Here is a 140,291-nt window from a genome sequence, read left to right as displayed (position 1 = left end):
GGTGATCATATTGGTCTTGGGGGGGAGTGGGATGGCGGGGGGAGGATTGCCTGTTTCAGCAAGGGATGTAAGCTTTGGGGAGTTGTATCGGCAAAACCAAGCGCAGGTTCGGCGATCATTTTGTTGACCGCCTCTGCTCAGTCTGCCTTGACCTGCGTGATCTCCCAGTTGCTAAACACTTTAAATCCCCTCCCATTCCCATACTGACCTTTCTGTACTGGGCCTCCTCCACTGTCAGAGCAAGACCCAACACAAATTGGAGGAACAGCACCTCATATTTTGCTAGGGCAGCTTACAACCGAGTGATATGAATATTGATTTCTCTAACTTCACGTAACCCTTGCTTTCCCTCTCTCTCCATCCCTCCCCATCCTAGTTCTCTGACTAGTTTGACTGTTCTGCTGATTACATTTTACTGATTGTATGCCTCGTTGTCAACTTCCCCTCAGCTAACAATGATCTATTCTGCATTTTCCTTGAACTTAACCCCGTTGATCTCTCATTTTTACACCCTACCCTCCAATATTTCTATGTCTCCCTCGCCCCTGATTCTCAGTCTGAAGAAGCTTATCGACATGAAACGCCACGCATTCCTTCTATCCAGAGATGCTGCCTGTCCCACTGAGTTACTCCAGCATTTAGTGTCTTTCGTTGGGAAGTTATACAGTTGGCTTGCTGGTCCAAGGGAAAATATTCCATCACCTTCTGGCCCATAACTACTTGGATAAAATAACCCCAGCCACAATCCTTATCTACAGGGCTTGAAATTCCCTTTCAACAAATCAAATAGATAAAGGGTACAACATATCTCAACATATCCATACAATGTAAAGGATAACAGGTACAACATTTAGTGCAAGATATAACATTGAAGTCCTATTAAATATTGTTCAAAGATCTCCAATGAGGTAGATGGGAGGTCATAACTGCACTCTAGTTAGATATACACAATAGCAACACAATGAAGGGGCTTGAAATGGGTGAAAAGTCACTGTGCTCCATGTATTGATAAGACGTGGACAGAATTGATGAACTGCCTGTATTATTTTCTGCCGATGATTTTCACTCAGATAAGGGAATGATATATTGTAAACCAGATAACCATATTGCACACAATATGCTCAAGGGTGTAAGCTTATATCCTTATAAGACACTGATAACAGCATCTCGGTGACTGACATATGTTTCCTGGAGGTAAGCCTTGGAACTGAAAACATTGCTTTCTTAAAGCTGATAATTGAAAATCTCTCATAAAGGTGAATGGCAAATAATTTAGTCACTGTACAAAGGTGGATATCACAACAATTAAGTTTTGATTTGAATCATGCCTGCCAAGCAGAATGCTGATTTTCCTTTCAAATTTTAACGTAGACACTCCTGGAGAGTAAGGGCTAACGCCGCAGGACTCGCAGCATCTGTGGAGGGAATGAATGGGAATGAAACGTCAACTATCCGTTCCCTCCGCAGATGCTGCCTCACCTGCTGAGTTACTCTAGCACACCGTGTTTTGATCAAAATTCCAGCATCCGCAGTTCTTTATGTCTCCATTTCTGCAAAGTGATGAATGTGTGCCTGAGGAGTTTGCAGGAGGATCTGTGGCTGCCTCTGAATCCATGGAACTCAAGAATCATTTAAAAAAAAATCATAATTAATTGGAGCAGAATTGGGCCATTTGGCCCATCGAGTCTACTCCATCATTCAATTATGGCTGATCTATCTTTCCCTCTCAACCCCATTCTCCTGACATTTCCCCCATAACCCCTGACACCATTACTAATCAAAAAACTGTCAATCTCCACTTTAGAAATATCAATTGACTTGGCCTCCACATCCGTCTGTGGCGATGAATTCCACAGATTCACCACCCTCTGACTAAAGAAATTGTCCTTTCTAAAGGTACGTTCTTTTATTCTGACGCTGTGCCTTCTCTCCCACTAGAGTGGAAACATCCTCTCCGCATCCATTCTATCCAGACCTTTCACTGTTAGATAAGTTTCAATTAAGTCTCCTCTTTTAAGTCATAGACTTCCAATTGCTTTTTAACTTGGGCTTGAATGTGGAAATCAGCAAAGGTTCCTGTCAGGCTGAAGCAGATGTGTTCCTGGCTTTCTGAACGAGTCACTTGGTATAATTCTTTTTTGAACCAGGAGGGGGAGCTCCTGTCCCAAAACAAAGGTAAATGCTTTTCCTTCCTGACCAGTTGTCCCTTTGAAGAAGGGTCCCAATCCGAAAGTTCGCTTATTCATGTCACCCTTGTCCGCCAACTCTTGCATTTTGCTCAAGATTCCAGCAGCTGTAGTTCCTTATTTCTCCAGTTCTCCCCTTCTCTGCCCCACGACTCCTTCCTTGTCATTCCATGGCAATGGGTCACAAAGGGCCATCAAAGCCTTTTCCACTCCAGAATGACTGTGAAGGTGAAGTGGACATATCATCGCAGCACACAGCAGCAGAGTGGCGCTGCCAGTAGTGCCGTTACCTCACAGCGCCAGAGACCCGGGTTTGATGGTTCATCTGGTAGAGCTGTTGCCTCACGGGGCCAGACTCAGGTCCGATCCTGACCCCAGGATCACTGGAGTGCTGTCTGTGTGGAGTTTGCACGTTCTCCTTGTGACCACGTGGGTTTCCTCTGGGGGCTCCGGTTTCCTCCCACATCCCAAAGATGTGCGGGTTTGTAAGTTATTTGGACTCTGTAAATTGCCCCCAGTATGTAGGTAGTAGGTGAGAAAGTGGGAATACACGGAACTGATATGACAACTGAGTTGAACTAGTTAATTAAAATATCCAAAGATGCCAATTGTTGTTAAATGAGATTAGTATAGATGGTGACCATGATCAGTATGGACAGGATGGGCCAAAGGGCCTGCTTTTTCTTGATGACCATGCCTCTACACTCATCCTCTTGCCTCTTATACTCACAAAGTCCTTGCCTGCACCAGATTCACTCAAGGTTACATTCGATCCCATTGTTTTTATTTATGATGCTGAGTTTACATTCATGTCAATGAGCAGAGAGGTCACAAGGTAACAACCACGTGCAAGAAGTCTGAAAGTCAACAGGGACGTTAGGGCTTCAGAGAATTAACTTACTTCACTCTGAAGTGCTATTGTCCTCTGTTGTGCCGTCAGCACCACCTCACAGCTGTGCAGGCTTGTGAAATAAAACAGGTACGGCTTAAGCAAAAGCACCAATTACCAATCTGAAACCTGTGCCACTGACTGACAGAGTATGCATAATCTTTGTAAGTCCTTCCAGAACCTGCATGAAAGATAGTGGCAAGTGCAGGAATCCAAATGTTAACTCAATCTGTAGTGGAGAACACCTGGTACACATGTATCTGTTGTATTAATACAACTGTATCCGTGACATACATAATTGCTGGGGGACGGATGCTGGGCCCCACTTAGTTCACATCTTGATCAAGGGGATATTAAACATAGAACAGTACAGCACAAAAACAGTCTGGCCCACAATGTCGGCGCCAAATATGATGCCAAGTTAAACAGCTGCCTTCCTGGCACCTAAAATTATAGCAGTACAGCAGGCTCAGGTAATGGCTGAAGAAACAAGGAACTGTAGATGCCAATTTACACAAAAGGACACAAGTTGCTTGAGTAACTCAGGGAGTCAGGCAGCATCTCTGGAGAACATGACTAAGTGATATTTCGGGTTGAGATCTTTCTTTCGACTGATTGTATGGGGGAGGGGAGGGGGAGGGGCGGGGAGAAGAAAAATGGAAAAGGGGGCAGGCAGAACAAAGAATAGAGCATGGCAGGTAATAGGTCGACACAGGCGAGCAGGATTTTATGAGATGCAGGTGGTTGTAAAGAGGGCCAGAATAAGAACAATAGGTGCGATACAGATTTGAAGAGTTGCAGATGGTGAAGCAGGGGGCGGAAAGTAGCAGGAGGGCTGGGGGGTGGAGGGAAGAAATAGGTGGGAGTCCAGGTGGGGCCGAGGGCTGAAGAAGGGTTCCAATCCAAAAAGTTACTTATCCATGTTCTCCGGAGATGCTGCCCGACCAACTGAGGTACTCCAGCATTTTGTGTCCTGTTGGGGTAATGGCTACTACACCAGAACTCTTTTCTATGCCAAACACATAATGGACATTTGTTCCATTATGTTTACCATGCAGACAAGGAAACTAAGAAACTCATCATTGCTATCTCCCTCAAGTATGCACCTTGTCAATTATACTGCACACCAATTCCAATCCATTGTCCATCTTCAGTTAGGTTTCTCCTTTCTCATGTTCAGTCTGTCAAACAAAATCATAGTTACTCTGGGATATCCACACTGCCAATGCCATGCCCTGCCAGAGTACCAACTTGTCCAACATCTGTCTTTTCCTCAACATCACCTTTGTCCTCATCAAGGATGTTGCGTCTTGAGAGATGATGTACCTGCACTATCTTACAGTTGGCAAATTCTCCAACAAATAAACTCCAATGAGGGCTTCAGAAAAACTCATTTATCAAAAACTAAAATCAGCAACTCTACAACTTGTAATATTACAATGTTATGTCACAGATGCACACAAGTGTATCTTTGTTGGGAAATCCACAGTATTTCAAAACAGAACATTCTCCAAATGTGGCTGCACCAATGTGCTGTTATGGGAAGAACCATGTGGTTCACAGTTGCTTGTCACTTTACTTCCATTTTTCTCCCCTTACACAGCTTCAGTGAAGACAAACATAAGCCTGAGGAACAGCATCGTAATCTTTATATCGCTGGTGTCGGCTAGATCAACACATATTTATGTAGACAAAAAGGCTGGAGAAACTCAGCGGGTGGGCAACATCAATGAGGTGAAGGAAATAGGCAACGTTTCAGTCTGAAGAAGGGTTTCGGCACAAAACGTTGCCTATTTCCTTTGCTCCATAGATGCTGCCACACCCGCTGAGTTTCTCCAGCCTTTTTGTCTACCTTTGATTTTCCAGCATCTGCAGTTCCTTCTTAAACATATGTATGTATGCTGTTGACTCTATGAGCTTCTTGTGAACAAGACATTTAATTGCAACCTGGCGTATATAAATTAACTCATCTAATCTTACCAAATAAAAAGTATCTGCAGATGCTGGATTTCCTATAGATAGACACAAAATGCTGGAGTAACTCAGCAGGCCAGGCAGCACGGATAGGTGATATATTGGGTTGGGACCCTTCTTCAGATTTACTGTCTAATCTTACTGTCTAATCTTACCTATACTGATTATCTGTCCAGGCATAGTGGTGCTTGGGACTCAACTCTAAATTCAGAATGATCAAAATGATTATCCTCACCAGTTTATGGTCATCAACTTATAACATTGACTTGGTTTTTTTCTCTCCACGGATACTGCCTGATCTGCTGGGTGATTCCAGCATTAGATAGTCACAAAATGCTGAAATAACTCAGCGAGTCAGGCAGCATCTCTGGAGAAAAGAAATAGATGACATTTCAGGTCGGAACCCTTCTTCAGACAGTCTGAAGAAGGGTTCCAACCTGAAACTTCACATAGAAACATAGAAAAATAGGTGCAAGAGTAGGCCATTCGGCCCTTCGAGCCTGCACCACCATTCAATATGATCATGGCTGATTATCCAACTCAGTATCCTGAACCTGCCTTCTCTCCATACCCCCTGATCCCTTTAGCCACAAGGGCCACATCTAACTACCTCTTAAATATAGCCAATGAACTGGCCTCAACTAACTTCTGTGGCAGAGAATTCCACAGATTTACCACTCTCTGTGTAAAAAATGATTTTCTCATCTCGGTCCTAAAAGACTTCACCCTTATCCTTAAACTGTGACCCCTTGTTCTGGACTTCCCCAACATCGGGAATAATCTTCCTGCATCTAGCCTGTCCAACCCCTTAAGAATTTTGTAAGTTTCTATAAGATCCCCCCTCAATCTTCTAAATTCTAGCGAGTACAAGCCAAGTCTATCCAGTCTTTCTTCATATGAAAGTTCTGCCATCCTACGAATCAGTCTGGTGAACCTTCTCTGTACTCCCTCTATGGCAAGAATGTCTTTCCTCAGATTAGGAGACCAAAACTGTACGCAATACTCCAGGTGTGGTCTCACCAAGACCCTGTACAACTGCAGTAGAACCTCCCTGCTCCTATACTCAAATCATTTTGCTATGAATGCTAACATACCATTCGCTTTCTTCACTGCCTGCTGCACCTGCATGCCTACTTTCAATGAATGGTTTACCATGACACCCAGGTCTCATTGCATCTCCCCTTTTCCTAATCGGCTTCACCTATTCCTTTTCTCCAGGGATGCTGCCTGACCCTCTGAGTTACTCCAGCATTTTATGTCTATCTTCAGTATGATACTAGCATCTGCAGTTCCTTCCTACTTACCTCCAGCATTATCTGTTTTCTCTGCTTTGCAGCAGCTGCTGTGTTCTGCACCTCAAAGTTTTTTTAAATAAACCCCCTATCCTCATTCACCACCTTTTACTTACACCTCCTCCAGACAGATAAGATGTGATTAACAAACCTTCAGCACACTCTTTCAGATGGCAAAAACACCATCTGTGTCATTTGTATTCTCTTGAATTCAGGTTGTTGTTATTAATATCGAGAATATTAACGACGGACAGAACTGAATACATGTGCGTACCATGGTCAGATCAATACGCAATATCTGTAGATAAACACAAAAAGCTGGAGTAACTCAGCAGGACAGGCAGCATCTCTGGAGAGAAGGAATGGGTGACATTTCGGGTCAAGACCCTTCTTCAGACTGCCTGGGTGACGTTTCGGGTCGAGACCCTTCTTCAGACTAGAACAGGTTGGTGAAGAAGCCATTTGGCATGCTTGCCTTGGTTGGTCAGAGCATAGAGTGTGAGAGTTGAGACATAAAAATGCTGGAGAAACTCAGCAGGTGCCATGTCACAACTCTCCCAGGTCTTGCACACCGCTCTCTCCCATCTGGACAGCCAGAAGGGGGGCTACGTGAGGATGCTGTTCATAGACTACAGTTCAGCCTTCAACACGATAGTCCCCACCAGATTGGCCGGGAAGCAAATGGAATTGGGGCTCAACACCTCCCTGTGTGCCTGGGTCCTGGACTTTCTCACCGCCAGGCCCCAGGTAGTCAAGATGGGAGGGAATACATCGAAGTCCCTCACCCTGAGCACAGGATCGCCCCAGGGTTGCGTCCTCAGCCCCCTATTGTACTCCCTGTACACACATGACTGTGTGGCTAGGTTCAGCTCCAACTCAATAATTAAGTTTGCTGATGACACTGTGGTGGTGGGCCTGATCTCAGACAACGACGAGAAGGCCTACCGGGAGGAGGTGGCTGATCTAGCACTCTGGTGCCAGGATAACAGCTCTTGAACATCAAAAAAACGAAGGAGCTGATCATGGACTTTAGGAGGGCACATCATCCGAGGACGTACACTCCATTGAGGATAAATGGGGATCCTGTGGATAGGGTGAACTGTTTTAAATATCTGGGAGTCCACATCTCCGAGGATATGACATGGGCATCACACGCCTCAGCACTCGTGAGTAAGGCAAGACAGCGCCTTTACCACCTCAGGCAATTGAGGAAATTCAGAGTGTCTCCGAGGATCCTCCAGTGCTTCTACGCAGCGGCGGTGGAAAGCATCCTGTCCGGGAACATTACCATCTGGTTTGGAAATTGCTCTGCCAAGGACAAGAAGGCTCTGCAGAGAGTAGTGCGTTCGGCCGAACGCACTATGGGAACTTCACTTGCCCCCCTGCAGGAACTATACATCAGGAGGTGCAACTCCAGAGCCAACAATATCATGAGAGACCCCTTCCACCCCTGCAACGGACTGTTCCAGCTGCTACGGTCAGGCAAATGCCTCCGTTGCCATGCGGTGAGAACAGAGTGGTTGAGAAGGAGTTTCTTCCCAGAGGCCATTCGGACTGCAAACGCCTATGTCACCAGGGACTAACTCTACTGAACGTTTTTCCTTCCATTATTTATTATGTAAAGGTATATGTGTGTTATGATTGTGTTTATAGTTTGTTTGGTTGTTTGGTTGTTTGTCTTTTTGCACAAAAGTCCGCGAGCATTGCCACTTTCATTTCACTGCACATCTCGTATGTGTATGTGACAAATAAACTTGACTTGACTTGACTTGACTTACATATATATAAATACCATATTCATTATGAGCTGGTATTTAATCTACCAACAACTGTACAATAAACATGAATTGGGAATTTAGTAAGTGATAAGCGACACAAATCTGATATACCTTTGCTTGAGACTGAGATAGCAGTAAATTAAATGAAATAGTTGACACAATTACATAATTTCCTTTGATTAAGGTTACATTGACTAAGGACTTTAACTTCAATTTGGAATAGAATTACAATAAACCCTCAATATAACAAACTATGGGTGGGGGGTAATGGTGTCCATTAATGTTGATTGTCCGCTATAATCAAGTAACTGACTTGCTCCAAACATCAATCACTGTCACTCCATGAATCAATGAGTTGTTTTCAAATACAAAGTTTAAAAAAAATGTATTTTTGTTACTGTAAGCTATAAAGTCCCAAAGGCTGTTTGTTGTATTGCAATAGAGCTAAATGTCGATCGACTGGAGCAATTGCTTGTCAATTTTTATGCCTTGTTAATTTCTAAAGCCTCCGCAGTATTTTTAAAGAGACGGTCCGCTGTAACCAAAATATGTTACAGAGGTCTGTAATAATGAGGGATTATTGTACGATGGAATGAAATATTTACAATGGGGTTACATATTAATTTTGAAAGTACAAATGTCAATATTTCCCACTGCCTTTTATTGAGATAAGATGATTCCTAGAATTGCAATGCGTAAACGATGCAGTCCTTGACATTATTGTTTGCTTGGATAGTTAAAGTATTCTTCTTATGGTTTACAAATCATTGGCCTTTGACCAATTATCAATTCCAAATGCTTTGTATTTGGAAGTAGACATCTGGAACCCTAGTTCTTAAAATCTTGTGAATTGTATATGTTTGTAGGACAAGTGTTTCAGAGAAAAATAGATGGTTAATCTTAGCAAATACGCACGTATTTCTTTGTCCCTTTTTACAGCTTGTATATTTGGTTCTCTCCTGGTCTGCTGGGCCATTACTTAATTTTGCTGTGGTTCATAAACTGCCTTTACTGTGCAGACCTACTAATGGGGTAAGACTTAGAGCCATATTCTATTTGCAGGTATGACCACATTTCCATCTCTCTCCCTCTTTGTCCTTCTTTAGACATCGCTGAAGGAGCCGAGAACGAGAGGGGATTGATTACATGAATCTAATGAGTACTTTTGTAGCTTTGACAGCGCCAAAAATGTGGTGACTCTTTTTGTGTACATTGTGCATTGTATGCAAAAAAACAACGAAGTTTCACTGTACCCGGGTACATATGACAGTAAAGTATCATTGAATTATTGAATCATTGAAGACCTATGTCGATGATCTAGCTGTTGTCCTTCTGCTATGATATCACCTTTTGCATGCCACACACATAATGTAGCATATAACCCTCTGAAGAAGGGTCTCGACCCTAAACATTACCTATTTCCTTCGCTCCTTAGATGTTGCCTCACCTGCTGAGTTTCTCCAGCATTTTTGTCTACCTTCGATTTTCCAGCATCTGCAGTACCTTCTTAAATATAACCCTTCTAGGTATCTTTTAACCTGAACTGCTGGAGCTGGTTTGATACAAATAATTGATCACGTTAGAGGGTGCTAAGTCAATAACAATGGCACAGCATTAGAATCGCATATAAAGCAAATTGACCTTCCACTAAATAAAACATTTTGACTTCATATTAGTCTAACAGTTCCACATTTACTTTCATTAATATTAACTTTTGTTTCCATGATTTATAACGTTAAACATAAATCAAGCTCTCCAATTGTCATGGTGGGTTGTGAACTTTGTCTCTGTGATTGCTTGTCTAGTAAAGTAAATATCATAATCTGTGGTCACGTGAAGTTCTTTCTGTTTTCCAATCTACTGCACATTTTTTTCGAAAGTGAGTCCCTGGATGTGTTTTGAGATTTATAAAGCATTTACAATATTTTTCTGTCATCTGATTTGTTTTGTATTTGAAGCAACCTACTGTAATTAATGCAAATAATCATGGGAAGGGAGAGAAAAAATATAATTGTTTTATTGATTGAAAGATACAGGCAGCATAGGCCCTCCGGCCCACTGAGTCCATGCTGACTATCGATCACCCATTCACACTAGTTTTATGTTATCCCACTTTCATGTCCACTCCTTAAACATAAAGGGCAATTTACAGAGGCTAATTAACCTACAAATCTTTACGATGTGGGAGGAATTGAGAGCACCCCAAGGAAACCCACACGGTCACAGGGATAATGTGCAAAGTCCACGCAGACAGCCCCTGAGGTGAGGATCGAACCCGGGTCTCTGGCACTGTGAGACAGTTGTTGTAACTGCTGTGCCAGTTTTACTGATTAAAAATTAGAGCAACTTATATTAAAGCAAGTATCCAAATATTCTCCCTGTACATGACAATTTAAAATGTTCCCACTCATTCAGGCACACCTGCTGAAAGAGAAGTAAAAAGTGTCTTTGGACAGTCTTGGAGTCTGCACGGATTGCGAGCAAAATTAGATTTTCATGGCATGCTGAAGAGCCACGATGGGACACTCCAATAGGAAAGCATGCCTGTGCTATTTGTCAAGCAGTGACTTGTCTCTGTTATAAGTAAAGTTTTTCCAAAGATCTTAGTGTATCTGATCTTCTCAGATCAGCTCAAGTTGTGATAAAATTGTAGATGCAGCAGTTTATAAACTTGTATCAAGCTGTCGAGAATTGTGCATAAATCCATCTGCAGATTTCAGCTGGACGATAAACAGTTCAATAAAGAAAGCTTACCTTTTAATTGTACCATTCATGACTTCAGGCCAATCCACAGCCAATTAATTGTTTAAGAAGGAACTGCAGATGCTGGAAAATCGAAGGTACACAAAATTGCTGGAGAAACTCAGCGGGTGCAGCAGCATCTATGGAGCAAAGGAAATAGGCAACGTTTCAGGCCGAAACCTTTCCACAGCCAATTAAGCCCTTTTGGCACATAGTCACTGTAAGCAAAATGTCAGTCAGTAAACCCACAAGGAGCAAAAAAGATAATGAGCAGAATTTATTTTGATGATGTTGATTGAGGGACAAGCATTGAGAAGGACAACTGGGAGAAATCCCACATTTTCTTTGAAACAATCATTGAGAGATGCAACATGGGATACAGAGGATACAGTCTGTCAGCATACTAAACCCATACTGATCATCAACACCAATTTACACCAATTCTACATTAATCTTAGTTTTTATTGATAGATTTTAGTGATACAGCGTGGAAACAGGGTCTTCAGCCCAGCAAGTCCACATCGACCAGCAATCACCCCACCATACATTACCACTATCCTACACACTGGGTACAATTCTACCAATCACCCATGCAGATGGGCAATTTTCAGTGGCCAATTTTTGGTACAGGGGAGAGAACCTGAAGGAAACTCACGACGTTACAGGGAGAATGTGCAAAACTCCACGCAGACTGCAGCTGAAGTCAGGACTGAATCCAGGTCTCCACTGGTAAACAGATGAATACATTCCTTATCTTTCTGGCATTTGAACACAAACTGTTGTAAAAGCTGGCCTTTACTTCTTTATTCTCATTGGCCTCCAAGAGAATCAAGTAAATAAGTTCCATCTCATTTTCTTAGTTGTCCCCACCACACTGTCAAGGAGAATGAATTTGGGGGAAGATAGAGACAGGAACTGTGTGCAAGGCGGCACTGGAAAAATAAACAGGAAGAGAAAGATTTCTATCAAATCGTGATGTTTTCAACTCCCTGATGACTTATTCTAACCTTCTTTCCCTCATCCTGTACTTGTAGAAATGCTATTCACCTGTCCGTATTTGGAGTGTGGGACTAAACTGGAGCACCCGGAGCAAACACATGTGGTCATGGGGAGAATGTACAAGCTCCATACCGACAGCACCAGTAGTCAGGATCAAACCCTGGTCTCGGGCGCTGCAAGGCAGCAACTCTACTGCTGCGCCACCGTGCTGCACAGCATCCTGCACTGTAAACATCCCGAATGGTGAGGACTCAGGATCATCATTGACCAGAAGGTATACAAGAACTTATCAATATTCTGATTACATCAGAGAGTGGAATCTAAAAATGTGTCCATGTTGATGTTAGGGGCATGAAAACAATGCTGTGAGTTTCCCCAATGTGTTGATGGAAGTGGCAGGCAGCAAGAATTCAGTTGTTATGAGCAACAGAACAGTAAATTTGGGTTTCCCTGCATAAAGCTGCTTTGAAACAGACACTGTTAGTTTTGGCGTGATTTCCTCCTGAGACGATCTTTGCATCCAGGTGTTGAAATGACACATGAGCCTTTCATGCTACTGAAGGGATTGTTTGGAGCAGGAGGAATGGAGGGAGAGTGCTCCCAATTGATCAACGCATCCTGGACATGCTGGAGTAGAACAAAGTGAACAGGATTGTGCATGAAGCTACGGAGATCTTTCAATAAGGTCACCCCTCAGCCTAAGATGGTGCCAGTGCATGGCGAATCATTGCTTGCTGGTCCCAGGGGAGAATCTACTATTATCCAATACAACCACCCTACCCTTTTAAATTTCTCTTCCACCTGTAAACCTAGCACTAATTATATCTGAAGGGGCGGCACGATGGCACAGTGGTAGAGTTGCTGCCTTACAGCGCCAACGACTCAGGTTCGACTCTGACTACGGATGCTGTCTGTATGGAGTTTGTACGTTCTCCCCGTGACTGCATGGGTTTTCCCCGGGTGCTCCTGTTTCCTCCCTCACTCCAAAGACGTACAGGTTCAAGTTCAAGTTCAAGTGAGTTTATTGTCATGTGTCCCTGTATAGGACAATGAAATTCTTGCTTTGCTTCAGCACACAGAACATAGTAGGCATTTACTACAGAACAGATAAGTGTTTCCATATACCATAATATAAATATATACACACATGAATAAATAAACTGATAAAGTACAAATAACAGAAAATGGGTTATTTTACTTCGGAGTCACGTGAGTGACTACGTGAAGAACCCCGCCAGGACGCATGCGTGTCATATCGCTACACGCATTGCGAAACAGTCAGGCGGGGTGGAACGACGTTCCCCCGCAGCGGCAGTTTAAAAGCCGGAACCTGCAGGTAAGAGTTACTCTGCGGTCTTTTTGTGTTTCCCATACCGATTTACAGGTGGGGAGCATGGACAAGTCGAAGAAAGCAACGAGGGCTGCGACAAAGCTGGTGGGGGAGGACCGCGGAGTAGCGGGCAGCCAGCAGCGGCCAGCGGCACTTGAATCACCTATAATGGGATCAGCTGTGCCCGATGTCGCCTCCGCACCGGCCAGATCCACTCCGCGGCCGGGCGGTAAGGCAAGACAAAAAACTAACAAAGTCGTGGACTCAGATGAGTCCGACTTTGAGCAGCCGCGGGCGGCCAGCGACCGTGAGCGCTGGAGCCGGATGGAGCGGTGTGTGGAGCATTTGCTCCAACGTGACAAGCTCCGGGAGATGGAGTCAAGTGACTGTGGGCTCTATGTAAAACCCACAGCAGCACCTCTTGTAGGGCTGCACAGTGCTTCTCCCTCATCAGAGGGGAGCACTGGAGGTCAGTACTGGGCTGATCCTGAAGAGGGGTTCGCAGAAGAGAAATCAAGTGTGCAGGGGGTGCAGGAACGTGAAAATCTACTGGACATGGTGTCCAACTTCATACAGCCAGACCAGACTGGCCAAAACCTGGAGCAAAAACTAGCTGCCAGTATAGATTATATGTCCTTTAACCAGCCACAAGAACAGGCTGTATTGGACACCACGTCAAGGCACCTGGCACCGGGTAACTGTATATCCCTGAATGTTCCTGTAGTAAATACTTGTATATGGAAACATATTGGAATAGGAGTTAGAGGCATGGATATAAAACTCCAAAAGGTATTAAAACTCCTAACAGCAGGGATAACAGCATTCACCCGCACAGTGGATGAGAAGGACATGTCCCAGGACCAACAGGATGCACTGGCACTGCTTTGCAACACTCAATATGAGATAAACAGCATCAGGAAGAGTGCCATCCGACCTACTTTAAACCCGAAATTCGCGGGTCTGTGCAAACCTGGAAACATAAAACCACCAATACTACTATTTGGAGGTAACCTATCAAAGCAAGTCAAGGAGCTCGATGAGGAAGCAAAAACCCTGGGACTCATAAAAGGGACTTCATCAAAAACCCACTACGGCCATAGACAGCACCCTTACGCACCCACCAGTAGAACAAGACCGACTGGTGAAAGCTCGAAGGTCTGGTACACCGAACATGAGTCTTTTTTAGGTCATGGCCCAGGCCTCAACATCAACGAAGGATTTACAAAAATAAGTAAACCTGCCACTGGTAACTATGGAGGTAGGTGGGTCTGGTTCCCTACAAATTGCAGGGTGCATGGAGGTTGGGGGGAGATTACACTCCTTTCTGGATGCATGGAGTATGTTAACTACCGATACTTATATTTTAAGCAGTATCCAGGGATATACAATAGAATTTATACACAAGTACAGCCCTCCAGTTCAATATATACCGAACCGAATGTTCGTACTTTCCGGTAAAGAAAAATCAGAAGCGCATGCTGAACTGGAGCGGCTTTACGCAAAAGGGGTAATTGAAAAATCCCAACACGAACCGCTAGAATTCGTGTCCAATATCTTTACCAAAAACAAAAAAGATGGTGGTTGTCGCATCATCATAGATCTGACCAAATTGAATACATTTGTACAATATATTCATTTTAAAATGGAAACCTTTGTTACTGCTAAACAATTGATTTCCAAAGGTTACTTCATGGCTAGCATCGATTTAAAAGATGCTTACTATTCAGTGCCTATACGAGGTGACCACAGATGTTACTTAAAATTAAACTGGATGGGACAGACTGTAAGTATAGAGCGCTGCCAAATGGGTTAACATCAGCCCCCAGGCTGTTCACTAAAATTTTGAAACCAGCCCTAGCGTTTCTACGGAAACGAAAACACATGGTCATGGCATATCTAGATGACATACTAATTGTGGGCAAAACTTTGGAATTGGCCAAACAAACTGTAACAGCCACAAAACAGTTATTTGAAAAACTGGGGTTTATTATCCATCCAGTTAAATCTAAATTAACGCCTTCCACTACTATGGACTATTTGGGGTTCACCATTGACTCAGTTCACATGTCGGTGACTGCCAAAGGGAATGGCTATAGACTTAATAGAGGCTTGCAATAACCTCATTGACATTGTAGGGGTTTTGTTTTTCCCTTTACTCCACAAAAGGATTCCCCTAGGTTCTAGACCTCGGAATTATGGTGGGATATGATAAAAGGTTGAATTGACCAGAGTGTGCCGATGAGAGAAAACAGAAACCAAGATGGACTCAAAGCAAGTCTAAAATTTACAGGCTTTATTAAACAATGAGAAATCGAATCTCACCAACACTACACAATGCGTGGCTAAACTTATGCTTTAAACTAAAACTATGGACGAAAACTATCGGGCACGTCGTAAAACTTACTTTAACACAAGTTACTTGCAAGCATACTCCCCCTTGACCTTTCTCCCCTCAACCTCCTATTTCGGGAAATTCACCAGGTCACCAGGATACTCACAGCGAAGTCGATGCAGGCCCACGAGCTGTCCAGCAGAGCAGGAAGAGCAGGAAGAGAGAGAGTTCTGGCTTGACTTCGACTTTTATACCTGAGCTTCCTTTGAAACCCCCAGGTGGTCCTCTGGATAAAAGGGGTTCTTTTGATGTTTCCCAGTTTCGATCTGGCATGAACAATAGGCTTCCGATGATAAGGGGTTTGCTGATGTCATGATCCCTCAGCCTGATCGTTATCATCCCCGATGGTGATTGTGCTTGTGCTGGCCTGTTTACCACCGTCTGCTGAGGTTTGGTTCCTCCCTTTGTGTATCCAAGAGAATCTCGTTATCTCCGTCTCAGCCTTTCCTGTTCACACCGTTGTGTGATGTCCAAGTCCACAGGCCAGACGGGTTTGATTCTTGATGTGTATTGGGGGGGTTTTTCCGTTGCAGCCAGCAAATTTGTCTTTTAAGATATCCATGTGCTTATTCAATTTCTTCCATAATTTTGGAGGATTTGCCCAAATAACTTACATGCCCCTACGACACGTCCAGGCTCGCACGGACCGTGTCGATTGACAAAGTTAGTGGGCAATCCTCCAGCCTCAAGAGCTGTAAACACTCCTGGTGAGAAGGTGAAATTATGTACCCCGAAAGCCCCCTTAATCGCTAAACTAGGCCCTCGAAGCACATTAACTTACACTATACACCTTTTACTTTACATCAATCCCACAAACCATACAGTACCCTCACGACCATTCCCTGAAAATGCAGGGATTACAACTTATGTACAAAAACTATTGCACTAGAGTACAGACATTTTACAGTGATGGGGTGTCGTTATGGTGACGTCGGGCGGCTCGATTTACCAGCTGTTGTAATTTGGCCATCCTCCTCCGCCTTTTAAATTTGCAATTAATGCATAGCAAATACACCACAATTATCATCTGGCAGATGATCAGAACATGGGACACGATGCGGACCCATGCTGGTACTATGATCCAGGACTCCAGGTCCCACCAACTTGGAGACTTGATCTCTTCGATCTCCCTGGCGATATCCAGAGTCTTTTGTTCCAGGGAGAAGAAGTGTTTGTGCGACAACTCGACCGCCACCAGCAACTCTTTTAATTTTTCATTCACTGGGGGAATATCATACCCAAAATGGGCAACATAGTCAAATAAGTCAGTTACATTTTCTCGTACCGAGAGGTGAACCGAAGAAGGTTCCGGGATGGGTAATATTCGCTGCTGTGCCACATGGACTTCTGCCCTGGGTTTAAAGCAGAAGCTGCTGTGCGGTATCGGGCACCACAGCTGTGATCCGTGCTGATACCGCTGGGCACTTGTGGTGACACAGTACGTCCCACTGCCTATATACGCCACCTGTGGAGGGACATGGTCTGCCGCCATCGCCTCCATGGTGCAGTTTATAGGCTGTGCCCCAACAGTCCTGAACCCACACTGAGGCCTAGCCTCAGCGCCCATGTGCTGGGGACACAGGATTACCTGTGCTCCCCGGCTCCGACAACCCAAAAGGTCAATGCCTGTCACAGCTTGCTCCCTCACTATGACATAGGGCGGGACCTTCCCGTAGCGAATATGCACCCCCCCACGAACAACTCCCACGTTCTCCACTCGGTACAGAGGAGCTGGTCGTGCCGAGGTTCCCATTACCGGGATTCGTACGACCACTCCCATTATGGTGTGATTGGATTTTCCGCAATCCACCGGTACCGGGTAGGCCTCGGAGGCCACACGAAGCTGACAAGGACTCAAAGTGCTGTTATAAGGGTGTAGCGCTGCTAGGTGCTGGTTGCTTATCCAGGAGGGGACCCGACCTTGCCTCAGGTCTTCCAGGTTGCTCCTCCCCTCCCCCAACAACCACGCACCATACAGCCCACACACCTCATTCTGTGCAGCCTGATCGGACGCATTCCGGTCCTCTTTAATCAAAGCGTTTATCGTTTTTGCATGTGTCTCCAATTGTGCTATGATTTCTTTTAGATGTAGAGTCATTGCCACCTCTTCGTGCAGTCCCGATCCTACCACCGCATTTTCCTCCCCCAGAACCTTTCTTAACTGGCCCTTCAACTGATTGATCTGCAAGGCCAGTTCTACGTTGTCCATGCTATTAATAATAGATGTCCCCGTGTTAAATGCTGTAAACCCGTCATTAACCACCCCTCGTCTTTGCCTACCGGACCCCAAAGTGAAATCCCCTCCCCCGCGGTACATCTCTTCTATGTCTATGTCCCCAAAATCCAGGTTGTGGAATTTCTGGAACATGTCTTTTAGCAGGGCCTGATATAATAATTCCGTCTCGCGGGGGCACCATGCGGGTAACCCTCCGTGTCCCCGCGACGCGCCACGCACATCCGGAGGCACATCGTTGCCATCATCCATACGGCGGGGCTACTTATCTGGAAAACAAAGCAAAACACCTCCTTGCCTCCACAGAGCTATCCGCCTAAAATGGCATTTGGGGTTTTGTTTTGTCTGTTATGGTCCACTTTTCCACAGCACATCCCTTCGATCCCGTACTGTCTGTCCCTGTACTCCCCTGTAGCTATACAAAACCTTATATCTAATTACCAAACACTACATCTACTTACACACAAACCAATGCTATATACAACGCCACCCGTCTCCGGGTGGCCAACTCATAACTGGTCCCCGTCACGCTGGGGCCACCCCTCTGGTGGGCCCACCCGTGCAGGCCAGAACTCCTCCTGTCGAGGGGCCTGACTGCCCCTCACCTCCCTTTGTACTACGGGGTTTTGAGTTACCCCTACGTTCCCTGTGGAGACTGGGCTCCCTCCAGCCGCACTCCGTAGTGCCCTGTTTTGGCCACTCTCCTTCCCGGCCCTCCTGTGGCCGACCCTAGCCTTAGGTTTAATTAGGGATGGGGACCACCTTACTGGGGGTTTAGGGACCCTGTCACTCCTACGTCTGACCGGGGGTTCCCACACCAGAGGTGATACCTCCATCTCCTCTGCTTCTGCTAGTTCTGCCTCTCTTAGGCAGTCTATGGTACCTGCCTGCGGAGGGCTGGAGTCAGCTTCCTTCTCCGCTGCTTCCAGTCCTTGCCCTGGAACACAGCCGGCTACTTCAGGCTGACTACCTGTGGACTCGCCTGGCTCCCCTACGGTTTCCACATCAACCCGGGTCTGTTCTTGATCTTTACCCCCATACGGTCCCTCTATCTTCTCCTGCCTGCAAATGGCTGCTGAGGCAGCCTTTAAAATGGGGTCTTGTGCCTGGACCATGGTTAGGTCCGGGGCCAAAACCACTCCCGCACTCTCCTTTTCTCGAGACTGCTCCCTGGCTGCAGCTACCTGTCCTTCCTCATGGGGATCCCATGCTTTCCCATTCCTGGCTCCTTCCCTGGCCAAGCAATCCACCCTCTGATTTCCCTCGCCTCGTGGACTATAGGGCGCCCTACTAGATAGAGGGGATGTACGGGGGTTGTCCGTGTGGACAATGCTACTGGAAGCACCAATGTCCAGCAGATAACTCCCGACCACATCCTGGACCTCCATCTTGACCCAGGGTTTCCCACATGGGCCACACTCTAACGGGCATAGGAATGTGGGCTGTTTCACTGGCAGTCATAAAGGTGCCGGGGGTGCGGATACGGGCGCGCCCTGGCCTGTTGCCATGGCTACCTGTCCAGACCCTCCCGCCTTTGACTGCAAATAGGTCAATAGATCACTTAAATCTATTGTTACCTCCGGGGCTGGGTCGGCTGTTACCGGGGTCCTACCCCCCACTGTTCTACTTAGGTTTCTGCACTCCCTCTTGTAGTGCCCGGGCTTCCCACACCCGTAGCACACCGGCCTCATCTCGGAAGAGGTCTGGCTGCCTTCCTGTTTCCACTGCCTCCTTTTGGGGGGTGCCGGTACTATTTCGTGCACCTTGCCCTTAAAGGGCTCCTCCTCACTTCTCACCCCATTGCGATACGCAAGGGTGAGCTTCCTGATCACCTCCGCCTCGTTAAGGTTTGGGTCAGCTGGGTCGAACCAGTGCTCGGCCCTTGCCCTAACTCGCGGGAGGCAATTCGCCACCAGAGTCTTCAGCCAGTGAGCTGTTCTCCCATCTAAATTCTGCCTATCTAAAGGCATCCCACACGCTCCCTCATATACTGCCCACAGCCTGTCTGCGAACATGTCCGGAGACTCAGCTACCTGCTGCTCCGTCTCCCCCACCCTGGTGAAAGGACTACCCTGATTCAACCCCATGGCCTCCAGAACCGCTGTCTGTGCCGCTACCCATGTTTCAGGTCTTCCCCCTTCCCTGGAGGTCACTGCCTTGCATAGGTATGAATCTAGGGTCATCAGTAGCAGCTTTACCCGTTCTACCTCATCGCAATCGTTTATTTCGGCTGCCTGCTGCACCTCCATAAAATGCAATGACGGGTCTCCTGCCCTGGTTAACTTGGGAACCTGAGCCACCATCCCCCTCAGCACATGTGCCCCATGGGGAATGATGATATCACTCTCTATGGGCCCCCTATCTGCCTGCCCTACCGGGGGACCATATTTCCTTTGCCGTGCCGGGCACATCTGCCCTACTCTGGGCTGTTGCCCCTTTACCCCCAGCTCTCCCACCATGATCGGTAACCCCACCACCTCGTGGTGTGCTACACATGGCGCGGAAGCCGCTAACTGAGGGTGCTCTCCCGCCCCTCCTTGGGCCTGTCCCTCCCCGGACAACCCGAACCCCACCTGCCGACCCGGACCTATCCCCGGCGCCTCAGGAGGCGGTCTATTCCCCTTTGCCACTGGGGAATCATCTGCTGAGGGAAGCCCTCTGCCCCCGGGGGACCCCCCTGGTCCTACCAGGTGAACCCGTCCCCTAGTCTTGGACAGAGTCTCCTCCAGCTGCGCTATCCTCGCCTGGCAAGGCCCGTGATCACTATTGCCTAGCTCGCTACGGGCCACCCTGTATGCTGCTTGTATATCCTGGAACTTTCCCTCCAGCTCCCTGCACTTCTGTGTACTCTGAGCCAGGAGTTCCTGGGCGTTCCTTTCCCTCTCCTTTGCCTCTACCACCTGGCATTGGAGGAATTCCTGGGCATTTCTGTGGGACTCCCTCGCCTGCAAGATACACTGCCTGGCTTTACTGCATTCCTCAGATAGCCCTTCCCCTTCTCTAGCGCTTTCTTCAGCGCTGGCCCTAGCTTCTCTCTGTTGCTCTTCCAGTCTATCTATCTGTCTCTGCATATTGGCTACCTGCTGTGATAGGCACGCTAGCCAAACTGCCTTTTCCTGCCCTTTATTATACAGTTTGCTTTCCGTCCATTGAGCTGCAGCTTCTGCGGGCTGCTCAGCTCTCAACAGTGCTATCACCCATTGTTTGGTGAGATTGATCTTTTTAAACAGATAAGAGGAGATTCTCTCCTCCATCTTGCTACGTTCTCTCACCCCCTCTGACAAATCACATATCCCAAACCACCGAGGTCCTGCCATGGTCGCCATTCTGTAGGGGTTTTGTTTTTCCCTTTACTCCACAAAAGGATTCCCCTAGGTTCTAGACCTCGGAATTATGGTGGGATATGATAAAAGGTTGAATTGACCAGAGTGTGCCGATGAGAGAAAACAGAAACCAAGATGGACTCAAAGCAAGTCTAAAATTTACAGGCTTTATTAAACAATGAGAAATCGAATCTCACCAACACTACACAATGCGTGGCTAAACTTATGCTTTAAACTAAAACTATGGACGAAAACTATCGGGCACGTCGTAAAACTTACTTTAACACAAGTTACTTGCAAGCATACTCCCCCTTGACCTTTCTCCCCTCAACCTCCTATTTCGGGAAATTCACCAGGTCACCAGGATACTCACAGCGAAGTCGATGCAGGCCCACGAGCTGTCCAGCAGAGCAGGAAGAGCAGGAAGAGAGAGAGTTCTGGCTTGACTTCGACTTTTATACCTGAGCTTCCTTTGAAACCCCCAGGTGGTCCTCTGGATAAAAGGGGTTCTTTTGATGTTTCCCAGTTTCGATCTGGCATGAACAATAGGCTTCCGATGATAAGGGGTTTGCTGATGTCATGATCCCTCAGCCTGATCGTTATCATCCCCGATGGTGATTGTGCTTGTGCTGGCCTGTTTACCACCGTCTGCTGAGGTTTGGTTCCTCCCTTTGTGTATCCAAGAGAATCTCGTTATCTCCGTCTCAGCCTTTCCTGTTCACACCGTTGTGTGATGTCCAAGTCCACAGGCCAGACGGGTTTGATTCTTGATGTGTATTGGGGGGGTTTTTCCGTTGCAGCCAGCAAATTTGTCTTTTAAGATATCCATGTGCTTATTCAATTTCTTCCATAATTTTGGAGGATTTGCCCAAATAACTTACAACATCAGTAAACCGTCCATCAGATTGGTAGCAAAAGTAATTGGCAAAATGGTGGCTGCTTTTCCAGCCACACAATTTGGACCTTTACATTACCAAAATTTACAGAGAGCAAAAATACAAGCACTCAAAATCAATGCTGGTCATTTTGACAGACCAATGAAGCTACCAATCAAAGCTATAATGGAACTAAAATGGTGGATAGATAACATTTGGCTTTGTTTCAATCCAATCATTATCAGCAACCCTTCTATGGTGCTACAAACTGATGCCACCAATTCCATCTCCAGCAGTGGAGGTAGATGGGCTGCTCAGGAGGCATCATTATTACTAACACTGGGCATAAACTACCTGGAAATGTTGGGTGCATTCTATGGCCTAAAGTCATATTGTACTGGGTCATATCACCAGCATGTTAGACTACAGATTGACAATACCACCGTGGTAGCATATATCAACCACATGGGTGGAAACAAATCGACATCATGTGACAATCTGGCTAATACAATTTGGCAGTGGTGTATCCAGAGAGATATTTGGATATCAGCTACTTACCTACCAGGTAATCTAAATTTAGTGGCAGACACCAGGTCACGCAAATTTAATGAAAACACCGAATGGATGTTGAATAAAAAAGTATTTGCTGATATTACAGCACGATATGGAACACCAGATATCGATCTATTCACATCCAGGCTTAATCACCAGTTATCAAACTATGTTTCGTGGGAACCAGACCCTGGGGCAGCGGCGACAGATGCATTTTCGCTGCATTGGGGGAAATTGTTTATTTATGCATTCCCTCCTTTCTGCCTCATCAGTCGGGTATTAAGGAAAATACAGCAAGACTGCGTCTGGTATTTTGGTAGTACCCGATTGGCCTACTCAACCATGGTTCCCAGTGATACTGAACATGGTATTAGAACCATGTATCACCATCCCGAATAGACCAGACTTATTGGTTCATCCCGTAACTAGGGATAGCCACCCATGCCATAACTATTTGAATTTATTAATTTGTAGAGTTTAAAAATACCACTACTACAGCTGGGACTGACGGACCGAACAGTAAACATGATTTCGGCGGCCCACAGACAGTCCACCAAAAAACAGTATCTGGTCTATATCAGGAAGTGGGAGATGTATTGTCACAAACACAGCATCACCTACAGAGATATGAACATCCCATCTGTTCTGGAATACCTGGCAGGCCTCCATTATGATGAGGGGCTCAGTTATAGTGCCATCAACTGCGCCAGAAGTGCCCTATCAACTTATCAATGCAAGGAACAGAGCATCACTCTGTTGGGACTCACCCACTGGTAACTAAACTTATGAGGGGAATCTTTAATACCAATCCCCCAAGAACCAGGTACTCTCAAATATGGGATGTGAGTATTGTCCTGAAGATGCTCAGGAATTGGTCTCCAGCAACAGCTCTGTCCCTACATAGACTGACATTAAAAACAGTCATGCTAATGGCATTGGTCACGGCACAAAGGGTACAGTCATTACATAAATTCAGACTGGATAACATGACTTCTTCATCTGAAAATATTATGTTTCATATTTATGAATTAGTAAAGCAGAACAGACAGGGATCAGCAGGCCTCAATATAGAATTTAGGTCTTACCCAACAGATGATCGTCTCTGTATAGTAAGAAATTTGTCGTAATACATGGAGAACACGAAAATCATCAGAGGCAATGAGAAGGCACTTTTCAGCCATAAGCAACCACACAAAAGAGTGACGGTCCAGACCATCTCAAGATGGCTGAAACAGGTTCTAATACAGGCTGGGGTGGATACTAATATTTTTAAATCTCATTCCACCAGGGCTGCAGCTACATCGGCAGCTATGCAGTTGGATGTACCAATGGACCAAATCCTCAAGGCAGCAGGATGGGCAGGGGAAAAAAACATTCCAACTATTTTATCATAAACCAGTCATTAAACCTGGAACGTTTGCAGAAACAATTTTAAGTTCTGTAATTTAATTTACCCCATAAATAGGGGCTATAATTTTGTGTTAATAAATTTCATGGATTTCAATGTCGGATTCATGTCTAAATTATGTTGACACAATTCCTCCTACAGTCATTAAGGCAGATGTGATGCATGGACTCGTTTCCACGGCATGAAATCACAGAGTTTTGAAATCTTCACGTAGTCACTCACGTGACTCCGAAGTAAAATAGTAAGATTAAACGAGAACTTACCAGTTCGAAGTTTGATCGTTATTTTATGAGGAGTACATTGAGGGAATACGTGCCCTCCGCTCCCACCCATGATCATATACTCAACTGGTATTTCTTCTCTAATCTTACTATGTTTAAGTCATTACAGTTATCTGTGATTTCACACCGCTGCTTTGAAGAATGACACGCATGCGTCCTGGCGGGGTTCTTCACGTATTCCCTCAACGTACTCCTCATAAAATAACGATCAAACTTCGAACTGGTAAGTTCCCGTTTAATCATACTATTAATATTCAGAGTTTTGTCCGAGCCAGGTTTAATAGCCTGATGACTGTGGGGAAGTAGCTATTCCTGAACCTGGTTGTTGCAGTCTTCAGGCTCCTGTACCTTCTACCTGAAGGTAGCAGGGAGATGAGTGCGTGGCCAGGATGGTGTGGGTCTTTGAGGATACTGCCAGCCTTTTTGAGGCAGCGACTGCGATAAATCCCCTCGATGGAAGGAAGGTCAGAGCCGATGATGGACTGGGCAGTGTTTACTACTTTTTGTAGTCTTTTCCTCTCCAGGGCGCTCAAATTGTCGAACCAAGCCACAATGCAACCGGTCAGCATGCTCTCTACTGTGCACCTGTAGAAGTTAGAGAGAGTCTTCCTTGACAAACCGACTCTCCGTAATCTTCTCAGGAAGTAGAGGCGCCGATGAGCTTTCTTGATTATTGCATTAGTGTTCTCGGACCAGAAAAGATCTTCAGAGATGTGCACGCCCAGGAATTTGAAGCTCTTGACCCTTTCAACCATCGACCCGTTGATATAAATGGGGCTGTGGGTTGTACGTTAATTGGCTTCGGTAAAAATTGTAAATTGTCCCTAGTGTGTAGGATAGTGCTAGTGTATGGGAATAGCAGGTCCATCCTGAAGAAGGATTCAAACCCGAAATGCCGCCTATCCATTCCCTCCACAGATGCTGCCTGACTTGCTGAGTTACTCGAGCACTTTGTTTTTTTGCTCAAGATTCCAGCATCTGCTGTTTCTTGTGTCTACAGATTGATTTTATTGTGAGAAGATCAAGTTACCATTTGTATCATTTTAATCTTATCTAACATGTTTAACAGTACAAGAGGTTTCATAGAAAAGGAAGGAAAGGCATTTTGAAGTTTCCATAAATGTCATGCTAATCTGAAGCAAAATATTGGCAATGAAGCTACATGGAGTTTGGACAGACTTGGGTTGTTTTCTCTGGAAAGGCAAAAGTTGGGGGAGAGAGACCTGATAGAGTATAAAATTACGAGAGGCATAGATAGGGTAAGCAGCCCCAGTTTCAGGAGCACCCTTTTCCCAGGATGAAAATATCAAATACTATTGAGACTAGTGAGAGGGATAAAGTTTAGAGATGTGCGGGACTAGTTTTTTACAGAGAGGGTGATGGGTGCGTGGAAGACACTGCTGGGGGTGGCGGTGGATGCAGATACAATAATGGCATTTAAGAATCTTTGGGATAGGCTCAGGGATATCTACTTACTGAGAGATACAGTGTAGCAAAAAGCCTTTCAGCCCACCGATGCCATGCAGATCATCGATCACGTAAACACTCTTGACTCTTGACACTAGTTCCATGTTATCCCACTTTCGCATCCACTTCCTACAAGGTAATTTTACAGAGGCCAATTAACCTTACAAACACACACATTTTTGGGATGTGGGAGCAAACCGGAGCACCCGGAAGAAACCCACTCAGTCACAGGGAGAACGTGCAAATTGCACACAGACAGCACTCGAGGTCAGGATTAAACCCAGGTCTCTGGCCCTGTGAGGCTGTACTACTGTGCCACCCTTATTGAAATTTACTGAATAGTGTAAGGCCTGGATAGAGTGGATATGGGGAGGATATTTCCTAGGGTCTCGACCCAAACATCAACTATTCCTTTTCTCCATAGATGCTGCCTGACCCGCTGAGTTCCCCCAGCATTTTGTGTCCGTCTTCGGATGTATCCACTAGTGGGAGAGTCTAGGACAAGAGGCCATAGCCTCAGAATAAAAGGACGTACCTTTAGAAAGGAAATGAGGAGGAATTTCATTAGTCAGAGGGGTGGTGAATCTGTGGTGAATCTGTGGAATTCATTGCCACTGGTAGCTGTGGAGGTCATCAATGGATATTTTTTAAGGAGGAAATTGAAAAATTCTTGATTAGTAAGGGTGTCAGGGGTTATGGGGAGAAGGCAGGAGAATGGGGTTGAGAGGGAAAGATAGATCAACCAGGATTGAATGGTGTAGTAGACTTGATGGGCCAAATGGCCTAATTCTGCTCCTGGAACATGACAATTTGGACAGTGCAACGCTGACTGACTGAAGGAGATATTTTGAGAAAACAGTGGAGGACACTAATGGCTACGCTTGACCAGGCCGACCCTGCAATGCCGTCAGGCCAACGGCCCTTCATGGTCCCGTTAAGAAACTCTGCACTAACAACGACTAGACAGGTACATGGATAGGACAGATTTGTAGGGATATGGACCAAAAGCGGGCTGGTGGGACTAGTGTAGCTGGGACATGTTGGCCAGTGTGGGCAAGTAACTTGAAGTTGGGCCGAAGGGCCTGTTTCAACGCTGTATCACTCTATGACTGGGAGTTGAAAATAGCATAAGGCTGCTGACTCTTGCATACCCTCTCAGTCTAATGCTTCTATACACTTCTGCTGTACCTAAGATTATGCCAATGTACTGAACTGTGTACACAAAAAAAAATGATTTGACTGTACCTGACTCAGTACACGTGACAGGCAGTGAAGTGCCATTGAAGCGGTTGTGGGTTGAAGGTTGACAGCACAGTTCACAGAGCAGATGTTTGGTTGACAGGAGGTGTCGCCTGGGGAGAGTGGGCGTTGCCAGTGGTGACGGTGCTGGGTGAGGGGGTCGGATGGGAAGCGAGGGTTCACGACGGGGATCGGCGACGATGGCTGTCAGGAGGCGGCGGCGGCTCTGAGAGGGCGGGGAGCGACCGAGCGACCGAGCGACGGACGGCGGGCGGGCGGGCAGCTGTCAGCATTCGCCGAGGGGAGTGCGGGCGGAGGCCGGGCGTCAGGCCCGCCGCGCCCGGGAGGCGGCTGGTTAGCTGGGCGGCCGATCCGGCGGCGGCGGCGGCTGGGCCATGGGCAGCGGCCCCGGCTCTACACTACAGGGACAGAGCGGCGCAGGCTGTGCGGATTGGGGAGTGGGCTGAGGGCTGCGATATGTGGGGGGAGGCCGGCTTGGCCGGGCCTGCAGCAGCGGCCAGCAGGAGTGAGGAGATCGGGGAGCTGATCGAGCATTTCTCCAGGCACCAGTACCGGGCGAAGGAGAGCAACACCAAGGTAACGACACCCGCGCATCGCAGTCACGAAAACCAGGTAGAGTCAGGTAGTCATGGAGCTAAATAGCACCAAGAACAGGCCCTTCGGTCCACCTTGACCATGCCGACCAGGCTGGTGTAGAAAGGAACTGCAGATGCTGGTTTACACTAAAGATAGACACAAAGTGCAGGAGTAACTCAGCAGGTCTGGCAGCATCTTTGGAGAACATAGATAGAGGGATATGTCCCCAAAATGCAGATAAGTGGGGACTAGCCCAGAATACCAAGTTGGTCAAGAGACAGACACAAAAAGCTGGAGTAACTCCACTGAGAGTAGGGAAGATTCAAACAAGGGGACATGACTTGAGAATTAAGGGACTGAAGTTTAGGGGTAACATGAGGGGGAACTTCTTTACTCAGAGAGTGGTAGCTGTGTGGAATGAGCTTCCAGTGAAGGTGGTGGAGGCAGGTTCGTTTTTATAATTTAAAAATAAATTGGATAGTTATATGGATGGGAAAGGAATGGAGGGTTATGGTCTGAGCGCAGGTATATGGGACTAGGGGAGATTATGTGTTCGGCACGGACTAGAAGGGTCGAGATGGCCTGTTTCCGTGCTGTAATTGTTATATGGTTATATTATATAACTCAGCGGGTCAGGCAGCATCTCTGGAGAAAAGAAATAGGTAATGTTTCAGGTCGAGACCCTTCTTCCGACTGAGTCAGGGGAAACCGACAATGTCACCGATTCCTTTTCTTCAGGGATGCTGCCTGACCCGCTGAGTTATTCCAGTATGTTGTGTCTACCCTCAGTGTAAATCAGCATCTGCAGTCCCTTCCCACAACAAAAACAGGCCCTTTGGTCCACCTTGTCCATGCGGACTGAGTTGCAGTAGAAAGGAACAGCAGATGATGGTTTATACTGAAGATAGACACAAAGTGCTGGAGTAACTCAGCAGGCCAGGCAACATCTCTGAAGAGATCTGGTCTGAAGAGATTTGAGGTTTGAAGAAGGGTCATAACCTGAAATGTTACCCATCCTTTATCTCCAGAGATGCTGCCTGACCCACTGAGTTCCTCCAGCTGGGCTAGTCCCATTTGCCTGCATTTTGGGGCCATATCCCCATCTTATTCTTCAGAGATGCTGCCTGATCTGAGTTACTCCATCACTTTGTCTCTTTTTTTGCAAACCAGCGTCTGCAGTTTCTTGTTACTACTTCTAAACCTTTCCTATCCATACATCTGTCTAAATGTCTTTTGAAAGTTGTAATTGTATCTACTTCTGTAGCTTTCTCTGGCAGCTCATTCCAGACACAGGCTACCCTACGAGTGAAAAAGTTCACCCAAAGATCCCTCTTTAAAGTGCATAAGTGTACTGTTAATAGATAATAAATGCAAAGCTGTGTAACTATATCCAGTAATAATCCAGAATAACAGTCACAGTCAGTTACAAACCCAGATGCTATACAATAATAAGCCATACGCAGAGTAATAAAACCCAAAATTCAAATTAAAGACACATTCAAGGAAAATAAAAATAAAAATTGAAGATGCGGGAAACACAAAAATAAAATTCCACAGCCTGGAAAAAGAGTTAATATTTCCAGGGCTCATCAACTTAATTTCCAGTTATATGTAAGAGATGTGAAAAAGATTGAGTCTGTATTCTACGGAGTTTAGTAGAATAAGTGGTGTGAATGATGAAGATACTAAACGGAGTGTGGCAGTGAAGATGGTGGGAAACTTGACCGGGAGGCATATTTGAAGATTAGGGGTCAGTCATTTAAAATTGATGTACCTCAAAGTTTGCTCTCTTGGAGTGATGATTCTCTTGCACTGAGAGTTGTGGAGGCTAGTTCATTGGAAGTATTTGAAGTGGAGGTTGATTAATTTGTGAAAGATGGGGGATGGAGATCGGGCACCAAGAAGGAGTTGAGTCCTGGGGGTTGATCAGCCATGATCATATTGAATGATGGGCAGACTTGAGGAAGTAATTCTTTCACTGCTACTTTCTTGTGTTCCTGTGAGTAATCACATCAATATCCTAAGCCAGGTGTAGCCTTTACAGGAATAATACCAAACCCGTTCTTCAGCATCTGGTGAGCATAGGCATTTCCTCTAAAATAACTTTCACTTCTGCAATATTAGATAAGGTAGATTTTGTGCTAAATATACAGTGCCCTCCATAATGTTTGGGACAAATACCTATCATTTATTTATTTGCCTCTGTACTCCACAATTTGAGATTTGTAATAGAAAAAAAACACATGTGGTTAAAGTGCACATTGTCAGATTTTAATAAAGGACATTATTTATACATTTTGGTTTCACCATGTAGAAATTACAGTTGTGTTTATAGATAGTCCTTCCCCTCCCCCCACACATTTTTGGGGTGTGTGAGCAAACCGGAGCACCCAGAAGATACCCACTCGGGTTTAATTGCTCAGGTGCGTTTAATTGCCTCCTTCATGCAGGTATAAGAGAGCTCTCAGCACCTAGTCTTTCCTCCAGTCTTTGGAAACTTTTATTGCTGTTTATCAACATGAGGACCAAAGTTGTGCCAATGAAAGTCAAATGAGCCATTATGAGACCAAGAATAAAACTGTTAGAGACATCATCCTAACCTTAGGCTTACCAAAATCAACTGTTTGGAACATCATTAAGAAGAAAGAGAGCACTGGTTACTAATCACAAAGGGACTGGCAGGCCAAGTAAGATCTCCACAGTTGATGACAGGAGAATTCTCTCTATAATAAAGAAAAATCCTCAAACACCTGTCCGACAGATCAGAAACTCTCTTCAGGAGTCAGGTGTGGATTTGTCTATGACCACTGTCCGCAGAAGACTTAATGAACAGAAATACAGAGGCTACACTGCAAGATGCAAACCACTGGTTAGCCGCACAAATAAGATGGCCAGGTTACAGTTTGCCAGGAAGAAAAAAGAGCAACCACAGTTCTGGAAAAAGGTCTTGTGGACAAATGAGACGAAGATGAACTTATATCAGAGTGGTGGCAAGAGCAAAGTATGGAGGAGAGAAGGAACTGCCCAAGATCCAAAGCATACCACCTCATCTGTGAAACATGGTGGTTGGGGTGTTATGGCCTGGGCATGTATGGCTGTTGAAGGTACTGGCTCACTTATCTTCATTGATGATATAACTGCTGATGGTACAGGTGCACAACCTTTTATCCGAAAGCCTTGGGACCAGACACTTTTCGTAATTAAGAATTTGTCGGTCTTCGGAATGGATTTTTTTTAGCGTAGATTTTAATGGCTGGCTCAGTGGTAGAGTGCTCGGCTCATATCCGCAAGGTCGCGAGTTTGCGCCTTGATCCCGGCAGTAAACTCGGTCGCGAGTTTGAGTCTTCAATGTAGTTTTTTCTTGCAGAATAAATGTTTGTATGAAATGCAGTGTAGGAGAGGTGTACTGACTGTGTGGGCAGAACTTTGGAAGTGATTGCCCACCAGTCTAAAAAGCCGGTGTGTCTCCCTGTCCCTGGGATAGCAGGGGGCGATCAAACAGCACAATACCCCCCTCCCCCTCCAACTCCAGAGGAATCCGCTCCCCGATGGGCCGCTACGGCGACAAGTGGCAGTTTGCCCACAGCCCGAGCTGCGCCCCCTCATCCGCCACCCCAAGAACAAGACGTACCTTGCACACCATCAGCTTCTGCCCCTACGTGTTCCTCTGGAGTTGGAGCGGGGCTGGGCTGGAGTTGCTGCTGGCTGTGGGTCTCTGGGATCTCCGTGCTTGCAATGGGCCTGGGGGTCGGTGTCCCGTTGGTCCTGACGTCTCTGGCCACCCCCCTGGACTGGAGCTGAGACTGGGAACTGTACCGCCCTTGCCCCCTCCCTCTGCAACTGCAAACAACCCCACTCTCCTGCAAGGGCGGTACGGTTCCCGGAGGATGGCAGGTGGCCGGAGACGTCAGGACCAACAGGAACCCGCTCCCCGATGGGCCCCTACGACGCCCCGAGCTGCGCCCCGTCATCCGCAGCCCAGGTTCCTCTGTAGTTGGAGCGGGGCTGGGCTGGGCTGCTGTTGGCTGTGGGTCTCTGGGATCTCCGTGCTTGCAGTGGGCCTGGGGGTCGGTGTCCCGATGAGGGGGCGCAGCTCGGGGAACGGCTTCTGGTGGTCCTGACGTCTCCGGCCAGTTTGCAGTTTTCCTCTGGAGTTGGAACGGGGCTGGGCTGCTGCTGGCTGTGGGTCTCTGGGATCTCCGTGCTTGCAGTGGGCCTGGGGGTCAGTGTCCCGTTGGTCCTGACGTCTCCGGTGACTGGCACGGTCCTGCTGCAATCGCCGACTTGAAGACAGTGCAAAGCCCCCGCGCCGGTGCAATGGGTGGGGAGCTGAAGAGGGGAGGGAAGGGGTCACACACATGGCCGGGAAGCAGAGGGGTGTAGGTGAGGTGAAACTGAAGCGAGCGACAATCTGCTGCTGCCTGCCCGCTGAGTTAAAAAGTTCCCACGCAAGACTCACGAAACACTGTGTATCGTGAGTCTACCGTGGGAACGTTTTAACTCAGCGGGCAGGCAGCAGCATATTGTCAATTATTAACCCTCCCGCGCAATATACCCTCACCTTCTCTTTCATGAATGGGGATTTAGTTCCCCTTTCTTCGAGGACCGACCGGAGGTTCCGCTGTCACCTCTGCGGGCCGCCCTCGGTGAACGTTTTCAAGGACCTTTCTTCAAGGACCGAAAAAATGGCCGCTATTCGGAGGTTTTCGTTATTTGGATCTTCGGATAAAAGGTTGTGCACCTGTAGTAGCATAATGAATTCTGAAGTGTTTTGGCACATCCTATCTGCTCAAGTTCAAACAAATGCCTCAAAACGAATTGACCGGCAGTTCATCCGACAGCAAGACAATGATCCCAAACACACTGCTAAAGTAACAAAGGAGTTTTTCAAAGCTTAAAAATGGTCAATTCTTGAGTGGCTAAGTCAATCAACCGATCTGAACCCAATTGAGCATGCTTTTTATATGCTGAAGAGAAAACTGAAGGGGACTAGCCCCCAAAACAAGCATAAGCTAAAGAAGGCTGCAATACAGGCCTGGCAGAGCATCACCAGAGAAGACACCTGGCAGTTATTGCATGCTAAGGATACGTAACAAAATACTAAACATGGCTAATTTCATTTACATGACATTGTTGTGTCCCAAACATTATGGTTCCCTGAAATGGGGGGACTATGTATAAACACTGCTGTAATTTCTACATGGTGAAACCAAAATGTATAAAAATGGCCTTTATTAAAACCTGACAATGTGCACTTTAACCATATGTGATGTTTTCTATTACAAATCTCAATTTGTGGAGAACTGAGGCAAATAAATAAATGATGGGACTTTGTCCCAAACATTATGGAGGGCATTTTATATCCATTTGTGATATTAATGTTCCTTTTAACTCTTTACATTTCTTTGAACAATATTTTTTTATTTACACAGATAAGACTTGTTTTATGCTCCTGTATATTTCCCCAAAGTTTATTATGTAAATAATAAATTAATCCAATGTTACTCCACTTTCAATCTGTTACTTAATTCTTGCGTTACTTGGTGTATGTCCTGGTTTATTTGTTAATTAATAATTAGGTGGTATGTAGTAATGTCCTTTTATTTCTATACTCTTGCACAATTCATATCTTTCCGCTGACTGGTTAGCATGCAACAAAAACTTTTCACTGTACCTTGGTACTCCTGACAATAAATAAACAAAACTAAATTCAAGAGTTCATCAAAGTGGGGGTTTGAAGTTTGAACTCTCAGACTGTGCAGTATTAAAGCTCGACCTAGCAGCCTGATGCACTGTTAAACAGTATTTAAGAAGTAATTTCTCTCCATTTTGGATGTCACATATCAGCAGAAAAACATTTAGCCTGCACTTTATTTCACAATCTAATAATTTGAATTGGCCAATTATGAAGTCAGTAAGTAGTGCATGCTTGCCAAAATGGGCAGTGTCCACCCTCTACCAAGGGAGGGAGAGAGAAAGGCAGGCGCTACATTTTACCGATGTGTCAAGAACACTGATTGTCCCGTGGTACACAGCCACAGGCTTGCACATTGTATTGTGTTTTGAAGTTGGACTCTCATCTTTGATTTTAATTGTCACTAATAAGTTCAGAGTTTCACCTTGTAAACAAGCACCAGATTCATATTGCTTCCTCTCTGCTGTTTTGTGATTTGTGACCTCAAATTTGGCAATGCTAGGAAAGCTTGTGTAAACCGATTGCTTATCGCAGACAGTTTCACTTCTTTTTTTTTTCACTTAAATTTTTATTGATTTTTAAGAGATATTTTCAAAACAGTGCAACACCATCACCATAAATAAAACAAAGTAAGAAGAACAGCAATCAAAATTAAAAAAATAAGTAGAAGTAAATAAATTTAAAAAATTGGAATAAGACCGTGTGGTTCACTTACCAAATTAAAAAAAGAAAAACCATTACATTGATTAGTTATCTGGAGATAATTCAACATTCATACGAACATACCATCTAGTTCTATATAACGCAATCTTCCCATATCTAGCTCGGCATTTATCTAATTGGTGTCATGGCTCAAATAAACAGTCCATTTTTCCCAGATCTTCTCAAATGAATTCTCCTTGACCCTCAAGGAATATGTCAATTTCTCCATATTAAAGATGTCTCGCACAATTTCTAACCACTGTTCCTGTTTTGGACTTTTTTCATTAAGCCACTGCCTGGTAATAGCCTTCTTACTTGCTGCTAGCAAAACTTTAATCAAATATGTATCTTCTATTTTTACACTATCTTTAATACGCCCCAGATACATCACAGGGCAAGTATTTGGGATTTTATAACCCAAGATATTATTTACAGCTGCATTAACATTTTCCCAGTATGGCCTTATCTTTACACAGTTCCAGAAAATATGCGAGTGGTCTGCCTCCGTACTCCCACACAGCCTCCAACAGTGTTGTTGGACAGCAAGTTGTCTGCTTTTTATTTTGGGTGTTATAAAAAAGCGAGATAGATTCTTCCAGCAAAATTCTCTCCATACTAGTGAGCTTGTGGATGAACATTGTGTTTCACACATTTGATACCATTCTTCTTCTGTTATTTGAATCTTTAATTCTGCTTCCCATTTTGTTTTTATGTAGAGCGTTGATTCTCCCCCGCTTTCCACCAGAGCTTGGTAGAAAGCAGAGATGACCCGAGACCCCTTCTGTTTGTATGCATCCACAATCACCTTGATCACATTATTTGAAGTTTCATCTAGTTCTGGCCTTATCTCTTTTATAAAGTAGTCTCTTAATTGCAAGTATCTAAAAAAATCTTTGTTTTCGAGACCATACTTTGACTTTAAATCTTGGAAGCTCATAAACTCGCCATTTTCTGAAACTATACATTGCCGTTATGCCTTTTTGTGCCCATTCTTTGAATTATGAATCATACACCCCTGGCTTAAACTTTGACAGTTTCACTTCTGAAAAGAAAGCAGTTAATACTTAAGCAGTTTAAAAATAAACTTTTTTTCTTCCAGCTTGATTCTAACGGGTTTTGTGATGACTTGTGCAAAAATCAAATTTTCTTTAATTTATCTGTCTCTATCATAGATTTTCATTATCATTTGGCAACAAGGTTTTCTGCTATGCAAATTTTACTTTCCATTTGTGAATGCACTCATTGTTAAGCACTCCTGCTCAAAACATGTTGGCCTATTTACAGCCGCCTCTTTTGAAATTTAATTCTGGGCTGCCGATTGAGAAAAGTTGCACACTGAATTACGTCACTGAATCCAACTCCGGCTAAAAAACCTTGCACTTTCTAATTGGACTTTTGACAAACTTCCTTCCTCTGATGGTTGTAAAATATTTAATTATGCTATTTGAAGAAGAATGCAGAGATTCTTGCATCTTAACCACCCTTTATTAGTTTAGGTTTAAGTTTATCATTGTCAGGTGCACTGAAGTACAGTGAAAAGCTTTGTTATTCATGCTATCCAAGCAATTCACATAGTACTATACATAATGCAATCAAGCCAAACGGTGGAAGAAATTAATTTAGATGGAAATTAAAGTAAACTGTAAAGAAGAAACCGCAGGTTTGCTTCAAGAGACTTTAATGCATGATATCATGGAGAGATGGCGGCAGTACACGGCCCACCAGTTCTCTGACTTCACAGCAAAATTAGCCGACAGTTATACTGTGCAGTAAACAACTTTTGGGTTTTTTGTTAGACACAACTATACAAAAATATACTAATTACTACATGGGTACCAATTATTTAATTAGTCATAACATACTTTTTGTTTATGTCAATCTTATTCAACAACAGATGGTTAATACAAGTCAAACACAATACAAGGGCATCTTGACATTATTCTATCTGATCTTTTAGGCGGACCGCGTCACCATCCCCTCTCTGAGCCAATCTATAGCCCCCCCCCCCCCCCCCCCATTTACAGTAACATTTCTATGCTACTAGCGGTAAGGGGCGGAGGTGATTTACTGTAACTTCTCACAAAGGAAAAACAAACTTCCTTATCACCTCTACTATCTCATGTTTACATTTACCATCCACCCTTCAACACATTCCTAGACAAGAGGTAATACGCCTAATCTTACTTTGCCAATTCCCACAAACCTCTTCTACACCTGGTCAACGGGAGATGCCAATTGTCACATCCAACCACCCTTTTGTTGCCTTGTTCAATTCCAATCAAAATTATGTAAGAAAGGATATTAATATTTTCATCCGCACAAACACATACAATAGGTAGAGCAAAGGGAAAGATACGGAGTACAGAATATAGTTCTCACCAATTCCAGTGACAAAGTCCAATGCCCATAATGGGGTAGAGGTGAATTGGACAGTAGGCTGGCTTATGGAAGGACCGTTCAGAAGCCTGATAACTGAAGAATGCTATTGAACCGAAAAGTCACCCATTCCCTCTCCAGAGATGCTGCCTGTCCTGCTGAGTTACTCCAGCAATTTGTGTCTATTGACAGGGAAGATAAGCTGTTTCTGAGTCTGGTGATGTGCACTTTCAAGCATTTGTGTCTTCTGCCTGATTGGAGCAGGGTGAAGGAAGAATATCCCTCTACCCACATCACCAAAATAATTTATCTCATCAATAATGTTTGTAGAACCTGTGTTCATTAATTGTTGCTTTATTACTACTTGTAATAAAAGTAACTATTTAAAGTCTACGTAACTGTAAAGTGCTTTGGGATTTGTGGAGATCATGAGAGGTGATATTTTGAAAACAAAAGATTGTAAACTCTTTACAAAAACATTATTACGTGCGATAATACCTTTGCGGAGAATGTCATTTAGAAGTATATTCTACATGTTTTGCATAGTTCCATTCTTTAGATGTCTTAATTTGGGACAGTCGACTGGCCACACCTTTCTCCTGAAGTGATTTTGCATTTTTCTTTGATTTGCAGGTTGAAAAGATTGAGAATCGCTGCTTGGAATTGTTCAGGAGGGACTATGTGTTCAGTGTGATCCATAATCCAAATGGAGAGCTTTGTGGCCATTACCCCCGTCAAATCGTCTTCATGGAGTATACAAGCACAGATGGTGGCAAGGACAGGTATGGGATTAAGCAGCATGCCCAGGGTCTTGTGAATTTTGTGTGAATGTTCACATCTGTGTTGTCTTTTTTCAGAGTACTTCCAAGCTGTATTGTGGAATGGTGTTGATAGCAGGGAATGTGAAGAATCAAGAGGATATTGCAGAAGTCCGCAACTGTTTAACTAACTTTAAATACTTGTAACATACCATAAGATGAAATGTTGCTGAACCTCTTTACTCTGTTATACTATGCAGTTGACCACTTCCCCTACCTTGGCAGCATTCTTTCCTCAAAGCTGACATCGACTCCGAGGTCAACCATCGCCTGAGTTGTGCCAGCGGAGCCTATGCCAGACTCAGGAAAAGAGTCTTTGAAGACCGAGACCTAAAGGCTCAAACAAAACTGCTGGTCTACAGATCCATTGTCCTCTCCACCCTGTTGTATGGAGCCGAGTCATGGACCAACTACAGCAGGCACCTGAGAGCCCTGGAACAATACCAACAAAGATCCTTGCGAAAGATTCTGAGTATCAGCTGGGAGGACAAACGTACCAACATCAGCGTTTTGGAGGAAGCCAACATGACCAGCATCACCGCCACAATTCTGCAGCATCAACTTCGATGGACTGGCCATGTCATCCGCATGTCCAACACACGTCTCCCTAAACAAATCCTTCCAAAGAAACGCTTCAAGGACAACATCAAGAACAGTCTGAAGAAATCCTACATCACATCAAGCAACTGGGAGCACATTGTACTGGACAGGCGCTCCTGGAGGAAATCCATGCAGGAAGGAGCTGCACTTCACGAAAAGGAAAACGCCATGACGCAGAGACAAAGCGACAGTACCGTAAGGAGAGAGAGAAGGGGGCTCGACGACTACCAACCACCGCCAGTCTCCACTGCGCATGTTGCACCAAGGTGTGTGGATCGCGGATCGGCCTCAACAGACATCTGCAGACTCACAAGTAGACGACCCGATGGAGTGGAGAGGACAGTCATACTCGTTTTGAGTGACCGCCATGATGATGATGATGATGATGATGATGATGATGCAGTTGAGATCAGTCGTATCAATTATTTAGGTTATTTTGGATTCCGTATGTGATGTATCTCTTTCACCAATTGAGAAGTTACAGACTCATGTCCAGGATTTCAGGTGATGTCGTTTTGTAACTACTGATTGTGACGACCCAAATAAAATATTGGAAGCACTCGTAGGACTTGGGAGGAGAAGTAATCCTTCATCAGAACTACATTTTGCAGTGGTTCAGGGAAGGAATCGGGATTGGGAAGACTGCCTACTTTATATTTAGTCTGGCACCTCTTTTAATCCAGACAAGACTACGAGAGCGCACATGAAATCTACACACCTTGTCTTCAATGAGAAATTTAAAATAATGCCTGCAGTAGATCAACAGAGCCTAGGTACAAAATGTATTAACTTATCAAGAATTTATTTTCCCAGAATGTATTTTTTTCCACGCTTTAGTATCGGGGCTTCGCAGGGGGAATTGCTGCCCTGTTTTGAGGTTAGAATGATGTAAGTGAACAAGAAATGCTGCATTCTTGAACAATTAACTCCTCCGTTAAATTCACCTTGTCTTTACTATTCTCTCAGTTCAACAAAGTACTTAAAACAAAATAAGCAAGGAAACAATGAATTAAATCATTTAAAGTTTGTCTCAACTTTAAGCAGTTTATTTTAAGGCTGCATAGAAAAGGCACTTTTTTTTGCATTTTGGTAGATTGCAGAGATCTTTCAACTTTTATATAAATTTGTTGCAAACTTTCAAAACCGAATTCAGTGACTGGTGGTGATATTCCTGAAACAACAAAAGTAACATTGCATTGTGCATGCAAGACTTGTTTTGTTTTTTTTTGACACTTTACACAGAATATCAGATATAGGAAGAATGGTTTTATTATTAACTAAGCATCAGAGCATGGTGTACTCGGCTTGCTCAGTCAAAATCATCGCAGTAATCTGGGGTTCAAGTCCATAGCTATCTAACGGTGGATAGTGGTAAAGAGAGCGCAAGGTATGTTTGGCTAAGGCTAATGAAGCCAGGGTATTAAGTATAAGAGTCGGGAAGTTACGGTGCAGCTTAAGACTTTGGTTAGGCTGCATTTGGAGTACAGTGTGCAGTACCAGTAGGATATGGAGGCTTGTAGAAGGTGCGGAAGAGGTTTGCCAGAATTCTGTCTGTATTTGAAGATAGTACCTATTAGGAGGTTGAACAAACTAGAATTATTTCCTTTGAAACATTAGAGCTTGAGGGGACACTTGATAGAAGTATATGAAATCCAACGAGGTATAGATAAGGTAGATGGTCAGAACTTTTTTCCCAGTGAAGAAATATCAAGGACTAAAGGGCATACTTTAAGGTGAGAGGGGCAAAGTTCAAATGAAATGTGCAGGGCATGTTTTTTACCCAGAAAATGGTGTCTGGAATGCACTGTCAGGGTTGGTGGTGGAGCCAGATACGATAGTGGCATTTAAGAGGCTTTTAGATAGGTCTAGTGGCTTCTGGTTCATGGGAGGAAGGGGTAGGAAGCCACAATTAACCAGCACTTGCAGGACATCCAAAGCATGGTGTTTAATCATTCATGTAGTTTTTGGAACATGCTCAACTCTTCCCCCATTTCATCGAGTTTTACAGCATTTAAATAGGCCATTCGGCCCAACTTACCCATGCTGACCAACATGCCCCATCTACACTAGTCTCACCTGCCTGCATTAAGCCCATATCCCTCTCACCTATTCTACCCATGTACCTGTCCAAATGTGTTATAAGCATTTGTGATAGTATCTACCTCTTCCAGCAACTCGTTCCATATACCTACCGCCTTTTGTGTTTTAAAAAAAAGTACCCATTTGATTTTATTAAATCTTTTGCCACTCACCTTAAACTTATGTCCTCCGGCTGTTGATTCACGTCCTCTAAAGTAAAAACCTCTGTGCATTTACCTTATCCAACCCTTTCATTATCTTATACCCCGCTCTAACATCACCCCTCATCCTGCACTACACAGAATAAAGTCCAACCCTGCTCAACCTCTCCTTATAGCTCAGGCCCTCGATTCTGGGCAATATCCTCGTAAATTATCTCTGCACCATTTCCAGCTTAACAACATATTTCCTATAACAGGGTGACCAAAAATGAATACAATACTCGAAATGTGGCCTCACCTATGTCTTGTGCAACTGTAATAAGACCTTCTATGTGTAAGAAGGAACAGCAGATGCTGGTTTAAACGGAAGATAGACACAAAAAGCTGGAGTAATTCAGCGGGACAGGCCGCATCTCTGGAGAGAAGGAATGGGTGACGTTTCAGGTCAAGACCCTTCTTAGACAATAGACAATAGGTGCAAGAGTAGGCCATTCAGCCCTTCGAACCAGCACTGCCATTCAACGTGATCATGGCTGATCATCCTCAATCTTCTACTCCAGCTTTTTGTGTCTTTCTTCGCTCTTAAGTTCAATACTCGATAATCTGATTGATGAAGGCCAATGTGTTGATAGCCTTCTTGAACACTCTATCTACCTGTGACGCCATTTACAAGGAGCTATGTACCTGCACTCCTGGATTCTTCTGGTGTACAACACTCCGCAGAGCCCTGCCATTCATTCTATAGTTTCTGTCCATGTTGGACATCCCAAAATGCAACACCTCGCATTTCTCCGCATTAAACTCAATCAACCATTCCTCAGCCCACCTGTCCAACCGACCAGGATCCTGCTGCAATTTTTGACAACTGCTATCTACAATACCACCTCCTTTAACAACATCTGCAAACATGAAAACTGCAAACTTATTTCTGCTTCTCATATGTTTAATTTATTTTGTTGATATTGAATAAGGTCAAGAAAATAAAGAAATAATCTGCATTGCCTTTAATTGTGCCAGTTACAACCTTGTACACGTGGTAATACCAATATTTTGGTTACCTCCCAGTCAATTATAGACAAAAATGCTGGAGAAACTCAGCGGGTGAGGCAGCATTTATGGAGCGAAGGAATAGGTGATGTTTCATCGAAGAAGGGTCACGACCTGAAACGTCACCTATTCCTCCGCTCCATAGATGCTGCCTCACCCGCTGAGTTACTCCAGCATTTTTGTCTACCTTCGATTTTTTCAGCATCTGCAGTTCCTTCTTAAACACTCCAGTCAATTATAGTCATTTTTCATGCCATTTGACTTTTTATTGCTTGTTATGTACCTATTGATTTTCAGGAGTACAATTTGTTTTGCATTGCCTTTTACAACACCTACCCAAAGTACATTCATCATTCATGAACCTGACAAAGTGATTGTCTATTTCACTGTTGGATTCATTGCAGCCAAGATGACTTTTTTACCCGATGGAAATGCATATTGTCTTTCATGTTTCACCATTGTCTTTCATGTTCAACTCCAAAAGTTTCGCTATTGGAAGAATTTCTACTTTGGCCATGGTTGGGGAGTGGGTCTGAGACCTTCAGTTACATAGCATATGACATGGCAGCTATCAAAATGGGTCTTGTCATTTTAGTAAGCATATTTGGGCAGGATGTCAGAAATAGAATGGAGAGATATTTTGATCCAAGTAAGGGAATAAGTTGACAATGGCTATTTTAAAAAGTGACAGTTAACTATGCCATCCGTTAATTATTTTTACACCTGGTTTTGCTTCCTACTCTTCTGATGACAACTGAACCCGAGTGGAAAGATGGATCCGGTCAGTTTGTGCAATGATTCTTTATTGCTATTGGTGATACTTTGATTATGTGATACGTACAGAGGCTTGGATACAGTTTATTTTTTAATGAATTAGCCCATCAGAATTATTTGAGAAGTCCTTTGTAATGAGGACAAAGGCATTTCAGTTTTTTTTGTTGGAGTATTGTACTGATGGCATAGGTAGAATTACTATTTCTTCCCTTGTAACCATTAACCTTTCTTTCACGTCCTACCATTGCTGCTACTTCTGAGAAACCCATTAGATCAACCAAAGTTGCCGTCTTGATTTTTTACATGCCATAGTACATAATCAGGAGAATATATTAGAGGATTGCTCATTAGAAAGAGGGGCAGGAGTTGGCCAGATGCCCTGGAATTTGTAGGAAGGAACGGCAGATGCTGGTTTACACTGAAGATAGACACAAAATGCTGAAATAAATCAGTTGGTCAGGCAGCATCTCTGGATCATCAGTGGCGATCTCATCGAATGGCCAACAGATTCCAGGGCTCGACACAAAATGCTGAAGTACCTTAGCAGATTAGGCAGGATCTCTGGAAAAAAGGACTTGGCGACGTTTCGGGTCGAGACCCTTCTTCAGACTGAGAGTGGAGAAGTCTGAAGAAGGGTCTCAACCCGAAACACCAACTATTCCTTTTTTCCAGAGATCCTGCCTAATCTGCTAAATTACTCCAGCATTTTGTATCGAGCCCTGGAATCTGTTGGCTATTCAATGAGATCGCCACTAATGATCTGCTTCAACTCTACTGTCCGACGTGTTCTCTGTATTTCTTGATTCCAAATGTATATTGATCAGTCTTGTATATTCTCAACCCAAGATAAGAAATTTCAAAATAGATTCCCAAGTAAGAATGAAGTCTCCCATGATGTCAGTCCAATTCGTTGGTCCCCTTTCGACTTCCCCCTAGTTCTAGACTCTCATGGAAAAGAAAATATCCTGTTGGCATTGATCCCGTCGAGCACCATTACATAAAAATGTAAAATAACTGTGAATGCGCGAAATCCCAAATAAAACCAAAGGTCAATATTACCGTGGATAGAGCAAAATAGTTGAAATCTCAAGTCCTACCTTTTGTTGGAAACCTTTCAATCTACTTTATATTTTTGAATAAAATTATTGTTCTTAAACTTCAGAAAGTAAAGGCAGGTTCTTGCAATCTTTCCTTGATTCAGTTTAATTATCTTTGAAGCAGTCCAGTAAAACTTAATTCCACTAATAAAACCATCCTTTGAAACAAGGTGTCCAATTACTGCAAATCTCTTAATATTTTTCTCCATTTAAAAACATCTTGTATTCTTATTATAAAAGAGGTGCAAATCAGTCTATAAATTCTTGACAGTCCCTTTACATCTTTAAGCTATATTTACTAATTTTGTGTTGTCAGAAAATTTGGATACTTTACAATTGGACCCTTCATCAAAGTGATCAGTGTAGCTTGTAAATAACTGAGGCTCATGCTGTGATCTTTAAGAGGTCTAGTTAATTTCAGTTCAACAGTCTAAAAATAATCTGTTTATTCTCGCTCTGTTTTTATTTTGCTGGATGTAGGGAGATGTTTCCTCGGACTGATGAGTCTAGTTCCATGGAGCATAATTTCAGTATAGACTTGGAGAAATTTCTCCAGGTTTAGGTTTCTTATTGTCATGTGTACCATGATACAGTGAAAAACTTTGTTTTGCTTGCTATCCAATCAACTCAGATAATACTATACATAAATTCCATCAAGCCAAACTCATGTTTGGCTTGATGGAAAGGGGCAGGGCAAAGGGGAAGATACGGAGTGCGGAACCAAATTCTCAGCATTGTAACGCACTAGTTCCAGAGACCAAGCCCAATATGATGGAGGTGAATTGGACAGTACCCTAGGTTATGGAAGAACCATTCAGAAACTTGATGACAGAGGGGAAGAAGCTGCTCCTAAGCATGGTGGCGTGAGCTTTTGGATCTTCTATCCAACGTCATCAAGGAGAAGAAATAATCACCAGGATGGGACAAGTCTTTGGTTATGTTGGCTACTTTTCCGATTCAGCATGAAGTGTGGATGGAGTCAATGGTGGGAGTTTGGTCTATCTGATTGACTGGGCTACATCCACAACTGCAATTTCTTGCCGTCTTGGGCAGAGCTGTTCTGAAACCAAAGCTGTGATGTAACCTGACAGTATGCTTTCTATGATGTGTTTGTAGAAGTTTATAGGAGTCATTGGAGGCATGCTGATGAAGTAAAGGCGTTGATGTGCCTTCTTGGATATCGCTTCAATGCGATGAACCTTTTGAATTCTACATTGGAATGCCATGAAAATTCAGTCATTGCTTTCATTCAAAATACCGAGTTCTGGATAAGAGAGAAATCGAAGCATATGGAAGTAATGCAGGCAAATTGAGCTGAGTTAGATCAGCCATTATCTTAATAAATGTGGAACAGGCTGAATTTCAAGAGCTCCGGTATTTATACTAGGACGCATTAGTTGCTGCATAATTTATCGAGAACTGCTCAATGCTAATACCTGGCAATAAAGCTGAGTTTCCCAGAATGTTTTACTTATTTTCAGTTGGATGAATACAAATTGGCAAAGGATTCTGTTTTTTTCTGGATCTTGGCAGTGGTCATCTTGTCAATATAAGCAGGTTTCTATAAAAGGCCTGTCCCACTTACGCGATTATTTCGGCACCCGTCATAGTCGCAGCAGGTCGTCGAAAATTTTCAACATGTTGAAAATCCAGCCGTGGGGTGACGCCTGTTTGGTCGTGAGTAGTCGCCCAAAGAGTCGTACCTTTTTCTGGTCGCCGCTGGATTTTCAACAAAGTTGAACATTTTTGGTGAGACTTTGTGTGAGACTGTATCTAGAGCACTGTCTGTGGTTTTTACCTCCTAACATGTGATAGTATGTACTTGCATTAGAGGGAGTGCAGTAAAGATTAAGTAGACTGGTCCCAGGGATAGTGGGCTTGCTGTTTGAGGAGATTTTGAGTGGACTGGCGAATATTCTTTGGAGTGTAAACATGTTTTGGTTTTAGAGATACAGCATGGAAACAGGCTCTTCGACTCACCGAGTCCACGCTGACTAGTGATCCCTGTACACCAGCACAATCCTACACACTAGTGACAATTTACATTCTTTACCGAAGCCAATTAACCTCCAAACCCGTGTGCCTTTGTAGTGTGGGAGGAAACTGGAGTACCTGTGGAAACCTTGCGCGGTCATGGGGAGAATGGACAAACTCCGTGCAGACAGCACCTGTATTCAGGATTGAACCCAGGTCTCTGGCGCAGTAAGGCAGCAACTCTGTCACTCTGCCACCATACCACCCATAACTTGTTGCACTCAAATGCTGTGAACTTTTGGAATTCTTCACGCAGAACATTGATTGATACGACAGGATTTGAGGAATATGGGAATTTGTGCTGAAAAATTTCACAGAGGCAGATTAACTACCATGATCTTAAATGGCAGAGTAGAATCAGAGACCCAGGTGACCTCCTATGCTACTGTTTCTTATGTTCATGAGTCTTCTTTTCAGGGACTGGATGACCAAATTAAAATACCTCATTGATATCACTCTTGCAGTTTATTATCAGGTAGATATGGTATTAGAAAGTATGGAATAATCTAAAAATGATAATCTCTCTCTTCTGATATGTTAATGTATAGGCAATTGTTTTCTTTGTGTAAAACATTTCATCAAATTTTTTTGTAACTAAATGTTTGTATATGGTTTGCTAGTTTTGGAGACTTGCAGGACGTCTCATGAGAACGTGAATATTTTTGTACATATTTCAAGATATTGAGTAATTTCACGTAATAATCACAGCAGCTTTTAATTTTATAATTTGTTTGAAACTTTATCTTCAAACCTGACTTTGTTCTTAAAAAAATATTTTATTTTTATAGCGTTGTTTATCATTTTATTTGGTCGTCTATGGGAAAGGTATATAATCTATTGTAAGAGGAAGTAGAAAATTGCAATTTGGTTTATGTCTACATGTTGCTTAATGGCTGCCAACAGCAAAATGGTCATAAATGGTTTAGGGACAAATGTGTTAGTCCCTGAAAAAGACATGGGTCAAAATGTATAATTAACCCTTGCCTGTTGATTACAGTGGAGGCAAATTGCCATTTTTGATCTGCTTGCTCATTACTATGTTGCCAGTGCTCATCTTCGCTACTGTATATATTATTTGGCTGAATTATTTAGCTGAGGGCAAATATTGTGAGTGGCTAGCACATTTAAGGACAGGTTTTACATCACTTAATAGGAGGTGCATTGTGGTTAGCATAGATGCTGCCATTAGTTTCAGAAATGAATTCTACTTGTACAACAAGGGGGAGAGAGTAAGCTGCAAGGTGTTACTATGGAGGTCTCGGTAGAGGAGGAGGAGGAGGAAGAGGAAATTAGGAAAGGCATCCAGTGTCAGGAGGGAATGGCAATGCAATCAACATGCCTCCAGAGGGTGACGGGAATGGTTAGCAATGGAAGTCAATGCCACGATTTTGATTTGGAATTTGTGACGTTGCACAGGTGCTGAAGATCACTATGTGCCATTTCCTACAGCCTCCCCAGAATCTTGGAATTTCTGAATTTTCCACATGCCCATTGCTCATATAAGGTCATAAGTAATAGGAGCAGAATTAGGCCATTCGGCCCATCAAGTCTACTCTGCTATTCAATCATGGCTGATCAATCTCTCCCTCCTAACCCCATTCTCCCGCCTTCTCCCCATAACCCCTGACCCATAACCCCATAACCCCATATGCACAATCTCAAGTAATTGGGACTTGTTCTTACAAATGCTTGCGTTTGCATCCAGGATTTCGACCATAAAGCAATCTAGATTGAATGATACCTGTTGTATTTTTTTTTGTCTGGCGCCCTAGATTGATTCCTCTGCTAAAAAGATGGCAGCATTCCACCAGGAATATTGCAAGCACTGCAGCAACTTTGTTTGCAAGCATCAGAGCAGAGATTTCAGACTAGTTTATTGTTATCTACACCTGCATGCAATGAGATTCCTTGTTCGCATGAAGCTCCAGAAGTATTGCTGGACAAAACAAATACAAAGTGAGGTCACATGGAAAATTGTCACGAAATATGCAAAAACAATCAGTTTGCATTTGACTGCCACATAGGTTTTTTTTAAAATCTTTTTATTCAATGGGAGATTTTCATCACGCTACAAGTTGACATAGAAACTGTCAGTAATAGAGAAAATAAAATCTGGAACCTTGTAGAATGGACCATTGTGATTATATTCACTAGCAACATACTTGAGTGTGTTCTTCTTCATATGGGCAAAAAGGGTCTGCCTTTTTATGCACTCGTTTCTCGGCTGTTTGCTATATAATAATAACCCGAAGGGGATTCGGATATTGTAAACCATTTGACTCGTAAATGAAAAAACATTAAGCGAAATGAAACTGTCGAAATGACGGTAATGTATCGGGCTTCTTTTTATAGGGAATCATTATTAACATTAAAAAAGGGAAGTAAATGTTTATATTTATTAATAGAAAGTGTTAAATTTGCTTAAATATAATTTGTGTAGAGTCACATTGGTGTGAGAAAGTTAGTTTATTCCTTTGCTTTAACACTGCTATTCAGCACCATCTAAATCTCCCATTGAATAATATTTGAACAAGTAACCAGGTAAATTTGAAAGTATACTCCCTAATGGACTTCACTGATGGAGAAAACATTTTATTATGAAACACTCTTTGATATAAGTGTGTTGTGAAATTTATGAAAGAATAATGATAATGCAGACAAAATAAATTCAATGTAGAATACGTTACTTTTTAATGCTCCCTATTTAGATTTATAAGCAATGTTGCGTTATTGAGTGTATATTGATCACAGCAAACCTTGAGAATGCTTACAATTTCAGGCCAGGAGTCATGAGGTAGGCATGCCTTTGACAAGGAAATGAATGCTAATTGCCAGCTGGAATGAAAGAGTGCCAAGCCATGTTGAGAGTGTTCAGGCACAAGCTAAGCCTGTGGATGATGTCAGCTGAGTGCAAATTAGTCTCTTTAGACAGCCTAAAATGGCAGAATCTTGATCGATTTCACATATTTGTTATTAGTTCGCTATCTCCAAGGTTGACATCTGCACCCTTTTAATGTATAAGAAAAAGTAAAGCTTTCAATTTAGTCTTTCAATCATCGCCTTGTGACACTATTGCTGTGATCTATTATCATGGAATAAATTGAACAGCAGAGTCTGCCGTAAACATGGAAATCGGAAAATCACAGTCTGAATTCCTCTTCTTCTATAGGTTGTGGTGAAATGTGAAACTCGGCATTAAAGTCAAAGAAAAAGCATAGAGTTATTACTGACCCAAGTTTTACTGCTTTTAGGGTTAAGGTAATTAGTTAGGAATGGTAATTTCAGGTGTAAGTGAATTTTTCTTTGTACAACTGATTAATATTACTCAAATCACCAATTCTATTTTTGCAGATTTAGTTATACAGGAATGGTGTCTGACTCCTGATTTAAAATATATTTTGTGTTATATTGACCTGCCTCTAGCTTCTCTAATCTTTTTCCTCCATTTTTTTTCCAGAGGTGTGCATGATGTATTCTAAACATTAATTTTGATTTTTGTGTGTCTCGCAAGAGGTTTTTAAATCTGGAGGAAAAGCTTCGTTTTTTCTTAATCTGTTCAAACACATAGTAGTTTCCTCTAATATCAATGATGGATAAGTAGCTAATGACAGCATATCCTTCACCCAAAGTCCTCATAAACTGGACAGCTGTCAACATAGAGAATGATGTGTACTTTTCTACTTTCAAAAGTCGGTTCATTCATCTTTAGTGCTTTCTACAACTTGAAAGAGAACTTTAAACTTTTCTCATTTGCATCTAGGTTATCTTTGACAGCTTGATCGTATGACTGGATTCTCGGAAATGTCTGTCCCATTGAACCATTCAAGGATAATTAGGGTGTCGTGTGACAGCATAGCTTGGGGGAATAAATTTGCAGATTGTCAAACACTTGTGCAATTTTGAAACCTTTTGTTTAACCATAGAGATAAAAAATGTACAGGTTCCTTGCGTTTTATGCGTGTTTGATTTGTGCGTTTTGGAATAACATGCTTATTCATTTAATACCAAAGCCTGATTTACGTACTCATATTTTTAAAATAATGCGTTCAAATTTACACGTATATGTTTAATTTATGCATCTTTGAATTTTGTGCTGCTTTCCAAGAATGTACCCCTTAATGTAAAACTTGAGATACCTGAATTATGTAGTATTATGAAAGTATTCCACAGTGTGTTAAAGGTGTTTACATTTTAAGATTGTTGCTGCTTGGGCCTCATTGCTTGGGACACTATTTGGCATACAGCTCGATACCTGAATAATTTCACGGTATTTTGGTGCTCCAATATTACAAATATTCATTATACCTCTTTTAATTATTAATAGTTAACAGATACTACAACTTTTTTGCTTAGTGCTGCATGCTACGTTATTATTGTTGACATGACCAGCTCAGCCAAGTAGGATTGGGATCGTCGTATACCTACAAAGCCTCTTCATCTGGCAACAATCATATACCAGCTATAATAATAAGATGTGTTGTAATTTCACTGGTTAGGAGCTAATGTTTACTTTTGTGTTTTACAGGTTTGAGAGTACAGTTCAGACCAGTAAATTGCAGGACTTTGTGAGTCGTAGCAAGATGGCAAGATGTCGTAGTCGTTTTGTGTGCCCAGTCATTTTATACCAAGGAAAGGTACAACTTAATTTCCTAATTTATATTTTAATTCAAAATGTAAAATTGGTGGGAACATGGGTATGGGATTTTAAGTTAACTGCTTAGTGAGCTTGACAAAAAATAATGATGCAACTTAATGGGCCAGGCAGCATCTCGGGATAACATGGATAAGTGCCGTTTTGAGTCACCCAAAACCAAGACCCGAAATGTCACCTATCCATGTTTTCCAGGGATGCTGCCTGACCTACTGAGTTACTCCAGTGCTTTGTGGCCTTTTTTGTGAACTAGCATCTGCAGTTCTATGTTTCTAGCCTGTTGATGCTTTGTGTTAAATAAATAATTGTATAGTTCAACAAAATTAAATAGCTAAATTCTCAGGAAATGAGGTTAGCATATATGGTAATAGACAATAGACAATAAGTGCAGGAGCAGGCCATTCGGACTTCGAACCAGCAGTGCCATTCAATGTGATCATGGCTGATCACCCCCAATCAGTTCCCCGTTCCTGCCTGCTCCCCATATCCCCTGACTCCGCTCTTTTTAAGAGCCCTATCTAGCTCTCTCTTGAAAGTATCCAGAGAACCGGCCTCTGAGGCAGAGAATTCCACACAACTCACAACTCTCTGTGTGAAAAAATTGATTCTTCGTCTCCGTTCTAAATGTCTTATTCCTTATTCTTAAATTCCTATGATTTTGAGAATTAGCATTGTTTTGCTCATTATTTGTAAGCTATTTCTGATATGATCACTTTGAAATTGCAGCATTATGATTACTGACCTGGTCTCGCCTTTACTGCCTAGATTTATTGCCAGCTTCCGCTGCTCCACAGTCATTATTTTAGACTGAGCTGCATCTGCTAATCTGCCACTTACTAACCCAGTTACCTAAAAATAAACCTGAATTGGGGATGGGAAGGAATCGTTTTTCACCACCTGACCTGTTTTTCAAAGTTATTAATGAAGCAGTGACAAGGGAAACACTGTTTGTGCATCAGAGCATTATGATTAATGTCATGCTATAATGAGAGTGAAGTGTGAAACTGAATAGATAATGGCTTTAGGACTGAGTGTTTAAAAAAAAAAAGGACTATTCACTGCTGATAAATCGCGTCTTGAATTAAAAAGGAGAGCGTTGGAATTTTCTGAAATTTGGTTATTGTAAGTGGCATCTACCATTTTGTAGATAGCATAGGGGAAATAAAGGGCAATCTTCTGGGATTGAGAAAGATTTGCATGTTCTTTGCGATAATTAGGTTAGTCGGCCAGATGCAACATGAAATGTGGAGCATTAAAATGATTAAATGTAATAGACCTATAACCGTCAGGAAAGATTACACGAATTGGAGTGAAAAAAACCTCCAGGTGATGGAAAACCAAAATGAAAACAGAAATGCTGGAAGATCTCATCGGATCAAACTGCATCACTGGAAGGACAAACAGAGCTAACACTTCAGGTCAAGGGCCCTTCATCAGAACTATTAAACTGAGGAGACTAGCTTGCTTTAAGTTGCAGAGAGGGAGAGCAGTTGAGAGTACAGAGGGAATGTATACAAAAGAGTGCAGATCAAAGTTTGGTTCAACTGGCGGCACAGTGGTGCAATCAATGGAGCCACTGACTCACCGTACTGGAAAACCAGTTTTGATCCTGACCTCCGGTGTTCTCGTGTGGAGTTTGCACGTTCTCCCTGTGGTTGCATGGGGTTCCTCTGGGCGTTCTGGCTTCCTCGCACATGCCAAAGGCATGAAGGTTCGTAGATTAATTGGTCTCTGTAAATTGTCCCATGTGTGCAGAGTGGATGCAAAAGTGCGATAATACAGAAGTAGTGTGAATGGGTGATCAATGATCAGCGTGGTAACAATTATTTTAAATCTGACAGTTGGAAACTAGAGATTAAAAACCTATTAAAACAAAGATATTGCCACATCTGTAGAAGAGAGTCAGATGGGGTGGTGGAAAATAGTGGTTACCTGAAATTGTTAAATTCATTCTTAAGTCCTGAGGGGTACAACAACACCAGAAGAAGATAAGATTCAGTTCCTCAAGCTTGCATTGGGCATCTCTGGAGCAGTGTAAGACATTGGTGATACAGAGATTAGAGTTGGTGAATGGAAGCTCGGGGTTAGTCCTGATATAGATTGAATGGTTGTGTTTAGCAAAGTAGTTAGCTAATCTGTGTTTGGTTTCACCAAGGCAAAGGGGGTTACATTTTGAGCACCAAATACAATACTTCAAGTTGGAAGAACTGCAAATTAATGGCATCTTCATCTAGCCAGATCGTTTAGGTACCTGGATGATGAGGAAGGAAGAGAGAAAAGAGCAAGTGTTCCCTCCAAGAATTACATGGGAAAGTTCTGTGAAAAAAGGAGATGGAAGAATGGATAAGGGAATGGTCAATTTAGAATGTTGAGATGGGAAGGAATAGAAAGATAAATATGGTGGGGTAATCTTGGTGAAGATGATGAAAGTTATCAAGAATAATTCATTGAATGTGGTGGCTGATAGAGTGGGAGATGACGACAAGAGCAACTGGTCAAGGAAGAATTAAAGGGCTCATCCTGATGGGCAATGGCCATGTAGAACAATTGATATCGCTGGGGAAGAAGAGCCTGCTGAGACCAGGTAATTAAAACCTGTCATAATGGGTGAGGGGATTTGAGGTGTCATATAAGAAGGATCAGACTGCAGGGGGAGAAAGAATAGATTGAAGCTGGGAAGAAGTACGTTCTATTGGGCAAGAGCGGACGGAAACGTTGGGTTAATTATGGCTCTCTTGCTTGTGGATCTCGAGGTGGATGTAGAAATGGGCTGTGGAGAAGCCTTATGATGCTGCAGGCTATTAAGAGGCAATCACCCAAGGTCAGTGATTGTGTGGAAAACAATAGACTTATTTTCAGTCGTGGGGTCATGGTCCAGTGGGAGGTATCTGAGCTTTGTTATCTAGCTTGTGTAAAGCAGAGGTCAGTTTATCAAACCACAATAGAATTTCTTTTGTCTGCAAGTATGAGAATAAGTGTTGGAGTAACTTGGCACTGTTAGTATCTCTGGAGGACATGCATAGGCAACGTTTCTGGTCGGGACCCTTCTTCAGAATGGGTCTGAACAAATGATGCCTGATCCGCTGAGTTACTCCAGCACTTTGTGTTTTGCTCAAGATTCCAGCATCTGCAGATTGATGAGGATGTCATGTTTGCTCACCAGTCAGCAGACAATGCACATCCAGAAGGGAGTGTTGGAGTAAATAAGGACAGTGGAAAATTGTCCAATGTTGCATTAACAGTCCGTGATGAATGGGCTTAATGTTGAATGCTTTATCCGTGACCTTTACGTCTCTGCCCATTTTTTTGGCCAGGAGACCACATCATAGTCTGGGGCTTAGAATTCTTGAACCAATTCATTTGGCCCCTCTTCCCAATTTACCCTCTCCAAAGATGGCCTGCACCTTATCATTGATACTGCACCCAATCTCCCCATCACTCTCTGCAACTAAAAACATGTTTTCTCACTTTTCCAGTTCTAGTAAATGGACCCTTGTTCTGAAATGTCAATTTTTCTACATATCAAAGATACCAAGGAGATAGTAGCCACAATTCTGCAGTCGGTTGCATAGAAAGTAAGTAGCAGGTTGACCCTAAAGTACACCAGTAATCCCCGTGATGGAGATTTCTCCTTCCTTGATGTTGGGTGTTGCCAAATCTCTGGCATTCAGAAACACAGGTGCTATCAAAAATAAGCCGGCCAGTCACATTGAAGAATTCTCATTGAAGGCAAACTGAAGTACAAACCACAATTTGAACATCTCAAAATATGAGAAATGTGAGGACATGATAAAATCTGAAACATAAAAAATATATTATTTTAACTCTATGGAATATTGAAATATTTGAGGGATTGAAAATCTGTCCACATAGAATGAATGTTTAGAAGCCAAAACTGAATAAAGTAAATGTTACATTGTAAACTTTAAAAAACAAAGTGAAAATGTATTTAAAAGCATGTATAAGAAAGGAATAAAAATTAGTATGTATGAAGCATATTTCAAGATGTCCAGAAACACTGAACAACCTGTGTGGTATTTTTAAAATTTATAATGTGGATGAGGAATCAATGGAATTCGTTGTTGCACATCTCCCATGAATGGCAATATGATCATGACCACATTACTTATTTTGATGATGATGATACTTTATTGTCACATTGTCTATGTGCCTTTGTTTTGCATATTCTCGTAATTCTTTATATTAACATACATTCCAGTAATATATATATATGTAATATGTTACATGCTATGTCTAAGCACAATCATAGATAAGTACAAAAGTACAAAGGTTGTAGCGTAATAGTAGACTTCACTGACACAGTATGCGCAGAGTCACCACGTTTCTGGCGCCTCAAAGTTCTTGAGTGCTGTCATATCTTGGCCTTAAAGGCCAGTTGTCCTGGTGCCACCAATCCTCTTCCGTCAGCCACCATTTTGAAAGCGGCCCTTTGTCCAGCATCCGGCACCAACTACCTCCACCCTTCTCCCCGGTTCCCAATCTTCAGGGTTGAGCAGGAAACAAGCCTCGGATGCCTCCAGGTGGTTCCTGGTTCCACGGTGGGCTGCTTTGGTATGCCTTTTTAGAATGTTGATCGAGCGATAAATCTTATCTAAACCACTGATAATATCCCTTCTTAAAAATAATGCTTTGAAATTTTTCACATGTACCCAAGTGGAAAGATTCTGAGTTTAATGTCTTATTCCATAGACTGCATCGCTGATAAACCAACACTCCCTCAGTACAGTTCATAAATACTTGAAATTTCATCAGTTCATTGAAATCAAGATTTTGTTGGATTAGGTTACAAATTGGACCATCCCATGGAAGAACAGAGTATCGCTGACAGCAGTTTCTAGTATTCCATACTGACAGTTCGGGTCCAGATCCTGCATCAGGATCTATTGAAAAAGTGTCCAAATACTCTCAGCCCTCTGAACACTAAATGTTCATTTCACCTGTCTTAAATGGATTAAATAAAACCCCTTTGCTATTAAACAGTGACTCTTAGTTAGAGAGGAAACATCTCTGTATCCACCCTCTCAGTACTCTTCAAGATCATTTATTTCAATTAAGTTGCATTCTGTTCTTCTAAGCTCTAGCAGGTGCAAGCCTAGCTTCTGCCACCTTTCCTCGTGACAACCTGTTTATTTCAGGTATTAATCAAGTAAACCTTATCTGAACTGCTTCCAACATGTTTACATTTTCCTTTAAATTTGAAGACAGATACCATGCAGAATACTCCAGATGCAAATCAATCCGAAAGCAGCTGGAGAGAATAGAACACCATTTGGGACAATTGCACAACCAATATAGTATAATTGATCTAGAGAGGTTTGTTCACATATTCCAAGGAAAGACGTTACACCATAGGACAGGAAGCAGGGTAGCTATTCACAATGATTCTTGGTATCCATAAACTTAGGATAAACAAATTAAATGAAACTTTCCAATTTGGAAAAGTGGCCTGAGGCCACCTTAATTGAAATCTCAATAACATTGAGAAGATTGGCAAAATTGTTTTATTTTATTAGATAGCAGTTCAATTACTAGGCAGCATGTGATGTTTTTTTAAATTAGAAGTTGGGAAGGAAGTCCATAAAAAGTTATAAATGTTCTAAACTCTAATATTTTGTCAGATTTTAATCTCTATTAGCATTTAAGGTCCATTCAAATCTCCTTCCATCTTTCCTCCTCAAAAGAGAACAAGCGAACCAGGTTCTCTGCTAAATAAGCCCCTGAGAAAGATGCTTGAAGGAATAGAAAATTGTAAAGTGAGAATATGTGTGAATTCTGGTTTGCTATTGTTTTCATCATGAGTTTCAGCCTCATCTCCTATCTAAAGATAGATCTTAATCTGAGGCTATGGCCCCTGGTCCTAAATTCTCCCACTAGTGGAGCAATAAAGAAGTTCCGAAAGCCTAATTCTCATCTTTATCTCAACTTTATCATCTTTCATTTATTGTGATATTGCTGTATTCTGCTGAAGTGTGTAGACTATTCATTTAATTTTCTTTCCTCCAGCACATATGCAGGTCAGCAACACTGGCGGGATGGGGAGAACTATATGGACGCAGTGGATATAACTACTTATTCTCAGGTGCGTAATGATTTACTTCATTAAATGTGCATATATGAATCACCCATAGAATCACATAAACATACGGCACAAAAGGAGATGTTTTGAAACATGTCCAGACATTGTTAAACTGTATTATTCTTTAAATATATGTTCAATATTCTCTTTTCCAAAATAAAGTTTTCGCTGGGAAATTAAAAGGTCTGACTGTTTCGTGGCACTCCTGTTTTGGCTCGAGTTGGTCTGATTCCATGTTGTCGTGAAGGTAGTTGTGAATGGTTAGAAGATGGAAGCATAAGCAGGCAATGCAGCTCCCATGTGTAGGAAGAAACTGCAGATGCTGGTTTATACTGAAGATGGACACAAAATGCTGGAGTAACTCAGCAGTTCAAGGAGCATTTTTGGAGAAAAGGAACAGGTAAGTCTTCAGTCTGAAGAAGGGTTCTGACCTGAAACGCCACCTGTTCCCTTTTCTTCAGAGATGCTGCCTGACCCGCTGAGTTATTCCAGCACTTTGTGTCTATAATGCAGTTCTCATATTTGCTCTACATTGAGAAAAATTATGTCTGATCTTTTACTATAGTTCCATCTTTCTGCGCAAACTCCCTACGCCCCTTAATGCCTAAAAGATCAATTTGCCTCGGAATATAATGTGCAACTGTGCCTCACAATATTATAAAGATTTGCTACTGTCTAACCCATGTAGTGATCTCTTATTTTGAGACTCAAACCTCTGGGTGTAGTCAGGGAAAGATCAACAAGAACATAAAAATACAATAACAGGAATAGTTCATCAGGCCCCTCAAACTTGTCTTGCCATTCATTGTGATCTAGTTAAAATCTACAAAACAATAGTTGATCTGCACGTTCAAATGTACTGGCAGTGAACCATGTATGTTTACTTCTAAAATTGAGTTTTTTGAGGACCTAGTCTGTTTTAGTTTGTAAAAGATCACATCTTTCTTAAAAGGTGCAAGTTTAGATGATGTGCCATTCAGAAAACAAATGCACTTATAATCATTGGTTGTGCTACAGGTTGATTAAAGTCATAGAGAAAATGTAAAACAAACTTTACTCTAGCAGTTTGTGTCCTTTTGCTCCAAACTCTAAGGGGTTGACTTTCAAATGGATAGAACTGAAAAGAAGTGCACCTATGTTAACATTCAAGTCAAATCTTGGTTAGATAGACTCGGTGGGTGGGGATTCTTGTGTACAGTTCTAATTACCAATTTATGAGATATAGAGGCACCAAAGAGGGTGCAGTGAAGATCTGCAAGGTTGATACTTGTAAAGAAGCATAGCTGTACAGAAAAAAACTGAATTGGGTTATTTGCTCTTGAAAATAAGTCTGAGGAATAAATTAATAGAATGATGGGTTTTAGTAGGATACAAGACCAAGCGGGCGGGTCCCTGTCACACGGGAGATCTGGTTCCCCAACGCAACCCGTTCTCCCAACGCAATATTCCACTACTCACCCGTTCCTCCAACGCAACCCGTTACCACAACACAATATTCCACCACTTACCCATGGTCCCCAACTGCGCTGGGGCAGCTCATTTCCCCATCCCCCAGCACTCCCTCCCCTCCTCTTCATCCTCCCTCTTTTTAAACTTAAAAAAAATGCAAGCACTTGCTGCCAGGACCAAGAAAATTCCAATTCCACTTCCCCTGCCTCCCCCAGCACTCCCTCCCCCTCCTGTTCAGCCTCCCTCTGCCAGGTCTCATTGTTGCAAATGAGATCCCATTATGACGTCATAGCTGTAACTGCCACTGCAGTGTTCAAGTCATTCTCAAACTGGATTTTGGAAAATATGAATAACGTAAAATATAACATTAATCTGAATGAAACGATGAAAACACACCACAAGACAATTGTGAGTAAGGTGGTGCAAATATTATAGCGCTATCGGGTACCGTTTTGGCATCATTTCAGGATCACACACACACACACACACACACACACACACACACACACACACACACACACACACACACACACACACACACACACACACACACACACACACACACACACACACACACACACACACACACACACACACACACACACACACACACACACACACACACACACACACACACACATCGAAACGAACAAGCCGAGTATTTTAGTAATATATATATTTAGATTTACAGTGCTTCCATGTGGGTAAGAGCCCATGTAGAATCCATGAGTTTGATATGTAGGAAAGAACTGCAGATGCTTGTTTAATCGAAGGTAGACACAAAATGCTTGAGTAACCCAGCGGGACAGGCAGCATCTCTGGCGAGAAGGAATGGGTGATATTTCGGGTCGAGACACTTCTTCAGACCATGAGTTTGATAGTTACTCTGAAATCCAGTGCTCTGACAGTTAATATGATCAGCTACAATATGAAGTGATCGAAGAAGATAATGCAGATGTGTTTAAGAGGAGACTGGAAAATACGAACGTGGGAGAACAGAATAGAGGGTTCGGTTGTTATCTTTTGAGGAGGAAAGATGGAAGGAGATTTGAGTGTAACTTAAACGCTGACATAGAGATTGAATGCTAAATGAATCATGAGATATGAAATTACATTCACTATGATGTCACTATGATCAATATAAGCTATGTCTTTATTGTAGCAAAGCAGGCCTGTGTGGCTGAATGGCGTATGTTTCTTCATGTCTTAATATTTTGATAGTCGTGTGAAAGGCCTGTTTCAGTTCTGCATTTACCTAGGCATTGATTGTAAAAATTGTGAATTTTGAGGAAGTTGAGGAGAGAAAAAAGGGAAGCTTATGATAATTTCATACTGTTACTGCTTGTTTAGAAAAATGGTAGATTTATACTACATTTTGTTTTTCCTCGTTGCTTAGGAGGATTTGAAGATACAGGAGCAGAATCAGATGAACTGCCTGATGACAATGCAGTACGGTGGGTGAAATTCTTCAAGTCGAGTGAAATTACCTTTTGGGCATGTCTTTGTTTGCTGTGTAGTAATGCACTGCCAGAGTTTAGTTTAGTTTAGAGATGCAGCGCGGAAACAAACCCTCGGCCCACCGAGTCCACGCCGACCAGCGAACCTCATACACTAGCACTATCCTACACACACCAGGGACAATTTAAAGTCTTTACCGAAGCCAATTAACCTACAAACCTGTACGTCTTTGGAGTGTGGGAAGAAACGAGAACACCCAGTGAAAAACCCATGTGGTCACAGGGAGAACGTACAAACTCCGTACAGACAACACCCGTAGTCATGATTGAACCTAGGTCTCTGGCGCTGTTAGACAGCAACTCTATCTCTGTGCCACTGTGCAACCGCAGTGATAACAATAAGCAAGTTAATTTGCTCTTTAAACTAGAGCAAATTTCAAATAAATTTGTAAATGGGTAGAATTATGTTTTTAGAGATGCTGTCTTTTTTTTTTATTTTAATGAGAATCAGCAAAGTATTTTATACTGAACAGATAATTTGATACGAATATTGTGGGCAGTAATAAAAATGGCAGAGTTCACTGCTGACCTAATAGAAAGCTTCCTGCAAAGATCTGGCAGTCTCTGTGGGGACTGACTTCCTTCATTCTAATATCTGTTGCTGTCAAACATCATATCAAGTGGGTCCCCAGTGTACACCACATGAAGCCATCTATTATGCTCAAGCGTAGGATTGGGAAATATTCTGAACTCTGCAAAGGATGGCTTAAAAACAAATCTCAGAGTACAAAGATAGAGTATGAAGATAAACTAGCAAAGAATACAAAAGCAGGCAAGGATCTTCGGTTATTTAAAAGAGAAGAAAATAGCTAATATAGAAGGCGATGGTGGGAAATGGAGAAATGGCAAAGATTATCAGCGGTTATTTTCACAAGTTATAGGAGTAAAATTAGGCCATTCAGCCCATCGAGGCTACTCCGCCATTCGACCATGGGTGATCTACAGTGCCTTCCATTTTGTTTGGGACAAAGATCCATCATTTATTTATTTGTCCCTGTACTGCACAATTTGAGATTTGTAATAGAAAAAAAATCACATGTGCTTAAAGTGCACATTGTCAGATTTTAATAAAGACCATTTTTATACATTTTGGTTTCAGCATGTAGAAATGACAGCAGTGTTTTATAAATATCCGCTGACGGCCTCATTGCCACAGTTGGCTGTAGAGTTCCACAGATTAACTACCCTCTGACTAACGAAGTTCCTCCTCACCTCCTTTCTAAAAGAGCGCCCTTTAATTCTGAGGAAAATACCTCTGGTCCTAGACTCTCCCACCAGTGGAAACATCCTTTCCACATCCACTCTATCTATGCCTTTCATTATTCTGTAAGTTTCAATGAGGTCCCCCCTCAACGTTCTAAACTCCAGCGAGTAGAAGCCCAGTGCTGTCAAATGCTCATCATATGCAAACCCACTCATTCCTGGAATCATTCTTGTAAACCTCTGGACCCTCGCCATTTTGAATGTGTCTTCTCAGTAAAAGACATTTTAAAAACATCCCAATAATAAATGATAATCAGCGCTATCGAATGGGATGAACATATACCAATCTTATCATTAAAGAAAATGCACTAGAAAAACCAATAGCTGAAGGTCAATAAATTGCCTGATGGCTTGTGTCCTTTGGTCTTAAGGGGAATGGCTGAAGAGGTGAAGTGTTACAATCTACCACCGTTCTGTGGATTCTAAAGAGGTCCAGGAGGATTGGAAAAAATGGGAAACATAATGCTCCCATTCACGAGAGGACTATGACAAAGACAATAACTGTACAAATGTTATTTGTATAGCCAAATGTTATAATTGGAATATAGCTGATATCCGTTGTCATAAAGTGATACAGCATAGAACAAGCCTTTTGACCCAACTCATCCGTGCTGTCTAAGGTATCCCAGCTAAGTTAGACCCATTTGGCCCATATCCCTCTAAACCTTTCCTATCCATTACTTGTCCGTGTGTCTTTTAAATGCTGTTTTTGTACCTGCCTCAACTACCTGCCTCAACTACCTCCTCTGGCAGCTCGTTCTATATACCCGCCACCCTCTAAGTGAAAAAGATGCTCCTCCAATTCCTATCTAATCTTACCCATCTCACATTAAACCTATTTCCTCTGATTTTTGACCATGGGTTAAAGACTGTGTGCATACACCCTTCCTATTCCCCTCTACACCTCTAAGATCACCCTTCAGCCTCCTGTGCTCCAAGGAATAAAGTCTAGCTTGCCCAACCACTCCCTATAGCTCAGGTCCTCCAGTCCTGGCAACGTCCTCGTAAATCTTATCTGCATTATTTCGAACTTAATGACTCCGTTTATACATCTGGGTAACCAAAACTGAATACAACATAAAGAAGTGGTATGGTTTTTAAAGGAAAATTTTGTAGAGTTCTTTGAGAAAGTAGTTAGCAGGATGGGTAAAGCAGAGCAAGAAGATATAATGTATTTGGATCTTTAGGCAAATATGTTGCGCAACATAAGAGCATGTGGAGATGAGCAGGTATTTGATTTGGCTAACCATCAGAAGACAATTTTACCAAATTAGTCATTTCCAGACTAACAATCCAAAATTAGTGAGCACTAATCAATATTATGAACTTCAACAATTTACACACAGTTAATGGCTTGGATGCTTGAATAAAGTAACCTGTGCACTAGTCATATTTGATGCTGATGCAAGGATGGGTAGGTTGGCTATTCGTGAGGATGACATTTGGAGCCTGCAACACGATATGGATCAGACAAGTAAATAGGCAAGAGGTTGTCATATGGAATACAATATGGAAAATGTGAAGTTATCCATTTTGTAAAATACATTAAATAACTGCGAGAAGTACAGAGTGGAAACAGGCACACCTAGTCCGTGCTGATCTATCCTATGTATCTGTACACTGTGGATGGCTAGATTGTAATCACGTATAGTCTTTCAGCTGACTGGTTGGCAAGCAACAAAAGCTTTTCACTACCTCGGCACACATGGCAATAAACTAAACTAATCCAGTGCTCTCCCTTGTACATTAGTTCTATCCTACACACTTGGGACTATTTTACAGAAACAAATTAACCTACAAACCTGCATGTCTTTGGAATGTGGGAGGAAACCAGAGCAACTGGTTGGTTGTGGTCACAGGGAGTACTTGCAAACTCCATATAGACTGCACCTGTAATCAGGATCAAACCCTGGTCTCTGATACTGTAAGTCAGCAGCTCTACTGTGTGTCATTGTGTATTGTTTAAAGAAGCAGTATGCTTGCAAGCTTCAGCAGAATCTGAATATAGTAGCTCTTTCACAAATTTACTTCTTGGAAAAATGCAGTATTATTTTTGCAGTCGTAATCACTACTCAGTGTTCAGTTAGGACACTCGGTTTCACTTTCATTCTGACCTTGCTTTATTTTTCTACATTTTATTATTCCAGAAATGGTGATTCCCAGTTATTCGATAAGGTTCGAGGTCATGACATAAAGTTACTGCGCTATCTTTCCATTCGTTACATCTGTGACCTGATGGTGGAGAAGAAGAAAGTGAAGTTTGGGTTGAAGTAAGTGATAACCAGATTGCGTTGCATAAAAACAACCTGATGAAGCACTAACCTAAGTAATAAAATGGAGGCAAAGTTTACTAATGGTGATAGCAGAAAATTTTGGGGCAAGAAACATAACAGAATGCCTGTCAGATTAATATATCACTTCTCTAAAATATTGTTATAATCAGCTTTACTTTGTCCAATAGCTAGTTAAATTTATATTAGTTCCAGCACTTGGAGCATTCAAGTGTGCATGAGGCACAGCAGCAAAGTTTGATATTTCCGTCCCTACCACTTTTACTCTGCAGAAAAAATATTCTAATCGTGATTCTGAATTAATAATCTAGGAATTAAGAGTCCAGATTTTACCATAGCAAATTGATTGATTGAAAGATACTGCATGAAATAGGCTTTTCAGCCCACCAAGTCCGTGCAGACCACTGATCACCCGTTCTCACTAATTCTGTTATCCCACTCACACATCCACTCTCTACACATTCGGGGCACTTTACAGAGGCCAATTATACTACAAATCCACGCATCTCTGAGATGTGGGAGGAAACCGGACCTCCCGGAGGAAGCCCATGATGTCACAGGGAGAGCGTACAGACTCCACACAGGCAGTACCCAAAGTCAAGTTTGAACTTGACTCTCTGACACTGTAAGACAGCAGCTCTACCAGCGGCATTACCATGCCAACGTATTCCACAAAGTAGGTAATGTGGAGCTCATAATTGATGTAAATGACCGTGAAAGCGTTTCTTTAAACTCTTTCAGGGGTTTGCCAGCTATATACTGTGTGGCCTATAGTGTGCGGCCTCTCGTGTGTGGCAATACTCTTATTGATTGATTGTTCATCTCTCCAGGAAAATAAATGTTGACAATAAACAAAGCCTTGCTCTGATTGCCCATGTCCACGGTAAAGTTTAAAATTAAAAATTTATTTCTAAAATTAGCTTACAATTTTTAATTTATGAAACAAGTTCAACATATGTGATGCAAAATTGCATTATAACATCTATTGCGATAGAACTGAGTGTAGGGCAGTGCTGTTCTTAAAAAAAGAATCCTCCTTCAAAAAAACTTATGTTGGAAATAAAGGGGACATTTAAATTTAAAGAGTGTCTTCCTGAAACGTGATTTATTATGGTTGTGAGTGAGCAATTTTGCATTAATCTCTAATTTTTCTTGAAATCGCTATACATTTTGAGGTTAAAATAGATTCTTGGGTGCAAATCAGAAGACTAAATATGACCATCAGAATAGGAAAGCAACACTAGTTAGGCCACATTGCCACTTGGGCAACGGGTTCAGCTTGCGCCACCCATTCCAGGAAAGATATGATTTTTAGGGGATGCTGGGGAATTTATAAGGATATTTCATGGGTAAAAAATTATAGCTATGAGAAAACTGGTTGATGTACAGTGGTTTTCTGTGGAACAGAGGAGAGCAATGGGAGACTTGAATGAGCTGAATAAAATTTAGAAGGTGCTAAAAGTAGGAAGGTAAATCCAAGGTTTGTTTTAATGTATGTTAAAGACTAAAGAGTAATCAGGTGAAGAGTACGGTCCATTATGGACAATGGGTGCAATTGAGTGTGGATCGAGAAGATATAAAGTGAGGTCCTAAATGAATGTTTTTCATTAGTATTTGCATAAAAAACAGACTTTGTAGTTGGAGAACTTGGCGAAGGGAAAGGTGAAATTATAGTGCAGGATTCCATAAAGAGGATATGTTAATTCCATAGCAAGCTTGAAGGTGGATATCTCTCCAGGGCGGATGAGAATTATTCCAGGCCACTGTGGGATGCAGTCCTGGTTGAGACATGAGATACAAATAACGAGAATATTCTTCTTTTCAAGACGGGCAGCAGGAAAATAACTGATAATTGCAGACCTGTGAGCCTAACATAAGTCGTATGGAAGTTATTGGGGGAAAAAATCTGAGGGATAGGATTAATAACTACAGGTACTAAGAAAATCAGGAACTATTTGAAGATAGCCTGGGTGCCTTTGTCAAGGGCAGATCTTGTCTAATCAATCTAATTGAATTCCTTTGATGAGGTAACAAGGTATATTGATGAGGGCAGAGCAGTAGGTGCAGTTTTCATGGATTTCAAGAAGGCCTTTGACAAAGTCCCACTTGGGAAAGGGGCCTAAAGAGTTAGGCCCATAGGATCCAGGGCAAGTTGGCAAACTGCATCAAAAATTGGCTTGGCGACAGGAGAGGATGATGGTAGAGGGTTGTTTCTTTAGTCCGGGGGGGGGGGGGGTCCTCTAGTATTAGTCCTGGAACCCTTGCTGTTTGTGATGTATGTGGATGCAAGGGGCATGATGAGAAAGTTTGCAGTTGACCTGAAGATTGGTGAAGTTCTTGATTGTGGAGGGTAATCTTAGTGTACAGCATGATATTGATCTGACACCATTTAAAAACTGTCCAGAAAAGCACTTGATTGCCTCGGCATAGAAAGCCACGGACCAAATGCTGGAAGATGGGATGAATTTGGCTGGCATGAATGTGATGGGCTGAATGGCCCATATCCATGCTGTGTTGCTCCATCTATTACATTTCTATTAGCATTAGTCAAATACTTGAGGAATAGATTTAAAGTCATTGATATTGTACGAGAGGGATGAAGGAGAAAAATCACTGCAGTTGGTGCTGTTCTAGAATAAATTGCCTGAAAGGATGTTGGAGGTAGAAACCTTCATCATATTTTAAAAGTAATTTGGGTGTGAAAATGGACAGCAATTGATCAAATGCTGTAAGGTACCGCATGGCTGGGAGGCTCTCTCTCTGCATGGATGCAGACAGCTAAATTGGTTCCTTTACTATTTGCATCCATATATGACAAGAAGCATGCAGTCCCAAACATTTGCGCAACTCTATACTGCAGAAGGGCAGTGTGTGAGGGCCACATTCATTATAAATGCACAGCAGCCTTAACTCGGATGGACAATATTAAAGAGGCTCAATCTATTCTGCTGCATGTGGAATATTCTGCACAGCGTTATTCTTGCCAACCTTTCTCCATCCCTCCTTACACTAATGCGTCTTCATTCTCCCATTTTATAATTTGGTGAGTGGGGCTCCTAGTACCGTATGAATTTGCTACACATGATCACAATGTTGTGTGCAACTTTTGAAATAGTGTGATGATGGCTTGTGTTCTGCAATTAGTAGGGCGGTCCTCATGCATTTTACAAATCTTTTTAATGTTACTAGTCACAAATTTTTGTTTCCCCTGTTGGAGCATCGAAGGGATTTACAGGATTCGCTGTCTTAAAAAGGCAGCCAGCATCATCAGAGACCCACACCACTCTGGCCACACTCTCATTTCACTCCAGCCATCAGGATGAAGATATAGGAACCTGAAAACCGTAACGTCCATGTTCAGGAACAGCTGCTTCCTTACAGCCAACAGCCAACACTACAACCTCCAAATAAGCTCTGATCTACATAGACTTGGGGTATAGACACAAAGTGCAGGAGTAGCTCAGCGGGTCAGGCTTCATCTCTGGAGAAAAAGGATGGGTGACGTTTCGGGTCCGAACCCGTCTTCAGACAGAAAGTAGAGGGGAGCCCCGTCTATGAAGGGGTTTCTTCGGCATAAACCAGCATCTGCAGTTCCTTTCTACACATGGGGGCATTGTTTTTCTGGCACTATTGTGTGTGTGTGTGTGTGTACTTTTTTTGTTCATTATATTGTTGACAGAGTACTATCTTTACATATTCTAAGGTTCAAAGGTTCTTTATTAGTCACATACACCAATTGGTGTCGTGAAATGCGTATTGCCATTGCAGCACATAAAAAAGAATACAACATAACAGTAATAAAGAAATTGAAACATAAAAAACATCCCCCCACAATGATTCCCATTATGAGGGAAGGCACAAAGTCCAGTCCCCATCCCCATGTCCACCCATAGTCAGGCCTATTGAGGCCTCCACAGTCGCCTTTACGGAGGCCCGATGTTCCAGGCCCTTCTCGCCAGATGATGGTGCTCCGGCGTCGGGAGAATCCTCTTAGCGGCTTGAGATACCTGGAACGGCCGCTTCCTTACCGGAGCTCCACCACTGGCGATCTCGGCGAGAGATCCCAGGCTCCAGATGTTAAAGTCAGCGCCACCGCCCGCGGCTGGCCGCTCCACAAACCCACAGCACCGCGATGTTCCAATCGGCAGATCACAGCATACCGGAGTTCCAGTGCGGTGACCCGGGCAAGGCATCGCCCGCTCTGCGATAGCGCTCCAGCGTTGTGCCGCCGCCGAAGCCGAGGTTCTGGCCGGTCCCCTCAGGAAACGCCACTCCAGGCCCGCTGTAGGTCGTGAGGACGGGTCGAAGATGCTGCCTGGAGAAAAGCAGCCTCTCCGACCAGGTAGGAACCCTGAAAAGCAGTTTCCCCCTTCCCCCCCCACACATACAAAAGATTAGAGCTCCGAAAAACAAAAACTCAACTAACTAAAAATAAAAAAAAGAAGTGAAAACGGACAGCTGCAGGATGGGCAGCCATACCATACAGGATGACACCCCCTATGCTGTCGTGCTGCTGCAAGTAAGACAGTTGTTCTGTTTGGGACATGCTACAATAAAACACTCTTGTCTCTTGGTTGGTCTTGGTCTTCGTTTTACAACGCACATAATTGGGCTATCCTATATCATTGCAAGAACTTGCATATGTCAGTCTTTGACAAGCTGCCTGAACTCTATCTACGACAAAGATCACTGTGATAGACATTACTCTCATTTAGCTGTTTACATCGGTTCAATATTCTGGACTCTGTCCTAGATCTAGTATGATCAAACAGCTGTTGTAATGATGTCTTTCTCTTTATTGTTTTCTTTCTTGATATAAACTTTGTCAATTTGCCTCATGTTTCTCCCCCAAGTAACCCTGCCAGCTTACTTTGCAAATGCTCATTTGGAATGTGAAAATCTATCGACAGTCCTCCAAAGTTAAAAAAAAATGCTAAAAATCTTCCATTGCATTCAAGGCTATAAAACAAAAAACAGAAATAAAGTATTATTTAGTGGCTTAAACTCAATTTAAAAATAATGAAAGGCTAAGTAAGATTTTATACAGATTTCTAATCGCTCATTTATAGTTCAGAGCTGATTGTTAACGTATACCTTATGGTACAATTTGGAAATTGTTACCTACCAACTGTGATGCTCGCACATTTCACACGTTTGTGATGTTTTTGTTTCGCTTGTCTAATTAAAAAAAAAATAACATTGTACCAAAAAGTGTGATTGGCGATTCTGAAGTTCACAAAGCATCATGTGTATCATGTGAGCATCACAAGACTTTGCTTAGATGGAGTAACGTAATGGCCTTTTTGTTTATATGGGCTAACAGCTCTCATTGCCATGACTGGATTAGATCTGGTGAATGCAGAACTCCTTTCTGTCACTGGCTCTTAAAGAAATTTAAAGAACTTTGATCTAAAATGGCAGGTCTCCCTTGGACATAATGTTCCATGGTACATATTTGTGAATATTTTTCACTTAAAGATTATGGGAATGTTTTGAAAATATTTAAGTTTGAACATAATTCTGTAGAACCTGCTCCCTCTTTAAAGGAATCTGAAACAAATTCCTTTTTGATGCAGAGGGAGGGGCAGATCAGTGGTAGATCTGATGCGGGATCAGATTGTAGCTACGTTTTTAATTTGAAGGGACAGGCAGATTAATTTAGAAGAACTTCATCCACAAGTTTTTATTTTGTTTCCATTTCTCTTTCGGTTTTCAATATTTCAGTCTTAACTCAAAGCTACAGGATGTATTTGGAGTTGCTGGAAGAATTTAAAAATATCTCATTTTTTTGACGGATGAAAATAAACCAGGGAAACGATTAATGTTGCTTTGCAAAAGTATACAATGTCTATGTGTAACAGTGATACATATTGATGGGGCAATGTGATAGGGGAAACTAAGCAAAACAGAACTGATTTATTAGAAACTCGGGTCATGTTCCGAAGCTTTTTGTGTGTTATGAAGGGAGGAACTGCAGATGCTGATTTACACCGAAAATAGACATAAAATGCTGGAGTAACTCAGCGTGTCGGGCAGCATCGCAGGAGAAATAGAATAGATGACTTTTTGGGTCAGATCGTCTGAAGATCTTGTCTTGAATTGGACGATGGGTTCCAAACCGAACTGTCAAATATTATTTTTCTCTAGAGATGCTGCCTGACCCGCTGAGTTACTCCAGCATTTTGTCTCTCTTTGTGTGTTAAACTATGATGGATATTGCACGTTTCAGTAAATTGCATTAATTTATTGGTATTGTTTCCATCTAACTTTTTCCATTTGTGTATGTATAGCTGACTACTTGTTAATGTACTCATAGTATAGGACTTTTCTCATCATGGTGAAGTCTATTATTCATTTTACAAAGGCTAATGGAATAGAGGAAACAGTTCTCAGCTGATGAGGCATACTCGGATCAGGAGACAAAATCAGATTAGACCCATTAAGAGCCATGAGTTTATTCAATGATCTTAAGCATATTCAATCCAGATCATAAGCATTATAGCCGGCTATAAATCAAGGGATTACTCAGTGGCAGTGGCTGGTGGAATGTACTAATATTGCATGAATAGACAAAGTGTATTTTCAGGCTGGTTTCAATGTCCTCTGTCAGGGTCTCGTTCTACTCAGCATCCAGCTTTCTTATGTGGAAAAATGTGATAAAGACAATATCAAATGGGATGCATATTTTCAATTTTGCATTTATACACTCCCTCTTGATAACCAAGTAATCAAAAAAATAAAACGGGATGGAGTGGGATGTGAGAGAAATTGGGGATGTGTGGAACTTGAAAGTAATGTTGACCTTTTTTTCCTTTTCAGTGTGACCTCATCCGAGAAGGTGGACAAAGCACAGCGGTATGCAGATTTCACCTTATTGTCTATACCTTACCCAGGTAATTACTTCACAGCAACTTGTTTGCAGAATGAAGAGCTTAATAAAGTCACTGCTTCATGTTTTTTTTAAAGCATAATTATACTTTATGTATAAATGCGGGTATATGCTGTGGAACGCAGTACAAGGTTACTGCTTTTTGCGAGACCAGGGAGCTAATGTTGATAGTTTATGTCTTAGATGGCCCACAGAACAGATTGTCGGTTTAACACAGCAATCTAAACTTGGAGAAGTGTTTCTTTAAGAGCTGTTCAGTGGAATAACTATAATTTTTAAATTGGCACAGCACCACACCTGGATTATAATTTTCTTAATAATTTGCAATCAAGCATTTTGATTTGATTTATTCGAATTATTAAATATTTTGGGAAAAGTGTTGGCAATTGTGGATTATTTCTTGATGAGTGATGTATATGGGATAAAGAAATCATTGTTTTGTCCATTCATTGGTCAATAATTACTTATGCTGAGTAATTTTTTCCAATTTAAATTTCACTTCATAACATTCACTCATGTATTCTTCAGATGTTTAATTGTTTTTTTGTAAGTCGATTTAAACCCAGGTGCAGTTGTAGAGGTAGGACAATCAGTAGAAACAAAGAACTACACATGCTGGTTTAAAACAAATATCAATACAAAGTGCTGGAGTAACTCAGCAGGTCAGGCAGCATCTCTGGAGAAAAAGGATGGGTGCTGTTGGGTGTCGGAACTCTTCTTGTCCTGATTCAAAACAACACCATCTTTTTTTCTCCAGAGATGCTGCCTGACCCACTGAGTTACTCCAGTGCCATGAATCTATCTTTATGACAATCAGTATTTGTATTTCTAAAGTTCAGGACAGTCCTAAGCACTTGAAGTACAGTCACTGTGGTATTGGTAGAAGATACAGCAATCGGTTTCTGCATGGCTATCTCCCACAAACATCAGTTACTATATATGTGTTGGAAGAAACTGCACAATGCTGGTTTACACCAAAGATAGACACAAAATGTCAGAGCAACCCAGTAGTAAAGACAGCATTTCTGGAGAGAAGAAATGCATGACTTCTTGGCTTGAGACCCTTCATACTGCGAGTCAGTGGAGAAGGAAATTAGAGATATGGAAGGGTACAAAGAACATGTAAGGTGTGAGAAAGTCAGATCCAAGCAGCCGGTGATCAAGGAAATGTTCAATGGTTCATTGTAGGCTGATGAGCAGGCATACAAACAGTAAAATTAATCAAGGCAGTGAAACTGGTAGGAGAACTAGGGTGGGGGGAGGGATGGAGAGAGGGGAAAGCAAGGGTTACTTGAAGTTAGATCAATCAATATTCATATCGCTGGGTTGTAAGCTGCCCAAGCAAAATATGTGTTGTGGGTGATGGATGGATTTTAACCAGAACTCAGTGAAGAACTGCTGTGACCCATTTTCTTCTGCATTGTCTGCAGGTTGTGAATTTTTTAAGGATTACAAGGATCGCGATTACACAGCTGAAGGGCTGGTGTTCAATTGGAACCAGGTGAGCTTACACGTGACAGAAGGTTTGTAAGTAAGCACAGGCTTTGTTCACATCCTGTTCACCTTGTTTATTTTTTAACTTATTACCATTCCGGAGGCCCTAAGAAGGTAGGTTGCTGATTCATGAGGGCATTTTGTGGCAAGGAAATGAGTGACAAAATTGTGCACTCAAATCTTTGAACCGGTTGCATTCCTAGAAAATGGTACACTAGGTGAAATTTTGTGAATCAAAAAGGCTCAATTAAGTGCATTTTGACACCCTGGTACATTATATTCCCATGGAGAGAAAGTGTTATTTTGTTTGGACCAAAAAATAGTTTGTAAGTTAAAGGCGTATCTGAAAAAGTCAATAATGTTATTGATTCAACATTTTTTATTATTATTTAAGACTTTGGCAAGGAAGGTTTTACCAACGTACATAGCAATTGTGGAACTAGGCTAAAGATTGCTTTAAATTCCACTACACTGATATTTGTTCCAGAAAGGGCGACACAGAGGAAGAGTTCCTGCCTTGGAGCGCCAGAGGCCCGCGTTTGTATCTGACTAATGGCCCTGTCTCACGGTGCGAGTCCACCCACGAGTGATCCCGAGTTTAAAACAAATCAAACTTGTGGTAATCACGTAGAATTAACATAGCGGGAACATCGGAACTCGTGGACATAACGACAGGTACTCGGGGAAACTTGTTAACTCGTGAAAATCTTTCGAGTTACGAGTCGCTAAGTTAGGTCCACGAGTTCCGACGTTCCCGCTACGTTAATTCTACGTGATTACCACGAGTTTGATTTGTTTTAAATTCGGGATCACTCGTGGGTGGACTCGCACAGTGAGACAGGGGTTTAAGGGTGCTGTCAGTAAGGAGTTTGTACGTTCTCACTGTGACCATGTGGATTTTCTCAGGGTGTTCTGATTTCCTCCCACACAGCATAGATGTGCAGGATTTTGTCCTGCATTGGAGCAAAGGGCCACGATGCAATGCAACCAAGCTGTGTTTGTATCCCTTTATCTCCTTTTCGTCCCATGACAAATCTAATCTTTAACGTGAACACAATTTTGTTAATCAGTAATACTGGCAGTGGATTCTGCAGCCTCAGAACTGTGTGTGTCGAGGTATACCTTGTTCTCTATTCTGTCTGACATTTAATTTTATATTAATAGCACTTTATTTCAAGCTGCTCTGCTTCCAGGGAACAGCTTTTCCCCTGCGTCATTCATTTCTTAATTAAAACTAACATATTGCCTTGTACTTAGCACTTTCTAGACATTGTTTTAGTTAGGATTATTACTGTCACGTGCACCAAGGTACAGTGAAAGCTTTGTTTTGCATGCTATCCAATCAAATCAGATAACACTACACATAAACAAAAATCAAGTCAAACTTAAGTGCAATAAGTAGAGTGATGGATAAAATACAGATATAGTTCTGAACACTGTAGCACAACAGTTCCAGAGGCACAGTCCAATGTCCACAATGAGGAGGAGATGAATCTTACTGTTCCCTTGCTTATGGAAGGATCATTCAGAAGCCTGATAACCATATGGAAGAAGCTGTTCCTGAGTCTGGTGCAGGCACGTGCCGTGAGTAATTACTCAGGGTAGGCAGTCAGTCGACTTTTAAAAAATGTAAAACTGCGCATGCGCAGATTGTTCTCCTCTCCGTAAGCTGTCAGTCGACTTTCATAAAGTCTTCAAAAGCCATATCTCTTCATAAAGTGCCGTATTTCCCGGCAATGAAGACACATCTGCATCGAAGACGCACCCCCATTTAGAGTTGCTAAATTTTGAAAGAAGGCTGGCGGGACATAGATTTCTCACGCTCAAAAAATAAAAATAAAAACAAAGAAAGTAACAATTCAATTTGCCCAAGGCTTCCAAGCCTCCCTCATTCTGAATTACTGAATGACAATAGTATTGAATGACAATACTAGTTCAAGCGACCAATTGGGGGGAGAGTTCCTTTCACAGCGTGTGGGGAGTCTGGCCAGGGGTAAAATTGCAGGGAGGGCAGGAGCGTTGAGAAAGAGGGGGTCGGGGATCATGCCAGTAACCCACTCACTCACGGCGCTTCGGGCGCGGAGCCACCACATTGTGGCCAGGGAGGGAAGTAGCTCAGGTTGCTGCGAGCGGCCGCCGGGACCTCAGCGCTTTCTGCCTGCCCACTCACCTCTGGCAGTGCTCTCCGTCTGAAATCAAATCAACCTTTATTGTCATCTTGCAAGCAACAGTTGTACAGTGCAAAATGAAAAGACGTTTTCCAGGGAATAGCGGAGCATCGCACATGAAATTTAAAACGTTTCACACATAATACTAAAAACAATCCAGTCCCTGATGGAACAGTATAAATAAATAGTTAAAAGCAGGTAAAACACAACGTTAAAATACAATAAACCAATCATAAAAATGTCCGGGGCAGCTGATTTGAGTGGCCAGTGCCAGTTATTAAAGTGGTCAGTGCCAGTTATTAAAGTGGCCAGTGCCAGTTATTAAAGTGTCCGTGCCAGCCGCAGAATCAAGTGACTGAGTACAGAGTGACTGTTTAGCAGCCTCACAGCCTGTGGTAGGAAGCTGTTTAGCAGTCTTGTAGTCCGGGCTTTGATGCTTCGATATCTCTTGCCTGATGGCAGGAGATCCAGGTGTATGTGGAGGGGGTGCAGTTTGTCCTTAGCAATTCTCTGAGCTTTTTTCAGACAGCGGCTCTGGAACAGTTCTTGTACCGAGGGTAGGGAGACGCCAATGATCCTCTCTGCTCCCCTCACTACCCTCTGCAGAGCCTTCCTGTCCGAGCAGTTGCAGGTGGAGTACCACGTATTTATGCAGTACGTGAGTACAGACTCCACCGTACCCCTGTAGAAAGTCCTGAGGATGTTGGTGGGGAGTGAGGCCTGTTTTAGTTTCCTCAGGAAGTGCAGTCGCTGATGGGCCCGTTTGACGGTCCCAGTGGTGTTCCTGGACCAGGTGAGGCTGTCTGTAATTTGCACACCGAGGAACTTTATGCTCTCCACTCTCTCCACTGCAGTGCCACTGATGTTGAGGGGTGTATGCTTTGGCTGCGCCCTCCTGAAGTCGACAACCATCTCCTTCGTTTTGTCGACATTTAATTCTAGATTGTTTTTGCCGCACCAGTCCACTAGTTGTTCCACTTCCTCCCTGTACATTGACTCGTCATCTCCGCTGATGAGTCCCACCACTGTTGTGTCATCCGCGAATTTTATGATCTTATTGTCCCTGAATCTGGCAGCACAGTCATGTGTGAGCAATGTGAACAACAGTGGGCTGAGCACACAGCCTTGAGGGGAGCCGGTGCTCAGCGTGATCGAGCCTGAAGTGTTCTTGCCAACACGGACTGACTGCGGTCTATCTGTCAGAAAGTCCAAGATCCAGTGACACAGGGTGGTGTTGAGGCCCAGCAGGGTTAGTTTCTCCACAAGTCTCTGTGGGATGATGGTGTTAAACGCTGAGCTGAAGTCAATGTACAGGATTCTGGCGTATGTGTTATTGTTTTCCAGATGCGTGAGTACTGTGTGCAGCGTGGTAGAGATGGCATCCTCTGTAGAACGGTTGGGGCGATAGGCAAACTGGAGGGGGTCTAACGATGAGGGGAGGCTGGCAGTAATGTGGGGTTTCACCAGGCGTTCAAAACACCTCTCCTGCCGCTCGCTGGCCTCGCTCATGTCAGCCGCTTCCCGCAAATCCTTAAATTCCGACTGCCACCGGGAGCAGGACACGGGCTCAACTGCTGCGCTGGGTGACACTGCATGACATTCACTGCCTGGTCCATGTCTTTCAATGTAGACCGGGCAGTGAGGGGACCAGCTCAAGAGCAAAGATCATAGAGTGGAGTGGGTCAGCGGGCAATGGATAACAGGACAACGGGCGGTGGAGCTTACTCTTGTGTCAGCGCGAACAAATGACCAATTGAGGTTACTCGCGCTGACACAGGAGTAAGCTCCACCCGTGTGCGGTCGTGGCGCCGACGGACGGGAGGCCGAAGCAAAGAAGCCAAAAAACGGAATGGAAATGATGCCGAAACGACAATAAACCGAAAGTCCGAAGATGAAACGCCTACTAACCGAAAGGATGAGACGCCTAAATGCAAACTAACCGAAAGGACGGGACGCCTAAAACCCAAGGAACCGAAAAGCTGCGTTGCTTAAAAGCAAACTTACCGAATGGCCGCTCTGTCTAAACGCCACCTACCCGAAAGGCGGCGTCGCCTACAGGCCAAAGGAAGAGGGGAGAGAGAAGGGGGAGACGTGAGCGTGGGGTTTATTTTCCCACACAAGCCATGGGTGACTGGGCAATCAGAACCCAAGCACCAAGTTGAAAGCGGCCGAAGGTGTGCATCGCTCGGGACAGCCCCCACTCTCCCACGACCACCCTCCGCGGGCTGCGGGTTGGGTGGAGCGGAGGTTTGGCACAATGTTCATGCCTTCACAGTGATGTGATGGACGCGGGGGGTCTGGACCAATCGCTGACAAGTCCCGCCCCCCGGCAACGTCAAGTCCGTTATTGGACATTTCTGTCGAGTGGCAGTCGGTCCTTTGGCCTGTAGGCGACGCCGCCTTTCGGGTAGGTGGTGTTTCGACAAAGCGGCCAATCAGTAAGTTTGCTTTTAGGTGACGCAGCTTTTCGGTTCCGTGGGAATTAGGCGTCCCGCCCTTTCGGTTAGTTTGCATTTAGGCATCCCATCCTTTCAGTTAGGCATTTCGTCTTCGGACTCTTTCGGTTTATTGGCGTTTCGGCCTCGTTTCCATTCTGTTCTTTGGCTTCGACTTCTTTGCTTCGGCTTCTTGTCTGTCGGCGCCACGTCCGGGTACCAGCTCCACCGCCCACTGTCCTGTTATCCATCGCCCGCTCTTAAGCTAGTTGCTGGCATGATCCCTGACCTCATCCTTCTAAACCCTCCTGCCCTCCCCGCAACTTTACCCCTGGCCAGACTCCCAACACGCTGTGATAGACTTGGCTATCCCTCAATACAGCAACATCGTTCTTGATGTTGCTGTACTGAGGGATAGCCAAGTCTATCTTGGCTAACAACCTAACCTTCGGCCTTCAAAACGCATGTAAATATTCGTGCCTTATTTTTGGGTAAAAGATAGCGTCTTCATTGCCGGGAAATACGGTATTTAAAAACATATAGCTCAAAGAAATCTACTTACCACATTATTTGGACACAAACTCCATTCTTCTCCCTTTGCTTCTTAAGATACTCTTAAGATAATGACAATCCATGTTTGAAAAACCCGCCAAGAAACCTGCGCATGCGCAGTATGCAGTCCAAGGTGCAAAGGCAGAATTTCAGCTGCTTTCAGCTCCTCTTGTCATTGACGGCTTGGAGCAGCGTCGACGGCACGTGAGCTGAACACACTTTCGCGTGTTACATCTACTACGGATGAAAGGCATGGAGAATTATGCCTACCTAAGAGACCGATCTCTTAAATAGGCATAATTCTCCCGTGCCTTTACCATTTATATTTAATAATTACCATTTTATAATTTTATTCAGAGTAGGGCCTACCTTACCCACCCTGACGGCACGTTGCTGGTCTGGTGGTGCGTGTTTTCAATTTCCTGTATCTTCTGCATTCATTTCTGTATTTTGCCGCACAAGAACGCATCTTACTGCATCTACATTTGGCATTCATTTAAAGAAAAAGTCTCTGGCCAGCCCAATTCAGTTTAAAATCTCCTTTTATTTGTTATCCTATCAATTGGTTATGACATCAACTGCTGTACAGCTACTCGGGGTCATTTCCTTAGTGAGAATCTCCTCTTTGATACATTGTAATCCTTCCAGGCCCACACGAGGAAAGAAGTTGCCTGCTCTCCTCTGTGTTGTTATTGACTGTTGCCTGGGATTCAGGTGAAAGGCCTATCATGGAGCTCAGTGAGAGTAGAAACTTCTTATACTGAGCAGCAATGTGAATTGCAAAAGATTCACAATCATGTTAACCCTGCTGTGAACCACTGACTGTGACCGCTGGTCAGTATAAAATGTGTGTTATATGTACTGTTCAGTAACAACATTTTTGATCATGTTTCTACGTAGGATTTTGTTGATGCACCATTGAATATCCCTCCATCCTTGACCGAGAATCTACACATTGACTGGAGGGATTATCAGGTGAGATTGCTCCAATAACTCTGGATTCTGCATTTAAGGGAAACCTTTGTTTTTATTTCGACAGGCAGTATCTATGAAAAGATACAGTGTTAACATTTCTGTTTGAAGACAATAGGTGCAGGAGTAGGCCATTCGGCCGTTCGAGCCAGCACCGCCATTCAATGTGGTCATGGCTGATCATCCCCAATCAGTACCCCGTTCCTGCCTTCTCCCCATATCCCCTGACTCCGCTATCTTTAAAAGCCCTATCTAGCTCTCTCTTGAAAGTATCAGGAGAACCGGCCTCCACTGCCCTCTGAGGCAGAGAATTCCACAGGCTCGCAACTCTCTGTTTGAAAAAGTATTTCCTCATCTCTGTTCTAAATGGCTTACCCCTTATTCTTAAACAGTGACTCCAGGTTCTGGACTCCCCCAACATCGGAAACATGTTTCCTGCCTCTAGCGTGTCCAAACCCTTAATAATTTTATATGTTTCAATAAGATCCCTTCTCATCCTTCTAAACTCCAGAGTATAAAGCCCATTCTCTCAGCATATGACAGTCCCGACATCCCGGGAATTAACCTTGTAAACCTACGCTGCACTCCCTCAATAGCAAGAATGTCCTTCCTCAAATTAGGGGACCAAAACTGCACACAGTACTCCAGGTGTGGATCTTTTTTTATCAGACTGGGTAAGAGAAAACAATTTGTCTTAACTTGCAGAAAGGGTGGAAAGAAATGAAGAGTACAAAGGGAATATCTCTGGTTGAGTCCAGGGATACAGCAATGACAAGAAATATAGTCATTTGGTTGAGAGAAGTTAGAGGGGGCACATGAACAAAGAAACTTAAAAACTATAAAATTCATGCAGTCAGAAAGAGAGAGAACGTGAAAGTAATAGCTACAAAATGCAGTTCAGTGCTATATGACCGAAGCATATCCTCCCTATATTTGTGTTCGGTTTCCCCACCCGCCCGCCCTCGGGCTCCTCCTCCTCCCCTTTTTCCTTCCTTCTCCCCCCCACCCCCCATCAGTCTGAAGAAGGGTTTCGGCCCGAAGCGTCGCCTATTTCCTTCGCTCCATAGATGCTGCTGCACTCGCTGAGTTTCTCCAGCAATTTTGTGTACCAATGGTAAATATCTGTTAGTTTTCCTAATTTCTTGCAATACCTTCCGACTGATCTTTTGCGACTCATGCTCTTGGACATTTAGATCTTTCTGCATCCAGAAGCTATGCACCATTTAACTAAGTCTCATTTTTTTTCTCCCTTAATGGGTAATTTCATATTTCCCCATATTATACTCCATTAAGACTGGAACTTAATCAGAATGCTAGAAAGAAATTACAAGCAAGTTTAAAAAAAATGATAGTTCTTTCTCATCACCTTATATCCTGAGCAAAACACAATGCTGGGGGAACTCAGCGAATCAGGCAGCATCTGTGGAGGGAATGGATTGGCGACGTTTCGGGTTGGGACCTTTCTTCAGACTGATGTTTCATCACAGATTCCCTCCCAGTTGTGGAAAAGTGACCTTTGCGTACCACATTCCCTTTTACTTTTTAGTATGCTGACTATTATACAGTGCAGAGATACGGTTGCCATAAGGAAGCAAGAGCACTTTCTGCATGTGATATGTGATCACATATCACATGCAGTCACGGTGGCGCAGCGGTAGAGTTGCTGGCTTACAGCAAATGCAGCGCCGGAGACCCGGGTTCGATCCCGACTACGGGAGCTGTCTGTACGGAGTTTGTACGTTCTCCCCGTGACCTGCGTGGATTTTCTCCGAGTTCTTCGGTTTCCTCCCACGCTCCAAAGATGTACAGGTTTCTAGGTTAATTGGCTTGGTAAATGTAAAAATTGTCTCTAATGTGTGTAGGATAGTGTTAATGTGCGGGGATCGCTGGTCGGCGCGACCCAGTGGGCCGAAGGGTCTGTTTCCGCGCTGTATCTCTAAACTAAACTATACTCATAAATATCAAGTGCTCAATGGCAGGCTGTTCGTGCACCTGCAATGCAATGGATTTGCAGAGGATGGGAGCATAATATATAGTATAGGTACTGGGCTTTTTTGAGTGTTTTACCAAACAGATAGCTAAAGCTGGACAATTCAGATATATTTTCAATAAAGGAGCAGAGTCTTTGACATAGCATCTGCCAAAGGAAACTCCTTACGAGTATTCAGCGACAGGAATAAAGACCACAGTCACCCATGTATCAAGTGCTGGGTCATTTTTGCGTCATTCGCAATAGGTGTACAATGAAAACTGGGCGGGTTTTGTTGCTAGGCATTTTACTGGTTAAAATGTTTGTGATATTTTTAAATGTAGGTTCTTGCCACTGAGGAACATTACTGAATTGAAACTTTCTCTGGTGGTAGGAAACAGACACTGCAATTTTTTTATTACCTATAGGAGCTACAGGTTGGAATGGAATGCAATACTTTATGGAATACTTTATCGTCACATGATAAGGCACAGTGAAATTCTTTGCTTGCATACTCAATGTCTGCAAATAATCGCCACGTAAACGGCACTGACAGTTACAATAGGTAACTTTCTTCCAGGTTTTCTTTGTTTTAAAAGCTACATTTTGACAGCCTATTATTAATGGAATATCAATGACTGCATTTTAAACAATGTATCAACAGACTCTCTCCCAGGTTCATGTTCAAAGCCAAGACCTTTACATGTGCCTATCCAGTCAGGTCAAATTAACACTATTGATGGTTTCTCCTCTCTATAGTCTTGGGACCTCGTTCAACAGACACAAAATTACCTGAAGCTGCTCATCCATATAATAAATCGGGATGGTAAGCCTAAATTTTGATTCCTATTTTCTGACCATTTTTCCAATGTAATTGTTTGGTGTTTCGAACAATCATATTTGTAAGTCAGCTCTTTATGGTGAACTACAATTATGTTTTAACCTCATGTCAATTGCAGCTTTATTTATATGCTGGTTTATTTTGCTTTGATATTCTGATCTCATCGTTTTATCCTTCCTTTTGACAGAAGACAGCGGTTTGTTAGTGCACTGTATTTCTGGCTGGGATCGAACGCCACTCTTTATTTCTCTCCTTCGTCTCTCTCTATGGGCTGTAAGTATTAATGCCATGTTTCCATAAGTTGCATAAACAACAGACATGTATTAAAATATACAACTATTGTCAAAGGAAACTTCTTGCACGTAAACAGCATCTGTGGAAGGAATGGGTGTGACGTTTAGGATCATGACCCTTTTGATCAGTCTGAGGGTCCTGAGCCAAAACGTCGCCTATTTGTTCCCTCCACAGATGCAGCCCAGCTGAATTACTCCAGCACTTTGTGATTTGCTCAAAATTCAAGCATCTGCTGTTCTTTGTATCCCCATCAAACTTGTATTTGTTGGGACACTATTAATCAGTATTTTACTAACCATTTTCACATTGGTATCTATAATTTACTCGATTCAGGCAGATTTTTGAATGATATTTAGGCAGTCCTGGTGATAACACAAACTGTTTCAACTTTCTCAATTCACACACTGTACTGCCCTCTGTTGTAAATTCAAGGTTTAGCACCATCAACTTTAACCTCTGAGATTCAATACTGCAAGACACAAAAATCTTTCTGAAAATCATGAAGGTTCTAAGCAGAAATGAAATAGATGATACAATAATAATTATCAAATCAGCTGCTGATATTATTTTGCTTTTTATTTTACATTTAAAATTCTTCCTGATTATTAAATTCTTATGAAAAGGCAGGACCACATGTTTATTGAAACTAATCTCATGTTTCCCTCCAACACATACCTATCAATCTCTGTGCCAAAAATGCGCCCAATTATGTCAAACCAAGTTGCATTGTCAAGTTCAGTTACTTGACTATTGAATAACATCCTGCTTAATTGCCACTTTGTACTGAAGTTTTAAATTTGTACTTTGTAAGATTTTACCTGGATCATCTTTGTTAATTCCGATTGCACAATCCTTAATCTCAGTTCCCTCAAGATCCCCTTTCCAAAGGAAATAAGTGCAGTAACAATTTTTTTTTAAAAGTTAAGTTCATGATAAATGGAATAATCATTTTATTGACGTCTACTATAAATCAACTGACTCCCACACTTTTCACTTATTCCCACCCTACCTCTTGCAAACATGATATCTTGTACTCTCAATTTCTCCATCTCTGCCGCATCTGCTCCCAATATGAAGCTTTCTATTCTGCAACATCCAAGATGTCTTCTTTCTTTCGTAAACGCGGTTTCCCCTCTTCTGTCGGAGAGGAACCCTCACCCACATCTCCTTAGTGTCCCATAGTCTGCTCTCATTCCCCCCCCTCCCCCCAGACAACACTTGTCTCCTTGTCTTCCACTCCACCAGTTTCTGCATCCAACACATCAACTGATATTTTGGCGACCTTCACATGATCCACCAGTCACAGCTTCCCATCCCTTCTCCCTCCACAACTTGATTCACTCATCCCTTCCCACCCAAGCCACCCCCTCCCAGGTTCTTTCCTTCCCCCGCAAACCCGAATCCATCCAACGACCCCAAAGGTCCTTCCAGATGAAACAAAGGCCCACGTGCACTCCTCTAACATCGACAGCATTTAGTACTCCCAACGTGACTTCCATTACATCGACAGGACCAAATATTGACCATGCGATCGTTTTGCCAAATACATGCTCGGTCTACTGAAGCCTACTGGATCACCCGGTTGTTAACCATTTCAGCCATTTAAGCTCCCCTTCCCATTCCGATACTGACCTTTCTGACCTGGCCTTCTCCAATGCCAGATTGAGCCCAACACGCAAACTAGAGGAGCAGCAATTCATTTTCCATTTGGGTAGCTTACAACCCAATGGTATGAACATTTAATCCTCCAATTTTAGATAGCTAACCTACAAATGGCTTCCTTTAATCCCCTTCCCTGATTTGTTCCCCTTCCCTCCTACCTTCCCTGTACCCACCTGATACGCAGCCATTTCTCCCTTTCCACTCTTCACACCCAGTCCCCTTCCACTAGTATTCATTCCTTCTTCTGTCTTCACATTTCATTCACTTCATCGCGACCTTTTTGTGTTTTTATCTCTGAATTTTCTCCAACCATCTACAAATCAAACCCCCCTCACCTGTTTCCTTGCCAGTCTTTGGCCTGCCCGCACCTCTCTTCCAGCTTTCTCCCCCTGCCCCCCAGCTACAATCAGTCTGAGAAACGGTACTGACCTGAAATGTCGCCGAGCCATATTCTCCAGAAATGCAGCCTGATCTGCTGAGTTACTCCAGCACTTTGTGTCTTTTTGGGTAAACCAGCATCTGATGTCCCTTGTGTCTGAATAGCCGTTTTTGATTGGTTGTTCATCTGAAGGAACTATTTGTAATTGTCATTATAAATGAGCAGTGCATCTATAATAGCACAACCCTGGGTGTGTGGGCTTTTCATTTCCTGTGACAGTGCTAAAGTCATATAAGAAAAAACTTCACTATGAGGCTATGAGGGACAGAGGGTGCAGTTGAGGATGAAAAAGTCTCCAAACTACTCTGCACAGAGTAACATGGACAAGTATTTTTAATTTACAAACCACAAAGTGCTGGAGGAACTCAGCATCTATAGAGGGAACGGACAGATGACGTTTCAAGTCGAGACCCTTCTTCAGACTAGTCCAGTGTCCACTGTTTCTTATACGTCTATTTTTCATTTAAATCTTTAAGATTTCATCCCTATTTGCAATAACTTCTACCTTTTTTTTCTGCTCAGTAACTTCTTGACTCAGTGACGTTCTGGTCCAAATCCAGCTATTCCAAACATAGTAAATGTAATCCATTGACTATTGGTTAGAGAATTGCAGTTGAGCAGCTGAGCACTCTATTGCAGTGTCAAGGTGCCAAATTCCTTCCATAATTTGATATTCTAAGTCAAATCAAAGCACCGATGGTGGTTAGATATGCTTAAAAGAAACTGACTCTCGACTGCACTGATTGCAAAGAACACTGGAACTGCAGTGATCATTACGCGCTTTAAAACTCTTGTGGAAAACTTTTATTTTTATTTGCATGCAAACACTTGAATACATTGTATGCACTCCGTGACAGAACATTTACAAACCACTCTGGTCTGGAAGTAATAATACAAATATATGCAAATCTTCTGAACCGTGAATGCACATTATCTATAAAGTCAGATTCCTAATGTTTGATGGCTGAGTTATGCAGAAACCCTTCAGGGAAATAACTGAAAAAGATCACGGGTATATTTAAGATAATAGAAAGTGACAGTAAGATTGCTTCAAAAGATGGAAAGGCAAATTTACGGCTGATATTTATAGCCATCGTCTGCACTTTCTTCTTTGTCACGCATAATCTGACTTGGAAATATGTTACAGCCTTTCACTAGCAATGTGTCAAAATCCATGAATACGCTTTCTAACCGCACCATGGCAGTCCCTTCGTTAAAAATATTCACTTGTTAAAGCAGTATCTTTAACGGCATCTACCTAAAGGTGATTTCGAAAAGGCTGTAAATGTTGGTCTTGCTCACCCAGTAGGTAACCGATTGATTATTTTTTGGATTTTTGTTATATCAGGGAAAACCAACATTGGAATAGATTTTCAAGTAAGAAAGCAAAGGTAAAACTCTGGAATTATTTAATGAGCAACGGATTACCTTGACCAAGCAGAGTTGAATTGGTCTAATGATTGGTTTAAATGAGTCTAAGATAGGAGAGTAGACACAAAGTGCTGGAGTAATTCAGTGGGTCAGGCAGCATTCTGAAGATCTCATGTTCTCTAGGGATGCTGCCTGACCTGCTGAGGTACTCCAACACTTTGTGTCTCGTTTAGTAAGTCGGCATCTGCAGCTCCTTGTTTCGACTATAGGATGAGTAGACATTGCAATGGTACCTGCGGCTTTAAACCATACTAACCAAACACATTACCTGTTACAGACTGCACACACAACTGGGAAGCCTTCCTTTGTGTGTGTTCTAAATACACTTCTATTTTAATATGGAGCCTTTTGAAAGTTGCATTGTATAATAGGGTGCGCCTCCTCATGAGGTTATAATGTTGCCTCCCCTTTTATGTGCACAGGACGGACTTGTTCACGTTTGTCTAGCGCCCGTGGAAATCCTGTATCTGACCATTGCTTATGATTGGTTCCTTTTTGGGTGAGTGCTTTTCATTTAACAGCAGAATCGTACAGAACACAGTAGTTACATGATGGTATTATCAATGCTTTGTTATAAAAGATTTTTATGAAACCCTCCGATAATAATTTATTGGCTGCGTTTTGCAATATTTGTTCCCAGATTAGTTTAGTTTGTTGTCACCGGGGCTGCAATGAAATTCCTTGCCTATGTGAAGTTCACAGAGAAAACAGTATATGAACCGTAATTATAAATACAGCAATAAATACACCAACGAGTGCAAAACAGAAGGATGGCGCAAGATTGTAGTGCCAAAGACTATCCAAGTGCAATAGTGGAATAATTGAATGAGATAGAATTAAGAGCAATAATATGTCACCGCATCTCCAGGAATGGGGTGTGAAAGTGCGATTGATTCAAGAATCAAATGGAGGTGGGCAAGAAGCTGTTCTTAAGTCTTGATGATTCAGCTTTCAGGCTTCCATATCATCTTCCAGAAGGTAGAAGATGGAAATGCCTCGAGCATCGGGTATATTTGACGATAATTCCAGCGTTCTTGATGCAATTTATCGTGAAGATGAACTTGAAGAAAGACATGCCCACGATTTAGTGAGCTGTGTTCACCACTCTCTGCAGGTTCAGGTGATCTTGGGTAGAGCAGTTGCCATACCAAGTTAAATTGCATCCTGTCAGAATACATTCTGTAGCGCACCTGTAGAAAGTTCAAGAGAATTCTCGTGGATATGCTGAATTTTCTAGAGAAAGTAAATACACTATGCTTCTTGATCACTGCAAGGTCGATGTTGATGTGATTGCTGAGGGACTTGAAGCTGTCGCCCATCTCTACAGCAGCTCCAATGATAAAGACAGAGTTGTGTTCACCCCTTCAACTCTTTCATGTTGGTGACATTAAGGGCTAAGTAAAGCCCCTGTCCTACTTTCCCGAATTACTCACAAATTCTCCTGAGTTTTCCCCTTGATTCAAACTCGGAGAATGTCCGTAGCGAGTCCCTAGGAGGCCGTAGGATATTTCGTAGCGAATCGTAATGCCAGCCGTAGGTACTCGGGGCATCAGGTAAGTCGGGACGTTTTTTCAGCATGTTGAAAAATGTCCACGAGTAAAAAAAATAGCTCCGAGTACCCACGGCTGGCATCTCCGAGTTTGAATCAAGGGGAAAACTCGGGAGAATTCGTGAGTAACTCGGGAAAGTGGGACAGGGGCTTTATTGTCCTGCTCACTTGATCTCTTTCCGGTACTGTGCACCTGACTCTTCTGGCAATCAACCCTTCCTCACCCAGACATTGTGTCCATTTCCTTTCACAGATGCTGCCTGACCTGCAGAATTCCTCTAGCAGCTGCGTTTTTTTGCTCAATCATTTCTCCTCAGTTTTTAATCATAACTGAAATGTATTTACATCATGCATTAGGGAATGCATTCAAGATTTCTAAGCTCTTGACATCTTTCCTAAAATGTATCATCCAGAATTGAATGCAATACATTTGTGTCTCAACCAGTGGATTGTTTACCTTCTCTTACTTGTGGCCTATACTCTAATAAGAAATCCACAGATTCCACTTATCTGTTTAAAACCCTCACAACTTGTCCTGTCATCTTTAAGGATTGGTCTATGTTTACCTCCAAGTTTTTGTTCTTGCATAACCTTTCACATTGTACCATTTATATCAAATTTCCTTCATTCATGCTTCCTGCTAAAATATAAAATGTCCACAATTCTTCCCACTTTTAGTTCCTATACTATATATTAGTTTTGCTCTCTAGTGGAAAAGTAATGTTAATTTCTCATTCTGTTCTGGTTTTATCCACCCATTCTACCTCATGACAATTTACTGCTTTTTTTTGCCTGTGCTATTATCTTTTGAAAGCCTTGCATTGCTAACCTAATGTTTTGTCTCTCAGTATTTGATGCCTATTCATGAAGATGGCTTTCATTTCAAATTTCTGAAATCAATCCTACTCCAGTTAATTATAGTAATACCTCGATAAGGGCTCTAGAAAATAGTTATAGCATAGCATAAATGGAGATACAATCCCAATGAGTTATTTTTAACCTGAGATATATTCAGTATATATTGTATTGTATATGAAGAGTATGGGTAATAAGAAACAGTGTAATATAGTAATGTAGAATATTGAAGTGTATAATGAATAACATAAATTAGAAGAATGATGAATATATAAGAGCAACACGTCACAGCAGCTGTGAGAAGTAGGGCAGTAGAGTTTACATCTGGGATGAGGCTTCAGGCTGTTTTTAGTTTAGAGATACAGCGTGGAAACAGACCCTTCGGCCTACCGAGTTTGCGCCGATCAGCGATCCCCGCACACTAGCACGATCCTACACACTAGGGACAATTTACAATTTTTACCAAAGCCAATAAACCTACAAACCTCTGCGTTTGGAGTGAAGGAGGAAATCGGAGCACCCAGGGAAAGCCCATGCATTCACGGGGAGAACATACAAACTCCATACAGACAGCATCCGTAGTCAGAATCGAACCTGGGTCTCTGGCGCTGTAAGACAGCAACTTTACTACTGTGCTGCCCTAAAATCTTCCTCAATATTATTTCTTAACTCCAACTTAATAAATGTCATTTACCCCTCTCCAGCATCAAATAACCAAGCTAATTATAGGGTTCACCAGATTGATTTCTGGATGGGATGGTTATTATCTGATTAAGAGAATTCACAAGATTGGCCAATATTTGCTTGTTTAGAGGGATAAAAAGTGATGTCGTTGAAACAGACTATATTTCTATGGTATTTGACAGATAGATGCAGGGATGATATTTCTTCAGATTGCGGTCTCAAGAACATGGGATCACATTCTCGTTATAAGGGAGTGGACATTCAGGACCGAAATGAGAAGTAATTTCTTCATCCACAGGACAGTGAGTCCATAGCATTCTCTACCCAAGGGAGCTATGGAGGCACGGTCATGGTATATATTCAAGACTGGTGGATTGGTGACACTACAAGCAGCTCTAGTGATCTGGGCTTGACTGTGACCCACCCATGTTTTATATTCTCCATGTGCATTTATCCAGATACTCCCATCCCGAGATTTGATGAAGGCTGGATTAATCACCACCATTGTAGGTAGCTATTGAGAGAATTGGGGCATGGACGAGTGGTTTAGAGAATTAACTGAGCAAGTGGCATTGATGAGATTGCTTTGAGAACTGGTATAGATACAAGGCCAATAGCTTTCACTTATATCATTAGAAAATCTTAATATGTGCAGAGATCAATAGATTTATGAATACTGTGGGAATCTTAGGATGTTCAGTCACGACAGAAATATTGTGCTGAAAGAATTAGCTGTGATCTGACTGAATGGTGGAACAGATGCAAAGGGCTAAATAGCATACTGCTTCTATTTCGGTCTAGCACTATAAAAGCTTCTCTGATCAATACCATCATGTCCTCTTTTTTAACCCTCCTCCAATTTGTAGTGTGTGAGTCACGTGTTACAATAAATATCTTTTTCAAAGGTTCATTTTGTATTTAACGCTCCCTGAACTTTTGATACTTTCTTTTCTGACTCGAGGAACAAATTGGTCTGAGTTCTCATGCCAAACAATGACTGAAGTAGGAAATGGCTAAGGTTCCCTTTGGAAACAAAATGGGCAATGATTGAAATAGGCTGTCTGGGATGGAGGTGAATTAATGCCACATGAGATGGATACGGAAGATGCATAATAACCTTAAGAATCGTGCTCCAGACAAAGCTATTTTTATATAAAAGGTTCGGGCGTACCTATTGAATTGGAGGAAACAGACTTTAAATCTTCGAGAGAGAAACTTTTGAACTGGTTGGGATTTACAGGCAGGTTGGGTAGATAGAGATGGTTGGGGGTAGAAGGATTTTAACTTTTAGATGGCAAAATTGGAATATTCATTCAAATCTGAAAATATAATTGTCTTAAGAAGAATAAGTTTTATGGCTCTTTGGAAATTACTTTGAATGAAATGAGAGATAATATTGCATGTTTATTTCTGTTTTTATTTATATTTGCAGACACATGCTATCTGACAGGCTCAGCAAAGGGGAGGAGGTGAGTTCAAAGTTGAAGGAATGTCTTTTGATAATGATTAAATTTGGCTTTATAAGGGCTATTTTTTATTATAATCAGATTAACTTGATAGCCTGAATTATTATGCTATTTAATTTAAGACTCTTTCCGATTAAGGAAAAGCTGGCAGTTTGGTAATCCAATTTACTTTATGAAAGAATTGTGATGTGTCAGGCTTTGTAGAAGTCAAGTCATGTATCCTTTATTGTTATTCAGACTTTTCAGTCTGACGAAATTTCTAAATTTAGGTCAGTTAGAAAACAGGCCTTGTTTTTGAATGGTCCAGATCAACCTGTATTGGGCCTGCTGTTTGTATTTGCTTCCTGTTCATATTAACCTTTTCTCTACACAGTCATAAGTCCATAAACTGTAGGTGTATATTTGGCCCATCAATTCTACTCCGCCATTCAATCATGGCTGATCTCTTTCCCTCTCAAACTTATTCTCCTGCCTTCTCCCCATAACCCCCGACTCTCATACTAATCAATTACCTGCCCTATGGTATCTGAGCACACATGATATAGTGAGCAGACCTTTGCCAAGGATGCTGAGACCCAAACCTCAGGAATATTTTGTCAGCCGTTGCTGTTAAAGAATTTGAGAATTATTTTTTAATATTTCTTATCATCAGATGTTTAAAAACTGTTCGATGAAATTTAAATTGTGGGCAAAAAGTAAAAATGGAGCCAGTAAATTGTAATAAAAAGAAACTGTTTAAAGTGACAGCAAATAATTCAGAACATGACAATAAAGCAAATTCAGTGAGCCGACTGCCTTACACAGAGTCAGTGATGTTCCCCCCCCCCCCGCTCTTCTCCCAATCAAATAAATTGTCGTTGGTTCTCGAGCCAGGCAACTTTTCAGCTTACCAGTTGCCATTAGACTCTGCTCCAGCATCTGATCTCCACACCCTCCTGGACGATGTTTGTCCAGAAATGGGGGGGAGGTGAGTAGTGGATAACTCGAAGTTCCCAACAAAACTGGAGATGCTAAAAACTGCAGATGCTGGAATCTTGCGTTGAATACAAAATGCTTGAGTAACTTGGGGTCAGTCAGCATGTGTAGGAAGGAACTGCCGATGCTGGTTTATACCGAAGATAGACACAAAGCTTTGGAGTAAATCAGCGGATCAGGCAGCATCTCTGGTGGACATGGATAGGTGATGTTGTGGGTCAGGAACCTTCCTCAGGCTGTGAAATAGGTTTGAAACCCGAAACGTCACCCATCCATGTCCGCAGGAGATACTGCCTGATCTGTGGAGTTACTCCAGTTCTTCCATACAGAACGTATAGCTAAAGGCTAGCATGACCAGGCCCAATATTACTGCAGTTAATAGTGAACAAAATCCCCTTTAAAAAAATTCTTTAAAAAAAATTAAGATTATCTAATTAGGGAGTGAATCCCATTGAAACAAAAAAAAATCAAGGCAATCTAATTAGCATTTTTGATCTCCTTGTACTGATCGAAGGGAAGAAGATTTTATTTCACCAAGAATTCTACCCTGCAATAATAGTTTTGACCAGCGGATGGTGCTGTTGTTCCATCCTCTTGCAGTTTATCAATGCAAAACTGCAAGGAAACATATCGCTGTGAAAATCTAGTCTTGTAAATGGAAATTATAGTGTTGTGAAGTTACAGAGTCAAACAGCATGGAAACAGGCATTTCAGCCCAACTTGCCCGTGCCAATTAAGATGCCCCATCTCTGCTTGGTCCACTGCCTGCATTTGACCCATATTTCTCTAAACCTTTTCTACCCATGTACCTGTCCAAATGTCTTTTAATGATATAAATGTTGATTATAGTATCTGCTTCAACTACCTCCTCTGGTAGTTCATTCCATATACTCACTATCTACTGTGTGTAAATAAAAATGTTGCCCCTTGGGCTGCTATTAAATCTTTCCCCTCTCACCTTAAACCTATGTCCTCTGGATCTTAATTTTCCTATTCTGGGTTTAAAAAATGGTGCATTCACCCTATGGGTTTTCTCTCATGATTTTATACATCTCGATAATATCACCCCTCAGTCTCCTGCACCACAAGGAATAAAATCCAGCTTGCCCAATCTTTCCCTAAAGCTCAGGTCCCCAAGCCCTGGCCAATGCAATTAAAGGCACGTAATCTACCCATGACGCCATTTTCAGGGAACTATGAACCTGCACTCCTAGATCCCTCTGCTGTACAACACTCCAATGGCCCTGTCATTCCCTGTAAAGGTTCTGCCCTGGTTTGACTTTCCAAACTGCAAAACCTTGCACTTATCTGCATTAAGCCTCATTAACCATTCCTTAGCCCATTAGCCCAGCTGATCAAGATCCTGCTGTAATTTTTGATAACATAAAATAAAATACTGGAAATATGGAGCAGGTTTACTTGCCTATTGATGTTATATATCAACCTTCTTTTTGTATATGCTGGTAGATTTCCTCTTTTGTAACATTCACATTTTTTAAACTTTAAACATTCAAGTAAAAATTGGTACGGTTTGCTGTGATTCTAATGGGATCATTCTAGATTTGTATGTTCATTGCTGGAGTCATATTAATACAGAATCACTGGGAAATCATTTGAACTTTAAAGCCAAAAACAATTTCTATTTTTTTCTCATAGATTTTTTTCTTTTGCTTCAATTTTTTGAAGCACATCACCTCAGAAGAGTTCTCTGCGGCAAAGAAGCTGAGGTAAGGCTCTCATCTTGCTGGGTCTTTGTTGACGGGCTGGTCTAGAGCAAGTGAACGCACAAACTGCAGTGACCTAAGGATCAAGGCTGTACTGTTTCCATTTATGCACCATAATTGGTTATTGTTCTGAAGTTGTGGGATGCAGACAGAGCAGTTGAATTGTTCTGCAATGTTATTTCTGGACTGATGACCTGAGATTAAACTCGGGTCATCGAGTTTAAAGATGAAATAGAGCAATTTGGATCCACCTAATTCATATACATACCAGAAACATGCATTATAATGGTTTCAGTCGTTAGCAGGTGGTAAAATAAGGGAGCTACCTTAAGAACATCAGAAATAGCAGGATGAGGTCTTTTGTTTCTTCATGTCTGCTCTGTCATTCAGTAAACGCACTCTTCAGCGGCATAATAATGCATATTGCCTGAGTCCATATATATCTAGAATACTATTGAATATACATGGCGAATGAGTCTCCACAGCCCTCTTGGGTAGAGAATCCAAAGGTTCCTACTGCATGAAGAAATGTCTTCCTATCCCTGTCCTAAATGGCCAATCCTTTATTTAGAGGCTTTGACAATGTCACAGGTGAGAGTGCAGCTGGGCCACATGTGTAGGAAGATGGCTGTCCTTTTGTTCTTGAATGTTCTTTTGCAAAAAGATCAACTTCCCCAACTGACTGCCACACTTTTGTGGTCTGTTAGTATTCGCACTGGGTTTAATATAGATCAATAGTTCCAGATCTGATTTGATTTAGCAAAGATTGTTCGGCGCTGGATGTAATGTCAGTTGGTTTGCTCGTTATTCTGCTATTTACAACCTCAAAAACTTTTTTTTATTTCATAAATCAATATTGCCTCTGCTCAATCCTATTACTATTTTCTAAGTACCATGTTGGCACTTTCTTATCAATAGATTGCAGTACTTCCTTGCTAGTTATGTCAGCATAGTTGAGCTGAAGTTCAGTGTTTACTCCCTCCTTTTAAATCAGAGCATATGCAACTTGCCAAATTGAGGGAACTGTACTAGAATCTGAGGGTGCCTCCTGTGTATCTAGTATCTCCTTAGCTGCCACCTTCAAAATCCAAGGGTGCAAGTCATTAGGTCCTGGACATTTATTTATTACCCTCATCCTATTAATATTCTACCATTTCTAATTTCTTCAAGCACCTCATTTTGTGGTAGGTATACTGTGCTTTCCATGAGGTCAAAAACAAAATATTTGTTTAATTTCTTTATTTCCTTTTTCAATATAATTTCTCCTTGCCGACTGAGAGAAGCTCCACTAATCTTCTAGTTTTTATTTTGGTTATTGAGAGAAGAACTTGCTATATATTTAATATTTCTCACTGCTTTACTCTTATTTGATTTTCCCCTTTCATTATCATTGGCCTTACTTTGCTATAAGCTGACATTTTCTCAATCCTTATGCGTACTGTTTTATTTGGCAGCATTATCACTGACTTCAAACCCTACTTTTTAATCCTGCTTTCACTAACTCCTTGCTAATTTGCTGCTTGCCTTTCAATATTTTATGGCTGCATTTATGGTTTTCCCCACGTGACTTTTACTACTTGGTATCTTTGTCCTTTCTTTCGCATGTATAGGAGCAGGGAGGTTCTACTGCAGTTGTACAGGGTCTTGGTGAGACCACACCTGGAGTATTGCGTACAGTTTTGGTCTCCAAATCTGAGGAAGGACATTATTGCCATAGAGGGAGTGCAGAGAAGGTTCACCAGACTGATTCCTGGGATGTCAGGACTGTCTTATGAAGAAAGACTGGATAGACTTGGTTTATACTCTCTAGAATTTAGGAGATTGAGAGGGGATCTTATAGAAACTTACAAAATTCTTAAGGGGTTGGACAGGCTAGATGCAGGAAGATTGCTCCCGATGTTGGGGAAGTCCAGGACAAGGGGTCACAGCTTAAGGATAAGGGGGAAATCTTTTAAAACCGAGATGAGAAGAACTTTTTTCACACAGAGAGTGGTGAATCTCTGGAACTCCCTGCCACAAAGGGTAGTCGAGGCCAGTTCATTGGCTATATTTAAGAGGGAGTTAGATGTGGCCCTTGTGGCTAAGGGGATCAGAGGGTATGGAGAGAAGGTAGGTACGGGATACTGAGTTGGATGATCAGCCATGATCATATTGAATGACCTACTCCTGCACCTAATTTCTATGTTTCTATGTTTCTATGTTAGTCAGCTAAAAAGTGCAAGTTGGTGTTTCATAATAAACTCCTCTGTGTTCTTCACATAAACAGACCATTTCAAATCAAGCAAGAGGCAATGCCCGAAAATCAACATGTCTCACTACGGAAAGTTGTCATCAGTTGGCCAAGTGCAGAACTAATATTACAAGTAATTGCATAAAATTATAAGAGTTTAGAAGAAAGGAGAGCAGCATCAGGAAAGATATTGGGATTTAACTTCCACTTTCACCAAAAAGTTGATCAAAATTAAATCAAGATTACAAGAGCAAGAATGTTTATCACATGCAGAGGATATGAACCAGAGCAATTAAATTCTTACTCACTGCGGCTCTGCAGGCACAAGAAATAATTTCATTGTAGAAACAAGGAACTGCAGATGCTGGTTTATACCAAAGATAGACACAAAGTGCTGAAGTAACTCAGTGGGTCAGGCAGCATCTGTGGAGAAAAAGCATTGGTGACGTTTCAGGTTGGGACCCTTCTTTCAGTCTGAATGAGGGCCCTGACCCAGAACTGTTCTGGGCAATTAGATTCCACAGATATACGTAATGACATATCCAACTCGACCTGACCATTCTAATCTGCCACAACGACTGACTAACATGCACCATCTCTGAAGAAAAAGGATGGGTGACGTTTATGGGTTTCAGTCTGAAGACCCGAAAAGTCTCCCATCCTTTTTCTCCAGAGATGCTGCCTAACCCGCTAAGTTACTCCATTTCTTTTTTGCCTTTATGCCTATCATAAGAATTTCATTGTTCAGGCTCATACTGTTTACTGAAATCTGTTCTCAGTACAATAACTGCAAATGGATCATGAATCCCACCGTCTCTTTTCTGATACTGCTCTTCCTTCTCTTCCAAATTCTTTTTATTTTATACATTTACTTCTAATATGGGCTTGGGTATCCCTTTTGAGCCACTGGCCTCTAGAATTCATCACAAAATTCTAATATCAGAGGTTTTGTATAAAATATGGCAAAAGCTTATAACTTTAAGTGGGAAAAGGTTTTTTTTTTATTGGAATTTCTTTTTCTTTCCTGCTGTTTCTCTGACCTGCTTAATTTTTCCTATTCTCTAGATTGTAACTATCATAAAGCACCTGAAGTTTTCTTTCACAATTTGGCAATGTTTTTCACCACCTCTTTAGAATTTAGAGATACATGTGCGGAAACAGACCCTTTGACCCACCGAGTCCATGCTGACCAGCGATCACCCGTACATTTGGCACTATCCTACACCACTTTTTGTAGGATACACACAATTTTTCCGAAGCAAATTGACCTGCACGTCTTTGGAATGTGGGAGGAAACTGGAACACTAGGAACAAACACATGCGGTCGTAGGGAGAACGTAGAAACTCCGTACTCGAACCCAGGCCTCTGGCGCTGTAACTCTACCGCTGCACCAGTGTGCCACCCTCCAATCTAGACCATTATAATTCTACAGATTCATTGCAGTTGCCATAGCTTGTGTGATCGCCTATAATCTTGTTTCCGGTATTATTCTTTGGGGAGGCAACTGAGAATAACTGCAAGGAAAGGACCATCTTCGGTTCTTCCTTACTGCCCCGTTTGTCGCACTTCAATTTTTAAGAAAGCCTACGAGTGGGAGAATAACAAACAGTTGTGAGTCAGTTTTCACCAGCGTAGCCCTGTTTATAGTGAATGGCTCTGCTGCGATGTTTGGTACTGCTCTGTAGTTTGGATGTCAGAGCACTGCTGTCCATAGAATGTTAATACACAGAAATTCCCAGCTCACTGAGGTTAGCTTGAATTCAATTTCTCCACAAACCTGTATCCACCTATCACTTACCAATCTTTGTTCCGTCTCCACCTCTCCCCCAACTTTCTTCCCCCCCCCCCTCCGCTGTAATCAGTCATAAGTGTTCCAACCCGAAACGTCACCGATCCATGTTCTCCAGAGATGCTGCCCCACCTGCTGAATTACTTCAGCATTTGCTTTTTTTTAAATCTGTAGTTCCTAGTGTCTACATTGTTATCCGGTTATTCCAGGGATGAGTGTGGGGCCAGGGGTCTGGTGTCTGCTGGGCTACCTTACGGCGGTAATAAATTGCAGTGGATTAAGTATCTGGGGCACTGGAGTTTGTGTAAAGTGACCAGTCTCTCTAAAATTTAATGACCGTGGAGCTACTGGGCATAATCGTTAAGGTATCCTACCTTGCTTTGATTAGGCCCCAGGGTGATGGTAGTATCTTCAAGTAGCAGGGAACCACAGAGTGTGAGAGGGAGAGGTTAATGTTGCCCACAAAAACTCTTGACAGCCGGTTTCCGAGGATACCGCTGGGGACTCCATCCAAGCAAGTTGCTTCCCGCTAGTTTACTCTTAGGAAGGCCAATCTGATATCTGCGACAGTGGCCATGGGTACAGATGCACCCAAAGGTATTGAGGTGGGTGATGGTTAAAAGTATTTGGTGGACCTGGACTGGACAAAGGTGAAGAACACAAATAAACAGATGGGTCTTTAGAACATTCCAGTATTTTTATGTTTTGTATTTAGAATATATATCTGTATTACTAAAAGTCTGATCTTGACCCCTTTTGGCTCACTGTGCTGCGATTTCCGAGACAACGCCGCCACCTACGGCCGTCATTTTTGGCCATCTCGCTCAGAGCCCCCCTCTGCCTTCCGGGACCAGAGGATTTTTCCCATCGATGAAAAATCAGAGAGATATTAATATTTTTTTTTAAATATCCATTCTCTCTGCTGGAGGGAGGGGGAGGGACTATAAAACCAGGAAGTGGTGTGCCTCACTCAGTCTCTGCAAGATGGAGGAAGCCAGAGGGTCATGTCTCTCTGAGCTCTGAATAACACTGAACACATGTCTACTCAACTGTGAGTCCCCTTAATGTGGTTTGAAAATGAAAATATGGTTGGTTTGAAGTTAAAATGCACTGCAAATGGTTGTTTGGGTTGAAGTAATTGGTGGAGAGGTGGAATTGTGGAGAGGTGGAATATTGCTTCGGTGGACCAGCCCTCACATGTGAACATGGGACCCAACGGGTCCCACTTAGTCTAGTTCTATTATAAATTCCTGGTCATTTCATTATTTGAATTTCCCAGCTGCCATTTTAGGATCCAGGTTTGGATCTCAGATTAATAGTCCCGTCCTCTGGTCCCAACCGCGGCTAGTCCAGTAATTTAAATGGTGGTTATACAGGCTATATTTTATTGTAATCATTCTTAATCTCTTTTGACTATTTCATTTCTAATATGCCAAGTCTTATCTCATGAATGCAATCCTTTTCTATTGTTAACTTTTAATATGCGATGTGCAAGATTTTGGCCATTGCATTTACATTAATCCTAGAATGGTAACTAAAACTCTGCATGAAGATCCATATGGAGCCTCACTATCACGCACAGATTCAATATTATACACTTGCGTTTCAGTTTGTGCCTCCTGTAATGAAAGCAAAGATGATGCCATGGTTGAGGTTTTATTTATTGCTGTCTTCTTTAATGAATCTGTTCTATTTCATTTCTCTTCTCTTCAAATGTCATTTTGCATTTTTCTTCTCTGTCTTCAGGCTTCACCAAATTACCCAATGCACTATTATCAGCACATTTTATTATTCAATTATGATCCAGATTGTTCCTGTAAATAGTAAATCTAAGAATGACACTAACATGAATTTTTGTTGTGCGGACATAAGTAGAAGCAGGAGAACATTTGGCAGCTTGTGTCCACCCAATCATTTAATACAATGGTGGCTGTTCATTTACCTCTACAATACACTCCTGCACTAGCCTATGATCCTTGGATTTCCTTAATATCTAAAAACTAATTGATCTGTGTGGAATATGCTTGGTGCTTGAGACTCCACCACAGCCTCGGGTAGCAAATGTCGAAAATTCACCACTCTCGGAGTGAAACAATCTTTTCTCTGTCCTGAGTTGCTGACCCCTTATGATGGAACTGCGATCTCTGGTTATACCCGTGAAAATCATCAATATTGCTTATATCCTATTATACACCTTGTCTTCTGTACATTTCAATGAAATGATCTCTCATTCTTCAAAACTTGAAAGTTTACAGGGCAGTTTATTTGACTTCTCCAAACACGACAAACCTGCCATAGATAGGCACAAAGTGCTGGAGTAACTCAGCGGGTCAGGCAGCATTCCTGGAGAAAACGCATGGGTGATGTTTCGGGTCAGAACCCTTCTTCAGTCTGAAGAAGGGCTCCGACCTGAAATATCACCCACCCTTTTTCTCGAGTGATGCTGCTTGACACGCTGAGTTACTCCAGCACTTTGGGCCTATCTCTGGTATAAACCAGCATCTGCATTTCATACCTACAAACCAGGCACATGCAGTGAGTAATTAGTCAGGATAGGCAGTGGCTTTTATAAATCTTGAAAACCGTGCATGCGCAGATTATTCTCTCCCCGGCGAGCTGTCAGTCGGCTTTAAAATATCGTAGAAACATCGCATGCGCAGATTGTTCTCTCGACTTTTATCAAGTCAACAAATGTCTTCAATAGGTCCTATCTCTTAATAAAGTATTTAAAACCATATAGCTCAAAGAAATTTACTTACCATATTGTTTGTACATGAAATCCATTCTTCTCTCTTTGTTTCCTGTTGTACCAAGCTGTTTTATATGTTCTCATTATTTTTGTTCCTTTGCGCTGTTGAAGTTCTTTAAGTTCCAGCGTTGGTCTGGAATTTTCAATTATTTTGGTCTTTTCCTCGTAAGTTTGCTTCGAGAAACTCTTCAGGTAATCACTATCCATCTTTGAAAAACCCGCCAAGAAACTTGCATATGCGCATGCGCAGTAGGCTGGTGCACATGCGCAGCGCAGCACATGCACGCAGTCCACGGTGTAAAGGCAGAATTTCAGCTGCCTTTATGGACCGTTGCCACTGATGCCTTGAAGCATCGTCGACGGCACGCAAGTAGCACATATGTCCGCGTTTTAAATGTACTGCGGATGAAAGGCACGGGAGAATTATGCCTCCCTAGGAGGTCGATCTCTTAGGGAAGCATAATTCTCCGGTGCCTTTACTATTTATGACCATTTTATATATGGTTTATATATATTTTATATATAAAATAATGACCATTTTATAATGGTAGGCACTGCCTACCCTGTCGGCACGTGCCTGCTACAAACCTGCTGGGTTTGTAGGTATGAAATGAATCAATCTGGTGAACTGTTAATCCATTTCCTCTATCACAAATTTATCCTTCCGTGGGTGGAGGGCCAGACGCATAAACAATTTTGTAGATGTTGTTTTAGCACGGTTTATGTAACAGGAGTAAGATCAACATAAGAGACTGGGATATGGCAAAACCAATCTGCGGGAGGAACACATGGGGTCAAGCAGCATCTGAATGATCCTGGTGCAAGGTCTGGGTACACAACATCGACAATTCCTTTTCCTTCGCAAATGCTGCTCGTATGTTCCTCCAGCAGTTTGTTTTTTGCTGGATTATACTCAATTTATACTCTAATTCTCTTACAATAAATGTCAATATACCATTTGTAGTCTTAATTTCGTGCTACGCTTAATTAACTTTCAGTGGATCAAATACAAGGTGGCCCCTTTCAACCACAGCTATTTAGAAAACACACTGCCTTTCTATTTTCTCTACCAAAGTGAGTGACTTCATATATTTCCATGTCGTTTTCCATTGTCACTTTACTTCACTTCAGTGCGGTCTTTAATTTGTCCCAATTGTTTGTTTTCTGCTCTCCCATAGGTTTCCTGGAAACCAATTGTTTTCCTTCAACTTTTCATGTGCTGGTTTATTTGCTAACATTTTTTGGTACAGACCTCGAACAGATCCACACCTGCACTTTCACACACCATTTGCCAAGAAAAAATGAAATTCCAGTTTGCCCTAAGTGCACTTATTTATTTTCCTTTGTAGAAGGAAGAACGCGCACAAAGAAGCTGAGTTACCTGTGGATGATCTCTGTATATTAGGTAAGCACATTTACTCCATATCACCTTAGTTACAAGACAAAACAGTTTACAATAAGTATTCACTTTAATTGTTACTCTGATTGCAACGTTGGCTTCCGTCCGGTATTGTCAAATATTAATAACTGCGTAGTTACAAACTCTTTAAGTGTGAATTCTTGCAGGTCACAGAACAGTTGTGATACCACAGGGAATGTTATAGGATACTTTACCACATGTTTGAAGTCACAGTGGGCTACTTTAAAGGTCAGCAGTAAATAAATGAGGCCAAAATCTGACGCGTAATTCAATGGAGGATCATAGCTCTCTGTTTAAGCCTGGTGGTTTACAAAGCACTTGCTTACCCAGTCAAGAGGATAACGCAAAGTGCTTAATGAACTCAGCAAGTCAGACAGCATCTGTAGAGGGAAAGGACAGGTGGCATTTTGTGACGGGACCCTTCTTCAAATACTTTGGGATCTGAAGAAAAGTCCCGTTCCAAAATGTCGCCTGCCTATTCCTTCCGCAGATGCTGTCTGACCTGCATAGAAACATAGAAAGTAGGTGCGAGAGTAGACCACCAGGTCCGTCGAGCCCGCACCGCCATTCGCTCATGGCTGAACACTAAACAGACACACTTACCCACAAACAGTAGACACATGACACAGAACACAAGACACTACCCTCCCCTTTATACCGCTATCACCCCTCTCCACCCCAAGAACCTCGTGATCTCCTGGGGGAGGCAAAAAAACGGATAAAAACCCAGGTCCAATTCGGGAAATAAATCCGGGAAATTCCTCTCCGACCCCAATCCAGGCGATCGACACTTGTCCAGGAGATCACTCAGGTCTTACTATACTAACCATACCTAGGTCCATATCCCTGCCCTCTCCCCGTAGCCCCTTATCCCCTTGGCAGCTAAAAAAACATCTATTTTAGACTTAAATATATTTAACGTTTCTGCTTCCACTGCTCCCTGGGGCAGTGAATTCCATAAATTAACCACCCTCTGGGTGAAGAAGTTCTTCCTCATCTCAGTTTTAAAAGAGCCCCCCCTTATTCTGCAACTATGTCCCCTAGTTCTAGTTTCCCCGATCATTGGGAACATCCTCGGTGCATCCACCCGATCAAGGCCCCTCACGATCTTATATGTTTCAATGAGATCGCCTCTCATTCTTCTAAACTCCAAAGAGTAGAGTTCCAGCCTACTTAACCTTTCCTCATATGTCAATCCCCTCATTGCAGGAATTAATCTTGTAAACCTTCGCTGCACTGCCTCCAGGGCTAGTACATCCTTTCTTAAGTATGGACCCCAGAACTGTACACAGTATTCCAAATGTGGTCTCACTAATACTGTGTACAGCTGCAGCAAGACCTCCGTGTTTTTATACTCAATCCCCCTAGCAATAAAGGCCAAAACTCCATTGGCCTTCCTGATTGCTTGCTGCACCTGCATACTAACTTTTAGTGATTCATGTACTAATACCCCTAGATCCCTTTGCGTTGCATTACAACGCAGCTCCTCCTCATTTAGAAAATAACTTGCCCTATCATTTTTTTTCCCAAAGTGAATGACTTCACATTTATTAGTATTAAATTTCATCTGCCAAGTTGTTGCCCACTCACCTAGCTTATCTATATCCTTTTGCAGACTCTTCCTATCCTCCTCATCCCCTACTTTTCCTCCCATTTTTGTATTGTCCGCAAATTTTGATATATTACACTTGGTTCCCTCCTCCAAATCATTTATATAAATTGTGAACAACTGGGGTCCCAGCACCGACCCATGCGGAACCCCGCTAGTTACCGGTTGCCATCCCGAGTATGAACCATTTATCCCCACTCTCTGCTTCCTATTTGTTAGCCAATCCTCTACCCATGCTAATATATTACCCCCAATCCCATAATTTTTTATTTTTAGCAATAGTCTCTTATGTGGCACCTTGTCAAAAGCCTTTTGGAAGTCCAAGTATACCACATCCACCGGTTCCCCTTTATCCACCCGGGTTGTTACTTCCTCAAAGAATTCGAGCAGATTCGTTAAACAGGACTTCCCCTTCACAAAACCATGCTGGTTCTGTCCGATGAAGTCATGTTTATCCAAGTGCCCCGTTAGTGTTTCTTTAATAATTGTCTCTAACATTTTACCCACCACCGATGTTAGACTAACCGGTCTATAGTTACCCGCCTTCTGTTTACTTCCTTTTTTAAATATAGGTGTTACATTGGCCATTTTCCAATCCACTGGGACCGTTCCTGCCTCCAGGGAGTTTTGGAAAATTATCACCAATGCATCCACAATCCCCACCGCTATCTCCCTCAAGACCCTTGGATGTAATCCATCAGGCCCAGGGGATTTATCCTCCTTCAGTCTCATTAATTTCCCTAATACCACCTCCTTGGTGATCTTAATAGTATTTAGCTCCTCCATTCCTACCGCCCCCTGTTTATCCAGCGTTGGAATATTTTTTGTGTCTTCTATGGTGAAGACTGATACAAAATACTCGTTTAATGCCTTTGCCATTTCCATGTTCCCCACCAACAACTCTCCAGTCTCACCCTCCAATGGACCAACGTTCACCTTAGCCACCCTTTTCTTTTTATATAGCTATAAAAACTCTTACTATTAGTTTTTATGTTGTTCGCTAAATTCCTTTCATAGTTTATTTTCCCCGTCTTAATTAATCTCTTAGTTATTTTTTGCTGACCTTTAAATGCTTCCCAATCCTCTACCCTCCCACTATCTCTGGCTACCTTTTATGCCCTTGCCTTCAGCCGAATACTATCCTTTATAGTTTTACTGAGCCATGGCTGACTGTTCTTACCCTTACCCCTTTTTTTCTTCATAGGAATAAATTTTTCTTGAAGGTTATACAGTAGATCCTTAAACGTACACCACTGCTCATGTACCGTCTTATTCTTGAGTCTGCTATCCCAGTCAACTTTGATCAGCTCAGTCCTCATACCTTCATAATCCCCCTTATTTAGACTAAGCACCCTAGCCTGAGTTTCAACCTGCTCCCCTTCTATTTGAATATGGAATTCGACCATATTGTGGTCACTTGTTCCCAACGAGTCCCTAACTATGACATTTTTAATTAATCCTGCTTCATTACACAGGACCAGATCCAAGATTGCCTCCCCCCTTGTCGGTTCTGTGACATACTGTTCTAGGAACCCGTCTCTAATACATTCTATAAACTCTTCCTCTAGTCTACCCTGCCCAGTTTGGTTTGCCCAATTAATATGAAAATTGAAGTCCCCCATGATTACAGCAGTTCCCTTTTTACATGCGTCAACTATTTGCAGATTTATGTTCTGACTAACAGCGTCACAGCTATTTGGAGGTCTATAAATTACACCCACTAGTGTTTTTTCCCCCTTGTTATTCTCTATCTGTACCCAAGCTGTTTCACTATCCTGATCCTTCAACGCAATATCCTTCCTCTCTATTGCCGTTATTCCCAACCTTATTAAAAGGGCCACCCCTCCTCCCTTTCTTTCCTGTCTATCTTTTCTAATTGTCGAGTACCCCTCTATATTTAACTCCCAGTCCTGATCCCCTTGCAGCCATGTCTCCGTAATGGCCACGATATCATAACTATATATACTTAATTGCACCGTTAATTCATTTATCTTATTTCGAATACTCCGTGCATTTAGATAAAGCACTTTCAGATGATTTTTACTACCCTTCCTTTCCGTTTTTGCCCCTTTTACATCTAGAGCTTTATCTTCACACATTCTGGATCCTCCTGTCACATTTTGATTTTCCGCTTCCCCACTGATACCCTGCTCTATTTCCTCTACCCCTGCCGTTATTACCCCCCTTGATACCTCCCCCCGCTACTTAGTTTAAAGACCTCTCTACTGCCCTAGTTATATGATTTGCCAGGACCCCAGTCCCAGCACCGTTCAGGTGAAGTCCGTCCTTACAGAACAGATCCCCCCTGTCCCAGTACTGGTGCCAGTGGCCCAAGAAACCAAACCCATTTTTCCCACACCAGTCTTTGAGCCACGCATTCAGCTTTTTAATTTTACGTACCCTCGCCGATTTGGCCCGTGGCTCAGGTAGCAATCCGGAGATCAGTACCCTCGAGGTTCTGCTTTTTAATTTATTCCCTAACTGCTCAAACTCCTTCAGCAGATCCTCCTTCCTCGTCCTTCCTATGTCATTGGTCCCCACATGGACCACGACCACTGGATCCTCCCCCTCCCTCTGCAAATTTCTCTCCAGCATCGCAGAGATATCCTTAACCCTAGCACCGGGTAGGCAACACAGCCTTCGGGACATGTTCTGCTGGCCGCAGAGAACCTTATCTACCCCCCGAATAATACTATCCCCTATCACAACGGCATTTCTTCTAACTCCCCCCTCTTGAATGGCCCCCTGATCCACGGTGCTGCAGCCAGGTTGCTCATCCCTCCCACAGCCCCTGATCCCGTCCTCACATTGAGTAAGAGCCTCGGTCATGCTCGTCAGGGACAAGGGCTGTGGCTCCTGCCGCATCTCCTCCTGGTTCCCCCTACCTGCCTCGCTTATGGCCACACCTTCCTTTCCTTGCTCACTAACTACTGAATTAGTTAAACTGGTCGGTGTGACCATCCCCTGGCACAAAACATCCAGGTAATACTCCCCCTCCCTGATGTACCGCAGCGTATGAAGTTGGGTCTCCAGCTCATCAATGCGGAGCTCGAGTTCCGCTAGCCTCAAACACTTACTGCAGCTGTAGGGATCTTCTACATCAATGGTGTCGACAAATTCCCACATCTCACAGTATTGGCACATCTCCTGGCCGCCCATCTTATATAAGTAATTAACTGGTCCTATTTAAGAATCCCCTACCCGGATTACTGTATTGATACACCCCTTATTTATATAATCCTACCTCCTATAAATGGGAAAGTACTCACCCCAGCCGTAAATTACCTACTGGTTTGGCTGTCTAGTGGTAATTCCGTCCGCTCTTCCTGTCTAGTCCACTGCTCCCTTGCAGTGCGTGGCAAACCTCTTAGCCTCTGTTAGCCTCTCGAGCCGCGGCTCCGTCCGTCCTCCCTCGGCGACAGCCCGGGCCGCACCTGTGGCACCGCGGTCGTGATGTCCCTTCCGTTCCTGCAGAGCCTTCCTGTCCTGGGCGGAGTCTGCAGCTAACTGTGTGCTCACGTCATGAAATGAGATAGCCCCCTAATCCCAGGAATTAACCCGGAGGAACTGTCTCCGATATGCAACAAAGTGTCCCCCAACACATCGTATTTTCCTCAAGATTGCAGCATCTACAGTTCCTTTTCTCCATTAATAGGATATGTTGATGGAATTGAAATATGACATAGGTTTTGAATGCAAAATATTTTTGATATGTTCTCTTTGCACTACAGTGTAGCAGTCTCTATTAGGTTTACCAGGTTAATTCCCAGGATGGCGGGCCTGACATATGAAAGAATGGGTCGACTGGGCTTGTATTTGCTGGAATTTAGAAGGATGAGAGGGGATCTTATAGAAACATATAAAATTCTTAAAGGATTAGACAGGCTAGATGCAAGAAAAATGTTCCCGATGTTGGGGGAGTCCCGAACCAGGGATCACAGTTTAAGAATAAGGGGTAGGCCATACAGGACTGAGACGAGGAAAAACTTTTTCACCCAGAGAGTTGTGAATCTGTGGAATTCTCTGCCACAGAAGGCAGTGGAGGCCAATTCACTGAATGTTTTCAAGAGAGTTGGATTTAGCTCTTGGGGCTAAAGAAATCAAGGTATATGTGAAAAAAGCAGGAACGAGGTACAGATTTTGGATGATAATATTCAAGGACCGAATGGCTTACTCCTGCACATATTTTCTATTTCTATTCTCTTTCAAGAGTGCCAAAATATTTCTGAAGGCAGCAATTGCAAATTATAATGGCTGAAGTGTGTAAGAGTATCCAGTTACTTAGAAGTGATTATTCCGAATATCTGGCAAATTCTTAATCCCAAAGCATTCTAGCACTTGGAAATGTCCCTCAAAGCCCTCTCCAGTGATTTAGCCCACCACCCTTTAGTTCCCTGTCTGGTCCTTGTTGCCTTTCATTAATGACAATACAACATTAGCAACCCTCTATTGTTGGAAACTTCAAGTGTTGTTTAAGATGAAGCATGTATCTCTGCAAGGGCCTCCACATGGTGTGAGGATGCACTTGGCCAGGCCCTGGGGATTTATCCACTTTAATGTGTTTGAAAAATGGCAATACTGCCTCTTTGTTAATCTGTATATGGTTTAAGATATTGCAACTTGCATGCCATTTCCTTGACTTTCTGATCATCTCCACAGTAAAAATTGATGAGAAATATTCATTGTAAATCTCACCTGTCTCCCTTTGCTCAACATATACATTCTATTCTAATTTTTTTGAAAGGAACCTACTCTCTCCCGAGCCATCCTTATATCCTTGATATATCTATCGAATCTCTTGGGTGTTCCCATTATCTTGCCTGCCAGATCCATCTCATTCTCTCTTTTTGCTGTCTTGATTTCTCTCAGGTGTACTCCCACACTTGCACTCATTGAGCAATTCATTTGATCCTGACTGTCTTAAACCTGACATATGTCTCCTTTTATCTGACCAGAGCCTCAGCATCTCTTTTCAGAGTTCCCTAATCTTGTCAATCTTGCTCTTTACTCTAACAGGAGCATGCTATCGCTGAATTTTTGCTATCACACTTTCAGAATCCTCCCACTTGGCAGTCATCCCTTTATTTGCAAACAGTCTCAGCCAGTCAACCTCTGCAAACTTCACCTGTGGCGGGGTGGTAGAGAAATTCTGATGGATTTGGATTTGGTTTTGACGTTCAATGGGAAATTGAAAAATTATTTGAAGATCGGCATATGGATATAGAGAGGCGGCACAGTGGAGTTGCTGCCTTACAGTGCATGATACCCAGGTTCCATCCTGACTACGGGTGCTGTTTATACGAGTTTGTACGTTCTCCCTGTGACCTCGTGGGTTTTCTCTGGGTGCCCTGGTTTCTTCCCCACATCTGGGCCTGTTTCTGCGCTGTATTTCTAAACTAAACTAAACTAAATTTGCTATAACGATTAGGGCCAAAGTCAGAGAGGGATGAGTTGATTCACCATCAGGTGATGGGCCTAAAATGCCCTCAAGAAATGTTAATATTTACATCACACAGTGAATCTACTTCATCGATTTATAAATTTGCCTTCCAGAATTTTGCAGAGGAGCTTTATTTTGAAAATACAGTGAGATAGTAATTTAAGAAAAAAAATGTTCTGGTTGGTCTGAGGATACGTAATTACTATCCGTAAAACTGACTTCAGAATTGGTTTTCGTTTATCACTGCAGCAATCAGAGTTTTTGAAAATGGCAATAACTTGTGATGCATTACGTAACGCGCATGACTTATATTTACTCTTTTTAAAAAATTCAATGCACAGTGGTGTTATTAACAAATATATTGGATTTCATAAGGTATATGTTGAAACTTCAATTATTCAATAGAGTAGTGAGTCATTTATCTCATTTTGTACTCAGAATCCATTTGCTGCTTTGAAAAGGGTTTTGTGACTCGCTGGTGTAATGAAGAGGCATCAGAAAAGATTAACATTAGCACCATAAGTAGGGAACCATATTCAGCTCTGCTCTGGGCTTTGTGACCTAATCCCATTTTCTTATTGGATTATTCTGTGCAGGCATCTGGTGAAATAAAAATTGAAATAGAAGATATGCTGAAATAGGACGTAAATGCAGGAATATCTTTGCAGATTCACCTACCTCTTCTTTAATTGTGATCCAGTAGACAATAAAACTCTTCGTCACGAACCTTGGTGCATAAAATGCTCCCTTAATAAGACAACATAACAGCAATTAAATGGAGCGTGGGACTGGTTAACTAATGTTTTGAGACCTTTTTTACATTAAAAGCTAATAGCATTGTTTTTAGGTTTATTTCCTCCTATGGGAATCAAATTTGAATATGTTTGAGACAAAAGAAAATGTTATTTTTTGCTGGAAGACTGAAAATGTTCAATTGTTTTTTCTCTGCTTCGAGAACTTGGCTTTGAATATAAACCAGATTAGAAAGATCTTATTTCATTAGAGTCTTGATGTGCTTGATAATCGTGCATTCATTAGTACTGTTATATAAATACTTAACCATGCATTAGAGACATTGCCAACATGGCTCTTGGAACTCCAACGCAACACAGCAATACTCATGAGATCTTACCCACCCTAGTCATTCCTCCTACTCCCCAACCTCAGGCAGAAGGTACAGAAGCTTGAAAGCGCACACAGGAACAGCTTCCATTCTGTAATCAGGTTTCTAAGCAGTCCTTCCATAAGCTAGGGTACGGTCAGATTCTTCAACCCTACCTCATTATAGATTTTGCCGTTGGTCTCTGGAGCTGTTGTGCTATAATGCTGAGGACTATATTACGCACTTTGTATCTTTACCTTCACTCTACTTATTGTACTTGAGTTTGACTTCATTGTTTTTATGCATAGCATTTTCTAATTTGATTGGATAACATGCAAAACAAAGCTTTTCTCTGTATCTTTGTACATGTGACAATAATAACCCTAAACGTAATGTATCGTTCTGTTAGAAAATCTGCTTCTCAAACAGGAAACCATTCAATCGTTATCTAATGATCTTCGCCAATGGATGTCTCCAAATTGAAATGGTGACATTTCTTTTAAGCCAACCTTCCCAAAGATATAAAAAAAAAATTTTAATCTCCATTTAGTATGCAGGCGTAGGAATTGTGATGTTTGGTTGATTTAAGAATTTGTCTACGTGGAAAGTATATGTAATCAAATGCTGTCTTCAAAGAAAAATGCTCTGGTTGTCTTAATCAGACAGTGGGAATGCACAATTATGGTAGATGCTTTAAGATACATCCTGCATTTAATGTGTCCTTGTGTTAGCACATACAGACCGAGGAAGTACCACCAGTTTGAGCAGTGATTTCTCTGTCATCATGGAGGAGTCCCCCACTACCGCAGGAAGCTTCAACTATGAGGCGGTAGAAATGACAACAGGCCCACCGACGCAGGTTGCTTGGTAAGTTGTGTATATGCTTTGTGTTCTGTTGCATGCTCACCTCCCATCCCTGAGTCCTATATTTCCCTTTGGCCCTCTCTCCCCTGTCCCAACCACCCATATCCCTCCCTTAGATTTTGCATTTCACAACTAGTCTTCTTTACCAACCTGGCTCCCTTTTGTCTCTTTTTCTCCACTAGCCTTTGTCACTTACTCCATCCATCTATGAATCTCACCCCCCCCCCCCCCCAAACTATTATTTGCCAGAATTTGCCTCACCCCCACCTATCTTTTCCAGTTTTCTCAGCACTACACTCATCAGTCTGAAGAAGGGTCGCAACCCAAAACGTCATCAGTCTAATCCCTCCATAGATGCCTGCTGACCAAATGAATTCTTCCAGCAGTTTGTTTCTTTGCTCACGATTCCAGCATCTGTATTTGCTTGTGCCTTTATCACATGGTGCTTTTGCTGCTTAGCATACAGATTGTCCAGAGTTACATCTTAACTTGACTATCACCTCATCATTTTTGGGTATGGAATTTGGTGCTCCTTGCCTTACCTCCTGCATTCCTGATCTAACCAGGATTGATCCCCTGACTTAATCGTGATTGTAGAGTGCAGGTTATGTCAGGGTAAGATTTTCCAAGCTATTGGTTCTGCATTGGGCTCCTAGTACCCTGTAGTTACCCAGTTTCCATCTAAGTTGATCCCATTCAGTACAATTACAGTGCAATACGACCTGAACGAGGATGTGCCAGTGTGAAGACAGGACATTGTCTCTACAAGGACCATGCCGTGGCCGCTTCTACCAGTGCTATCATGGGCAGCTTCTTCTGCCACAGGTAGAATGGTGAGGCAAAGGTCATGTAGAGTTATCCCTTGTGTTTGTTCTCCCACTATCTGCTGTCGAGTCCGTCTGGCAACTGTCTCAATGCAGGTGCTACTCAGCCAGCATACATTCTGGACCTTTGCTACTTTCAATCTATCTTCTGATTGTTGCTCAACAAAGAGGAGGACAAATTCTTCAGCTGGAGGAGGATGGAAGATGGCAATCGAGGAATAGGTTTTCCTGCTTGTGTTTGACCTGATGCCATGAGATGATTTAGTATGTCATCCACGAGCATTAGAAACCAACACTGATCTATCTTGTAGGATGAACACCATGTCATTCTGATTTAAAATGCAGTGAATATTGCCAAATTATGCATTACTTTTGTGTTTGGGGAGGGGGGGGGGGGTGGAGGGCAGAGAGCTGAGTGATGCTGAACAGCTTCAAGAATGGAAAATATACATTTTTGTATACAAAAACCCTTGCTAAAATGTCAGAAAATGGTGCAAACAGATTAGACAGCATCCCTGGGGAGAGAAAGAGGTCAATGAATTTTCATCAGAACACATTACCCTACTTTTTCTCTCGCAACAAATGTTGTCTGACCTGGTAACTATTACATTTTTATTACTGCTCTCCAGTATTGTAATATTTTGCTTTATGAACATTACCTCGTGCCCTTCTTCCTTCACAAGTACAATGTGGTCGTCTCCTCTCTCGCCCAGGTTGATGCTTCCAAAATAATGCAAAATCGGAAGTACTATTGTTGTCTTGCTTTAGTTATTCACATTCAATATCAGGAATATGGAAGTTCGTAAGTTATAGGAGCAGAATTAGGCCATTCGGCCCATCAAGTCTACTCCGCCATTCAATCATGGCTGATCTGTCTTTCCCTCTCAATCCCATTCTCCTGCCTTCTCCCCATAACCCCTGACACCCGTACTAATCAAGAATCTGTCAATCTCCGCCTTAAAAATATCCATTAACAGCCTCCACAGCCTTCTGTGGCAATGAATTCCACAGATTTGCCACCCTCTGAAATCCTTCCTCATCTCCTTTCTAAAGGTACGTCCTTTTATTCTGAGGCTATGGCCTCTGATCCTAGACTCTCCCACATTCACTTTATCCGGGCATTCTTACCACCTTAACCCCAAATTGTTTACTCTGATGTAGTCGAGAGTGAATGGTGTCCAAGTTTGAAGAAAGTGGAAGCCACTGTACATGTGAGGGCCAAAAGATGCTGAATGGAGATACAAGATGATAGAATGGTTAGAAACATGGCATAAATTTCCGATTACAATAAAAGATAGAAGTAAACCTGAAACATGATTATCCATGTTTTTCTTGCCTGTTTGATATGAAAATTCAGGTTTCATACTATTGTTTGCCTGGCATCTTGATTGGTGACAGAGTCACTCTGGAGAATACTGATGCGGAACTGAGCGCAGCTTGAATCTGAGCCAAGTTATCCAAAATCACAGCTATCAAATCAATGCCACTTTATTTTCAGTAGAAAAAAACCTGATATTTTTATCTCTATTGTAATTTTTCAAATGAATTAATTTAGAATGTCTAAATTTAGATAACTGTTATGAGCACAACAGCATTTAGTGGTGATGCAGTACACCATAGTAGTTAGCTGCCATTTCAATAAGCAGGGGAACATGTCTTAAAAACAAATGTCCAGCGATTTTATTTCATGCAGTATGGATGCAGTAAACCAATTCATTAGTCTTGATTTTACTTCGGAGTCACGTGAGTGACTACGTGAAGAAGGGCCGTCCGTCTGCGTGCGCGTCATTACGTCTGAACGCAAACGCGCGAACAGACTGGCAGAGGCACTGCATCCTCCCAGGCCGTTAGGATCGGCAGGTAAGGAAAGTTGAATCACTTACCTGCGTTCTTTCGGGCTTGAAACCTTTTGTAGTTTCAGGGCCCAGATGTCGAGGATACGGTCCGCGGGGAAGTCGGCTGCCGAAGACCGCAGCATTTCCCAGTAGCGGGCAACGGTGTTTCCCGACATTTAGCGCCGGCAGCTGAACCAGCAGGAGACTTGTTGCAGGAGGAGAGCTCCGTTGGTGGTCCTGCAGTACGGGAAAATCCACCCGCAAGTCAAACAACCTGTTGACTCAGAAGAGTCCGGGGAGGGAAAGGGATACCCTCCCTCAACGGAGAGCGTCTGAGGACGACTCTCCCACATAGGAGCAACTTTTTGGAGAAGTTGCTCCAACAATGACCTGCTCTAAGGAGAGAGCTGTGTCAGCCCAGGGCCTACAGCAGCAGGCAGTACTGGGAGCCTCGCATAATGGGGCAACCCAATGTCTTCCCCATTGGAGGGGGAAGTACATATGGAAGAAACCACTCTGAATCAGAGTACAAAAGCAGGAGGGGGGGGGGACCTTCCCAGGGACAAGCAGAAGAAAGGAAGTAAGTAAGTAACTTTTACTTATATAGCACTGTTTAAGTTAACTTGCACCAAAGAGCTTTACATAAAATAAATAATAAGCACAAAAGAAAAGAAATACTTCAGCAATCATCCAGCATCCACTGGGTGCTTCCCTGGATAGAGATCTAGAAAATGCCTCCTGCTCTGAGGAGAGGAGCATTCACGGTCAGTTTCAGTCTGACCCAAAGCAAGAATCTCATTTAGGCCCGCTGGAGGGGCCATGTCAGCGCAGGTATCCTGAGGGGCCTGCGGCAGCACCTGTTTTCAGGGCTACCTACAAATCTCACTCTCAATGAATGGGAGTGTGAGTGATCAGTAGGTAACTGATCTCGAATTACAATACTATACAATACCATTTATTTGTCATTTAAACCTCACATAACGTTCAAACGAAATTTGGTTTCGAGATCAGTAGGTAACTGATCTCGAATTAAAGTATGAACATAAATACTGAAGCACATGCATATGGCCTCAAGAGACAGCAGTTGGCAGAATATCCGCACAAATGCCGGCAAGGGAACAGTGCTATCAGGGTGACTTTGGAGAAACCAGTCGCCGAATCCTCTCTTCAGGTAAAACCAGAAGAAGGAACCAAAAGCTGTCGGACCAATCAAGGTACCAACGACAAGCAAACTTCATCAGTAGGCAACAACACACCCCACACCTCCAAAGGGGGTAAGCAGTTCACTGAAGCCGGTGGTAGCTTGAAAGCTGGGCACGGAAATATGATCAGTCGTCTTTCAAGGCAGACTCAGAATTGTGGCCAGAATTGTCCGACAAGGCAGGTTCAGTATGATAAGGTTTTCAGACCAAGACCCAAGCAGAGGTCAGGAGAAACATGGAATCCACACTTCCTACCAGTCCAACTCCCAATCAAGGAGGGAAAAGGAACCTGCATCAGGGGCCTTTGGGCTTACCACAAGACCACCGGTAGCCATGGAGGTAGGTGGGTCTGGGTTTACTGAAACAAGGGATTGTGGACCAGTTACATGTTGATAATTTTACTCTTGTGTTTTTGTTCAAAATGACAATAACATGAATTTCAGATCTGGTTTAAAAAAAAACAGATAACAACATGTGATTATTTTTTACTGCACAACATACATAGGTTCCAAGCAGACTTGGAACTCGGACCGGAATTGTCTTCAAGGCAGGCCCAGTATTTTGGGCAGGATTGCCTTCCAGGACAGGTGACAGATGGAGGATGTCACTTCATCCAGGTTTAACTCTTTTGTGCAGTACAGACTTTTAGAAACAGCAATGTTTTGTTACGGTCTAACTACTGTTTTATAGGAGCTTCCTATAAAATGGTCACATGGCATGCATCGACCTCAAAGATGCATACTATTCGGTGTCTATTCGTTAAGAACAGGAGATATTTGAAGTTTAACTGGATGGCATGGCTCTGCCAAATGAGTTGACATCAGCTCCTAGACTATTGACTAAACTACGGAAACCAATTCTGGGACTACAAAGATCTCAAAACCACATAGTAATGGCATATTTGGAGGACATTTTCATTTTGGAGTCACCAAGAATTGGCAGAAGCATCAGTCAAGCAAACCAAAACCCTGTTTGAAAGAATTGGTTACCTCATCCATCCAGTTAAATCAAAATTGACACCTACATGTCTGCCTTCTGCAAAGACCGCTCCCTCCGCAACTCCCTTGTCAATTCTTCCCTTCCCTCCCGTACCACCCCCTCCCCGGGCACTTTCCGTTGCAACCCCAAGAAATGCAACACCTGTCCCTTCACCTCCCCCCTCGACTCGATTCAAGGACCCAAGCAGTCGTTCCAGGTGCGACAAAGGTTCACCTGTATCTCCTCCAACCTCATCTACTGCATCCGCTGCTCTAGATGTCAGCTGATTTACATCGGGGAGACTAAGCGGAGGTTGGGCGATCGTTTCGCCGAACACCTCCGCTCAGTCCGCAATAACCTACCTGAACTCCCGGTGGCTCAGCACTTCAACTCCGCCTCCCATTCCCAATCCGACCTCTCTGTCCTGGGTCTCCTCCATTGCCAGAGTGAGCAACACCGGAAATTGGAGGAACAGCACCTCATATTCCGCCTGGGTTGCTTGCGTCCGGATGGCATGAACGTTGAAGTCTCCCAATTTTGCTAGCCCTTGCTGTCTCCTCCCCTTCCTTAACCCTCGAGCTGTCTCCTCCCATCCCCCCGCCCTCGGGCTCCTCCTCCTCCCTTTTTCCTTCCTTCTCCCCCCCCCCCACCCCCCATCAGTCTGAAGAAGGGTTTCGGCCCGAAACGTCGCCTATTTCCTTCGCTCCATAGATGCTGCTGCACCCGCTGAGTTTCTCCAGCATTTTTGTGTACCGTCGATCTTCCAGCATCTGCAGTTCCTTCTTGAACACAAATATGTAGGTGACTTTGCCTAGGGGCAAACGACAATATTAATTAAGCCTGCAATGACCTGATAGTCAAATTCTAGCCATCTATCAGGCAAACAGCGAGTGTAATTGGCAAATAGTAGCTGCATTCCCAGCAGCACGGGCCTTTGCATTACCAGAACTTACAGCAAGCAAAGGAACGAACACTCAGATTACATGCAGGCCGAATTGGCAAACTATGGATTGCCAGCAGAGGCCATTGTTGAATAACTATGGTGGATAACAAATGGGAGACAGCTCAGGGAAATTTTGCTCGAAAGCCATCGAGGGTTCTTCAGACCTATGCAAGCGGCTAAGGATGGGGAGACACCAACACAGTCTAAAGCTGTGGGGGCAGATGGAATGAGCAGGAGTCTGTAATTCCCCAACACATGGAATCAATTACCCAGAATTGTTGGGGGCACAATATGGACTCCAGGTTCTCTGTAGCGATATGCAACCGGTGCTTGTTCAAATTCAGATTGATAACACCACTGCGGTGGCAACAAGGGTGATGTAAAATCTGTATCTTACGACAGATTGTCGAACCTCATTTGGCACTGGTGTATCGAGAGGAATATTTGGGAAATCTACGAGGTAGATATAACACGGTGACAGATGCTGGATCACGAATGTTTAATAACAACACAGAATGGATGTTGAATCAGACAGTATTTAACAAAATAACTACACGATTTGGCATACCAGATGTTGATCCGTTTGCATCTAGACTAAACATTAGTTACCCAGATATGTGTCCTGCGAGCTGGATCCAGGAGCAAGGCAGTGGATGCTTTCTCCCTCAATTGGGGAGGAATGTATGCTTTCCGCCAGATTTGTCTCACAAACCGATGCTTGACAAAAATCAAGCAAGACTAAGCCACAGGCATATTGGCAGTGCCAGATTGGCTTACTCAAGCCTGGTCCCCCAAAAAATTGGGAATTATAGTCCAGCCAGTAATGGCTGTACCCAAGAGCAGGGACCTCCTAGTGAACCCAGTTACAGGGAGCAATCATCCACTACATGAACGTATAACTTGTTGGTCTGCAGATTCTGAGGAGGCCATTTCAAGGCATAGGACTGTCCGAACAAATACAACACAGTTCGGATAACGGATGTCTTGGAGTTCCTATCAACTGTACTATAACTATAAACTTAAGTTATAGTGCATCTATAGTGCCAGAGGCGCACTCTCCTCCAATTTTATGCCGGAAGCAGGGCACAGTTCGATAGGAACGCACCCCTTTACAACAAAATTCATGAAGGGAATTTACAATTTAAGACCTCCAAGGCCAAGGTACACTGACACATGGGATGTGAGCGTGGTACAAACCCTACTTTGACAGTGGGGACCGCCTATAACTAACCCTGAAGGTGGTATGCTGACAAAGAGTCCAGACACTGCAAAGGCTACGGTTGGACTACATGACCACCAATATGAACAACATAACATTCCTAATCAGGAACCTGATAAAACAGAGCAGGCCAGGAATGCCAGGGATGGAGATCCAGTTCTTGGCATATCCAGAGGACCAACGTTGTGTGGGTGATAACATACTAACACCACTATCTGAGAGTTACGGAGAACCTCAGGCTCAGAACAATAGGTCCTCATCAGCCATAAAAATAAAATAAAAACACACCAAAAGGTGTCAACTCAAACCATCTCCAGTTGGTCAAAAGAGGTAATGGCGGTAGCAGGAGTAAACATTTATATGGTTAAATCTCACTCCACCAGGGCTGCATCTACGTCGGCAGCAAGAGCTATGGACGTGCCCCTTGACGACATCCTAGTGGCTGCAGGATGGACGAATGAAATAACGGTGCACCGGTTTTATAACAAACCAATAACCGGACTGGGGGTGTTTGCACGTACCATTTTAAGTTCTGTCCCTTAGTTTCCCCCCCAAGGTTGGGAGGGGTAACTTTAAAAAAAAACTTTTCTTTCATTTAAAGCATCAGTTTCTTTACTTAACTACGTAATGTCCAGATTCAGATTCAGATTCAATTTTAATTGTCATTGTCAGTGTACAGTACAGAGACAACGAAATGCATTTAGCATCTCCCTGGAAGAGCGACATAGCAAATGATTTAAATAAATAATAATAAGTGATAATAAGTGTCCGGGGGGTGGGGGGGTGATTGGCAGTCACCGAGGTACGTTGTTGAGTAGAGTGACAGCCGCCGGGAAGAAGCTGTTCCTGGACCTGCTGGTTCGGCAACGGAGAGACCTGTAGCGCCTCCCGGATGGTAGGAGGGTAAACAGTCCATGGTTGGGGTGAGAGCAGTCCTTGGCGATGCTGAGCGCCCTCCGCAGATAACGCTTGCTTTGGACAGACTCAATGGAGGGGAGCGAGGAACCGGTGATGCGTTGGGCAATTTTCACCACCCTCTGCAATGCCTTCCGGTCGGAGACAGAGCAGTTGCCATACCATACTGTGATGCAGTTGGTAAGGATGCTCTCGATGGTGCAGCGGTAGAAGTTCACCAGGATCTGAGGAGACAGATGGACCTTCTTCAGTCTCCTCAGGAAGAAGAGACGCTGGTGAGCCTTCTTGATCAGAGTTGAGGTATTGTGGGTCCAAGAGAGGTCATCGGAGATGTTGACTCCCAGGAACCTGAAGCTAGAAACACGTTCCACCTCCGTCCCGTTAATGTGGATGGGGGTGTGCGTGCCGCCCCTGGACTTCCTGAAGTCTACAATGAGCTCCTTGGTCTTCTTGGAGTTAAGGGCCAGGTTGTTGTCAGCGCACCATGCTGCTAAGTGCTGGACCTCCTCCCTGTAGGCCGACTCATCGTTGTTGCTGATGAGGCCAATCACCGTTGTATCATCTGCATACTTGATGATGGTGTTAGTACCATGTACAGGTGTGCAGTCATAGGTGAAGAGGGAGTAGAGGAGGGGGCTCAGCACACAGCCCTGTGGAACGCCGGTGTTCAGGGTGAGGGTTGAAGAGGTGTGCTTGTCTAACCTAACAGACTGGGGTCTGTTGGTTAGAAAGTCCAGTATCCAGTTGCAGAGGGAGGGGTCGATGCCCAGGTTACCGAGTTTGGTGATCAGTTTTGATGGTATAATGGTGTTGAATGCTGAGCTGTAATCGATGAACAGCATTCTTACGTAAGTGTCTCTGTTGTCGAGGTGGGAGTGGGCGGAGTGAAGTGCCGTTGAGATGGCATCCTCCGTACTCCTGTTCTTGCGGTAGGCAAACTGATAGGGATCCAGTGTGGGGGGTAGGCAGCTTTTGAGGTGTGCCAGGACCAGCCTCTCGAAGCACTTGGTGATGATGGGGGTAAGTGCAACTGGGCGGAAGTCGTTGAGGCTTGCCGCAGTGGAGTGTTTTGGCACTGGCACGATGGAGGTGGTTTTAAGGCACGTGGGGACAACTGCTTGGGCAAGTGACAGGTTGAAGATGTCAGTCCAGACGTCTGTCAGCTGCGCAGCACAGGCCCTGAGCACGCGCCCGGGAATGCCGTCAGGGCCAGCAGCTTTACGTGCATTAGTCCTACTCAGTGCCACAAATACGTCGTAGGGGGTGAGTGTGAGGGGTTGGTGATCGGCAGGTAGCACAGCCTTGATGGCTGTCTCTAGATTGTCCCTGTCGAAGCGGCCATAGAAGTGGTTAAGCTCCTCAAGAAAGGAGGCGTCGCTGGATGTGGGGGTGGTGTTGGAGGGTCTGTAGTCCGTGATGGCCTGGATGCCTTGCCACATGCGTCGGGGGTCGGAGTTGTTGTTGAAGTGCTCCTCAATCCTGAGCTTATGGCAGTGCTTGGCCTTCTTGATGCCCCTCTTCAGGTTAGCCCTGGCTGAACTGTAGGCTCGAGCATCGCCTGACCTGAAAGCGGTGTCCCGTGCTTTCAGCAGTAGCCTGACCTCGCTGTTCATCCATGGCTTCTGATTCGGGAATATGGTCACCTGTTTGAGGGAGGTGACACTATTGATGGTGGAGTTTATAAAGTCCAGAACAGAGGATGTGTAGGAATCAATGTCCGTGTGGGAGTCAAGGGTGGCCTTGTCTGAATGCTTTAATGATTACACGCATCCATGGTCAATCCATTCAGTGTGTGACGCCTGGATTCGTAACCGGCGTAAAATCACAGAGCTTTGAAATCTTCACGTAGTCACTCACGTGACTCCGAAGTAAAATAGTAAGATTAAACGAGAACTTACCAGTTTGAAGTTTGATCTTGATTTTATGAGGAGTTACGATGAGCGATTACGTGCCCACCGCTCCCACCCTCATACTATCAAGGTCATATGGAAGTTCTAGTTTCTTCACAATCTTACTATTCTCAGGTCTTCTTTTTATCTGTGATTTAACACCGCTGCTTTGAAGATTGACGCGCACGCAGACGGACGGCCCTTCTTCACGTAATCGCTCATCGTAACTCCTCATAAAATCAAGATCAAACTTCAAACTGGTAAGTTCTCGTTTAATCTTACTATTTTACTGCACAGATTTGGTAACACAGTTTGAGGAAATTGTATGGCACAATCTGATTTGGACTCTAAATCGATCTTAGACGGAAACAGTGCGTTGGATGATAAATTGCATGCAGTCTCAACTTTAAAAAAAATTCTAAATATTTTGGTTAACAAAAAATATTTTTGTTCCTTTTGCACTGACCTCATGTATCCTCCTCTCGGTAGTTTGTACTCCCTTTTTTGATTTTCTTCCCATTTTGTCCTGAAAATCAAAATTGTATTTCCTTGTATGTATTTAAGGTCTAATTTCTTCAACTTCTAACCTATATGATGTGGGATAGAGTATTTTTTTTTTCCTCCTCTGGCTATTTGTATTATGTATCCTTGTGTAAACTATAGACAAACCAGCTAGAGATTGAATGTATATATAAATTCTATCAGATCTAATATTCACTTAACTACTAATAAAAATATTGATCACTTTGATAACTGTTGAGTAGCTGGTAGACATGCTGCCACACAGTGCCAGAGTCCCAGGCTTGATGCTGGCCTGAGTTTGCACATTCTCCCTGTGTTTTCTTGGGTTTCCTCCCACATCCCAAAGACATGTGGGTTTGTAGGTTTATTGGCCTCTGTATATTGTCCCTGGCATACAGGGAGTGGATGAGAAAGTGGGATAACTTAGAACTAGTCTGAATGGGTGATCGATGGTCGGCATGGTCTCGGTATGCTGAAGGGCCTGTTTCCATGCTTTATCTCTAAACTAAAAACTAAACTGCTTACAAAAATATTAATCATGCCTGATCTTTAGTTGATCTAGCAGATTAATATGTTTAGTTTAGAGATACAGCGCGGAAACAGGCCCTTTGGCCCATCAAGTCGGCATTTATCAGCGATCCCCGCACACTAATGCTATCCTACACGCACCAGGCACAATTTACAATGATACCAAGCCTATTAGCCTACAAACCTGCACGTCTTTGGAATGTGGGAGGAAACCGGAGCTCCCGGAGAAAATCCACACTGGCCACCGGGAGAACGTACAAACTCAGTACAGACAGCATCCATAGTCTGGATCGAATCCGGGTCTCTGGCGCTGTAAGGCAGCAACTCTACCACTGTGCCATCCTTAATACTACTTAAAAATATATTAATCATGCCTGATCATTAGTTGATCTAGCAGAATAATATAACTACTGTATATTCTTATGATGTAAAAGAAAGGCTAGAATCATCTCCAGTTAGAAGTCAAATAAGTAAGTGACCAATAATGATCGGTGTGGAGTGGGAGAAGAAACTGTTTCTGGTATCTAATGGGATTGTACAATGAATGTCTGCCTAACAACTGAACTGAACTTTCTGGAGCATTGCCAGTGCATCATTTTCTTTTGATAATATGTGTTTGGCAGTTGCATCATTAAGATTCATTTTATAAACAAAGACAGTTTCAAAATATCAAGGAGACTACTTTCTCACCTCTCCTTCTCAAAGGATGATGATGGTGAGACAGTTCTTAAATGTTCCTTTAATTTTGCAGAACAGAAATGAAAACATTAAATATACGGTTCAATCCTAACTGCGCACAACATCTTGCCCGTCACTCAGCCAAGCTCAGATGTATTATGTTGCCGCTGCAAGGAGTACATCTTCCAGCTACAAATAGCTTCCATGATTTTGTTTATGCTTAAAATTGCATAGTCAGTCTCTTTCATGTGCTATCATTAAATCATTTTTTGTCAGACAGCAGCAGTTTTAATATAGATATATCAAGCATAATTTTAATGTAGTCCTGTCTCTCCACTCCTATTCACCCTGATATTACTTATTTGTAGTTCTTCAATCTACGTGTTTCTTGACATACTCCTGCACCTTTATTTTCTGGATATTCTTAACTTTTAATATCTTGCTTTCATTTCTCATTTACTACTTCATGTTTCATTGCTGACAAATTGTATTCTTGTTCTTACAACAATCCACCCAGGCTGTCACTTGGCCACTGGATTCACACAGGCCTGCTCCCCTTTGAATCTGTTTGTCATTAAGTATATGATGGGAAAAGTTTAGAGCAAGGGTCCCAACCTGGGGTAAATTAACCCGGGGGTCAATTTCCCCTACCCAGGGGGTGAATTTGTTGATTCTGGATTTGTACATGTTTTTTTCTCATTGACTGACTGTGTTTGGCTCTGGTATATTGGTATCTGTTCATCATTAGTTGTTCATAAATAAGTGAAATAACATTGCTATGTGCTATTAAAGTTGCCAGGGGTAAACAGGACGAAAAAGGTTGGGAACCACTGGTTTAGAGGGATAGGGGTCAAATGTGGGCCAATGGGACTAGCGTTATCGGCACCTTGGTCAACATGGACGAGTTGAGCTAAAGAGCGTATATGCATACCATGTGACTGTATAACTAGTTACAAGTAACTTACAATAACTTCAGATCAGTCTGAAGAAGGGTTTCGACCCAAAACGTTGCCTATTTCCTTCGCTCCATAGATGCTGCCTCACCCGCTGAGTTTCTCCAGCATTTTTGTCTACCTTCGGAGGATCTCCATCATTTTTGTCTACCTTCGGAGGAATAAACCGGATGGTCACAGAGAACAGTATAGCGCAGAAATAGGTCATTCGGCCCATAATGCTCATGCCGAACATGATGCCAAGTTATTATCCTCTGTCCACACATATACTGCCATTTCGTGCATATCCATGAGCCCCTCCACAGTTGCAGGCAATATGTAAGCTGCACAGACAACACCTGAGATCAGGATTAAATATAATTGCTACACCACTGTGCTGCTTTCAACAATCATTTCAATACTTGGACAAATGAGCAGATTCTCCTTCTGGGCAAAGATATGCAGAAAAATGATGCTATGAACTATGGAATGACTTATTTCAATTATCTTCCCACGTAGGGGAAGGCCTGATATTCTTGGCACACTGTTGTTTTGCAGGAACCAGAATCTAGACAGAACCATAAAGCTCACAATAGAAAGACAGGTCATGTCCAACCTGTTGGGGAGAGGTGGGGGTTGTCCCATTTCCAAACTTTCTCGGCATCTTGAAACATGTTTATTTCTAACTGATTCATTCCCCACAAACGCTGTTGGGTTAGCTGAGTATTTCCGGCAATTTTTGTTTTGTTTCAGATCTTCAGCATTTGAAGTGTTTTTTTTCATTCCTTCTGCAATTGACCATTTGGATCGTAAGAAGCAAGTGTCTATTCTTTAATCTTTGATATTGCTGTATATTAATTAGCAACATAATCTTTGCATCTTTGTCAAAGCTGGCTGTGAAAATACGAGAACTTTTCTTGGTTTTGGATCAGTGCATCCTCTGGGATTTGAAAGCAATTGGATCTACTTTACTTTTCACTTCAAACTGGATTATATTCCTTTGGAATACAAAACAGTCCTCCACATTTTTTTGAAACACACATGGATAAAGCAATGTAATGTAATTGGAGACATGAGACTGCAGAGACTGGAATCATGAGCAAAAAACAGTGTTGGAGGAACTCAGCAGACCAGGCAGCATCTGTGGAGGGAAATGGACAGTCGGGTTGGGGCCCTTTCCCAGACTAATGTCACTACCTTGCTCTGGAGCTGGGCTATAAGTTTCTTTTAATGCTTTTCTGATCATTGCCCTAACATTTTATCTGCTTGCATTGAATTTCAGGAGAAGAGGTAGGACATCATCACCACAGACTATTGTGTGGAACAAACCGCACTTGCTTAACCAGGCAGAAGAACGGGGGTTGTTGCAACCTGGTGTATCCGAACCGAGGCCATCACACTGCCAATCAGAAAATAACATGCTGAGAACTGGTAGTAGTCCCTTGGCTGTCCCTGAAAGGAGGTTAGTATGCTTCAATCCTCTTGAGTTAAAAAAAAAAAGTGACAGCTAATCATAGGTATCCCACTACCAGCAGTTTCTGCTCAAATTTATATTTCATTAGCTATAGGAAACCTGATTCAAACCTTGGTTGAAAAAGGAACCAGAAACAAATAATGTTACTGTGAATTATTGCAGCATTATTAGAATATCTAGAAAATATCTGAAAGCGTTCACTTTAATATTATTTATTCACAACATTAAGCAGTACGAGTCGATGGTCTTTGGAGTCAAATAAGCATTGCAAATAATCTGCTTTTAATCCAGTCCTTTGATATTTCATATTTGAGCTTTGTCTCTTGTCTTCTGTGCAATTTCGCAGTGAAACTCAATGGATTTTTTTTTTGTTTCCAATGCCTACCGATGTCTGAAATGCACCAGGCCTTGCATTTATCGAGTACCTTAGTAGGTTTTCATGATGTTACAAAGTACTTTACTTGTGTAGATCATTTTCTGAAATATAATTATAGTTGTTAACAATTTTGGGGAAAAAACAATAGGTTCTACCCCTAAGTTCTACTGCCAACGTGATGTGATAGCACAGTGGCCCAGGTTAATCAAAGTTTACTTATCAGTTTAGTCAATGTTTTGTGAATATTCTTTGTGGCTATTGTGCTAAAGTTGGCATTCCTACTTTCTGGACAGAAGGTTGGCATTGTTAAGTCCCTCACCATGGTTTCTGTACTGTAATGGTGCTGAAGAATTGCCCTCACTGATTGTGAGCGACTGAACTGTTTTGAAAATCTGAAAAGGAAAAATGAAAAAATTGACTCGAGGTATCATCGACATTTCTTCCTTTATAGAACACTTGTTGTTTCCCTTGGCTTCAATTCCTCTTATTTTTCAGTGCCCTTCTGTGTGGTTAATTCTACCCCATTTCTTTCTAAATTTACTACTGATTTGCTGTTTTTCTAACATTATGCCAATATGCAGTGAAACAATTTTTACTTTAACAAAAAGCTAATTATTTATGCTATGGGATATACTATCTTTAAAATACTCTTTCTGTCAAGGAGCTAACATGATTTCTCAAAGTGCTGGAGGAACTCAGCAGGTCAGGCAATATCTCTGGAGGGAATGGGCAGGTGACATTTCTGATTGGGACCTTTCTTCTGATTGGGAAAAGGTCCCAACCTGATATATTGCCTCTCCATTACCACCACAAATAAAGACAAAGTGCTGGAGGAACTCAGCAGATCAGACAACATCTCTGGAGAACATGGACAGACTTTGTCTATTTTTTTTAAAACCAGCATCTGCAGTTTATTGCATCTCTCTCCACAGCCTGGTCTGCTAAGTATCTCCAACACTGTTTTCCACATTATACCAGCATCTGCTGTTACTTGTGTGTCTCTAGTGTGATATCCCCCTAGCTCTGCCTTTTCCCACAATTTTAATTTCTGGTCTTGCCAGGAAAGCACCTTGGAAGAGGATTCATGAACTGCATCATAAGAAACAATAACAATCTACATTGTTCTTCATGCTGCACACTGACTCTTCACTGGCCTTCTGGTATCCAACTCACGCAAATCTCTGCACAGCTAAAAAAAACTAACTCAAAGTGTATGTTGTCTAAATATTTTTCTAAAAAGGCAAATTTAAAGAGAATGGAATATGAAACACTATCTTCTCCATTTTATTAACGTCTTTTAGAAAAAACTTGAGGATTTGTAAAAACTTGACCTTGATTCTTGCAGAATTCGGTTAAGTCACGAAAAGTTAAAGCCATGGGATTTCAAATGTCCATGGCATTAGTATCTATTAGAATTAAATTGATTGTTTGAAGGTTACAGCATGGAAACAGACCCTTCGGCCAACCGGGTCCATGCCAACCATAGATCACCCGATCACACTAGTTCAAAGTTATCCCACTTTTGCATCCACTCCCTACACACTAGGGACAATTTACAGAGGTCTACAAAACCACAGTCTTTGGGACGTGGGAGGAAAGCGGAGCATCCAGTGGAAACCCGCGCACTCACAGAGAGAACGTGCAAACTCCACACAGGCAGTAGCCGAAGTCAGGATCGAATATTGGTCACTGGTGCTATGAGGTAGCAGCTCTACCAGCTGTGCCACTCTGACACTGGGAAAAGTGGGCTTGTCCAGGACCCTTCACTCCCAAGAATTATACCCCCATATTAACAAGCCGATCAGTATGGATGTGGAGAGATATCTGAATTAACTTTCATTCAGTATATGTCACATGCCTCTGCATCAACCTTTCAATTTCTATTGTCACATAATTTTATGATGACCTTTCACGAGTCTTTGACCTCTAGAAGCAGCCAGGCATTGCATTACGTAATGGCTTAATGTGTCTTGTGCACAGAGAACATACTGGCCTCACAATAGGGAAGCAACTAACTGGGGGAATGTTTTAATAACATTTTTGGGATAACCATTCAAAGCTTTTAAAAAAAACAAAAAAACACTAGCTTAGTCCAAGGGCCCAATTGTGCTTATGTTGTATTTCACTGTCTTCCTGTGCAGCTCCACAGAGTATTCCCTTTCTTCATCCTCTTCCACGGAATATGGCAGCTGGCAGATCGTGTCTGGCTGTGGCAGTATTCATGACCCGGCTATAGTTACCAATGACTCACCCCTCCCCTTCAACGGTCAAGATGATGGAGCCAATGGGAGACTGTGAGTGCTGCTGAGATTACGCAACTTTTGCATCAAAATTATTTAATCCTGTCAAAGGTGTCTTCCTCTCTCTGTCTACCTCGTCTGCCCTCGCATTCCCTCCTTTGGTTTCATTCACTATCTGCACATTTCTTTATGCATCGAGCTTCCATTCTCAGCTTGAGCTTAAACGTACCAGGACTCTGCAAAAGAAGGACAAATATGTAATCGCCCTGACCCACCCATCTCTTGTGCACCACAGAGAAACATGATATTCGTTATCATTGATGAGAATCTGGATGATGTCCTGCTGCTTTCAGGAGTCCTTCAGGAGTGGAGGAGAACGTTATTTGTGTATAGGAAGCTAAATGTGACGTTAACCAAATAAGAAGTGGGAGAGATGAATTCTCACATATTTTCTTATCTATTTGTTGGCAGGTTCTCTGTGCATTAGGGCTTTGGACCTTTTTAAATGCTTGAGGCTTTCTATGTGCAGTTGGCATAATCGTGGGGGTGGGAGAAAGAAAGATGAAAATACAAAGGTGAAAATAAGCAGATTGCCAGGAGGATTTCTGTATTTATCTGTGTCACAAATGGTTAAACCTCGTGCAGTCAGTAAAAATAAATCAGTTGTGCTTAAGTAGCTGTCAGAATTGAAAACTGGGGGGAAAAAATGAGTTGAAGAACAGAAGTAATTCCTCAATCCATCAACGTTCAGGCAGCCAACCTTCACCGACTGTGCCAATGAATCCTCTGAGATTGTTCTTGAAAGAAAAGGCCCTTTATGGAAAATGATTACCCAGTGATACAATATGCCCTTAACACTCCCGCCAAATAAGATTTCCAACTTCACAGGATCCACTGTACGTGAGAGAGATGGAGTTCATAATATGACAGCCACAAATGGTTTTGATGGCGATGTAGAAAAATTGTTCTCTTCTATTTTGATTAAAAAAGTATTTTGACTGGACAAGGTCAGGTCATGGTTTTGAATATGTGTGCTATCAGAGCAAGAGAGACAAAATGATAACAATAATTAAATCTGACCAAATATTTTTGTTTGTAAATTATTTACATCAAAGGGATAAGTATTTTTTTTTAAATGAAAATTGCTCTCATCCATCTGGGATATTTTTTTGAAGAATAAGATGCCATCCAGTGAATGAATTCCTGTGTCATTTATTCCCATTTAACAATTTCCATTTTGGAGGTGAAATGCATAAACTCAAAATTGAGATTGGCAGCCAAGTAATGCAATGGGTTAGTGTAATCATACACTCCACTAAAGTCAGCAGGAGTTATCGTTGATAATTATAACATTTCTGCTGGATACGTTTCTGAGGTCAGCTCAACAATCATAGGACATAGAATAGCACCGGAACAGTCCCTTCACCCCATGATACCTGTGGTTAACTTGAAGAAATCTCACTGTCTGCAATTAAAAAAACTTGCCTTGCACATGTCCTTTAAACTATCACCATCTGACCCTCTAGTATTTGACATTTTCACCCGGGGGGGGGGGGGGGGGGGGGGGGGGCTCCACAACCTCCAAAGCTCCAGAGGAAAACAATCCAGATTTTGTCCAACCTCTTTATAGTTTACACATTCTAATCCAGGCAATATCCTGCCAAATCCCTTTTGCACCTTTTCCAAAATCTCCACATCCTTCCTGGAATGGGAGAGTAACTGCACACAATATTCCAAATGCAGCCTAACCAAAGTTCTATAAAGCGGCAACGTGACCGGCTGATTCTTATACTCAATGCTCGGACCATTGAAGGCAAGCATACTATACGCTCTCTTTATCACGTCTTGCTACGAACTTGGATCCCGAGATCCATTTGTACATTAATGTTGTTAAGTATCCTGCCATTAACTAGATATTTCCCCTACATTTGACCCCCCCCAAAGTTCAATAGCTCACACAGGTCCAGATTAAACTCCATCTGCCATTTCTCCACCCATATCTGCAACTGATCTATATCCTACTGTATCCTTTGACAGCTTTTTCTCTTTGCAATGTTAGCTATGTTTGTGTCATCTGAAAACTTATTAACCAATCTATTTACATTTTAATCCAAATAATTTATATATATATAAAACAAACAACAGAGGTCCCAGCACAGCTCCGTGCAGAATACCTCTGATCACAGACTTAGAACACTTTCACTACTAAACTCAGTCTTCTATGGATAAGCCGGTTTTGAATCCAATCTCCTAAATCGGCACGGTGACGCAGCAGTTGAGCTGCTGCCTTACAGTGTCAGAGACCTGGATTCGATCCTGACTATGGGTGCTGTCTGTACAGAGTTTGTATGTTCTCCCTGTGACCTGCATTGGTTTTCTCCGGGTGCTCCATTTTCCTCCCACACTCCAAAGACGTGTAGGTTTGCAGCTTAATTGGCTGTGGTAAAATTGGAAATAGTCTCTAGTAGGTAGGATAGTACTACTGTATGGGGATCGATGGTAGGCGCCGAAGAGCCTGTTTCCGCGCTGTATCTATAAATTAAACTAAAGTCACCGTATGTCCCATCCATCTTGATCTTCTGGATCAGCCTACCATGAAGGACCTTGAAAAAGATAAAGGCCCTGCTTTCTTCATTCAACTATAAATATTCTGTGCAATATGTCCTGATGCATTTTCCATTTATATCTAGGGGCATTGGGTCTAGAAATGGCTGCAAAGTTGGCATTTTCACTCGACTATAACGTTATTTGATAAATTTTAATTTGCACGAGTCGAGCGATGTAACTTGTAAAACTGACAGAATACCTGTGAAGCTTAAATCAAAAAAAATACTCTGGGTGTGGATATTTTGACATGTGAAGACAAGGAATCAGACAGAAAGACAGGCTTGTTTAAACCTTGATAGACACAAAATGCTGGAGTAACTCAGCGGGTCAGGCTGCATCTCTGGAGAAAAGGAATAGGTGGAATCGGAACCCGAACCGTTTTGACCTTTGCTGTATTTACCTGTAGTGACTTAACACCTGTACGTTGAAAACCAGAGGTGGAAAGTTCACTGATTGCAAAAAATTTCGATTCCATTTGCAACTGCCCAGCAAATAAATCAAGGCTGAGATAACTTCATAGGCTGATAAATGGCAACTAAAATTCAGGCCACAAGAATACCAATGACCATTTTCAACACGAGAGGATGTAACTACCCTTCACATTCAGTGACATTAGCTTCATCGTGTTTCACATCTTCAGCATTCTAGGGTCACCAGTGAACAGAAACTCAAACAGGACCAGCCATATGAACATCATGACAAGAAGCAGGTCTGGCTGGGTATGCTGTGGCAAGTGACACATCTAATAACCCAAAGCCTTTCTGCCATCTCCATGGCCATAATGTGTTTTAGAATACTCACATATATGCTGAAGCTAAAATTGTGTGTAAGAAACTCAATACTATCCAGGCCAAAGCAAATTGGTGTCCTTTCAACCACCATAAAAATGTATTACCCTTTCCAGTGACATCAATCTACAAGGCAAAAGTCAGGAGTCGAGTACTCTCTACAATCTCTGGATGTGTATAGCTGCAACAACTTGATTTGGCATCCCATCCACCACAGTGAACATTAATTCCCTCCACTACTGATTCTGGTGGCTGCAATAAGTACGATCTAAAAATATACACCACAGCTACTTGCCTAAGCTGCTCCAAGGGCAGCACAGTGATGCAGCTGGTAGAGCTGCTCCCTCTCAGTGCCAGAGACACGAGCACTGTTTGTGTGGAGTTTATACATTCTCCCTGTGATCGCGTGAGTTTCCCCCGGATGCTCCGGTTTCCTCGCACATCCCAAATACTTGCGTGTTTGTAGGTTAATTAGACTCTGTAAAATTGTCCGTCATGTGTCTGAAGTGGATGAGCATATGGGATAACATAGAACTAGTGTAAGCGGGCGATGAATGATCAGAATGAACTTGGTGGACTGAAGGGCCTGTTTCCATGTTGTTTTCTCTAAGCTAAATCTATGTCATTGCCTCCTTAACTTTATACCACCAGGAAGAACAAGGACAGCAGACACTTGGGAATGCCAATACCTACTGGTTCCCATCCAAATTGCACACCTTCCTGATTTGGGAATATACTGCTGGTCCTTTATCGTCACACGGTCAAAATTCATGCATTACCTCCGCAACAATCTTCCGATTGAAGATTGATCAAGATCGTCAATCTTCTGTTGAACATACTGTGGGAGTATCTTCAACAGAAGGACAGGAGCAGCTCAAGAAGGCAGCTCACTATTACTAACTCAAGAGCAATTAGGGATGAGAATTAAATGGTCTTAACGTTGTGAAAATAGAACAGTACGGATATTTTATAATGTTAATGGATTTATCATTTACAAAAGAGTTTGTTTCCCCCAAATTGTCACCAATACCAAATTTTTGTCCATTTTTGAGCCTACTGTATTTGAATGTGAATCTATAATTTACTAAAAGTCAACATACAGGAGGAGTATTTTATCCCCATCCAACCCTTGCCCCTCCCAAATAAATTATAATATTACAACATCAGCAGCTTGTTTTATTTTTTTAAAACATCAGCTCTTATTGAATTTGGAGGTGTAAGAATTAGAGGTGTTGCACGACAATTACACCAATTGATAGAACAACACACCGCATTGGGTCAAGATCAGGAATGGAAGTTTTTTTTAATGTTTTATTTTTTAGAAAGTTGTTTATTCATTTAATGTTTAATCAATCTAATTAGTTCCACTCTTGTTCATGAACCAATGCAACGTGATCTATCAATTGGCATAGTTTCTGTCCAACACATTTCATTCTTACACCACCAAATTCAGCAAGACGGTGATGTTCTGTTGTGCGGACATGTTAACACATTGACAGTTTGTCTATTACACCACTAGAGGTCTCTGAAGGTAAAGCAAGGGAGCAATGTTTCCTGGGCTTACGTTTAAAGCATTTGCTGTTTTTAAAAACCAAGGTGAAAAAAACAGCAATCTTGATCAAGTTTTAACTTTGCACTTGAATTAAGCAGCTTCTCTCTTTGCAGACGTCCTCCCATTCCAGAGCGAAGGGCCAAGCTGGAGGAAGTCAGAGCCATATTCTTGTCTGCGTACAGTGCAACAGTGGGCCTCAGATCCATATCTACCAGCCCCTCGGCCATTGGGGGACTTCTCGAACAGTTTGCCCGTGGAGTCGGACTCAGAGGCACAAACAACATTGTCTGACACAGCCTGGCACGGTGTTTTTTTTTTAATCCATGGATCACTGTGCAGATATTAACTGAAATGCCAAAGACGGACGTGCATTTGTTGTTCAGAGATTTTCCTCTTTTGATCTTAGGTTGTATTTACTGGTTAGAAAACTTTTTTTTCTTCTACTGAACCATATTCCTGAAAGCTTGAGATAAACAGTTCCATTCTTCCCCATCTTCTGCGCATTCATGTATTGAAGTGAGCAAGCCAGACAAAGGTCAGGATGATAGAGATGGGACGGTTCATCCATGAAGTACAGTTGTTCTCTGTTTATATTGGAGAACCTCAGAAATATGTTGTCTGGAATAACTATCGCAAGCTGGAACATCCTACATTAAGAGTATGACTGTCAGTCACAGGTAATGGTGAATCTGGCCAGTGATATTTTTAAGCAGCTTTTGAAGTTTTTAAAGTTACTTCTCAAGCTAGCCAGGTAAGCTTAAAATGAGTGTGTTGATTATTTAACAACACTTGAACTTGTTTACGCAATTAATTAAAAAAGATTGTGCACCCTCTCTTATTCCTCACGGTTTATAGGTTGTACCTGAGAAAAGTCATTACGGTGTTCCCATTTTCATGAAGTGGAAGACTCCATTAACTATTAATACAGCAAATCTAATCTTAAGGTAGAAATGCAAAATGACACCCTTGAAAAGACCTGTTAAGTTAGCTTCAGTGGTACCTTGGTTAAAGTAACACAAGCAAGCTACCTAATGTGTCAGCCGCCACAACTGTTCCTGTCATTTTTGGCAAGTTACCTGCAGTGGTGACACAGATTCGGTAAGATTCTACTCAGTTCCAAAACATTGCCCATCAGATGAATGAATTGGTTTGAAAATGACTTTTCAACATAAACATACTGTCGCAGATAGTGGGTTTTCATTAGCAGATTTAATTCAGCACTGTTCTAAGATTGTTTCTATTTTTAAAATTACATATTAATCTGCGTAAAAACTTGAATATTTTTGTAATACTTTTTAAAAGAAAATCTAGCCAAATTTACTTTAAGTACATATTCAGCCCTATTAATGTGATCCATAAGCTCTTGAAGAATAGAACTGACCTCTGGATTCTGTTGTATAGTTGAAACTTGACAGGACTTTTTAAAGTTGCCTTAAAACAAAATGGAGATCTGTAACCAAGGATTGAATGAGAGGAGAAACTGTGTGCGGCACCTTTTGAGTTAGTGAAATGGAACAATTAAAACATTTCTGGCAGAATTCATAGTGGGAGAAAGCTAAAAATTACCCTTCATAAATAACAGTCAAGTGTTGGATTGTGAAATCAAAATTGAACTCTTGTATGCAAATTTGTATTTTTTAAAAATCATAAAATGTCACTGGTACCCAAACTTGCATTTAAGGAATCGAAAACATTTGTTTTTAGGAAAGCTCATTAAAATTGTTCTCATCGGGGAACCATTTTCCTCCTGCTGTAACGGAAGAGATCAACACTATCTGCATCATATTAACCCATAACGGTTGATTCCACGAGTATCCTCTCTCTACAGGCATTGAAATATATAACATAAACCATCACTGCATGGCCACCTTAAAATATCACAGCTGGGATCCAGATCTTGCCACTTCCACCATTTTATCCTTGGATGTCAAGGATGGGCAAGATCTGTATGGATAGTCGGCATTCAACCTCTTTATTGTCCGAAGATTTTTGAGAATCCAGCAGCAGTTGTTACACCCGATTTCTTCACCTAGAATGCCAAACATATATCTCCAAATATTTGTTTATCTGAATCAAATGCACATTTCTTTTAAATTTGTTTTCCATTAATTTTCTGTCGTACTTGATTGACATCATGTGAATGAATATCAAGGTACTCCCACACTTTTTCCTGACATTTCAACCCCTCTTCATTCCCATTACTGTTGTTAGAGTAGCTTTTAAAACTATAAGTTTCCATTTGTTGTACAAAATGCATTAACATCCATTAAGAATTTAAAATCATCTAATGTTTTGAATATAATTTTTTTATATTCCAGTCAAATCTCTGCCGTTAACTGTTAATCTGCTGACAAACATGGTGTGCACTTTGAGCATTTTGTTATTTCAGATCTCCTTTATTTACATTTTTGAACTGTCTGCTGCAGTTCATTTATATATATCCCTTCCCTCTCCTTCCTTACTCAGAATAAAATTTAAAATGGTGCTTAATCTGGAATAAAAACGGTATTGCCACATTTTTTTTTAAATAGTTCATTTATTTTTAGAAAAGGAATCATGATTGGTGAACAGTAGATTAAACTGATGTTTAATAATTTAGATAATGAGAATTGGTTTTAATCTCCTGTTTAGTATGTGCTTCGCATATTTGGATTGTTTGTTATGTTGATATGGACAGCGATTGCCTAATAAAATGTTCTTGTATGTGAATTAAAGATCTTTAAAACTTTTCTAATTTTTATATGCTGCATTACTTTGACGGACGTAGACTATAATCCTCTGGTTTTTTGATTCCATAGAACTGTGGCAGATTAACTTCCCAACATTTTTTTTTCTCCCAACAAATTCAATATTTATTGACAAGGCACATTTTTCAGTACAAAGCACACTTAATGCAGTTGTTTTATTTGAATTAAGTATTGGTAAAATCCAATGTGGATCTTCTTTCATCTGCTAAACAAGCTTCCATCTTTTCTTCCAATTTGATTGGTCCTAATTGTCACACTGTTAAATATAATGGTTTTGTGATATGACATCACTCTAGCTTCTTAGGATTGTTAACAGCAACATAGTGGTACAGGACAACGAGGAGGAATAGTGATACCCCCAGCATATTGGCAAAGATTGCCAACTGTACGTCTGTGATCATCCTGTGGCAGTGGTGCGTCCCCCGATGCCCGACCTTCAGCCACGTCGCCACCACCAACATAATCTAACACCACATCTTCTAACACCTTCATAATACTCACTTTGTTCCTTTTTATTTTCACTAAATTTGATTGTTAATCTGTACTAATCTTGTATTCAAGTGTCAAGCCATATTTCTGGTGAGCAATAGTTTATTACATCATTATTTTCTTGTCGTGTACCTAAAATTAATCCTAGAAAGATGCCCCAAGCCCTCCAGATAAGTCTGTTTTTGAGGAAAATATATAAACGTATTAAAGATGTTTTTTTCAAGACAATTTGTATAGAAATGTTTGAGATAATTTCAGGACTGTAGAAAACACTGGGTTTCCCCCTCGTGATAACCAGCTCATTACCACCAGCAGTGTTGGCTTTGAAAGCTGCTTTAAAGTATAAGGACTATTATTTCAACATAAAACTTCCCACTCGATTTCTACTTTTGTACATTTGCTGAGTCATTTGTATTTTTTGTTAAATTCCACTTTACTTGGGCACCCATGTCTACTTTAATGATTGAAAGAGCATTACATGGGACAGAGAGAGGGAAAGCAAGGTGTCACTCGAAGTTAGAGAAATCGTAACTCATCGCGCTGGGTTGTAAGCTGCCCAAGTGAAATATGAGGTGCTGTTCCTCCAATTTGTGTTGGGCCTCACTCTGATAGTGGAGGAGGCCCAGGACAGAAAGGTCAGTATGTGATTGGGAGGGGTGAGTTAAAGTGTTTAACATCTGGGAGATCATGTAGGCCTAGGCAGTCTGAGTGGAGGCATCCATTGGCCATTGTGTCCATTGTAACAAGTAACATGACTCCAAAGTTTACATACAACAAATGTAACTTTCGTTGCAGTATTGTTTAAAGAGTATGGGAGTCAATTTATTGGTCACGAAAATGCTCTTTTAAATCTTTCCTGAAAAAAGGGATTCCAGTTAATCCTTTCAAAGTGCAGGCACCTTATGGTTTACGTGGGAGTTACGCGCTTAAAAAGCAGCATGTAATTCAAAAATACATAAATTAAACATGTGAATACGCCATCTGCAGTAAATTTGAGCATGTTATTCCAAAAATACCATTGCGTAAATCAAACTTTGATATTAACGAAACGAGCGTTATTTCAAAAACTCTTGTCAAACGTGCGTAAAACGTGAGGGGACTACACCTTTTTTCCCCATCTACAGTTCATAATATTTGAAGAGGAATTCAACTCAATGTTGTTTAATGAAAATTATTTTGAAACTAAAATTTCTGCTGTAATGCTGGATTTGCGCTGCACATCATTTCTTGTAGACTACTGATTCTAACAATTTCTGAGGGCAGTCCCATTTTTAATGGTATGTAAATCAATGGCAGCCTGTTTGCTGGAAAGAACCCTGTTTCTCTCCTGTATTAAGACCACGTGTACTGCTGCTCCTGATACATTTTTGATGCCATGGTGAGGGATGTGAAGTTATTTTAGAAAACAACGTTATTTTTGTTTATTTGATGATAACAGCAAATACTCTAAAAACTCAGCAGGCCAGGCAGCATCTGAGGAAAGAAAGCAGTCAACATTCTAGGTTGAAGGGTGCTCGATCTGAAGCATTAACAATTTCTCTTTCCGCAGATGCTGCCTTACTCGAGTTCAGGCATTTTTTTATTTCAGATTTCAAGCATTATTGCACTTGTCCCTTTCCTCGCCACATTCAACTTCAGTTCAGATCACTATGACTACTTATTATATCCTGTAAGAAGAAATATTTAACTAACCACCTTGAATTAGTTAGGTATATATTCTGAGCTAAAGCCTTAGGCTTTCCTTTTTATTAGATCACTCGCATATCCTGAGGAACTTTTAACGGAAGTGTATTGTTAATGTGCTGTGTGAAGTTGCAAGAACTCCTTAAATAACGATTTATGGAATATTCTGTACTCTTAAAGTGAAGAAAGATAGTATTTCAATTTTCACAGATTATTGTGATATTGTAAATGACTAATGGTTCTTCAGGTCTTTCTGAACTTAAATCAGGCAGTACTTTTGGCATGTGTATAAAGTACTTCAATTTAATTGAAAAAATAATAAATTTGAGTTCTTCATTCCAAGGATTTTTCTCTGTGATTTTGATGTTTGTATCTGGATTAAAACTTGCCTAAATGCAGGATTCTGAAAAGGTAAACTATTTTGGATAGTAATTGAAGCCATGTAGGAGAGAGCTACAGAATCTGGGTCTAAATATTTGAAATGGTTGCACAGGACATATGACTGCTGCCCACGGGATTTTTGTTTGTAAGGTTAGAACATAAATGACAGTGTGAACAATTTATTCGCCTTATAATTTTGTTTTCCAATCTTTATTGAGGAATGCTTTGTTAACATTGGCGGTACAGCGGGTAGAGCTTCTGGCTCATAGTGCCAGTGAACCAAATTCGTTCCTCACCTCTGGTGCTGTCTGTGTGGAGTTTGTATGTTCTCCCTGTGACCCCAAGTGGTCTCTCCCGGAGGTTCCGATTTGCTCCCACATCACAAAGACATGCAGGTATGTAGCTTAATTGGCCCTCTGTAAATTGCTCCTAGTGTATAGGAAGTGCATGTGAAAGTGGGTAACATAGAACTAGTGTGAACTGGTGATCGATGGTCGGTGTGGACTGGGTGAGCCTGGGCCAATTTCTGTGCTGTATCGCTAATATAAACTAAACTATAAGGAACTGCTCATCTCTTTTTAATGCAGAATTCAGGATGAAAGAACTGCTGACTCTCAGTCCAAAACACCCAGGGTTCAATCCTGACCGCGGATGCTGCTTCTGTGTCGACTTTGCAGGTTCTCACTGTGTAGTTGGTATCCTTCGGTTTCCTCCCACATCCCAAAGACATACAGGCTTGCAGGTTAATTGTGCCTCTGTAAATTGCCCGCAATACGTAGGGAGTGGATGCGAGCGTGGGATAACAAAATGGGTGATCGATGGGTGTGAATGGGTGATCGATGCTCAGCATAGACTCGGTGGGCCAAAAGTCCTCTTTCCATACTGTATGTCTAAATCAACCTTTTATGTGCAAAAAAAAAAGTTCAAGTCATTACTAGAAGTAATTAATAATTCTTAAAGGGATTCCTCTTCATAACTATCAACAAACTGAATATTGATCAGTTAATCAACAATCACTATCAATAACTGATTATTGGGGTGGTGCAGCGGTAGAGGTTTTGCCTTACAGACCCAGAGACCTGGGTTCTATCCTGACTACTGGTGCTTGTCTGTACGGAGTTTGTACTTCACCCTGTGACCTGCGTGGGTTTTCTCTGAGATCTTTGGCTTCCTCCCACACATTTGTACAACATTTGTAGATTTATTGACTTGGTATATTTGTTAAAAAAAATTGTCCCTAGTGTGTCGTGTTAATGTGCGGGGATCGCTGGTCAGTGCGGACTCCGAAGGACTTGGTTCCACGCTGTATCTCTAAACTAAACTGGTTGCCAGGACTACCATTTAGTCATTGTTTATCCATGTAAATAAGGGCAGTCTGCAATATGATTGTTTTCCTTTCACCCGTTTCCTTCCCACTTCCACAGGATGCCTTCATTATTTGGTCTACAACATTTGTGCCGAACATGACCCCAAGTTAAAGTGATCTCGGCTGTCTCCATAGTATATATCCCTCTATTCCTTGCATATTCATGTGCCTATCTGAAAGCTTCCTAAATGCCACTATCATCTGCCTCCATCACCCTGGCAATGAGTTCCAGGCCCCCATCACTCTCTGTGTGAAAGGAAAACTTGCCCTGCACATCTCCATTAAACCTTCCCCTTCTCACCTTACATTAGACTCTCTAGTGTTGGATATTTCCACCCTGGGAGCAAGGTTCTGACTGAAAGCTTCTACCCTATCTATGCATCTCATAATTGTATACACTTCTTCCGAGTCTCCCCTCAACCTCCAACATTCCAGAGAAAGCAAACCAAGTGTATCCAAGCTCTCTCCCTGTAGCTGAAACTCTCTAATACAGGCAGCATTCTGATAAACCTCCTCTGCACACTCTCCAAAGCTTCCACATCTCTCCTGTAATGGGGTGACCAGAACTGCACACAATACTCCAAATGTAGCCAAACCAAAGTGATATAGAGCTGCAGTAACTCTGGCTGTTCTCCTTCAATGCAGGTCTTGGAGAGATCTGAATTAAATTAAGCTAAATTTAAATTTGATCTATTTTAATATTTTGGTTTATCCTGTGCAGGATGAGTTTCCAGTTCATCTCTGCAATAATTATTGATCAAGCAAAAGGTCTTGACTTTCATGCTGGAAAAGATAGGTAATCTGAAGCAATGCAAAAGCTGCAATAAACACATAACAGGAACTGGAAATTGAAGTATTCTTCTTGTTTCTGCTAGATGTTTGCAACGGGCAATGTTTCCTGCATTGGATGCTGCAGGATGTGTAGTTCTCTAACCATTTCAAAACATTTGAACTGTTTTGGTAGAACGGTTGACACGATGTCTGAATGTGAGGGTGGTTGATATACTTTGCTCTGGTTTTCATTGCCACTGCCTCAAGAAGTAGATAATTGGGGTGTTCTGGAGACACTATTTCAACCTTCTGCTATTGTGGTGGAATGGAGGAGTTTGGTTGGCATTGCCACCGTTGATGGATATTATTACAAATTTCAGGAATCTTTAACTGAGGGGGGGTCAAGAACCAAGGGGGAGGAGGGAGGACATTTGGGGGCAAAAAAAGGGGGGTACTTTGTAACTTTGTCAACGCCCGTTACATGGCGACTCTCTGTATGCCTAAATATGCAAAACACGTGACTGGTCATGTGACAATAAAAGTAATCTAACCTCCTATGTGCATTTCTTTTACTGTTTCGGGGTGAAAATCAATTTCTTCCCATCCAGGCTCGGTCAAGCAAAACTTGATGTGAATGGTACTGAGTATACTTCTGCTCTGTATCTCCTTGTGAAAGATTCTGCACTAAGTCTTGAAGTAAGGTGAGTGGGGGTGGGAATGACGAGGGAATTTACTTCAATCTGTGGATACAATGTGCCGGTAGCTAAAAAGATGAGAAACCTTATCACACTAAAGTACCTATCACTGTTATTTCTTTGACACTAAGCATTGCATGTCTTTCTGTTCAGTATCCCCATGAGGTTGGTGTACAATTCCAATGCAGCTTGGATGTAGTGTTGCCAACTGTAAATAACAATTAGCCTCCAGATTTTGGAAAGTTCTTTTCTTAAGAAATCTGCAAACTTCTGAGTGTTAACAATGTAACTTTTTCAGACAATGCAAGTCTAACGAAGGGTTCCGACTCAAAACGTCACCTATTCCTTTTTTTCCAGAGAAAACGCTGAGTTACTCCAGCATTCTGTGTCTCTCTTTGGTATAAACCAGCATCTGCAGTTCCTTCTTACACTTTTTCCCATTTTCTCTTCAATTAACCCAACACCTAAACAAGATAAAACCACCGCTGAACAAATATCCTCTGTCTCAAATGCTTCTTTGCTCAATGAAATATGAGTAACATTCATCATCTAAGGAAAACAATATTTTTAAAAACAATTTTTGATCATTTTAACAACTGTCTATTTTTCGCCATTAAATGTAAATCATTTTTGTTTATTTGTTACAGAGCTCCAGTGATCTGGGTCCGATTCTGCACTCTGCACTATATAAGCTTCCTCCCCCATCCAAAAGAGATGCTGGTGGGTTAATTGGTTATAATAAATTTCCACGAGCGTTGGTGGCTGGTAAGAGAATCAAGAGGAAATTGATAGGAATGTGAGAAAGGATAAATCGCAAGGAAATAAATGGGGGGGGGGGGGGGGGGGGGAGGAGCTAGCATAGGCTCGATGGGCTGATTAAATTTTGTAAGGGAATCTGTGGAGAATAGTCAATTGGTCTCTTTCCATTATCCTCCCCACACAATATCAGTTTTCAAGTCTGCTCCAAGACTTGTGTGAATGTTATCCTCAAGAAAAAAGATCATAAAAGCAATGACAAGCTCACTGTTTTCCAGCCTCTAGAAAATGTAACTTTTGTTGGCATCTGACTGACAGCAAGGCTGAAGCCGGGTGTCTCGGAGGGAAATCAGAAGGCATACATCTGTATCTCCAGCTTCCATACCGACAGAGCATTTGATCAAAGCGGAGTAAAGTTACATCACAAACTCACAAGTGTGGAAGTTCAGTCATAGAAAATAGGTGCAGGAGGAGGCCATTCGGCCCTTCAAGCCAGCACCGCCATTCATTGTGATCATGGCTGATCGTCCCCAATCAATAACCCGTGCCTGCCTTCTCCCCATATCCATTGATTCCACTAGCTCCTAGAGCTCTATCTAACTCTCTCTTACATCCATACAGTGATTTGGCCTCAATTACGCTCTGTGACAGGGAATTCCATAAATTCACAACTCTCTGGGTGAAAAAGTTTTTTTCTTAAATGGCCTCCTCTTTAATCTAAGACTGCGGTGGTTCTGGACGCGCCCAACATTGGGAACATTTTTCCTGCATCTAACTTGTCCAGTCCTTTTATAATTTTATGTTTCTATAAGATCCTCCCCTCATCCTTCTAAACTCCAGTGAATACAAGCCTAGTCTTTTCAATCTTTCCTCATATGACAGTCCCGCCATCCCAGGGCTCAATTTTGTGAACCTACGCTGCACTGCCTCAATCACAAGGATATCCTTCCTCAAATTAGGGGACTAAAACTGAACACAATACTCCAGATGTGGTCTTACCAGTGCCCTATACAGCTGCAGGAGAACCTCTTTACTCCTATACTGAAATCCTCAACCTGTCCAGGTCACCCCGCAACCTCCTAACATCCTCTTCACAGTTCACACTGCCACCCAGCTTTGTGTCATCCGCAAACTTGCTAGTGTTGCTCCTAATTCCCTCTTCCAAATCATTAATATATATGGTAAACAGTTGCGGCCCCAACACCGAACCTTGCGGCACTCCACTCGCCACTGCCTGCCATTCTGAAAAGGACCCATTCACTCCTACTCTGTGGTTCCAGTCTGCCAACCAATTTTCTATCCACGTCAACACCCTACCCCCAATACCATGTGCTCTAATTTTAGTCACCAGTCTCTCGTACGGGACCTTATCAAAGGCTTTCTGAACGTCTAGATACACTACATCCACTGGCTCCCCTTCATCCATTTTACTTGTCATATCCTCAAAAAATTCCAGAAGATTAGTCAAGCATGATTTCCCTTTCATAAATCCATGTTGACTTGGACTAATCCTTTTACTGCTATCCAAATGCCCCATTATTACCTCTTTGATAATTAATAATAAATGCATCTGTGGGATTCACGACTGGCTGTCGTGTGCAAAGACGAGTTGAACCCTGGATTTGTGGAGTTGAATATCTCTGAATTGTTTTAGAAGAAAGTGTCTTCAGGATAACAGGTATGATCTTTTCTGACTAAAATAATCTGCTTTCTTGTTAAAATTAAAATCAAAATATGAATAAGATAGTATAGTAAAGGGACATAAAGTGCTGGATTAACCCAGCAGGCCAACTGTAAATAACATTTAACCAGATTTTGGAAAATTGTTTTCTTAAGAAATCTGCAAAATTCTGAGTATTAACAATGTAACCTTTCCCCATCCTCTGGTCAATTAGCCCGACAAATAAAGTCTGAAGAAGGGTCTCAATACGAACCATCACCTAACCATGTTCTCCAGAGATGCTGCCTGATCTGCTGAGTTATTCCAGCACTTTGTGTCCTTTGGTGTATTAATCTGCAGTTCCTTGTTTCTACTCTAAGATAGTACAGCCACAGTTCTGGCATCAGGGGGGGAAAAAATTCCATGGACT

General features: G+C 42.3%; 2 protein-coding genes across 4 annotated transcripts; one reads left to right on the top strand and one right to left on the bottom strand.

Moving 5' to 3' along the window:
• Positions 1 to 27,231: 27,231 nt before the first annotated feature.
• mtmr14 (myotubularin related protein 14) lies at positions 27,232 to 132,041 on the top strand. Of its 3 annotated transcripts, XM_033037107.1 has the most exons (19): positions 27,232 to 27,557; positions 36,964 to 37,112; positions 49,466 to 49,574; positions 55,616 to 55,691; positions 58,534 to 58,591; positions 62,065 to 62,187; positions 69,028 to 69,101; positions 70,528 to 70,598; positions 76,647 to 76,721; positions 79,447 to 79,513; positions 79,716 to 79,801; positions 83,777 to 83,853; positions 87,875 to 87,911; positions 90,540 to 90,610; positions 98,726 to 98,781; positions 107,679 to 107,814; positions 121,559 to 121,738; positions 124,268 to 124,420; positions 129,427 to 132,041. In XM_033037107.1, exons 1-19 carry the CDS (start codon positions 27,438 to 27,440, stop codon positions 129,602 to 129,604), a joined length of 1,896 nt encoding a protein of 631 aa, XP_032892998.1. In that variant the 5' UTR covers positions 27,232 to 27,437; the 3' UTR covers positions 129,605 to 132,041. The 3 variants fall into 3 exon arrangements, with proteins under 3 accessions (XP_032892998.1, XP_032892999.1, XP_032893000.1); XM_033037108.1 differs by lacking the exon at positions 124,268 to 124,420; XM_033037109.1 differs by lacking the exons at positions 124,268 to 124,420; positions 129,427 to 132,041 and adding an exon at positions 122,420 to 122,517.
• Positions 132,042 to 132,149: 108 nt separating this feature from the next.
• Positions 132,150 to 132,521, bottom strand: LOC116983379 (dolichyl-diphosphooligosaccharide--protein glycosyltransferase subunit 4-like). Its single transcript, XM_033037110.1, has one exon. It carries the CDS (start codon positions 132,519 to 132,521, stop codon positions 132,348 to 132,350), a length of 174 nt encoding a protein of 57 aa, XP_032893001.1. The 3' UTR covers positions 132,150 to 132,347.
• Positions 132,522 to 140,291: the final 7,770 nt, after the last annotated feature.

The sequence above is a fragment of the Amblyraja radiata genome, chromosome 18 (genome assembly GCF_010909765.2).
Source record: "Amblyraja radiata isolate CabotCenter1 chromosome 18, sAmbRad1.1.pri, whole genome shotgun sequence".
Lineage (NCBI taxonomy): Eukaryota > Metazoa > Chordata > Chondrichthyes > Rajiformes > Rajidae > Amblyraja > Amblyraja radiata.
This window is presented reverse-complemented; position numbering and strand designations above follow the sequence as displayed.

Coding starts and splice junctions, on each gene's coding strand:
- mtmr14 (XM_033037107.1), top strand. CDS start 27,438: ATGTGGGGGGAGGCCGGCTTGGCCGGGCCTGCAGCAGCGGCCAGCAGG. Junction 37,113..49,465: donor ACAGATGGTGGCAAGGACAG/GTATGGGATTAA, acceptor TGTGTTTTACAG/GTTTGAGAGTACAGTTCAGA. Junction 83,854..87,874: donor TATGATTGGTTCCTTTTTGG/GTGAGTGCTTTT, acceptor TTATATTTGCAG/ACACATGCTATCTGACAGGC.
- LOC116983379 (XM_033037110.1), bottom strand. CDS start 132,521: ATGTTGGTGGTGGCGACGTGGCTGAAGGTCGGGCATCGGGGGACGCAC.